We start from the raw sequence: 144,179 nt of genomic DNA, 5'->3' as shown, positions 1-144,179 counted from the left end.
TTAAAAACTTCCGTGTCGCAAGCCGGGAGGCGAATTTTATGCCCATTAGGTTCTTGCTCAGGGTTGACGTTCTTTTCATCCTTCTTGTATTTTTCTGCCTCAGCAGATATAGACGCTGAACATCGCACGTAGATTGCGTATGCTGCCTTTTGCTTCTTTCTGATCGCCATAACGTCATCCGCTGACACCTCATCAGATCCCAATAGCGAATCAAACGCAGACTTTACCTTCTTCCACAAGAGCCGCAACTCTTCCTGCTGTATTGCAAGGGTGTGTTTGCTATGGTCGCTCTCCGGAATAAGGCTGTAATCTTTATGAAACTCTGCGATTGATTCTGCTAAACGGATGTAGGTTTCCATTGTTTTATTTACGTTTATTAACGAGAAAATTGCCGAATAGAGAAATAGAACGCTTTAGAGTAAAAAATACCCGCCCAGTAAATAAACACTATTGAGACTCGACGCTTTATTATTTATTTTTATATTGCAGACTTTTTGTCTTGGTAGCGACAACGAAAAGGGTTTATTTTATGGACTTTTTGTCACAGCAGCGACAACCAAAAGGGTTTATTTTTGAACTTTTCTGTTTCAGTAGCAACAACAAAAGGGGGAACCACTCGCCGCGTCCACAGATAAATGAGTGTATTGTGAACAAATGAAAAAGTGCGTGCGATATTGCTAATGAAAATCGAAAAATAACCAGAAAAAAGTGAAGAAAGAAATAAATGTTTTGCAAGAAGTGAGCGCCTGAATTAATTTAATTGGAATTAATGTGTTTGTGATGTGCCAAAAAAAAAACAACAACAACAACCTTATTCGGTATTGTGCGGAAGCGAGGTTAGGTTAACCTCTTCCTTGTGTTGTGTCTGGAAAACCTTACCACTGGTGGGGGGATAGACCAGATAATCACAAGGATCGAAATAAAATTAATAAACCAAGTGATTTAATTTTTGAAATTGGAAAGAAAAAATTGGTGCTCACTAAATAACTTCACTTTTTCACTTCTTCTTTGATTTTAATTTTTTCGCGCACTACACGGGTCCTTTTTTTTTTTTTTTTTTATTTATTTTGCAAAAAAAAAGTGGCAAGAAATATAACACTTACTTCTTATTGGTTTTTGTGCCAGAAAAGTTGATTGTGCTGTGCTGTGGTTGGCGAATATGCTGCGGCTCTGGTCACCTATGTACAATAACTCCAACTTTTTCCTTGTAAATTTTCGGCTGCTAATATCGTGTTGTATAATATGTAACTTCCAAACTTTTTTGTTATGTTCTGCTGGGATATGCTTTGGCAAATAAATTTTTTGTAGGCAAAATTGGCAAATTTGATAGTACGCAAATGTGCTGTGTTGTGGACTGTATAAAAAAAGGCGCTTTTAGTTCCTGGTGAGGAGGACCAATGTTCGGCCTGAGTGCGTCGTAAACCGGCAGTGGGTAGGCGCACAAGGGTCGATCTTGGAGTGGATGGTTCGCTCAAAAGAAATAAAGGAAACAAACGCACAGAGGATTTCCTCGTTATAATAATGTTTTATTAAGAGTGTTAGGAAATATAGAGTGGATACAATATTACCTTGGTGTTGAACGTGACGGTGGCGATCTTGGGCGATGTGTGCTGGTTGGCGGTCAAACGAAAAAGAGGCCGGTTATCCCGTTGAGGACAACCGCTAAGCCGCGAAAAAGTCCTCTGGTATTAAGGAGGGGAAAAAAGCCACACACACAACAACCCCCACATATACGTGCATGGGTGCTGACAACCCGCACACACACGTGCATGCGTATGAAACGCATGCATGTGCATGCATGCACACAAATGCGGCGTGAGTGTGGGTGGCTGGAAATATTATTAAAACGTTAGGGAGGGGCGCCGTCAATCAGATAAAAGTTAGGCATTGGGCCTAAACAGGGCCTGTGTGCAACACATCGTTTAACGAGTTGCCAGAGTGGGTAGTTCTAGACGCGTTGAAAACAACGCGTACCTTTGTTGTTTTGCTGTCGGGTTTTAAGACAGCGTGGTGGGGGAGGTAGAATGACGAGTACTTTCCGTTCTCGATGACTTTGCGTGATGAAGTTGCCTCCATGTGGCCCATGGTGAGGTATTCCTCCAAAACTTCTGAGTATTTTTCTCTCAATTCTGGTCTTTTCTCCAAGGATCGCTCGACGCTGATGCATTGCTGCTGTGCTGCAATTCTCGAGTGTCCAAGGGCAAGGGTACTGGGGAATTCCTTTTTAAATGGAAGTTTTACCACATATCGGTCATCTTCCTGGCGGTGAGTGGTTTCTCGGTAGAGTTCCTCGCAAAATTGGTCCTCTTCCGACAGGGCTCGGGTGTCAGGTATTCCTTCCTGTTGCCAGAACTTCTGCAATAATGTGCTAAGGGTGTCGTCTGGGTTTTCAATAACTTGGGTGGAGAATGCGTTCACTTGTTCTTTAATAGGCCCGCTGAGTATCCACCCAAATATTGTATTTTGGGCTAACAAGGAACCACTTACGTTGGCTTGTAGCCCCTGGAGTATTATTTGGGGTGTGAGATCGCTACCTATAACCATGTCGATTCTCGAAGGGGTGAAACAGTTAGGGTCCGCGAGTGGCCATGTGGCAATTTCTTGCAAATCTATTTTTGACACTTTAATGCTGGGTAAGAAATGGGTCAGTTTAGGCAATAATATCGCTTGGGTGTTTATTTTTGTTTTGAGATCCGACGAGCAGAGTGTTATCTCGCAGATCTGGTCTGAGTTTTGAACTACCGATCCGCCCATTCCCGAGATCTTATAATGGGTTTTCTTGGTTGGTAGTTTCAAGAGCTTCTGGATTCGAGACGCTGCAAATGTCTTTTCCGAACCCTGATCTATTAGTGCACGGATCTTGTGGTGTTCGCCATTTGCTTTCACCGTGACTAAAGCTGTTGGTAAAAGAGTAGTTTCGCTACTACTCGCGAAGTGAGTTGAGGTTGAGTTTTTCTTAAAAGGGTTTTGAGTGGCTTGGGTTTGGCTGGCCTCTTTTGAGGTTGACGGTCTGTTCGGGTCTTCAGCTGGAGGTGGCAGACCTTGAGGGGTTGTGCGCGTCCTGTTCCTCTGCTGCCTGGGTCTGCTGTCTGGGTGGGATTTTCCTTGGAAGTGGAGTAGCGAGTGATGTCGTTTTTGGCAATAGACGCATGTGAAATTGCTACCACAATCTCTTTCCAAGTGAGAGCAAGCTAAAGAATTTGTGCAATAATTGTTTTCTTTTACGAATTTGCTTGCCTCTTGGGTTGAGAGATCTCTGAATTTTATACAGCTCATTAATGAGTGATTCAGATTGCAGAGTTTGCATGAGGGTTGCCTCTTTGAGTCCACATGGAATGTTTGCGTCTTATTCCTAAAGTTCGATGAGGTTTGGGGTGTTGAGGATCTGTGGGTGAAGCTAGAGTTGGGGTTACGGGTTTTGCTCGGCCTATACGTACCAAGTCTTTCTACTACTTCGTACCTTGTCGTGAGAAATTTGTCCATCTCCGACCAAAGTGGAAGTTCTTTCCTGGAGTCGAGTGATTGTTCCCACAGTGCCAGGGTTTCATCAGGTAGTTTTGATGAGCATAAGAATACGAGAATGGGGTCCCAGTTATCAGTTGAGACATCGCTCGCATTTAGGGCCGAGATACAGTTATTTATGGTGGTTTGAATTTCTTGAATTCTTTCACCATTTTCAGAATAAACTGTGGGCATATTAAATAGGGTCTTTAATTGGTTATCTACGAGAATTCTCCGATTCTCGTATCGGGATTTGAGTGCTCCCCAGGCCAGCTCGAAGTTTTGATCATTTAGCTGATATTTTTTAATAATCAGTGCGGCTTTGCCTCGTGTTTTTGCTCTCAGGTGATAGAGTTTTTGGGCCTGAGATAATTTTGGGTGATTTATGTAGACCGCAGTGAACATGTCCCGGAATGACGGCCAGTCTTCATAACCGCCATGGAAGACCTCCGTGTCGCATGCGGGGACTTTGAGATAGGGTTCGTGTTGAGAGGGGGTATGATTTACCTGTATGGGCATGTTTCTGAGTTGACTAGTTTGGAGGGTGCTAATCAACTCGCTGATCCTGAGTTTTGTGCTCATCGCTGTGTCGAGAGATGTGTTGTATGCATCCTCGCATGTCGCCCTGAATTTTTCCTCCGTTCTGCCTAGCTGTGCTGCTTCGTATGCAGGTTCCACTGCGTCTACTCGCTTGTTGAGTTCCTCCAAGTACAGCTTGAGACTGGTCTCAGAGTGGTCCGTTTCCGCTAAGTTCCACCATTTTTCGCAGAATTTTTCTAATTTGTTTATCTCGAAGAAAAATTTCTTGTCCAAAACTCCGTATTCATCTTCCGACTGGGATTTAGATCGGGTAACTGGTCCTGACTGTGGCTTTAGGGTTTTGGGTTGCTCCTTTTTCTCGTCCGCCATATTACAATTTAAACTTGAGTCTAAAATTTACTGAGAATTTAAGTGTTTCTTACCACTGCAATTTTACTCAGTTTTTGAGATGCCTAGTCCCACTGTGCAATTATTAGTAGCGGAATTTGCACAAATAAGTGGATATGAGCGGCTTTTGTGTTGAGGGTGGAAAATTACTTGTCTTAGCGCCTCTAAGTACAAGTATGTGGTTATGTATTTAAATATGTATGTACATGTGGCGTGGAGAAATAAAAAAGAGAGTGGGTGGAGCTATAATTGCTTTGAGTTGCACTTATTTTACTAAGTTGAGTTCTAAGTTGCGTATTGAGTGAAGTCTTAGTTTAAAAGAAGTGCGTATTAGGGTGTTTAACTTTTTAGTTTTCTTTGGTCCAATAAAATCAATTTTATTATATAGGGGTGGGGGTTTTTTATTGGAGTAATGGGCTGAGTTTATTTATGCAAATGGGTTAAGTGCAAAATTGAGTTTTTTGGAGATTTTTTTTTTTTTTTATGTTGCAAAAAATGTATGCAACGGGTTATTTATATTTGGGTAGCAACTAATTTTGGGTGAGAGGATGCTAATGATGAGAACCAATTATATGTATACAAGAGTGTATGAGTACAGTATTTATATATGAGGGTGTTGAGTATGTATATATATATATATATATATATGTATATATGAGGGGACAAGTACAGCTTTTTTCGAAAGATAAAAGCCGCTATGAGATGAGAAAATTGTGCTTCGATTGCAATTTATATTATGTACATGTGTACGAACTATTGGGTTAAGGTTCGACTGTACCTTTTATGGGTTTTATTTAACCAGAGTATGCGGTGTTGTTGGGTAAATGAACGGTTCAAACTACCGATCTAAGGGTGGGTAAATTTGCTGTACTTGTGAATGTGTATAATTTTGTATTGGGTGTACCTACTTTGGCATTATTCTTTATTTATCACCTGTTTTGACCTGTTGGTTGGATGTATGCTTATTTGCTGTGATTGCTTGCTTTTGGTGTTGTTGGGGTCGTTTTATTGTTGCTGTTTGGTGGGGTAGCACTTGTGCAGGTCTACTGCTCGTGGTACAGTAAAAAATAGCAAATATTGCTACAAAATTAGAGCAGCTGTCACACAAAAAATTTTTTTGGATGGGTCTAATGAGTGCCTTTTTTTATTATTGTATGTGTACCGTTTGTTTTCACCGGCTCACTTCGCACTTTTGGCAAACTTTAAAATATTAATCTACCCGTGTGTATGTACACTAGACTAGTTCAATTTTTTTGTTTTTTACAATTTATGAAAATAGTTTTTTTCTTTGTTATAATTTATTACTTTCACTTTCTTCCCAGTATTTGATGTAAATACTTTATTTTTGTATTTTAGTTAGTTTATAATTTTTTGTTTGTTTTAGCACTTTTTTGCGCGGCGCGTACCCGGTATAAGTTTTTTATTTAATTTTTTGCTTGAAAATTTATAAAATTCACTTTTTCACAGGTAAGTATGAGTAAAATTGTATATTTTTTGTGTAACTTTCTTTAAATAATTTTATCCTTTTATAATTTCTAGGTCGCTGAGCTCACTATGGCCGCAAAGGAACATGTATATTTTTTATCTGGGGGGTAAAGCACACTTTTGTGGGGGGTCTAAGGTGCCACTAGCACTTCACTTCACACACCGTCACGTAAAGAACAATGCACCTTTTAAATATAAAATATTTAATATATTTTTAATATATATTTTATTTAAACTGGCGGCCACCGTGGTGTGATGGTAGCGTGCTCCGCCTATCACACCGTATGCCCTGGGTTCAACTCCCGGGCAAAGCAACATCAAAATTTTAGAAACAAGGTTTTTCAATTAGAAGAAAATTTTTCTAAGCGGGGTCGCCCCTCGGCAGTGTTTGGCAAGCGCTCCGGGTGTATTTCTGCCATGAAAAGCTCTCAGTGAAAACTCATCTGCCTTGCAGATGCCGTTCGGAGTCGGCATAAAACATGTAGGTCCCGTCCGGCCAATTTGTAGGGCAAATCAAGAGGAGCACGACGCAAATTGGAAGAGAAGCTCGGCCTTAGATCTCTTCGGAGGTTATCGCGCCTTACATTTATTTATTTATTTATTTTATTTAAACTATTTAGTAACTCTAGTTACACTTTCTTAGCGTCACTCAAATAACTCTTTAAATCGAGAACAATCATAAGCGTTAGCGGGCGATAGTTACAGACGAACTGATTTGGCAAATTTCCTAAGTTTCCTGCGCAGCAGGAAAACGGTAAGTATGTATGTATGTATGTATGTTAATATGAAAATGTACAAAGAGTATAAAAAATGCAGAAAACAGTAAGTAAATTCTTATTCATCAGGGTGCTTGAAAAAGGTGAGTTAAGTAATTTAATTTAAGTAAATCTAGGTATTTTAACAAAGGGTGTGTATCTTAGCACAGGTAAGTATTTTAGAAAAATGATTTAAGTAGATTTAAGGAATTTAAGGTAAGTACATATGTGGTTTTAAGAAGTGAATGTTTTAGTTAAATTTTACAAGGTAAGTTATTCTAAGGTAAGGATATGCATATATAAGTTTAAATTCATTGTAAATTCGTTTTTTTCATTTTAAGTTCATTATTATATTATAATTGAATAATTAGGGATTTTTTTTTTAAAATTCAATCAAATTGGAGTTCATGTCTCCAACATCACCATTATTTGACTTTCATTTATTTAACCCGGTTTTTTGTAAACTAAGTAGCATGGAAATACCAGTTCTAGCTCAATTTTGTATGGGAAAAATGGTGCAAGGAAAATGGTTTGTGTCCTGGCTAAACTCACCACAGACCTATCTATACACCGCTAGGTGTCGCATCCGTTCTTGCGGTTTGTATTCTGGCTGTTCTCTCCTCTGGCTGTTCTCGTCTCTGATTGTTCTCACCTCTGGATGTTCACATCTCTGGCTGTTCTCACCTCTGGCTGTTCTCACCTCTGGCTGCTCCCACCTTTAGCTAATCTCACCACTGACCGATCTATACACCGCTAGGTGTCACATCCATTCTTCCGGTTTGTGTTCTGGCTGAGCTCACCGCTGGCTGAGCTCACCCCTGGCTGATCTCACCTCTGGCTAACTTCCGCTAGGTGGTGCATAAGAAAAAGCTTAGTGGTGTATAAGAAAAAGCTTAGAGCTTTTTACCTTTAGCAGAGCTTTGCCGTAAACATGACGGCATATAAATTATATATATATATATATTTATATCAACAAACCGAAAAATACATACCGACAAAGACATACCCATCCATATACATACATTGAGATAAGGGCTACTTGTCTCAATGCATATAAATTGGACATCTTTTGAGTAAAAAAAAAAATGAGGATCGTTAAATGGGGGGTCCTACATTTTTAAAGGGCCGCAAATTTTTAAATGTCCCCTCATATTTCTGATGAGTCTTAGACTTCACCCGAGTCGTTTTAAAGAGTCACATAGATTTCTAATCGAGCGACCGCTCCCCAACCCCCCCACCCACCCGCCTTTTTTCTCGTCTGCAAAAAGTAGCAGTTGGACACCTGTAGTACACCCCAATCCCCCAACCCCCAATCCCCAATCCCCCAAATCTTTTTCAAATAAATAAAAACAATTTTTATTTAAAATTTTAAAATTTTTTATTTATATTTTTCTCCATACTTTGGTGTGGGTTGCAATGCGTAATATACTTGTGTGTGTAGTTTCATAAAATTACTACTATTTTTATACTCATTTGAGCAGAGCTCACAGAGTATATTAACTTTGATTGGATAACGGTTGGTTGTACAGGTATAAAGGAATCGAGATAGATATAGGCTTCCATATATCAAAATCATCAGTATCGAAAAAAATTCGATTGAGCCATGTCCGTCTGTCCGTCCGTCTGTCCGTTAACACGATAACTTGAGTAAATTTTTAGGTATCTTGATGCAATTTGGTATGTAGGTTCCTGGGCACTCATCTCAGATCGCTATTTAAAATGAACGATATCGGACCATAACCACGTCCACTTTTTCGATATCGAACATTTCGAAAAATCGAAAAAGTGCGATAATTCTTTACCAAATACGATTAAGCGATGAAACTTGGTAGGTGGGTTGAACTTATGACGCAGAATTGAAAACTAGTAAAATTTTGGATAATGGGCGTGGCACCGCCCACTTTTAAAAGAAGGTAATTTAGAAGTTTTGCAAGCCGTAATTTGGCAGTCGTTGAAGATATCATGATGAAATTTGGCAGGAACGTTACCCTTATCACTATATGTACGCTTTAAAAAAATTAGCAAAATCGGAGAACGACCACGCCCACTTTTTTTTTAAGTCAAATTTTAAAAGAAAAGTTAATATCTTTTCAGTATATAAGTAAATTATGTCAACATTCAACTCCAGTAATGATATGGTGCAACAAAATACAAAAATAAAAGAAAATTTCAAAACGGGCGTGGCTCCGCCCTTTTTCATTTAATTTGTCTAGGATACTTTTAATGCCATAAGTCGAACAAAAATTTACCAATCCTTGTGAAATTTGGTAGAGGCTTAGATTCTAGGACGATAACTGTTTTCTGTGAAATAGGGCGAAATCGGTTGAAGCCACGCCCAGTTTTTATACACAGTCCACCGTCTGTCCTTCCGCTCGGCCGTTAACATGATAACTTGAGCAAAAATCGATATATCTTTACTAAACTCAGTTCACGTACTTATCTGAACTCACTTTGTATTGGTGTAAAAAATGGCCGAAATCCGCCTATGACCACGCCCACTTTTTCGATATCAAAAATTACGAAAAATGAGAAAAGTGCCATAATTATATACCAAATACGAAAAAAGGGATGAAACATGGTAATTGTATTGGTCTATTGACGTAAAATATAACTTTAGATAAAAACTTGGTAAAATGGGTGTGACACCTGCCATATTAAGTAGAAGAAAATTAAATGAATCTTGGAAGGAATACTGTTCGTGGTATTACATATATAAATAAATTAGCGGTACCCCACAGATGATGTTATGGATCACCCTGGTCCATATTTTGGTCGATATCTCGAAAACGCCCTCACATATACAACTAAGGGCCACTCCCTTTTAAAACCCTCATTAATACCTTTAATTTGATACACATATCGTACAAAGACATTCTAAAGTCACCCCTGGTCCACGTTTATGGCGATATCTTGAAAAGGTGTCCACATATAGAACTAAGGCCCAAGCCCTTATAAAATACTCATTAACAACTTTCATTTGATACCCATATTGTATAAACAAATTCTAGAGTCACCCCTGGTCCATCTTTATGGCGATATCTCGAAAAGGCGTCCACCTATAGAACTTAGGCTCATGCCCTTTTAAAATACTCATTAATACCTTTAATTTGATACCCATATCGTACAAACAAATTCTAGAGTCACCCCTGGTCCACCTTTATGGCGATATCTCGAAAAGGCGTCCACATATAGAACTAACGCCCATGCCCTTTTAAAATACTCACTAACACCTTTCATTTGATACGCATATCGTACAAACAAGTTCTAGAGTCACCCCTGGTCCATCTTTATGGCGATATCTCGAAAAGGCGTCCACCTATAGAATTTAGGCTCACGCCCTTTTAAAATACTCATTAACACCTTTCATTTGATACCCATATCGTACAAACAAATTCTAGAGTCACCCCTGGTCCATCTTTATGGCGATATCTCGAAAAGGCGCCCACCTATAGAACTTAGGCTCACGCCCTTTTAAAATACTCATTAATGCCTTTCATTTGATACCCATATCGTACAAACAAATTCTAGAGTCACCCCTGGTCCACCTTTATGGCGATATCTCGAAAAGGCGTCCACATATAGAACTAACGCCCATGCCCTTTTAAAATACTCACTAACACCTTTCATTTGATACCCATATCGTACAAACAAGTTCTAGAGTCACCCCTGGTTCATCTTTATGGCGATATCTCGAAAAGGCGTCCACCTATAGAACTTAGACCCACGCCCTTTTAAAATACTCATTAATACCTTTCATTTGATACCCATATAGTACAAACAAATTCTAGATAGAATCACCCCTGGTGCACCTTTATGGCGATATCTCGAAAAAAAGTCCACCTATAGAACTAAGGCCCACTCCCTTTTAAAATACTTATTGACACCATTGGTTTGATACCCATATTGTACAAACGCATTCTAGAGTCAAGCCTGGTCCACCTTTATAACGATATTCCGAAAAGGCGTCCACCTATAGAACTAAGGCCCACTCCCTTTTAAAATACTCATTAACACCTTTTATTTGATACCCAAATAGTACAAACAAATTCTAGAGTCATCCCTGGTCCACCTTTATGGCGATATCTCGAAAAGGCGTCCACATATAGAACTAAGGCCCACGCCCTTTTAAATTACTTATTGACACCATTGGTTTGATACCCTTATTGTACAAACGCATTCTAGAGTCAACCCTGGTCCACCTTTATAACGATATTCCGAAAAGGCATCCACCTATATAACTAAGGCCCACGCCCTTTTAAAATACTCATTAGCACCTTTCGTTTGATACCCATATTGTACAAACTCATTCTAGAGTCACCCCTGGTCCACGTTTATGGCGATATCCCGAAAAGGCGTCCACCCATAGAACTAAGGCCCACTCCCTTTTAAAATACTTATTGACACCATTGGTATGATACCCATATTGTACAAACGCATTCTAGAGTCAACCCTGGTCCACCTTTATAACGATATTCCGAAAAGGCGTCCACCTATAGAACTAAGGCCCACTCCCTTTTAAAATACTCATTAACACCTTTCATTCGATACCCATATAGTACAAACAAATTCTAGAGTCACCCCTGGTCCACCTTTATGGAGATATCTCGAAAAGGCGTCCATATATAGAACTAAGGCCCACGCCCTTTTAAAATACTCATTAACACCTTTCATTTGATACCCATATCGTACAAACAAATTCTAGAGTCACCCGTGGTCCATTTTTATGGCGATATCACGAAAAGGCGTCCACCTATAGAACTTAGACCCACGCCCTTTTAAAATACTCATTAATAACTTTCATTTGATACCCATATAGTACAAACAAATTCTAGATAGAGTCACCCCTGGTCCGCCTTTATGGCGATATCTCGAAAAGGCGTCCACCTATAGAACTTAGACCCACGCCCTTTTAAAATACTCATTAATAACTTTCATTTGATACCCATATAGTACAAACAAATTCTAGATAGAGTCACCCCTGGTCCGCCTTTATGGCGATATCTCGAAAAGGCGTCCACCTATAGAACTAAGGCCCACTCCCTTTTAAAATACTCATTAACACCTTTCATTTGATACCCATATCGTACAAACAAATTCTAGAGTCACCCGTGGTTCACCTTTATGGCGATATCTCGAAAAGGCGTCCACCTATAGAACTTAGGCCCACTCCCTTTTAAAATTATCATTAACACATTTCATTTGATACCCATATCGTACAAACAAATTCTAGAGTCAGGCCTGGTCCGCCTTTATGGCGATATCCCTAAATGGCGTCCATCTGTAGAACTATGGCCCACTCCCTCTTAAAATACTCTTTAATACCTTCCATTTGATACACATATCATACAAACACATTCCAGGGTTACCCTAGGTTCTTTTTACTACATGGTGATTTTCCCTTATTTTGTCTCCACAGCTCTCAACTGAGTATGTAATGTTCGGTTACACCCGAACTTAGCCTTCCTTACTTGTTCTAAATAATATTTTTGATAACATTTGTAAATGGAATATATTCATACATTTTATCGTGGATGAGTATACAATAAGCGTGTTGGCAGATATGACCTTGTGAAATTTTAGCTCAATCCGAATATCGATGGGACCGCTGATTCATTCTGATGTGTAACATCTAAAACAATTATTGGAGCACATTTTTGCACTTTTTTGCTTTGTATTTTAATAAAACGTGCTTTCACACTGATTACAACTATCTGGGCTTCTTAAATATGACAGCGTATAAATAATAAAATTTTTTTAATGTTTTATATCGGTAATAATACGAAATACAATTACAAATATCTTCTGTTTCCTTATATGAATTATCAGCAAAATTACAATCTTTCTTGTATAATCCATTGAATGAATATATAAATGGTTATGATAGATATGATCTCAATTCATTTATCATAGAATAAAAAAATATTCAATGATCATCATCAATTAAGTCGCCATATTTGGATAAAAACCTTTCTAGATATTGCGGGAAAGACATTTTCTTCTTTTTTATTGTGCCACCTGTTTGATACTGAATTAAAAATTATGTCGCTCTACTAGTAATGTGAAACTGTACGATATAACGATCAACGATATAACGACAAACTACAAAATACATATCGATGGATACATCTATCCATGGAAAACTTGTTCCAAGGTATATATATATATACCGACACAGCCACATGCATCCATATACATACATTTAGCAAGATAAGAGCTACTTGTCACAAAGTATATAAATTGAACATCTTTTCGGTAAAAAATGTAGTAAATTGCTTAAAGCTGTTCAGTACTCATCTATATTTCAAGGATAATCATTTTATAAGGATTTTGAACTGTGTTAAGCCAGGCTCACTTCTAATAAACAGTAATAAACTATACTACTTATACATCGCCACATCTCTAACACCGCTGCTGATTATAGACATCTTCCACATTATGAATCAAGCTCTTAAGGATTTAAAATCAATTTCAAAGGAAAAATTTCAAAAACCAATACTGAAGGCGATTGATGTACCAATTAATAAAAAATTAAAAATAGTAAAAGCCTTAAGAGTTAGGACAAAGTTTGAGGAGAAGCTAATGATAGAACTTAATGATAATGTTCTTTTTCTTCCGAATTCCTACAACCCCTTAGAAGATTCAACTATTGAAACAATAAATAAGAATACATTTTATATAGAACTGATTGAACCTAGTGAAAAATTTAACTCACTATTATTTAAATTTCATACAGAATAAAAAATTTTGAATTATTATATTTAATAGTACTTTACTGTAATATATTTAAGAATAAAATAAACAATTTATATTTCATATTTCATATAATTTATTTTTATTAAATAAAAATTTTAAACATAATTGACCACATATTACTGTGTAGTATTTTTGTTTCTGAATATAACTGTAATGTATTGGTGGCTTCAGATAATTAATCAATTCAATCGGTGGCTGCAAATTTCCAAAACTATCAAAATATTCTTTATAATTTTTGTTTTTATAGTATGCTTCCCAATCAGTGCCAGGACCATTAGCATCGTCTAAATTAAGAATTCCACATTCCTCTGAAATGTTTAAGATGTTTGCAATACTTCATTAAATCTATTAACGGTATTTTGGGTAGGCTTTTTATTCGTTTTTTGGATAGGGTCGTAAAAATAAACCATATCCCCTTCAATACGGTTTGAGGAATAGTCCCTTCCCCATAGCGATTGATTCCATATATCTAATTTGACGGCTAGCCTCAGCCAATTGCTCCTTTCCATTCATGATATCATTCAAAACTTTAGCTGATCCACCAGATGCTATACCACCAAGTGCACCCAACGCTGTTAAAGTTGGGAGTAGGGGTAAAATTCCACCAATTTTTGGGACTGGAATTATTCTCGGTATATTAATTTCTTTATTTTTAAAGCTAGACTCTATAGCATTCTTAGAAATGTTATAGGCCTCATTAAATGACTGCGGCTTCTTTTTGTTAAGTATGTTGATACCTTTTTTAACTGCCATCAAAAAATTTTTATTTGATGATACTTTACGAGTTTTCATCTTTTTCCGTTTTTTACATTTAGATGAATTTCTTTTCTTATTTTTTATACCCATTCCCAATTTGAGTTTTGCTTTCATTCCATTTGTAACGAACCAAGCGTTTGCTCGTTCTTTGAAATCACTATCCTTAGATGTTACACGTTGCCAGGCTTTCTCAGATAAAACTTTATCAGCTTGATGTCTCTTATTTATATCTTTCGATTGGGAATATGCAATATCATGTTCTCTACAGGCTTCATCTAAAGGATTTATACCCTTATCTCCTCTTTCTATCCGTTGTCGGAATTTCGTTCCAGGACCACAAAATTGATATCCAGGTAAATGAAGCTCAATAGGTAAAGAATTAATCAAACTATTTACAAAACCCTGGCCAGCCTTTTTACGTACTCGTCCCATTAAGTGTTTGGTGTTTGTTTTCTTCTCCTTCTTCTCAATAATAATGAGAGTGAGTGTGGGCGAGTTATAATTAAATGGTGATGTTATTATAAAAGCGATTGTTTATATTGTTATAAATCTAGTAAACAAAATGAAAGTTGTTAAACAACGTCCCCAACTTAAGGTTAATAATGCCGAAAATTGTATAAATGTTAAAAATGTTGCCAGACATAGTCCCCTTTTACCAAATTCCATACGAGCGCTGATTGTGGGACCGTCAAGTTGTGGAAAAACTAATGTTATACTCAGTTTAATTGAAAGTCCAAACGGGCTTAATTTCCGAAATATATACATTTATTCAAAATCATTATATCAACCAAAATATATCTATCTAAAAAGGCTTATTGAGCCGATAAAAGGAATAAATCTTTATACATTTAGTGAAAATGTTGATGTCATCAAACCCGCTGAAGCTACACCAGACTCAATTTTTATATTCGATGATGTAATATGTGGAAAACAAAGTACAATACGAGATTATTTTTGTATGGGTCGTCATAAGAACATTGATTCTTTCTATTTATGTCAAACTTATACAAAAATTCCTAAGCACTTAATTCGTGATAATGCAAACATGATTATTGTGTTCAAACAAGATGAAATGAATCTTAAGAATATCTATAATGATCATGTTATCGGAGATATGTCATACAAAACATTTTTAAAAATTTGTATAAAGTCTTGGAGAAATGAATACGGTTTTGTTGTTATAACTAAAGATGATCCCATAAATAGATGTCGATATCGAAAGGGTTTCGATAATTTTTTACAACTATAAAAGATCAATAAAAGACATATACCACATCAGATTCTTATCAGATACACAGCTGATAGGTAACAGATTTACCAAAATCATGTCAAATAATCATATGACTGTATTAGCAAATCTTGTTAAGATCAGGAAAGTATTAAAAGAAAAACTTAAAAGAATGAAATTGGGAGAATTGGATAGAATCAACTTGTTGGAGGATACATATAAACCCATTTCGAAACCATTAAATGAATTAGTTGATAATTTGAAAAACTCTAGTAATAAAAACAATGTTACCAATTATAAAGGTGATGATGATGATGATGAAATTTGGCAGGTGGACAGTGCAAAAGAAAGTAAAGACATAGAATTTGATACATTGCCAACCGTTGAAAATTATGTGAATGACAATGATCTTGATAGTAAAACAAACATTTATTCGAACGATGCAGATTTAGAATATTCTACAGATAGTTCTCGGAAAGAAAATGTTAAGAGACAAGCGACGAAGAAACCTACAAAAAAGAAGCGAAAGCCTCTTGATATTATTAATGGGCAATGTTTTAATAAAAAACAAAAACCAGATAATTTTGTTAGCGTTAGACGAAAAATAAATTTTATGAACGACTGCGAAAGACCAGCTTCGTATATTCGAAGTAAACCTCATGATGATGAATTAATAAAAAGAGCTGTACAAAGCAATGTAATGAAAACTGAATCAGATATCGATAGAAAACCTGAAAAGGGAAAATCTGGTGATATCATTAATGAGCAATGTTTTGATAAAACCCAAAAATTAGATAATGTTATCGGCGTTTAAGAAAAAACAAGTAAGGAAGGCTAAGTTCTGGTGTAACCGAACGTTACATACTCAGTTGAGAGCTGTGGAGACAAAATAAGGGAAAATCACCATGTAGTAAAAAGAACCTAGGGTAACCCTAGAATGTGTTTGTATGACATGTGTATCAAATGGAAGGTATTAAAGAGTATTTTAAGAGGGAGTGGGCCATAGTTCTATAGATGGGCGCCATTTAGGGATATCGCCATAAAGGTGGACCAGACCTGACTTTAGAATTTGTTTGTACGATATGGGTATCAAATGAAATGTGTTAATGATAATTTTAAAAGGGAGTGGACCTAAGTTCTATAGGTGGACGCCTTTTCGAGGTGGACCAGGGTTGACTTTAGAATGCGTTTGTACAATATGGGTATCAAACCAAAGGTGTCAATAAGTATTTTAAAAGGGAGTGAGCCTTAGTTCTATGGGTGGACGCCTTTTCAAGATATCGCCATAAACGTGGACCAGGGGTGACTCTAGAATGCGTTTGTACAATATGGGTATCAAATGAAAGGTGTTAATGAGTATTTTAAAAGGGCGTGGGCCTTAGCTCTATAGGTGGACGCCTTTTCGAGATATCGCCATAAAGGTGGACCAGGGGTGACTCTAGAATTAGTTTATACGATATGGGTATCAAATGAAAGTTGGTAATGAGTATTTAAAAAGGGCGTGGGCCTAAGTTCTATAGGTGGACGCCTTTTCGAGATATCGCCATGAAGATGGACCAGGGGTGACTCTAGAATTTGTTTGTACGATATGGGTATCAAAAGTATTCTAGACAAATTAAATGAAAAAGGGCGGAGCCACGTCCATTTTGAAATTTTCTTTTATTTTTGTATTTTATTGCACCCTATCATTACTGGAGTTGAATGTTGACATAATTTACTGATATACTGTAAAGATATTAACTTTTATTTTAAAATTTGACTTAAAAAAAATTTTTTTAAAAAGTGGGCGTGGTCGTTCTCCGATTTTGCTAATTTTAATAAAGCATACATATAGTAATAAGAGTAGCGTTCCTGGAAAATTTCATCATGATATCTTCAACGACTGCCAAATTACAGCTTGCAAAACTTCTAAATTACCTTCATTTAAAAGTGGGCGGTGCCACGCACGTTGTCCAAAAGTTTACTAGTTTTCAATTCTGCGTCATAGGTTCAACTCACCTACCAAGTTTCATCGCTTAATCCGTATTTGGTAATAAATTATCGCACTTTTTCGATTTTTCGAAATTTTCGATATCGAAAAAGTGGGCGTGGTTATAGTCCGATATCGTTCATTTAAATAGCGATCTGAGACGAGTGCCCAGGAACCTACATACCAAATTTCATCAAGATTCCTCAAAATTTACTCAAGTTATCGTGTTAACGGACAGACGGACGGACGGAAGGACGGGCGGACATGGCTCAATCGAATTTTTTTTCGATACTGATGATTTTGATATATGGAAGTCTATATCTATCTCGATTCCTTTATACCTGTACAACCAACCGTTATCCAATCAAAGTTAATATACTCTGTGAGCTCTGCTCAACTGAGTATAATAAATTATATGAATAATTGTGAACGACCAGCCGCATATTCCCAGCAAACTAAATGATGAACAATTACTAAACAAGGCTGTAGAAAGTCAAAATCAAACTGAAACTTTAAACGATAATACTATTCTAACTGAACATGACATTTTGAGAAGAATCGAAGAAGATCCTAATATGCGGGAAAGACATAAACCTGTAAAACGTCAGAGTAAAAATCAACTAAATGAAGATTATAAACGGGTTAAGCTTACTCACCCCCCCAATTTACTATTACACAATATAAAAAGTAAACCAAATGATGAACAATTACTAAACAAGGCTGTAGAAAGTCAAAATCAAGCTGAAACTTTAAATGATAATACTACTCTAACTGAACATAACATTTTGAGAAGAATCGAAGAAGATCCTAATATGCGGGAAAGACATAAACCTATAAAACGTCAGAGCAAAAATCAACTAAATGAAGATTATAAAAGGGTTAAACTTACTCACCCCCATACCCCCCCCCCCCCCCCCCCAATTTACTATTACTCAATATAAAATTGCTTAAAGATATTAAAATGCTTGATACATTGTATGGTCTTAATAGAGATTCAAATGGACAATGGCGATTTGGACTCAAACCATTAAAATTTAGTTCTAAAATTGTTTTACAGATTGGTAGAGATAAATGGAAAATGACACCAGGCCTGTTCGAGTCAATATTTCATAGAAAACCGCAACATTATAAAAAGGGTGATTTGCACACCTATCGACAGATTTTATTAGATACAAATGCTCACAAGCCTAACTATAGCCCAGATAGTCAAATTAAGGGGACAAAATCGTATAAATATTTACATATTATCAGGAAATTATTCAATTATGATCCACACTCGTTCATAAGGGGTAGAGGTTTTTTGAAATCAATCGATTGCCGTGAAAATATTTATCAATATTGGGATAATCCTAATGAGTTGGTGGACAGATTGAGGTTGCGTATATCTTCAACATGTGCTGGTCATAACAACCATCAAAACGAGATTATATCAATTATTGAAGAGTTGCGAGAAGCAAATATTATTAAGTAATATGAGTATAAATAAATTTGGGCATTCCTCATTTGGTAATAGTCGGTCGAAAACGAAAACAATGCCAGACCGAAACAAAAAACCTTAATTTAAACAAGAAAAGAATAATTAACCTAGCTGCTCCTATAGGAGACGATGATGCCATTTCGAAAGTATTCTTTTTCGAAGAGTTAAATAACATCAAATCAGAGAAATAAATACAATCCTGAATAATAGTATTGAAAATGATGTATCGATTCTTGAGGAATTAATAGATCGGCGAATAAAAAGTGAATGTGGGGAGGAATTAAGTAATATAAACAACTATTTATCTATTTTTGAGGATTATTTGATGCGTTTCGTTGTGTTGAAAGAACATCCCACGGAAAAAGATGTAGAAGTGCTAAAAATAAAGTTCCCTACTATAAAAGTATTAATAAAATGAATAACAAAAGAGCTATTGTAGAAGAATTACATAAACAAGCTAGAAAAAATTTTAAACGAAGACGTGTTATTATTAAAGGAATCGATGATTTATGGCAAGCTGACTTGGTGGTAATGACTCAGTATTCAAATAGTAATAATCATTATCAGTATCTATTAACTGTAATCGATACATTTTCCAAAAAAGCATGGGCTGAAGCCGTTAAAGATAAAACTAAAGAAAATGTCACAAATGCAATGGCTAAGATTTTAAATTCAAGTAACCGAATACCGAAAAACCTGCAAACAGATGATGGAAAGGAATTTTACAATACTAACTTTAAGAGATTATTGCAAACAAAAAATATAAATCATTATTCAACATTTTCATCATTAAAAGCACCTATAATAGAGCGATTCAATAGAACATTAGAAGGAATGATGTAGAAAGAATTTAGTTTTCGGGGAACTTATAAATGGATTGATATCTATAAAAATTTAGTCAATTATTATAATAATACTATTCACAGGACCATTCAAATGACTCCAAATGAGGTAAATTCCTCGAATGGACAACATTTATTGGACACTGCATACAACAATTTAAAAGTTTTTCATAGACCAAAATTTAAAGTTAATGATGAGGTTAGAATAAATAAATATAAACATGTATTTGAAAAAGGGTATACACCAAATTGGACAACAGAAATTTTTAAAATAAAGTCAATTAAAAACACAAAGCCTACAACATATATACTTGAAGACTATCAAGGTAATGCTATTAAGGGAGGATTTTACGAATATGAACTTTTGAAAACTAAACTCCCTCATGTATATTTAATTGAAAAAGTTTTGAGACGTCGAAACAATAGAGTTTATGTTAAATGTTTAATATTCTCTTCTGAACACAATTCCTGGGTGGATGTTAATGATTTAAATTAATAAAGTAAATAAATAAACAAATAAATAGAAAAGTGTTTTAATAATTATTTCAGTTAATTATTTAATGATAGCCTATCAACATGTCGATTACATTAACAATAAGTGGTAATTCATCTATACTGATTGCAAATTATTTCCCTCCCATAGAACTCAAACAAGATTATGTCTGTGGGTTAATCAGTTTTGACTCATATCATACAATTCCAAACGTGGACAAAGAAAACAATTTGTTTCACATTGGATCGAATGTTATACTATGTTCAAACAGAAAAATAAATTGAGGAAATTTCGATTTGAATTGAGTGCTGTTCATACAAATCGATTTAGCTTACACAATAGTAATTTGATAGCTGGTTGGCTCATCTCTACAGCAAGAACATACCTTTGTTCAGACTGTCAAAATGTGCGTGTTGGTATTAGGCGAATGAAATGGAATGAAAACATAAAACTTTGAAATTTTTGTGTGTTGTAAGAAAATGTGTTCAATGTTTTGGTTTCATTTTGAGTTTGCCATCTTCTTTTGACAATCTCTACTCCAGTGAAATGAAAGACATAAAATCAGCTGATGAGATGAGCCAACCATATAGTTCAGCCGTGCGTAGCTGACGTTTAAATATACTCAATAAACACACTTTACAATGTTGCATTTGCAGTTTGAAACAATTTATTACGCAATTTTTTTTAAAATGGCAATTTATTATTACAATTTATTATATGACAAATTGCGTAATAAATTGCCCAAATAGTATAAATTGCCAATTTGGTGTGTGTTTGAACCTAGTATTATTGAGATACCTGTTGGAACATATGAAATGGATGATATAGGTGAGACAATTACTAAAATATATGACCCTTCAAATCAAGGGTATATTGATATAAGCGCTAACCCTAATACATTTCGAACTGAAATTATGAGCTTTAAGGAAGAAGTAAATTTTGATAAAGAACGCTCAATTGGTCCATTACTAAGTTTCAGTAGAAGAGTACTGAAGCCGGGGATTGTTCATTACTCCGACAATCCAGTGGATATAACAAAAATAAAAACGATATCTGTTGATTGTAATATCATCAACGGAACATATATAAATGGAATATCTGTGCATACAATTCATCAGTTTTCGCTTAGAGTTAGTCCAGGATATAAAATCTCAGAAACACCTGCTAATGTTATATATTTGCCGGTTAATACTCGTCAAATAAGCACTCTAGTTCTTAGAGTTGTTAATTAAACTGGTAGCTTGGTTAATTTTCGTGGAGAGAACATATCAATAAGACTGCATTTAAAACCTATCTAAAAAATGATAATTTTTAATAAAAAGCCACCACATACAGATTTTTTGAATAGTTTTCAATCAGCCTCAAAAGTATTGGCTACAAAAACAAAAAATCTACACTCTAAAGAAGTAAAATCTCCTGTTCAACATAAAATTGATTTAACCCCCGCGAATAAGGAGTTCCTAATAAGTCTAGGATTTAGTTTACAAAATGAGTGATATAATAAACGTTTTGTCCAAACCCATATTTGATAATAGTATAATAAAAAAGGATTACCATAGCTACATACCATATCTGCAATCGTTTCAAAACAACGATGAAATTCAATCCCTATACAAAATCAAGACCTATATGTGTTACCTAGTGAGAGTATTTTATACATTGAGGGATTCATATCAAATAGTAATTCGCAAGTTTCAAAAACTGTGCAGCTGCTTAATAATTATATGGCGTATTTATTCGAGGAGATTCGATATGAAATTAATGGAATAGAAATTGATCACACTAGAAAGTTGGGTATTGCAACAGCAATGAAAAATTATGTATCACTTAACGAATTTGAGAGTAAAAATCTAAAAAATGCAGGGTGGTGTCCATTTGAAAATATTATCCTAAAGACTGGACATTTTAATTTTTGTATACCGTTGAAAAAACTGCTTGGATTCGCTGAAGATTTTGATAAAATTATTATTAATTGTAAACATAAATTAATCTTAATACGAGCCAAAGAAGATGATGCTGTTATGACATCAACTACACCATTGGAAAGCTTTTATTAAAACTTTTTAATATTACATGGAAAGTGCCACATGTTGAACTTTCAGACTCATATCGGTTAACTATGTTGAGAACAATTAATAGCAAACAACCATTAAACATTTCGTTTAGAAGTTGGGATGTTTATCATAACCAGTCTCTACAGGAAAGCCCTAATATCTTATGGAATGTCAAACTGGTTGGTGAACATGAAAGACCTCGCTATATTATTTTAGGATTTCAAAATGAAAATAAATTTACACATTGTGACTTATTGGATGTTAAAGTTCGCCTCAACTCCACTACATTTCCATATGATGATCTTAATATTAAATTTGATCGAAATCGGTATGCTCTATTATATGACATATATTTGAAATTTCAACAAAGTTACTATGGACGCACTCACCAACCACTTTTATCGCCTGATCAATTTGTTCAACATGCTCCAATAATTGTTTTACGCATTGCTAACCACACCAAAGTATGGAGAAAAATTAAATACAAAATTTTAAAATTTTAAATAAAAATTGTTTTTATTTATTTGAAAAAGATTTATTTTACAAAAAAAATAAGTATTTACATTGGAACAAGTTTCCCATGGATGGATGTGACCATCGGCATGTTTCTTGAAGTTTGTTGATATTCCCATGTACAATCATATGTGTAAGTATGTACATACAAATAAAATGTTCAATAATGGAAAATCATGAGTTCTATATTAAGATAACCTTTAGTTAACAATCTGCCCCTGATCGGGTGCCTGACAGGCCAGTTTTACAAACGAGAAAAAAGGGGGGCGGTACTACAAGTGCCCATCGACTCCTTTTTGTAGACGAGAAAAATGGGGGTGGGGGTTGGGGGGTTGCGGGATTGGGGTGTACTACAGGTGTCCAACTGCTACTTTTTGCAGACGAGAAAAAAGGCGGGTGGGTGGTGGATTGGGGAGCAGTCGCTCGATTAGAAATCTATGGGACTCTTTAAAACGACTCGGGTGAAGTCTAGGACTCATCAGAAATATGAGGGGACATTTAAAAATTTGAGGCCCTTTAAAAATGTAGGGCCCCCCATTTAACGATCTTCATTTTTTTTTACTCAAAATATGTCCAATTTATATGCAATGAGACAAGTAGCCCTTATCTAACCTTGCACCATTTTTCCCATACAAAATTGGTCTTGAACCTCCTTTTACATACTACTAAACTAGCAATTTAAACATAAAAATACAATTACGCGCTTTGATAAAATTTATTTGGGCACATCCAAGAATTGAGTTTCTCAACGTAGATAAGTGAGCGAATTTCTTTAAACCGTGCACATATCTAGTGGCTTGGTTGAAAGAAACACTGAGTTTATGAAGGGATACAGCATCTAAATTGCTATAAACGACCTCAAAGTAGGTTATGTAAGGTACAATAAGACACAGAATAAGCTTTTTCTTTGTATCAGAAGGTACGAAAATTGATGACACTCTAAGGCACCGCAATGTATAATAGATTTTTTCCCACAACTTGATTGACGTGGTCTTCGCAGGACAACTTAGAGTTGATTGCAAAGCCCAGATTTCGTACTTTTAAAGGTGTGGGATATCAGAAATATGGATCTTATCTTTATATATTGGATGAACATATGATTTTTCAGCATTCAGGCGCAGAAGGTTTGACCTACACCACTCCATAATCGAGCGTAAGTCCGCATTCAGCTTATCTGTTAAATCCTGAATCAAGCTGATATAGCTTGAAATGTAAAATTGCACATCATCCGCATAAGCATGCCGTCGAGCATAGAGCAGACATTAAAAATGTCATTTATAAAGATACTGGAAAAAGGGGACCCAAGACAGAGCCTTGTGGTGCTCCAGACCTGGTAAGCCCCGCTGCAGAGAAACTATTCCCAACTTTAACCTTTTGATTTCGGTTGCTAAGATAGCTCTATACCAGCTTAACTGCGTTTTCATCAAAACCGAAACATTTGTATAGCTTATCACAGAGAAGGCTATGGTTGACAGAGTCAAATGCCTTGGAGAAATCCAAAACACACAGACGCGTCAAGTGACCCTGGTCAAACTCCTGACGGATGTCATCGAGAGCTTTCGTGACAGCAGTCGAGCAAGAGTGAGCTTCTCTAAAACCCGACATATATGGACTGAGGATATTATTTTTCGGAATAAAAGCTGTAATTTGATTCGCCATAAGTATCTCAGCTACCTTAGACAGGCCAGTCAGTATACTTATGGATCTGAATTCACAGGGCTCAGAAGCCCCAGGTTTCTTTGGGAGTGGGATAACAGTTGTTTCTTTCCATGCAACAGGGAAAGTCGAAGTAGTGAAACAGTGGTTTATAAGATGAGTGATGCAGTTTAAAATATTAGGTAGGATTAATTTAATAAACTTAAGTGGAATGCCATCAGATTCTATTGCGTTAGATTTGATACCATAAACACATTTAGCCACTTCGAGTTCCCCGACCGACACGAATTGAAACTTAGGTAAGGATGATAATATGGACAAGGAACCTTAAGTTAGAGCACTACGGGTAGCAGAGGAGCTGGATGAAACAAAAAAAGAATTTAGTAGGTTAGGGTCTAGAGAAGAAGAGGCTTCCGAGGATGGCCGTACGCCTAACCGTTTTAAATTAGAACATAACTGTTTGGTAGGAAAATCAGTGTTAAGTTTTCCACGGTAAAATTTCTTTTTAGCCAGTAGAAAAGAGTTTGAAGCTTTATTCCGGGCCTGCTTATAGGCGATCCAGCTTTCATGAGTAGGTTTTCTTTCCATACGTTATATGCGAGGTTTCGATTTTTTATGGGCACTTTGACCTCACGTGAAATCCAAGGGCTAGAGCGCGGGGAGCACGCAAGTTTACGAAGAGGAACATGCTTATTAAAAAAGTAAAGTAGGAATTGTGATAAAAAATTAAGTTTGTCATCAACAGTGACTAATTGCCAGCGAGGTTCCCTGAAGAAGTGGTTTAAATCGAAACACAAACTTTTTAAATTAATAGCATTGAAATCACGGTAGTAAAAATCAGTGATTGCAACATTATTATATTGCAATTTAAAATTTAAAGTACAAAATATTAAGTCGTGATCTGAAACAAAAGACAATTGATCAAATAGAACCACAGCGGTGGAAGTTGCGAAAATTAAGATGTCTAACAAACTTGGACGCGCATTACACGACAACCTAGTAGGCACTTGGCTATTAACAATGCGCATGCCAGTAGATGCGACCGAGTCTACGAAATTTACCGAATTGTAGTCAGGAGTTAATAAATTAATATTGAAATCCCCTCAAATAACTAAACGATTAAAATCAGTTAATTTGGAAGAAAGATCGTCGAAGAAAGGGAGATACGAAGAGTTTTTATTTGGGTTGTAAACACAAGACACAAGCACTTTTGAGAAGGAATCAGATACGATTAACGAGAGAAACTCAATTTCAGTTAAAGAAGATCGAGTTACAGTGTTACCATCTAGGTAATCTCTACAATATATAGCTACACCACTTCTTTTAATGGAGTAAAATTGGTCCGGAATATCACGGTGGAACCAAGCTTCCGATACGCAGATTACATCAACAGTAGATTGTTCAAAAATACTCCGAACATAATCTAACTATTCACTGTTCAAGCTACGAGCATTAAAATGTACAGCTTTAAAGCCATCAGCATGTTTGCATAGCACATTAAGCATAATTGACTGATCAAATTGCATCTTAAAAGACAAGCGAAAGCATTGATAAACAACAAGCATAAACGTAAATAGGTAACAGGGTATGTGTGTCTATATGTTTGTACATACGTAAATACGAAATAATAAAATAAATAAAAATGTAAACAAATAAGCACCAACAATGCTACATAAGTGGTCGTTGCTTGTAACGGTGACAGGTTCGCTGCTACTTGAGATGCGTACGATGATAACTGGAGAATTGGAAAAAAAAACATTTATGAAACCCTTATAAAACAAATCAACGAAGTATATACATGGAATTCTAACAAAAACAAAAAAAAAAAAAAATCTAAATAAACAAAAATCATCTAATAATGCCGACGCGTTTGCGTTCTCAATTCTTTGGAATCATATGAAATATATGAGGTGGCATGGAAATTACATTAAATGCAGAAATATCATCGCACGGGCAACAGCAACAACTATTAGCTATGTTACAATCAAACGCAAGGTAATGGTGAACATATGAATTTGGAGATAAACCTAGAACTAGGAGAAGGAGCTTTCGAGACCAGACCTATCAACAACCAAATTTTTAACCAGTACTCAGCACATCTTATACCAACACAACTGGCGACTTAAAGTTAATGCAATGTATGTATTCTATTTTTAAAATATATCTTATTTTAATCGTAAGCGAGAAAAAATTTACTAAAATAAAGAATTTTTATACATATTTTTCTCATGCTTTTTAAAGCATATTTGAATCAATTATTGTACATTTACCCTCAACACAAAATGCTTTTGAAAATATATGAAAAATTTAATATTTAATTTATCGTTCTCATGGAAAATTTTTTTTTGTAAAATAAAGCTTTTTCTACAATTTTCTGCAAATATTCTTCTAATGCTTTTTAAAATAATGAATTTTTGTGTTTAATTCAATTATTGCCATTTTCAAGTTTTAGAATTTCCAAGTCAAAAAAGTTGGAAAATAGTTTTCGTAATTTTTGTAAACAATTTACATTGCACAGCTTTAATACTTATAAACATTTAAATTAGATTTAAATTAAAATGTATTAAAGTTGAATTTACAGAATTTATCGTTTATCACAGCGAATTTTCTTGGTCTCTTTTAAAAAAACAACAGTTTTGAGAAATTACTGCTGGAATGTAACATATATTGTAAATACGAAAAAAAAAAATAAATAAAAATTTTATTAATTAAAATTACATTAAGGTAGTTCTGAGTTTTGTGCATTTGCGGTTTTGATGTTGCTAATGCATAGCCATATACATTTTTCGCGTTTCGTGTAACAGCACTACACCAGTTTGTAACCACAATGACCATTTGCACAAAATCCTGAGCTCCCCTAATTTTCTGATATGCCATTAGATGAAATTTTTGCCTTTATATATAAAATAAGTGAATTTGATATGGAAAATTAAAATATTTTCTCAGTTGCTATAGAAATTAGAGAAACAGTTTTGGAATTTTATTAAAAGCGGTGCGTCCGTGTTGTAATAAAAGATTTTTTTGATATAAAGCGGTGCGTCCATGAGACAAAATACCTTTTTTATAATTCCGGTATAAAGCGGTGTGACCGTAAACACTAGCGTATATTCAAAATTAAAAAAAAAAAACAAAAAATACCTAACGCAACAAATACTAACCGGATCTACAAATAATACTCGGATTTACAATAAAATTATATATTTAATATTTACGTGATTTACAAAAAAAAAACGTTTTTCTCTAAAATAATAATTTTCAATAAAATTACCCTGTTTCAAACACATGTCCGATTCTAAAGGGCAATTCCAGCGATAAATCAAGCTCTAAAGGAAGGTGTCACTAGCTCGTCAAGAAGATTCTTTGGGATTTAATGACTCGGATATTGCAGAAACTAATAATTCAAATTTTCAGTCAGTAACTAATATTATAAATACTCAGCCTTCAGCAAATTCGTATAATAATTCAGACAACTTACTAACTAGCACTTCAAATTTTCAGTCAGAACCTGACTTTTCCAATTCCCATTCTACTTCAAATTCTTCTAATTTGCCTTCAACAAATAATTCCTCAGATTTACAATCGAATAACAATATTTCAATCATGGCAACCTCAGAACAGAAAAAATCGTTATCATTACCAGTTGCGCCTCAATTACACTGGTCGACGGCCAAAATTTACCAGAGACGCCGTTATAAAATTCATATGTAAAATTATTCGAAAATCGAGTTCATTTTTAATTCTATGGTACCGTTTTTGAGATATTTGCAATTTACCGTTATTCGAAAAAACCAAAAAGATGGCTCCCTTTAATTACGTATGTCTCACGAACGGGTCAAGCAATTGCAAAAAAACTTTACAGAATCGGAAAGACGATAAAATTTGCTATAAATGCATAATATATTGTTTTTTGCTCAACCAGATAGTTTTCGAGATATTAGCTTATCATTTCAGATTTTTGTTTTTTTTTTTTATGAAAAAATATGAAAAAAATTAGTTTTGTGAGGGCAGCATTCTAAAAACACAACCTTCTTTCCAGATATTTTTTTTTACATAAAGTTCTGTTTAATTAGAAAAAAGATAAGCTATCATCGAAGAAAATCGATGCAAAACTGCGTAAGTTATAAGCGATCAAATAAAAATACCCAGGTTGCGCAATTTCAACGTATACCTCAAAACGTATGTATGGTATAAAGAAGAGTGAAATATCTAGCTATGCTCGCCTCTATTTAGTTAAAAGTTGAATTTATGAATGAAATTACCCATATTTTTAACTTTTTTTAAATTTATTTATGTTTATACTGTATTCTAACAATCTTCATCTTAATTTGATTTTACTATGTAGTCGAAATAATTATGTGTTCTACTTTGACGCTTATTCAGTTTAGGATCGGTTTCTCTTATGAGAAACCAGCAGTAATCACCCATCATTATGACGTCCCAGAATCCTTGATATCGATTCCCAATTAATTTCATTTGCTGATGAAACCTTTCGCCTTTTTCGTCACTTTCGTCGCCAAGATTTGCCGGAAAAAAGCTAAATGTGAGTGCAGAAAGTGAATTTTTAAAGACATATTTAAGCCAGGAAAGAAAATATTAGTTAGGTAAACAAGTTATAGAAATTTGGGAAATTAATTTTAATAAGCCTTTAATATTTACCCATTTTCGCATAGTTTTTGATTAAGTCGTTCACTATCTGATCGTAGTTAGGGCTTTTGTGTCTACCGAGAAAAGAAGCAACGACCTTTTCAAAGGATTCCCACGCTGCTGCCTCAACTGATGAGAGTAGTCCTTTGAATTGATTATTGTTGATCAACTTTATCTTGGATTGAGAAATATCTGGAAAAATTGTTTTCAAATAGTCGAATGCTTCGCCTTCTTTGTCCAAAGCATTAGCAAAGTTTTTAATGAGACCGAGCTTGATGTGTAAGGGTGGAAGTATGATTTTCTCCTTCTTGACAAGAGTGGTGTATTTGATGTTATCCACACCAACGGTAAACTCGACTCTTTCCGGACAATCCTTTCTGACGACGTGGTCCTTACGAGCTCGGCTATCCCACTTGCAGAGGAAGCAGCAGTGCTTGGTGTAGCCACTTTGTAGACCGCATAGCATTGCAACGACTTTGAGATCAGAACATATTTTCTAATCATGCTCTTCATATTTGATAAATTTGAGTAGTTTTTGCATTTCCTCGTAGGTTTCCTTTGTATTTACTGCATGTGCGATCGGGATAGAAGGCTTTTTGTTACCAATATGCAATAATACAATCTTCAAACTCAGTATATTGCTGTCTATGAACAATCGCCACTCTTTTGAATCATATGTTTGACCAAACTTTTTGAATAAACCAGGAATGTCGTAGCAGTAGCATATACTGTCTTTCTTGGTATAGTGTTTGGAAAATGGTTCGTGACGAGTTCTACAATATATCACCTTAACATCGGATGACATAAATTTAAATTGTTGCATACGATAATTGTGGATCTCGGTCTTTTCCTTGGATAGTTCCAAATCTCTTATCCAATCATTAAGTTGTGCTTGTGACAGAACGTTTTTCTCGTTTCCCATGCGAAATTCAGTACAACTTGATTCCCCGCACCCAGATATTACCGTTGACAATGGAGTTGGATCCGCAACTGCCGTTGAATGTAGTACTGGTAATGTCACTGTAGGTACGCTGGCATAGGTTACTCTTCTTGATCTTCCAACGCCAAGTACTTTTGTTTGACAAATATAACACTCTATTGAATGGCAAGTAGGTTCTATCCATATCATTGGTGTATCAAATTTTATTTGTTGTCCTGATTCCGACTGAATCAATTCTACTCGAGACGATGTACGCAAAGTGTTCGGTAACCATGGTTCTTCAGCATTTTTAGGCTGAATGCCAAAATACTTGGAGTATAAAGTTTTGATATGATCTGAGAACACTCGTCCTCGCCTTATGATAGTATATTGGCCACACATGAAACTGAACATATCTGGATCATTATTACACTCAAATTCTCGCGTCATTTTACTCATTTTATTTTTTTTTAATAAATCACGGGTTTGAAATTTGACTTATGAACTGAACTATCTCCGGCGATCCTTGCAGATGTTATGAAGTTTCAAGGCGCATTAACTTATATTTATACTCGGAAAAAGAATAAAATTGAAAAAATCAAATCTTACCTAGACAGAAAGGTTCCTTTTTTACGAAGCCGGGAAAAGAAAATACTACCTGCTTTAGATGTAGGCTTTAAAAATTTTCTGTGCCTTACAATTTTGAAAGTCTACCTGAATACTTACCCATAAGTGACGGAAATACATGTTTATAACTACATGCCTACAGCAGGTTTCGAACCCAACCACTCTTCCTTTCGATGCAACCACTCTACCTACTATAAAACAATTCGAGTATTAAAAGTACTATTTGATTTATTTAAAGAAAAAGTATTATCATTGTTATTGTGTTATTCGTTTATCAGAATAATATCCCATTTGCACTTTATACCTTTTATATATGTAAGGGTGGCTGATGAATTTTGCTACATTAAGAAAGTCAAATAATTTTTTTTTCAGTGTATGGAATTCATTTTTCTTTTATTTATGTTAAAGCTCATTCAATTTTATTAAATACAGCTTAATTAGTTGTAAACATAATGGACTTTAAATGCCCCCTGCTCGTTCATGCGTATGCGGCATCTTACCAAAAAGTTGTTCATTACTGCTTGGAGAGTTGAGACAGGAATAGCTGCAATTGTTTCTCGAATGGATTGCCTTAGTTCATTCAAATTTGTTGGATTTTTGCTTTGTAGACTTCCTGTTTGCAACAACCCTACAAGAAAAAGTCAGGTGCAGTAAGGTCAGGCGACCTGGGTGGCCAACGGAATGTGGAGTTTCTGGATATCAACTTATTGGGAAATTTTCGTCGCAATTCTGTCATAACAGGTCGGGCTATGTGAGGAGCTGCACCATCTTGCTGAAACCACACAGAGTTGAAAGAAATTCTCATTCGGCGTAATACTGGATAGAAAAACTCTCTCAACATGCTCAAGTAACGGTCTCCAGTAACCGTAACGGTGTGACCGTTTTCTTCGAAGAAGTAGGGCCCGATAATGCAGCGTGATGAAACTGCACTCCACACTGTGACACGAAGTGGATGCAATTCCGTCTCATTGAGTATCTGTGGATTGGAAGCACTCCATATTCGACAATTTTGTTTGTTTATATGATTTTAATAATCGGGGATTGCCCATATTGCTTTTTCAAATGTATGAAAACATTTATTTGAAGAAATTTGTTTTAATTTTATAATTTATTTAATAATTTGGGAAAAATTTAAACAACGTGACATCAGGACGGACAAGGCGACAGCTGTTTCGATTATACCTTGTAAATCTCTTCAAAGCCTTTTCTCCCGGGAGTGGGAGTCGAACTCGCACTCCTACGATAGTTGAAATGGTTGTAAACGCATTCAGCTACGTCATGCCTGTTGTAAAGTTCTTCCCAATTGCCTTCTTTTTGCATATTTTAATCTTTTACACATTGCATACTTAGTATGCAATTATGTGTCAAAGCTATGCTTGGTACGGCGGTTTTCAAAGAAACTTTGGTTTTTGTTGCTGTTTTCGTTCTATTTATAGAACTACAACGAATTAACCAATTTTGTCTGTTTGTATGATTTTAATAATCGGGGATTGCCCATATTGCTTTTTCAAATGTATGAAAACATTTATTTGAAGCAATTTTTTTTAATTTTATAATTTATTTAATAATTTGGGAAAAATTTAAACAACGTGACATCAGGACGGACAAGGCGACAGCTGTTTCGATTATACCTTGTAAATCTCTTCAAAGCCTTTTCTCCCGGGAGTGGGAGTCGAACCTGCACTCCTACGATAGTTGAAATGGTTGTAAACGCATTCAGCTACGTCATGCCTGTTGTAAAGTTCTTCCCAATTGCCTTCTTTTTGCATATTTTAATCTTTTACACATTGCATACTTCGTATGCAATTATGTGTCAAAGCTATGCTTGGTACGGCGGTTTTCAAAGAAACTTTGGTTTTTGTTGCTGTTTTCGTTCTATTTATAGAACTACAACGAATTAACCAATTTTGTCTGTTTGTATGATTTTAATAATCGGGGATTGCCCATATTGCTTTTTCAAATGTATGAAAACATTTATTTGAAGCAATTTTTTTGTTTGTTTATGTTGCCGTTTAAATCGAAATGGGCCTCGTCAGACACGAAAAGACAGTTCAACATGTTTCCATACTCTTCCACCATTTGAAGCATCTTCTGGCAAAATTCCAAGCGAATCGGCAAGTCTGCAGCATTCAGTTTGTTGGCCATTTGAATTTTATATGGGAATAAGTCCAAATCTTTGTGCATAATTGAATGTAATGACTGTCTGCTTACACCCATTTGAGCAGATAAACTTCTTGTCGAAACACGTGGATTGTTTTGTATGGCAGCAGCTACAGCAGCGATTGTTTCCTCCGTTCGAACTGAAGGGTTTCGACGGTAAGGTCTTCTGTTGACTGCCCCATGCTCGGCAAAATTGTTTACAAGTCTCATTATGGTCCATCTGCTCGGAGGATTGCCGCCAAACGTGCGCCTATACTCTCTTTGAAACGAAGCTACGGACTCCAGTGCGTGATAGCGGCGGACAATCCAAATTCTTGTTTCAGTGTCCCAGTTATCCATTTTTGTTAAACGTAAAAGTCAATCTGCAAAATAAAAAAACAATTTACCAGATTCATTAAATAGAAAAAAAGTTATTTAATTTTTTTTGGTAGCGGCTTTCATCAGCCACCGTGTATGTATACATACATTGAAGTTGCGCAACCTGGGTATTTTTATTTGATCGCTTATAACTGACGTAGTTTTGCATCGCTTTTCTTCGATGATAGCTTATCTTTTTTCTAATTAAACAAAGCTTTACGTAAAGAAAAAATATCTGGAAAAAAAGTTGAGGTTTTGGAATGCTGCCCTCGCAAAAAGTAATTTTTTTCATATTTTTTCATAAAAAAAAACCAAAAATCTGAAATGATAAGCTAATATCTCGAAAGCTATCTGGTTGAGCAAGAAGCAATGTATGATGCATTTATAGAAAATTTCATTGTCTTTCCGACTTTGTAAAGTTTTTTGCAATTGCCTGACCCGTTCGTGAGATATACGTAATTAAAGGGAGCCATCTTTTGGGTTTTTTGAATAACTGTAAATTGCAAATATCTCAAAAACGGTACCATAGAATCAAAAATGAACTCGATTTTCGAAATCATTTTACATACGAGTTTCATAACGGCGTTTCTGGTAAAGATAAAAAGTTGAAATTCGTAGTCCAGTGTTATTAGAGAAAAAAAATACAGCGTCGATCCGCTTGCATTAGAATCTTTCATCGACAAAATAATATTAATTGAAGTCTTCTCAGATGAAAATTCAAATAGCACTTTTATAACATTTTTTAAATCTAAACTTGAGGGGAATGCACGCGAAGCATTGCCAACCGTGATACATTCAGTTGATGACATAAATACTGCCTTGAGAAATAGAATAAAACCGGACAACTCGAAAGTTGTTTCTGGTAAAATCGGGTCCTTACATGTCATCAATAATGACTACTCGGACTTTGCTAAGCGCATTGAAGAACTATCCGACGCATTGGAACGTTCTTTGATTATTGAAGGTATGACACAAGCCAATACACATGAAATGGCCGTAGAGCAAACAGTGAATTTGTGCAGGTTAAACACTCGTTCAGAGTTAGTCAAATCCATCCTGGCTTCAACTACCTTCAGTGATTCAAAAGACGAAGTTGCAAAAATGATAGTTGAACGTAACAATGAAGTTAAAGAAAGACAAGTCCTAGCATTTCGTTCTCGTGGTAATTGGCAAAGTAGTTTTCGAGGAAATTATAGAGGTAATAATTTCAATAGTAGGTACAACAATCCAAATGCAAGATTCAACAATAACAATAGAAAAAACTACAACAATAATAATTACAGGTACAATAGTTCTAATAGGAGTAATAATGACAGATATAAAACTAATAGAAACAATCAGCCAAGTAGTAGTAACAATAATGCTACTAATAATAATAGACGTTCAAACTCTCGAAGTAGTGCCAATGTACGCTCTTTAAACGTGAACGACCCTCAGGAGCGAACACTGGGAGATTGGGACCAGGATTTAGACAATTAAACAAATCTTCTCCAAAAATATCAAAATCCATCTACTGCTTGAACTTTAATTATTCAGATTTTATTGAACTTCAATGTAGCGATTCCCACAAACCTTGTACTTTTCTAGTAGATCCTCAAGCAGATATTTCTTTAATCAAAATTTCAAGTTTATCTCAAAATTGTAACTTTAATAGAAAGGAAATAAGTAATATCACAGGCGTAACAACTGAAACAATTTCAACTTTAGGAACCTTAAAAAACAACTTAATTGCATATAATTTTTTAATACCGCATACTTTACATGTAGTTAACGACGATTTCAATATACCTTCAGACGGAATACTCGGAAAAGACTTTTTAACATAAAACAAGTAAGGAAGGCTAAGTTCGGGTGTAACCGAACATTACATACTCAGTTGAGAGCTATGGAGACAAAATAAGGAAAATCACCATGTAGGAAAATGAACCTAGGGTAACCTTGGAATGTGGTTGTATGACATGTGTATCAAATGGAAGGTATTAAAGAGTATTTTAAGAGAGAGTAGGCCATAGTTCTATGGATGGACGCCATTTAGGAATATCGCCATAAAGGTGGACCAGGGCTGACTCTAGAATTTGTTTGTACGATATGGGTATCAAATGAAAGGTGTTACTGAGCATTTTAAGAGGGAGTGGGCAATAGGTCTATAGGTGGACGCCTTTTCGAAATGTCGCCATTAGGGTGGGCCAGGGGTGACTCTAGAATGTGTTTGTATGATATGGGTATCAAATGAAAGATGGTAATGAGTATCTTAAAAGGGAGTAATCCTTAGTTCTATAGGTGGACGCCTTTTCGATATATCGCCATAAAGGTGGACCAAGGGTGACTCTAGAATGTTTGTACGATATGGGTATCAAACGGAAGGTGTTACTGAGCATTTTAAGAGGGAGTGGGCATTAGGTCTATAAGTGGACGCCTTTTCGAGATATCGTCATTAGGGTGGGCCAGGGGTGACTCTAGAATGTGTTTGTACGATATGGGTATCAAACGAAAGGTGTTACTGAGCATTTTAAGAGGGAGTGGGCATTAGGTCTATAGGTGGACGTCTTTTCGAGATATCGCCATTAGTGTGGGCCAGGGGTGACTCTATAATGTTTGTGCGATATGGGTATCAAACGAAAGGTGTTACTGAGCATTTTAAGAGGGAGTGGGCATTAGGTCTATAGGTGGACGCCTTTTCGAGATATCGCCATTAGGGTGGGCCAGGGGTGACTCTAGAATGTTTGTACGATATGGGTATAAAACGAAAAGTGTTACTGAGCATTTTAAGAGGGAGTGGGCAATAGGTCTATCGGTGGACGCCCTTTCGAGATATCGCCATTAAGGTGGACCAGGGGTGACTCTAGAATGTGTTTGTACGATATGGGTATCAAATGAAAGGTGGTAATGAGTTTTTTAAAAGGGACTGGGCTTTAGTTCTATAGGTGAACGCCTTTTCGAGAAATCGCCATAAAGGTGGACCAGGGGTGACTCTAGAATATGTTTGTACGATATGGGTATCAAAGGAAAGCTGTTAATGAGTATTTCGAAAAGGAGTGATCCTTAGTCCATAGGTGGCCGCCGTTTCGAGATATCGCCATAAAGGTGGACCAGGGGTGTCTCTAGAATGTGTTTCTACGATATGGGAATCAAATGAAAGGTGTTACTGAGCATTTTAAGAGGGAGTGGGCATTAGGTCTATAGGTGGACGCCTTTTCGAGATATTGTCATTAGGGTGGGCCAGGGGTGACTCTAGAATGTTTGTACGATATGGGTATAAAACGAAAAGTGTTACTGAGCATTTTAAGAGGGAGTGGGCAATAGGTCTATAGGTGGACGCCTTTTCGAAATGTCGTCATTAGGGTGGGCCAGGGGTGACTCTAGAATGTGTTTGTATGATATGGGTATCAAATGAAAGATGGTAATGAGTATCTTAAAAGGGAGTAATCCTTAGTTCTATAGGTGGACGCCTTTTCGATATATCGCCATAAAGGTGGACCAAGGGTGACTCTAGAATGTTTGTACGATATGGGTATCAAACGAAAGGTGTTACTGAGCATTTTAAGAGGGAGTGGGCATTAGGTCTATAAGTGGACGCCTTTTCGAGATATCGTCATTAGGGTGGGCCAGGGGTGACTCTAGAATGTGTTTGTACGATATGGGTATCAAACGAAAGGTGTTACTGAGCATTTTAAGAGGGAGTGGGCATTAGGTCTATAGGTGGACGTCTTTTCGAGATATCGCCATTAGTGTGGGCCAGGGGTGACTCTATAATGTTTGTGCGATATGGGTATCAAACGAAAGGTGTTACTGAGCATTTTAAGAGGGAGTGGGCATTAGGTCTATAGGTGGACGCCTTTTCGAGATATCGCCATTAGGGTGGGCCAGGGGTGACTCTAGAATGTGTTTGTACGATATGGGTATCAAATGAAAGGTGGTAATGAGTATTTTAAAAGGGAGTAATCCTTAGTTCTATATGTGGACGCCTTTTCGAGATATCGCCATAAAGGTGGACCAAGGGTGACTCTAGAATGTTTGTACGATATGGGTATCAAACGAAAGGTGTTACTGAGCATTTTAAGAGGGAGTGGGCATTAGGTCTATAGGTGGACGCCTTTTCGAGATATCGCCATAAAGGTGGACCAAGGGTGACTCTAGAATGTTTGTACGATATGGGTATCAAACGAAAGGTGTGACTGAGCATTTTAAGAGGGAGTGGGCATTAGGTCTATAGGTGGACGCCTTTTCGAGATATCGCCATTAGGGTGGGCCAGGGGGACTCTAGAATGTTTGTACGATATGGGTATCAAACGAAATGTGTTACTGAGCATTTTAAGAGGGAGTGGGCATTAGGTCTATAGGTGGCCTTTTCGAGACATCGCCAATAGGGTGGGCCAGGGGTGACTCTAGAATGTTTGTACGATATGGGTATCAAACGAAAGGTGTTACTGAGCATTTTAAGAGGGAGTGGACATTAGGTCTATAGGTGGACGCCTTTTCGAGATATCGCCATTAGGGTGGGCCAGAGGTGACTCTAGAATGTTTGTACGATATGGGTATCAAACGAAAGGTGTTACTGAGCATTTTAAGAGGGAGTGGGCATTAGGTCTATAGGTGGACGCCTTTTCGAGATATCGCCATTAGGGTGGGCCAGGGGTGACTCTAGAAAGTGTTTGTACGATATGGATATCAAATTAAAGGTATTAATGAGGGTTTTAAAAGCGAGTGGCCCTTAGATGTATATGTGAAGGTGTTCTCGCGATATCGACCAAAATGTGGACCAGGTGATCCAGAAAATTTATTTATATATGCAATACCACTAACAGTATTCCTGCCAAGATTCCAAGGGCTGTTGATTTTGCCTTGTAGAACTTTTTCATTTTCTTCTACTTAATATGGTAGGTGTCACACCCATTTTACAAAATTTTTTCCAAAGTTATATTTTGCGTCAATAAACCAATCCAGTTACCATGTTTCATCCCTTTTTTCGTATTTGGTATAGAATTATGGCATTTTTTTCATTTTTCGTAATTTTCGATATCGATAAAGTGGGCGTGGTTATGGTCGGATTTCGGCTATTTTTTATACCGAGATAAAGTGAGTTCAGATAAGTAGGTGGGCTAAGTTTAGTAAAGATATATCGGTTTTTGCTCAAGTTATTGTGTTAACAGCCGAGCGGAAGGACAGACGGTCGACTGTGTATAAAAACTGGACTTGGGTGGCTCCAACCGATTTCGCCCTTTTTCACAGAAAACTGTTATCGTCCTAGAATCTAAGCCCCCACCAAATTTCACAAGAATTGGTAAATTTTTGTTCGACTTATGGCATTAAAATTATCCTAGACAAATTAAATGAAAAAGGGCGGAGCCACGCCCATTTTGAAATTTTCTTTTATTTTTGTATTTTGTTGCATCATATCATTACAGGAGTTGAATTTTGACTTAATTTACTTATATACAGTAAAGATATTAAATTTTTTGTTAAAATTTGAATTTAAAAATTTTTTTTTTTAAAAAGTGGGCGTGTTCTTCATCCAATTTTGCTAATTTTTATTTAGCACATATATAGTAATAGTAGCAGCGTTCCTGCCAAATTTCATCATGATATCTTCAACGACTGCCAAATTACAGCTTGCAAAACTTTTAAATTACCTTCTTGTAAAAGTGGGCGGTGCCACGCCCATTGTCCAAAATCTTACTAATTTTCTATTCTGCGTCATAACGTCAACCCATCTGCCAAGTTCCATCGCTTTAATTGCCTTTGGCAATGAATTATCGCATTTTTTCGGTTTTTCGAAATTTTCGATATCGAAAAAGTGGGCGTGGTTATAGTCCGATATCGTTCATTTTAAATAGCGATCTGAGATGAGTTCCCAGGAATATACGTACCAAATTTCATAAAGATAGCTCAAAATTTACTCAAGTTATCGTGTTAACGGACGGACGGACGGACGGACGGACGGACATGGCTCAATCAAATTTTTTTTTCGATCCTGATTATTTTGATATATGGAAGTCTATATCTATCTCGATTCCTTTATATATGTACAACCAACCGTTATCCAATCAAACTTAATATACTCTGTGAGCTCTGCTCAACTGAGTATAAAAAATGCATTATTAATTACACAAGCGATAGCATAACTATTAATACCGGCTTTGATAATCTAAATGTATCAATTTTACACGGCACAAGTACCGGTTCTTTAGTTATTCCCCCAAGTTGTGAAGTTTATCGTTTATTTAAATTAACAAAATGCGACAATCCAGTTTTTGTAGGCTCACAAGAAATCTGTAGTAGTGTTTTTACGCCAAAGTTAATTGTTGACACAAATAATCCAGTTATAAAAATTTTAAATGTTACTGACGAAGTAAAACATGTCAACAATTGCAATATCGTAACAGAAGATAGTAACAACTACAATGTCTAGAAAATCAATTAAACTTCTAAAGATCAGGAGAAGAATTAACGAAAATTTTGAAAAATCAAATGCCAGGTTAGGCCCAAAAACAATTGCTAGATTTTTGCTTAAAATATGCCGATGTATTTGCTTTAAAAACTGATCGTATGACTTTAAATAACTTTTTCGAACAAAAACTACGTTGAACTGATAAAAATCCAGTCTATATAAACGAGAAGAAATTAATAAACAAGTCTAAAATTTAATGCAAAATTATTTAATAGAACCCAGTTTTTCAAATTATAACAGCCCTTTAATTTTGGTACCGAAAAAAGATCCTACAGGCCAAAAGTCTTATCGTATGTGCGTTGATTTTAGAGCAGTCAACAAAAAGCTTATCGCAGACAAGTTTCCGTTGGCACGTGTAAACGACATACTCGACAATCTTGGCAGAGCCAAATATTTTTCTACTTTAGATATTTTTTCTGGTTTTCACCAAATACCACTTCATGGCAATTCTAGAGACGTTACATCTTTCAGTACAGATCGAGGAGCTTTTCGTTGGAAAGTTTAACCTTTCGGTTTAAATATAGCACCAAACTCTTTTTCACGTATGATGTCATTAGCATTTTCCGGCATTTCGCCAAATCAAGCTTTTATGTACATTGACGATGTTATCGTCATCGGTTGTAGCGAGACACATCACCTCAAAAATTTGGAAAAAGTTTTCGAAACTTGTAGAAAATTCAATTTAAAGTTAAATCCCAACAAATGCAACTTCCTTCGTTCCAAAGTAACTTTTTTAGGCCATAAATGTACCTCAAAAGGCCTGCTGCCAGATGAATCAAAAATAGACGCAATTAAAAAGTACACTAAGCCTAAAGATAAAGCCGCTGTAAGGCGATTCGTTGCATTTGCAAATTATTATAGGCATTTTATACCAAACTTCGCATCACTGGCAGCCCTTTAAATCGTTTAAATCGGAAAAAAGTTGAGTTTGTTTGGGATGATGCTTGCAAAAATGCTTTCGAAAAACTAAGATTTTCATTAATGTCTCCTCAACTTTCACAATATCCTGATATTTCAAAAGAATTTATTATCGCTGTAGATGCTTCTTAGAGTGTTTGTGGCACTATATTAAGCCAAAAACATGGAGATAATGATTTACCCATTTGCTTTGCATCAAAATCTTTCAATGAAGCCGAACAGAAAAAGGCAATCATAGAATTAGAACTTTAAGCAATACATTTTGCTATAAAACATTTTCGGCCGTATGTTTACGGTACACATTTCACGGTAAAATCAGACCATAGACCATTAGTTTATCTATTTAATATGAAAGATCCTTCCTCGAAACTCTCTAGAATCAAGAATTAGATTTATCAGAATACAATTTTACAATTGAATATATTAAAGGAAAATCCAACGTTGTGGCTGATGCCCTTTCGCGTACAAATATAGACGAAATTAAAGATTCGAAAAAGCACGTTTTAGTCATTAAAACGCGATCTCAAACTAAACAGCAAGAATTACAAAACGAAAAAATAAGTTTAAATGATACGACTTCTAGCGATAATAAAGTACAAGTTTATGACAAATTTTCATAAGATTTTTCAAAAAAGATACCGCGAGTAAAATCAACTATACAGTATAATAAAAATAAGGAGATATCCAATATACAAATTTATGCGCATTTAAAACATAAAAAATATAATTTACTTAATCTTGTGACTATTAACGAAATAATGAATTTAGATGAGTTACTTTCGAGGCTTGAAAAAGCAGCCGACAATCACAATATTAAACAATTAGAATGGTCAAAAAATGATATATTTTTCAATAATTTTACAATTACAAATCTGCGGAAATGAAATTTTAAAATCTTTACAAATAATATTGACGGACCCTGTAGAGACTGTAACAGACAATGAACAGAAACAAAAACTTATGACAATTTATCACGAAGACCCACTGTTAGGGGGTCCTTGCGGTACAAAAAGGTTATATGCCAAATTAAGAACTAAATACTACTGGAAGAACATGACACGTGATATAGCAAAATTTGTGAAAAATTGCAAAAATTGTAAATAAAGTGAGACCAAAAACAAAAGAAAGTCTTGTCCTTACTCCAACACCCTGTAAACCATTTGACATAGTAATTGTCGATACAATTGGTCCACTTCCAGAATCAAACTATGGTAACAAGTTCGCTGTTACTATGATTTGTGACTTTTCTAAATACCTGGTAACGGCAGCCGTACCCGATAAATCAGCAAAAACTATCGCATGTGTTATTTTTGAAACCTTTTTATTAACATATGGTACAATGAAAGCCATTAGATCCGATTTAGGAACGGAATACAAAAATGAAATAAAAATTAATCACGATTTCCCAACAGCTTACCACCTCGAAACTGTTGGTGCTGTTGAAAGAAATCATAGAGTCTTTAACGAATATTTACGTGCATATCTTAATGAAACGTATTCAGATTGGGATACATATTTGGAATATTTCACATTTTTACATAATACTCCTAGTAGTTCGGTTTTTGATAAAAAATTTACTCCTTTCGAATTAATATTTGGCAGAAAATCTACAATGCCACATGAATTACAAAAGGAACAAATTGATCCGATTTATAATATTAAAATATAGAATGCAAAAATCTCATAAGATGGCAACAAATTTGATTAATAAACATAAAATTAGAAATAAAGAATTATACGATAAAACGGCTAAGCCTTTAGAAATTAAAATTAATGATAGAGTTCTAGTAGAAACGGAACCGAGAAATAAACATAAAAGTATATATCATTGTAAAGAATATTGATGGACCAAATGTAACAATTTACGATGAAATTAATAAAACTGAAAAAACTGTACATAAAAACCGTATCCAAAAATTTAATTAAAATTGATAGTACTTTTAAATTTTATTAAATAATCTTTAAATATAAATATATTTTAGGAATGCGGCAATAAATTTCAAAGAAAAAAAATTTTATGTTAATTTCGATATGGGCTAATTTATTAAATATATGTTACCTGAATAATAAATAAAAAACTTACTTACTTTAAGTAGTAGTAGTAGTAGTAGCTTATACAATAAGCATACCATACAAAATAAAAATAATAATAACGGTGTGGCGTTCCACAATGGAAGCCTTCTTTTGGGAGGTCGCCGCCTCCAAATTGTTGTTATTTTTGCGGTATTGGGATTTATATTACGCGAGGGGCCTTCGCCGCCAGAACATCAAGTCAATTGTTGTTTTTAATAACGCTTTGGAGAAAAACTCACTATTTAGTTTTTAATTTCTTTTTTATTAATTAATTTGCGAAAGTTTCAACTAGGCACGATATCGGTCAAAATTGTAATGGCCGCTCGTATTTTATTATTTCTCTTTTTCTTTCCTTGTGTGACGTTGGCTGCAGTTGTACTTGCCATGCGTGTTGCCACTGCGTGCGCCTGTCAAGTACAACTAAAGCCCCAACCACATAGGATGCTTTACCATATTTTTGCTAATGCTACATCACCCTTCCTTTGAAAAAAAGAAGAATTTGGCAACTTGATCATTTTTGCCACATTCTTCTTTTTGCATTCTATATAATTAATTGGTTCGAATGAACGAATATATTAGGGTGCACCTTCCTTTTGAATTCGTTCATTAGAAGCAATTTAAAATTTTTATTGTTATCTAAACTTTACATTAGTGTTTTTGAATTTTCGTTTTGTTGTTTTTTTTTCTCTTTAATGTACATATATAAATCAGATTGTATGAATTTCCTCTTCTTACGTTTATAGAAAAATTTTACAAATTGGACATATTCAATTTAGTATAACGATTTGGTTTATATTAAAAAATTTTTTTTTTTTCGTTTTCATAGGAAAATAAAGTTCTTAGATACTATTTAAATAGTTACCATTACATTATACATTAGAGATTATTTTTTGATTCTGTCATTTTTGATATTACAATTTAACTTTGAATTTTCATTTTCTTGATTTTAAATTAGAAAAATATAAGTAAGTATATACATTTTAATAAGTTGTTTTTTTTTTTGGCTATTTAACAGTGCTTATTTACGTAACAACAAAATTATTAGAATATTTTGGATTTTTTTTTTGTTTTTTTTTTTTTTTTTTTTTTTTTTTTTTTTTTGTTATAAAAATATTACTTTATTTTTATAAGTCGATTTTTGTGTACTCCTTTTTCCTTTTTATTTGTTTCATCAATAATTGTTGCATTAGGCCCGTCTATTTTAGTTACCGTAAATGGGCCTTGGTATATATTTTCGTGTTTTTGACGAGGCTCTTTTTGTAGAAGAACCTTGTTGCCTACTTGTATAGATAACGGACGTGCCGTTTTATCAAAATGTGTTTTAGTTTGAATTTTATGCTTATTTATTAAATGTTTTGCCAATTCATGTGATTTTTGCATTCTAAATTTGACTTCTTTACTATAGTTTTCCACGTTATAAATGGGATCTATTTGTTCTTTTTTTAATTCGTGTGGCAATGTAGCCTTTTTCCCAAATAATACTAACTCAAAAGGAGTAAATTGGTTATTGAAAGCTGTATGTGTTGTTGTATTATGGAAAAATGTGAAGTATTTCAGGTATGTGTCCCAATCGGAAAATGTTTCATCTAGGTACGCCCTTAAATATTCATTAAAAACTCTATGATTTCTTTCAACTGAACCAACCGTTTCATGGTGGTAGGCCGTTGAAAAATCATGTTTAATATTTAAAACTTTGGTTAATTCGAAAAATACTTCATTTTTAAACTCTGTTCCTAAATCAGATCTAATGGATTTCATTATTCCGTAATTTAAAATGAAACTCTCAAAAATTGCTGATGCTACTGTTTTAGCTGATTTATCTGGTATTGCAACTGTTACCAGATATTTAGTTAAATCACAAATCATGGTAACTGCGAACCTGTTACCATATTTTGATTCTGGTAGAGGTCCTATTGTATCTATTATTAAAATATCAAACGGTTTGCAAGGTGTAGGTGTAATAACTAATTGTTCTTTTGTTTTAGGTTTAGCTTTATTTAAAGGACACTTATTGCAATTTTTAACGAATTTAGCTATATCACGACTCATATATTTCCAATAGTATTTAGTTCTCAATTTTGCATATAGTTTTTTCGTACCGCAGTGTCCGCCTAGAAGTGGGCCATCGTGAAAAATTGTCATCAGTTTCTGTTTTTTGTCGTTCTCTGTTACCGTTTCTACTGGGTCTGTTAATATAATTTGTAAACTTTTTAAAATTTGATTTCCTCTATTAAATTTGTGATCGTGAAATATTTGAAAAATGTATCATTTTTTGGCCATTCTAACTGCTTAATCTTGTGAATGTCGGCTACTTTTTCAAGCCTCAAAAGTAACTCAACTAAATTCGTTATTTCGTTGGCATTTAATTAAGTAACTCGGTTTTTTTGTGTTTTAAATGTGCACATAGTTGAAAATTTGAAATTTGGTCGCTTTTATCGTAGGTTATTTGTGTTTTAACTCGCGGTATTTTCTTAGAGTAGTCGTACGAAAATTTGTCGTAAACCTGTACTGCTTGTATTTCACTAGTTTCGTCTGTCTTGGGTTTGTCGTCATTTTGTGGTTTTGTCTGTCTTGACTTTGACCTTGTTGTAACTGCTAAAACATGTTTCGTCGAGTCTTTTATTTCGTCTATTGTTATTCGTGAAAGCGCGTCAGCCACAACGTTCGATTTGCCTTTAACGTATACTATTGTAAAATTATATTCTGCAAGTTCTAATCTTATTCTTGTAAGTTTGGATGACGGATCCTTCATATTAAAAAGATAAACTAATGGTCGATGGTCGGACTTTACTATAAAATGTGTACCGTAAACGTACGGACGAAATTGTTTAATTGCGAAATATATTGCTAAAAGTTCTAACTCAATGATAGATTTTTTCTGTTCTGCTTTGTTAAAAGATTTTGAAGCGAAACAGATTGGTAAGTCAGCATCTTCATGCTTTTGACTTAATATAGCACCGCATCCAACTTTTGAAGTATCAACTGTAATTATGAACTCTTTACTAAAGTCAGGATACTGTAAAATTTGAGGAGACATTAGAGCTAATTTTAATTTCGAAAAAGCAACTTCACAAGCTTCGCCTCAAACAAAGTCCACTTTTTTTCTACTTAAACGATTGAGAGGTGCTGCCAGCAATGCGAAATTCGGAATAAATCGTCATAATAGTTTGCAAAGGCGACAAAGCGCGGAACGGCATCTTTGTCAGTAGGCTTTGTATATTTTTTAATCGCATTTATTTTAGAATCGTCTGGCAGCAATCCTTTCGAGGAACATTTGTGTCCTAGGAAAGTTACTTCGGAACGAAGCAAATTACATTTGTTGGGATTCAGCTTTAAGCTGAATTTTCTACAAGTTTCAAAAACTTTCTCTAAATTTTTACAATGATGTGTCTCGCTACACCCTATGACGATAATATCGTCGATATACATGAATTCTTGATTAGGCGCGATGCCTGAAAATGCTAGTGACATCATACGCGAAAATGAATTGGGTGCTACATTTAAACCAAAGGTAAGACTTTCCACCGAAAAACTCCTCTATCAGTACTAAAAGATGTTACATCCCTGGAGTTAGAATGCAATGGAATTTGATGGAAACCAGAAAAAAGATCCAAAGTTGAAAAATATTTTGCCCTAGCAAGGTTGTCAAGTATATCGTCCACTCGTGCTAACGGAAATTTGTCAGCGATAAGCTTTTTATTAACCGCACTAAAATCTACGCACATACGATATGCCTTTTGACCTGTGGGATCTTTTTTTGGAACTAAAATTAGTGGGCTATTGTAATTTCAAAAACTTGGCTCTATTAAGTCGTTCTGCAGTAAATTATCAACCTGTCTATTTATTTCTTCCCGTTGTGAATAAGGCAAACGATAGTTTTTAATGTAAACCGGGTTTTTGTCAGTAAATCTAAGTTTCTGTTCGTAAAAGTTGTTAAGAGTCATACGGTCCGTTTTTAAAGCAAATACATCGGCATATTTTAGGCATAAATCAAGCAATTGGCATTGGTCATATTTTGGCATTTGTTTTTGTAGAACACTTTTTAATTCTTCCAGACGTTTTGTATTTTCTGAAGTTTCACTGATTTTGTATACGTTGAAGTTGGTAATTTCTTCCGTTACTATATTGCATTTGTTGACATATTTTTCCTCATCGGTTATATTTAAAACTTTTAAAATTGGGTTATTTGTGTCAACAATGCACTTTGCGGTAAAAACACCACTACAAATTTCTTCCGCGTCTACAAAAACAGGATTTTTTGATTTTTTCAAATTAAACAACCGATAAACTTCACATCTTGGAGGAATCACTAAAGTGTCTGTGGTCATACCATGTAAAATTTTTATACTATGAGTTTCTGTGCCAATGCTAATTGTTATGCTATTGTTTGCATAGTCGATTATGCACTTATATATTTTTAGAAAATTCTTGCCGAGTATGCCGTCCGAAGGTATGTTAAAATCGTCACTTACTACGTGTAATTTATGCGGAATGAAAAAATTTGATGCAATTAAATTTGTATTTACTGTACCTAACGTTGAAACCGAATCTGTTGTTACACCTGATATGTTAATAATATCTTTACCGTTAATTTGAACTCTATCTGTTAAACTTGAAAATTTAATTAAGGAAATATCAGCTTGAGAATCTACGAGAAAAGTTCATGGCTTATAAGAATCACTACATTTTAATTCGATGAAATCGGAATAGTTGAGATTCAAATAGTAAACAGCGTTTTTAGGAAAGTTTTCATCTAGTATTCTAGGTCTTGCTGGCCCAGTGTTCGCTCCTGAGGGGCATCCGCACATTAGCATTATTACTCGCATTTCCACGTCTGTTACTATTGTTTCCCCGAGAACTAGACCGATTGCCCGAATTATTGTTATTAGAATTATTACTGTGGCCTCTTCTACTATTGTTATTAAACCTATAACTCTTTCCATTATTATTGTATCTGCTGTTATTGTTATTGAAACGACTGCTGTTGTTATTGAACCTATTACTGTATTTATGTCCCCTAAATCCGCCTCGAAAACTGTTTGGCCTATTAACACGCGACTGAAACGCTAGCACTTGACGTTATTTAACCTCATTATTACGCTCAACTATCATTTTTGCAACTACTTCCTTTGAGTCGCTGAAAGTAGTTGATGCTAAAATTGACTTTACTAATTCTGAACGAGTGTTCAGCCTACATACGTTAACTGTTTGCTCTACAGCCATTTCGTGAGCTTTCGCTTGCGTCATACCTTCAATGATCAGGGAACGTTCTAATGAGTCTGACAATTCTTCAAAACGCTTGGCAAATTCCGAGTAGTTATTGTTTACCACATGTAAAGTCGCGATTTTACCCGCGACAACTTTTGAGTTGTCGGGTTTAATTCTACTTCGTAGCGCGGCTTTAATTTGACTAACGGAATTTACCTCAGTTGGAATTGCTTCGCGTGCTTTACCCTCGAGTTTCGATTTTAGAAACGATATGAAAGTACCAGTTAAATTTTCATCGGCGATCTCTTCAAGTAATTCAATTTTGTCTATAAAGGACTCAAGCGCCAACGGATCGCCGCTGTAGTTTTCTCTAATAGAAGTAGCACACATGGTAATGAAAGATCTCTTTTGCTCGAGTATTGCCATGATTTGATCGTTAAGATCTGAAGCTGAATTAGAAGAATTTGAGGCAATGTTTGGACTAATTGGATCGCTAAGATCTGGGTTTAAGTTAGAAAAAGTTGAAGTTAATTGTGCACTATTGGAATCGTTGAGATTTGACTCTAAATTAGAAGTTAAATTTTTGCTAGAAGAATCTTCGAAGCCTGGGAAATCTGCTGATAAAGATAATTTATTTTCCTCTTTTGAGAATTTTTCGGTTGACGATGAAGTTAAACTTTCGGAGCTTGAAGCTAATTTATCGGAATCGGGTTGTGAATCTGAAGTTTTGTGGACTCGCTTCCTATCTCTAAGGTTGTACATGTAGTTATAAGAAGAGCAAAAGAATTAAGTTTAAACTACTACGAAATTAATGAAGCACTTATTGGGTGTATACTTGAAGCTGAAATGTTGAAAGAAAAAAAATTGGAAAGGGACAGTGAATTGTCGCTAACGAAATATTTGTAATTTACTGGAGAATCTAATTGAAACAAGAATATTGATACTAGAAAGCAGAAAGAAGAAATTGAATTTAGAATGGGCTCAAAAATTTAAAAGTATGAATGGCAAAAAATCTCAGTAATGTGGTAATCACGGACGCACCGCTTTGTTTAAAAAAGATCTCATTTGGTTTTTTACGGAACCACCGTTTATATCAAAAAAATTCAAAATTCAAAAATTCAAATTTTCCACAAACCAACGTTTATATCAAAATTCCAAAATTTATAGATTACACGTGAACTGCTTATCTAGTTCACTGAGTCTTATATGGTGAAAAAGAATTTTTTGGAGAATGTACGTATTAAAAAACTGAAGTATAATGAAAATTTGAGAAATGGAAATACAGACATGTGAAACTTTGAATGAAAAATGTCTGAAATGATTTGAAAATTTGAAATTAAAATTGAAGCTTGAGAGTATGGGAATTTGTAAAATTAGTTGAGAAGCTTTTAAATTAGAAATTTGAAAATATTAGAAATTTGAAGAAAATGTGAATTCGTAAAATGAGTTGAGACTTGAGGGAAAAATTTAAATGTAAATTTGCAAATGTTGAATTTTATAAAATGGTTCGAAAATTTTAGAATTTTTGAAAACTGAAAAAGTATTAATTGTTAAGTTTATACGGACGCACCGCACCGCTTTAATTAAAAAATGTATTTGGTTGTTCAACAGTACCACCGTTTTAATCAAAATCCAAAAAAAATTATGTATATAAGTAAATGTGTGTATGTAGAAAAAATTTGCACAAAAACTACATAAACATATGTAAGTAATATACTTAAGGGCTGTTTCCGAGGTTCTGCCTAGCCGTCGCTGCTTTTTCTGCTGCGCTGCTGCCCCGATGTTGGTTCTGCTGCTGCTACTGCGCTGCCAGTATTATGCGCTGCTGGTGTATATGGCGTGGTTTTCTGCCGTTAGGTGAGTAGAGGAAGGCCGTTGTTAATGTCGATGCTTGGTGGTACAGTTGCCCTTAAGTAGGCGAATTAAGTTTTCCGAATTATAGATCTTATTATTTCCGTTTCTTTAATTTGTATTATCTCTGCCTCTTTTAATGTGTATTTGTAGTCGTAGATTTAGTTCTAAAATTTTATTATTAGTATATATTTGCAAGTATTTCGTTAGCCAATTTTATTACTTCTGTATTTTGTTATAAATTCGAAGATATTTTATTAGACATTTTTATTATTTCCGTTTTGTTATAAATTTTGAAATGTTGTATTTCGTTTTTTGTTATATAGTTGAAAATATTTGTTAGAAAAATGGTATTAATTCCGTTTTTATTAGATTCGAAATTATTTTATTAGAAAAATTGTTTTACCTCCGTTTTGTTATAAATTTTGAAAATGTTCTATTAGAAAAATTGTTACCTCTCTTTTTGTTATAATTTTAAAATATTTTGTTAGAAATCTTTTTAATACTTCCGTTTTTGTTAAATAAATTTAAGTTATTTTATTAGAAAAATTTTATTAACTCTGTATTGTTATCAAGCTGAAATTATTTGGTTAGCGTTTTATTTAATGTTTTAAAATTTTCTTTTTCACTGTACCACCACTTTCTTTCACTTTACTCACCGTCGCTGCCAAATTTCAAATGACTGAGGCTCCAGCCTCACGGTCGCCATGTGGCGTTCCACAATGGAAGCCTTCTTTTGGGAGGTCGCCGCCTGCAAATTGTTATTTTTGCGGTATAGGGATTTATATTACGCGAGGTGCCTTCGCCGCCAGAACATCAAGTCAGTTGTTGTTTTTAATAACGCTTTCGAGAAAAACTCACTATTTAGTTTTTAATTTCTTTTTTATTAATTAATTTGCGAAAGTTTCAACTAGGCACGATGTCGGTCAAAATTGTAATGGCCGCTCGTATTTTATAATTTCTCTTTTTCTTTCTTTGTGTGACGTTGGCTGCAGTTGTACTTGCCATGCGTGTTACCACTGCGTGCGCCTGTCAAGTACAACTAAAGCCCCAACCACATAGGATGCTTTACCATATTTTTGCTAATGCTACAACGACTCACTACAAACTAAACTAAATTTTCAAAATCTAAAAATTTACTTTTCTTACATATTTCTTTTTTGCAAATTTCAATTATAATTCTCGTCGATATAGCCTAAAGAAGAATGTGGCAAGACTGATCACCTTGCCAAATTCTTCTTTTCTATAGGGGGATGATGTAGTGTCGTGTAGTGTCAGCCAACTAAAAACTAAAAACTGAAATTGCTGGCATCACCCCCACATGCAACCATTCTTGTATGCACTTGGCATTACTGGGTGGAAAAGTCGAATGACGGAGACAATTCTGATTGGTTCTGTTATTCGACTCATCACGCTATTGCACCATGCGATTTTCCCGTTATGCGAAAATGCATACCGGCAGGGCTGCTTTGAAGTGTCAGCAGTTTTCAGCTTCAGTTTGTTTTGAAGTTAACCGGCCGCCGCGCTAGATGCGCAAATTACAAAAACTAAAAGTGAAACTAAATTTGTAATGGTCCAAATAAGAAAGACTAAAATTAAATTACTAGAATAAAAACTTAAAACATTTAATTGTACGAATAAAAGAAAAGTGAACTTAAATAAAAAGAAACAAAAATAAAATTTACAATAGTTTTAATTGTGCGTGTGTGTGCGTGCCTGGGGTTGTATGTCCAAAAATAACTGGAATTAAAAAGGCCGCTTTACAAGCGCAAATAACATTAGTGGTGGGAAATACATAGTAAGCAAAAACGCAAGACGATATGGAAATTGTTGTGGGGAATGTATGCAGGCAAAGGTTTGTAGTGAGCAATTTGCAATAGAAGAAGCCTCAAGTTACGAGACGTAGACTGTATGTATGTACAAATGAATGAATATGTATGTAACAGTCAATGCATCTCAAGGCATACCAAAACGAATATATGTGTTTGTTCAAATGAATGAATGACTGATAGATAAAGTGAATAAATGAATGCTACAAGCCTGCACGCCTACACTGTCGTGGTTACGCCTGCACTGTCTCTAGCAGAACCATTACCTGTTGGCTTGCTGGCCACACCGAAAACGGAACAATGCTGGCAGCGCAGTCCAGTTAAAATAATATGACAAACTCCGCTCCAAATTTATATATCTCACATATGTACATACATACATTGTAAATTGCTCTGCGAAGCAATGAGAAGTCAAATTCATTTTAGATACATACTAGTATATACATTCATATACATAAATTCATCTCATTTAATCTCATTTATTGCATTTGCCTTTGCTCAAGGCTCTCACTAGTTTCACCTAATATTTACATATTCATTCGTTGTTCAATCGCTCTAAGCAGAGTGCACGGGCTAAATCGAACCCGACTGCAGTTCAAATCACATTAATAAACTTATACCTTTTATTTGAAATTTGCATTTTTATTTTGGCAAATTAAAATAGCCATCGAAAACAATCGTTGGCTACACATTTTTTGGTGACCCCGACGTGATATTTATCGTGAAATTTAAGACAATATCGAACGTCTTCATAAACATATTTTTTTTTTAATTATAAAATAAAACTAACGGATATTTGCATCTATACATACGTCCCTGCTTGGGTACATAAGTGTCGCTGGTGGTGCATATTTTCAAGCAAATAAAAGCCGTACATTTTTACCGCTATAACATATCGTGATTGCATTTTATCAAGGTGCTTGCCGCAACATCTTTAATTTTATTAGCGGAAATAAAAGTTTTTCGTGATCTTTTCTACAACAAAAATTTGTATTTTTAATTGGTAAGCTGCAATGCTACGATGACAGAAGATTTATCTCCAGAAAATAAAGTGACCCTTAATAAGCGTAAAGCAGATTTGTTTTATGTGCAAGCGCAAACAATTCAAAACGGCATTGAAGGTGAAAAAATTAGTTCACTCAACACAACTGAATTGATTGTGCGATTGGAGCCTCTTGATCACATTGGCACCTCGTTTTGTTCAGCGCATGACATAATCGAGGTACTTGATTTTAACGAAATCGGTGGGGAGCTGCGATCAAACTTCGATGAGTTAATCATCTCACTCGGGTCTCGTATTCGGCATGAGATTCGAAAGCTTTCATCTCAAATGCCACCTTGTTCAACTATGCGTCATGACCAAACATATGAAGGGCAAAGTCGGCCACGTTTACCTGAGTTGAAGTTGCCTGTTTTCAGCGGAATCTACACTGAATACACCGACTTTATTTCCATGTGTACTACCATAATCGGTAAGTATCCTGATTTCACGAATGTTGAAAAGATGCAGAATTTGCGAACATCGCTGAAAGGGGCAGCATTAGGCACCACCCGTTCGTTAGAAATCAGTGGTTCAAATTATAGTGTCGCTTTAGAACTACTTGAAAAACGTTTTAAAAATAAGCGTCTTATTTTCCAGGCCCACATCACTGAGGTTCTGGGGCTTAAGAGGGTAGAGTCTTCTTCGGCAGCTAAATTACGTGAGCTCTCTGACAAGGTTAACGCCAACTTAAGATCACTGCTAACAATTGGAAATTCCGAACAAATAGCGGCATGCATTCTCATACACATTCTTCTTCAAAAGATGGACAGTGCAACGCAGACAAAGTGGGAAGAAACCGCTCCCTTGGATGTTATACCATCGTGCGAACAATTCACTACCTTTCTAGAGAAACGATATCAAAAGTTGGAAAATGTTGAGCACTCAGTTGCAGCATGCACACGTATATCTCAGATGGGAAAAAACAGTAGAGCTTCTAACACTAGTAGATAATCTTTTATAATAGCTAACATATCTAATGGCTGTGTGTTTTGTGACAACACAGACCACTCAATATATAGCTGCACTCGTTTTAATAATTTATCGCCACTACTACGCCCAAAAGAAGCCAAACGACTTTTGTTATGCCTTAATTGCCTTCGAAAAGGTCACCAGCTCAGAGCATGTAATGCTGGCTCATGTCGTTCATGTGGCAACAAGCATCATAGCTTATTGCACTTCCAACACCCCAACATGCAGGAAGTCGCAAACTCGGATCATAATCCTAACGCATCATCGCAAACTGCTTTACAACCACCCCATAGCTCTTTGACAGTAGTTTCCCCCTCTTCCTCAGTTGCTCAGAATATCAAAATTGATGTTGTGCTCTTGCCTACTACAGTTATTGACGTCAAAAGCCATGCCGGTACTGGGGTACCATGCCGTTCTCTGTTCGACTTTGGATCGCAGTTACACATAATCACATCGCGTCTTGCTCATAAATTAGAGATGCGCAGAGCTAAGTCGTCTGCATCAGTATCTGGTCTTGGTGACTCCAAGCTGCATTCCGATGGATTAACCGTTGATATCAATCTTCGCTCCCAAACTTCCGAATACTCAACTTTCATTACTGCTTTGGTAGCTCCCAGCATAATGATGAATATATCATCGTGGAACATTCCTTCAAATATCCGACTAGCCGACTGTGACTTTTACAAACCCCAACGCGTCGATATGCTTATTTGTGCAAGTATTTTTTATGAGCTTTTGTGCGTTGGACAAATTAAACTTGCGGCTGACCTGCCAGTACTTCAAAAACCAGGTTAGGTTGGGTAGTGTCGGGAAGTGACTGTCAATCAAAAACAGAAATGGCCTTGAATGCAATATCCTCAGCCGATATAGAGGATGAAAACATGGTTCAACTTGATCAGATGGTTCGTAGATTCTGGGAAATTGGCAGCTGTTGCTCCGTTGTTGCCAAATATACCAAAGAAGAGTTGGATTGTGAATCCTATTTTAAGACTAACTTCGTTCGACTGCCCACTGGGTATTATTCTGTTCGTTTGCCTATTAAATCAAATACAAGCCTATTGGGGGAGTCAGCTTTGCGTAGATTTCTGAATTTAGAGCGTACACTAGAGCGACAACCAATATTAAAGGCTCAGTACGCTGCTTTCTTTCATGAGTACTTAGATTTAAAACATATGTCCTTAGTTAGCGAATCAAATCATAATCTTTGTAAGTTTTTTTCTACCACATCACTGAGTTTTGAAGGAAAGTACTACCACTAAACTTCGGGTAGTATTTGATGGCTTGGCAGCCTCGTCAACCGGGTATTCGCTCAACGATGTGCTCATGACAGGGCCTACCATAAAACCCAAACTCTTTAACACATTATTGCGATTTCGAACATTTCTGGTCGCCTTGACAGGCGATATCTGTAAAATGTATAGATGCGTTTGGGTGGTAGCGTCTGATTCCTACTTTCAGAACATTTTTTGGCGCGATACCCCAAGACATCCCATTCAAATCTTCAAACTTGATAGTTACGTATGGTACTCGCCCAGCTGCATTTTTGTCGGTGCGATCAATGCATCAATTAGCGGTTGACGAACAGCACTCATTTCCTGTTGGTTCTAAAATTTTGAATTTTTTTATGTCGACGATCATATTACCGGAGGAGATTCTGTTCAAGAAGTTCGACAGATCATGGATGAAATAACTGAAATGTTGGCTAGGGACCAGTTCAAATTGCGTAAGTGGTGCTCCAGTAACTCTAATCTTCTTCGAGAAATACCATCCAGAGACACCGAAACTCTCTTAAGCTTCGATGATGGAACTAACATCACTAAAACACGTGGTCTTACCTGGGATCCTGCCTCAAATCGCCTGATGTTCACAGTTGCACCCACAAATATAGCAAAAAGAAAGTGCAAGCGATCGGTGTTATCAACAGACGCTCGTTTTTACGATCCATTGGGTCTAATTGGTCCTATAATTTCAAGGGCAAAGATTTTCCTTCGGCATCTGTGGAGGGAACGACTCAACTGGAACGAAAACTTGCCCTCTTCGTTGGACTCGTCGTGGAATATTTTGTATGAAGGCCTCGTAAGCATACCTAAAGTTTGTTTTCCCAGACTATCTTTCCAAAGGGAGTAGTTGAGGTTCATGGTTTCAGCGACGCAAGCATAGAGGCTTACGGAGCCTGTGCATACGTAGTTGTTTAAGCTACTTAAACTATGACTTTTTTTCTTTCGTTTGTTTCATTAGCCATTGAGTGTGCTTGTAATTCTCAACTTGTTAGTGAAATATTCTAAAGATATAGTTTTAGTTTTTAATTTAAAATTGAGGTTCTTCGAGTAGAAGATGGGGTGCCAATACCTCAGAGCCCAGTGCTCGCCTCCATATCACATTTTTAAGGGTTCTTCAAATAGAAGATGAGGTGGCTCATTAGAGCGAAACCTCAAAGCCCCCAGTGCTCGCCTCCATATCACATTTTTTAAGGGTTCTTCAAATAGAAGATGAGGTGGCTCATTAGAGCGAAACCTCAGAGCCCCCAGTGTTCGCCCCAATGAATAAATACAAGAGGTTCTTCAAATAGAAGATGAGGTAGCTCATTAGAGCGAAACCTCAGAGCCCCCAGTGCTCGCCCCCAATGAATAAATACAAGGGGTTTTTCAAAGCAAAACAAGGTGGCTCATCCCGCAGCCAATACCTTGGAGCCCCCAGTGCTCGCCCCCAATGAATAAATACAAGGTGTAACAGGTACATAGTGACCACTCTCTAAACAAATTTAAAAATAACAAACAAATACATTAAAATAAAGATATCATAAATAAGGTGTACCGATGCTTTGCATCGTCCCGTATTTTAAATACACCATAAACAAAGTAAAATAACATACAGTCCATTAAAATAGTAATTTATAAAATAAAAAAAGATAATAAATTAAAAAAAATGCTTGCTTGCAGTGGGCTTTGAACCCGCAACCCCAAACGTGTGAGTCGGGTACGTCATCCACTGTGCCACGACTCATACGCCTACAAGCACATCAAATTACTCCCTTATAACTCACACTAAACTGCTCGCCCTCAACTGCCCCACGCTTAGCTATGGTCCTTCGAGCCGAATGACCGGCTCCTATGGAATTACAACTAGACGACTAAGCCGTCTAGGGGGGAGCATGTTTAAGCGACTTAAACTATGACTTTTTTTCTTTCGTTTGTTTCATTAGCCATTGAGTGTGCTTGTAATTCTCAACTTGTTAGTGAAATATTCTAAAGATATAGTTTTAGTTTTTAATTTAAAATGGAGGTTCTTCGAGTAGAAGATGGGGTGCCAATACCTCAGAGCCCAGTGCTCGCCTCCATATCACATTTTTTAAGGGTTCTTCAAATAGAAGATGAGGTGGCTCATTAGAGCGAAACCTCAGAACCCCCAGTGCTCGCCCCCAATGAATAAATACAAGAAGTTCTTCAAATAGAAGATGAGGTGGCTCATTAGAGCGAAACCTCAGATCCCCCAGTGCTCGCCCCCAATGAATAAATACAAGGGGTTTTTCAAAGCAAAAGAAGGTGGCTCATCCCGCAGCCAATACCTTGGATCCCCCAGTGCTCGCCCCAATGAATAAATACAAGGTGTAACAGGTACATATTGACCTCTCTCTAAACAAATTTTAAAATAACAAACAAATACATTAAAATAAAGATATCATAAATAAGGTGTACCGATGCTTTGCATCGTCCCGTATTTTAAATACACCATAAACAAAGTAAAATAACATACAGTCCATTAAAATAGTAATTTATAAAATAAAAAAGATTATAAATTAAAAAAAATGCTTGCTTGCAGTGGGCTTTGAACCCGCAACCCCAAACGTGTGAGTCGGGTACGTCATCCACTGTGCCACGACTCATACGCCTACAAGCGCATCAAATTACTCCCTTATAACTCACACTAAACTGCTCGCCCTCAACTGCCCCACGCTTAGCTAGTAGTATCTGGTGACGGGGAAGCAGGCACATTTAATTTGGTCGAAATCGCGTGTAGCACCTCTCAAAACTCTCACAGTACCGAGGCTAGAATTGCGTGGTGCGGCATTGCTATCGAAACTAATGCACGAGATAGCTGAAATGAATGTTTACAAATGCCCGTTTTATTGTTGGTCAAATTCCGCAGTTGTATTAGCCTGGATTCGCGACGAGTCATCTCGATTTCAAGTTTTTACATCCAACCGTATAGCACAAATACAAGAGCTGACGGCAAAAATGGAGTGAAATTACGTGCCAACTAAACTAAATCCAGCAGACATTTTATCAAGAGGTGCATCTCCTAGCGAGCTAATAGAATCACCAATTTGGATGCATGGTCCAGAGTTTCTAGCTGGTCGTCGAAGCAAATGGCCATTAAGTTGTAGTTCAGTAAAGGAGCTCCCTGAACTATGCAAAAAGGAACTACTGGCCGTCCCTGACATAACGTTGGAATGCAAATACAATACTTCGTTTACAAAGCTGCAACACGTTTTCGCTTACATTTACAAATTCGTTCATAGGGCCCGACATCCAGGGTTGACAGTTGACGATATTCATGGAGGGACAAAACTGATTTTCCGCACAATTCAAATTATGAATTTCCGTGATGATTACAGTGCTTTGAAAAATGGTGAAGATGTCAGGGCATCTAAGTGCATCGCGTCCCTCTCCCTATTTATCGACGATTATGGTTTACCTCGTGTGGGTGGGCGACTCCAAAACTCAGCTTTGGACTTCAATGCACGACATCCTATCATATTGCACAGACGCCGTTAACGGATGCACTCATCGTGCACTTCCATAGGCGCAATTTACATACTGGACCTCGCCCTCTGCTAGCTAATATTCGCTTGCAATACTGGCCAATCGGAGGTTGAAAACCGTCTCGAATACTGTAAGTAAATGTATGATCTGCTTTCGAGCTAAACCGTATATAGATGTACACATCATGGCGGACCTCCCTCATGATCGAGTTAATATATCGTATGCATTCATAGTCACAGGCCTTGACCTTTGTGGACCATTTTTCTACAAAAACGAAATACGTAACAAGCAGCCCATAAGGTGTTACTTTTGTATCTTCATATGCTTCGCTACCAAGGCTGTTCATTTGGAGCTAGTTATGGATCTCTCTACGAAGGCTTTTCTAAATTCTATCAAACGCTTCAGTCTTAATCGACGTTGTCCTGCCAGAATATGGTCAGGCAACGCTACCAATTTTGTCGGCGCAACGAATGAGCTTGCTGAATTGAGGCGCCTTTTTCTTAGCGATGATCATGCAGCAGAGCAGCACTTCAGTTTTGTTTAGACAACTCTATCGATTGGCGATTCATTCCTCCTCGCTGTCCTCACTTTGTTGGATTGTGGGAGGTAGCAATAAAAATGGCAAAATATCATTTCTATCGAACAGCCGCAAATTCTTGTTAAACTTTGATAAGCTGCGCACGCCTGTATGCCACATTGCGGCAGTCATTAACTCTAGACCTCTGTTTTCACTTTCAGAGCATCCCGATGATCTGGACGTTTTGACACCTGCGGACTTCATAGGAACGGCTCATCTCGCCTTGTTTGACGAGCCTAACCTCACTGCTCTTAAATTTAAGCGCTTAGATCAATGGCAGCGAATGTCATACTACCAGCAAATATTTTGGGCTCGATGGCGTGAAGAGTATTTAATTCTATTACAACAGCGGTCGAAATGGCGTAAAGAAAAATCTGTCCTCTCTATCAACGACGTCGTTTTAGTGAAAGAAGAAAATTTGCCACCACTCAAGTGGCCACTAGCAAGAGTCGTCAACCTTATCAGCGGAACAGATGGAGTATCGCGAGTTGCAGAGCTAAGAACTGCCACTGGGACCATACGGAGAGCTATCAGAAAATTGTGCCCACTTCCGAAGCAAGATGAGGTTGAAATCCTAGGCCTTCCACCGGGGGAGGATTGTTTGGTTACGCCTGCACCTGTTAGCTTGCTGGGCACCAGCGTTGACAGATTGACGACGCCGTCGTCATTTTGACGATTTTCAACTAGAATGACGCTTGGACGATTTTGTAATGACAAATGACGATTTAAGCCTGCCTTCTATGTAAGATGTCTTTTAAAAATTCAAACACCAAGAAATTACATAAATATACTAAAATTTGAGATACAAGCTTTTTTATCAATTTGTCCTTTTTATGCCATTTCCAGCACTAAGTTTTTTGACATTTGCGCTTATCTTTTATACGCTTATTAGCACTGTACAAGAATGATATTTATTATTTATTATTATTGATATGTACATACAAGCCGCGCAAGAAGAATTTGAGTGCGAAAGTGAAAGTGAAGAATTAAAGCAAAATGGATAAATTTGTGAAGTTGCGCTATTGGAATTGCAGCCGAAAAAGATGCTACATCTATGTCAAACTCGCTGTCTATCTTTAGAGGCAATAGTATACAGAGTATTATAACTTTATGAGCCATTGAAAATATTTTTTAACTTCATTGTAAACGATGACAAAATAGACAGTGCAAAAACCATTCTTGATAACTTGGATGATATTACTGAAATTAATCTCTCCTTCCTTAATAAAGTTAATAAAATTGTCCAAAGTGAGGGGCTTCAAGTACATGTGTATTCAGAAATAAAAAGACTTTATTTAAGTATATTGTATAATTTTGCAAAGCCGGAATGTATTACATTAGACAACATAGAAATTATAGATTATAAAAACATTTCAAATATATTGCAAAATGATCAGATTTATATAGGAGGTTATGCGATGGATTAGCTTATCGTCTCTAACAATTTCGAGCAAGAAAAAGTCAGATTTAAAAAAGATTGTATTATTTTTTATATTGAACTGTGTGATCAAATTAATAAGCGTTTTGATTTTAACAATGTTGTTCTACAAATCTTAAGTTTCATGGGTCCCAAAGAAGTTGCTGAAAAAAAAAAATGGATTCTTGCAACATTTTTCGCACAAAATCCATCAGAAAATTGTGCAGGACATTGATAGCGAGTATAGGGAATTAAAGTTTTTAGAATTTAAGACATATTTTGAAGACATTTTTAAGGTTCCTCCAGAAGTGTTTTGGAAAACTGTTTCTACTATCAAAAAGCTGACCCAACATACGCTTTTTCTAATTTTCCTCCAGAGATGTTTTGGAAAACTGTTTCTACTATCAAAGAGCTGACTCAACATACGCTTTTTCTAATTTATGTGCATTCAGTGCCCATGTAATGTGCTTGCCACACTCATCAGGGAATGTAGAACGAATTTTTTCTAAAATAAATGCAAATAAAACAAAAATCAGAAACCCATCTGGAAACTGATACATTAAAAGGAATATTGCTAGCTCAAGATTATTTAAAATTGCATAAATTTTCCTGTCATAATATTGAACCGCAAATACATATGCTCAAAAAAATGGAGGCGAAAATGTATTACAAATAAAATAAAATGATTTAAGCTCAAAGAAAAAAAAAAACAATTGTTAAACTGACTGAAAACAAGTACCTTTGTTATGTAATAAAAAATTTATCTTTTAAGACGTTTTTGTTATACATAAAATGAAACGAAATGAATTAAAAACGATAAGAAATAACAATAAAAGATAATTTTCAGAAAAGCGCTTTCAAGGTTAATATTGTTGAATGAAACCCGCCGATCTCATTTTGGTTTTCGGCGAATACAATCGTATGTCCCCTGGTAATAACCCAACTTCGTCCTAACTTAACTTTGGTTGTTGCCATAGATATGACGATTTTTGACGATGTTTTGGGCGGCGTCTGACGACTTGGAAAAATAATATATGGCAACGCTGCTGGGCACTTCCGAAAACGGAACAATGATAGCAGCGCAGTCCAGTTAAGATAATATGACAAACTCCGTAAATTAATATATCTTACATATGTACATACATTGTAAATTGCTCTGCGAAGCAACGAGAAGTCAAATTCATTTTAGTTACATACTAGCATATACGTTCATATACATAAATTCATCCAAATTAATCTCATTATTGCATTTGCCTTTGCTCAAGGCTCTCAGTAGTTTCACCAAATATTTACATATTCATTCGTTGTTCAATCGCTCTAAGCAGAGTGCACGGGCTAAATCGAACCCGACTGCAGTTTAAATCACATTAATAAACTTATACCTTTTATTAGAAATTTGCATTTTTATTTTATCAAACTAAAATATCCATCGAAAAGGCTCGTTGTCTACACATTTGTTATGATATTTTTTAAGGTGAAAATTAAGAAGTAATAAAATTTAACTTATAAAAAGCTTAATTAGCGATATGATATAGTTGACATGTCTAACAAAAGCGAATGAAGAGGCAAAAATTACACCAAATGGGAACGTGTACTAATTTTCAGTCGCAGATTATTGTGGAGAGCCCAGGCATTAAGTTAATTTAAATCATCCTGCAAGAGCAATGCATCTGATGGGCACGTGATCCTTCTAATTGGAAAACATCTGCATCTAGTAAATGTTTTGAATATTTAAGAAATAAGCCAACGTCATTCTTAACGACTACAAATAGGCGTGGGTCGAGGACGCTTTAGACAGAAAGGCTGAATGGAAACCTTAAAGTTTCAAATTTCAATAGCAATAATTTGTGAGAAGCTGTATCGAAAGTTGTGGGGAAATCTGTATAAATGGTATTAACTTGATTCCCATTCATAGAAGCAGAAACACAGAACTGAGAAAAAAACAAGATTTGTAATAATTGAACGACCTGGAAACAAAAAATGCTGGCAGATATTTATTATCGCTTTTTCACAAAATGCTAACTTCCCTTCAAAAAACGCGAGTACTCTATAAATAATGTAAGGAATACTCTTTTGGGAGTATAGGACTGCTCCAAATCTAAGCAGTATTCATACAAATAATGTGCTCCAATTAACATTGCGATGTCCTAGGAGAGGAGTATGTGATCCCACTCTCGCTTTGTTTGTGAGTATTCCATAGAGTACATACGGGAAAGTACTTTCCAAAGTACTTTCACTGTAGTACTCCATGGAGCACCCACAGAGGATCATATGCCAAAGTACTAAAGAGGAATTGTGTCGGAAAGAATTATCGAAGTGAATTTAGTTTAAAATGAAAGTAAATGAAGAGGGGCAATACAACTTTTATTTTTTATACTACGAATATTCTTATGTTATTTAGCATTTGCGTGAATAAAGAAACTAATATAATACGCATACGCATACGTGAATAAAGAAACTAATATGTATACATAAAACCAGTGCACTGTTGCATTTTATCAGAGTTGCCAAAGTAAAATTTTATTATTATATTGCATGCAATATTTTACTTTTTGCAACTCTGTTCGATCGTCATCGTGTCGTGATCACTGTCGTTAAAAAACGAGCAATGATCGGCTGATGGTGGTCCGAAAACGCATTGCAAAGGAGTATTGTTAGAGTACTCCAACATGAAGAAAATGGAACACGTAATCCAACAATTTTTGCAGGGGTGTCGTGATCACGGTCGTTAAAAAACGAGCAATGATCGGCTGATGGTGGTCCGCAAACGCATTGCAAAGGTGTATTGTTAGAGTACTCCAACATGAAGAAAATGGAACACGTAATCCAGCAATTTTTGCAGGGTTGTCTTTAATTATTTTATCGAAAAGTTTGCAGCAAGTTCATAGTTTAAAAATAGGCCTACATATAGCTTGTGACTTCGTTTTTATCGATTTTAAGATTGGAGTGATCAGTGTTGCCACTTTGGTGCTTGTGGAGCCAGATCTAGCTCTCTTTTTTGTGTTTAGCTCCAGTAATCCCGGCTAAGCCCCAAGCTCTTTTTTGGCCTTCTTTAAAATATTTCCCCCTTTTTGACTCCAAATCTACATCGGCAATACGTACTGTGAAATTAGTAGGTAATGTGTTTTATGTGTGTCGAAGTTTTATTTTTATATCTTTCATGAACATGAAATGGCATATTAATTTCGTCACGAAACCCAAAATTCTAAGTCCTTAAAGGAAAATAGATAGACCCACCATTAAGTATACCAAAATAATCAGGATGAAGAGCTGAGTTGATTTAGCCATGTCCGTCTGTCGGTTTGTATGCAAACTAGTCCCTCAATTTTTGAGATATCTTAATAAAATTTGGTGAGCGGGTGTATTTGGGTGTACGATTAGACATTTGTCGGGACCGGCCGGATCGGACCACTATAGCATATATCCTCCATACAATCGATTTTTCAGAAAAAGAGGATTTTTGTCATATCTTACTCAATTTAACAGATTGAAGCTTTAAACTTCACCATATAATTTCATATATTGCACATATTGTTGCTTGACAAAATTGATGAGATCGGTCGTATATATAGTATATATCCCCCCCACAACCGATTGTTCAGATAAGAAACTTTTCGTAATTACTGCCCTATTTTAAGAGCTAAAGGCTTAAAATTTCAACGAATGCTTACGCATATAGCATATATTGTTGTCTGAAAAAATCATAAAGATCGGTGGTATATATAGTATATATATGGTGGTATATATAGTATATATATGGTGGTATATATAGTATATATATGGTGGTATATATAGTATATATATATATATTTTCGCAATTTTAGCCCCATTTTAGAAGCTAGAAGCTTCAAATTTCACCGAATGCTTACGCATATAGCATATATTGTTGTCTGGAAATATCAAAGATATATATAGTATATATCTCATACAACCGATTGTTCTGATAAGAAACTTTTCGCAATTTCTACCCCATTCTAACAGCTATAAGCTTCAAATTTCACCGATTGCTTACGTATATAGTATACATTGTTGTGTCAAAAAATCATAGAGATCGGTGATATATATAATATATTATGATGGTATATATAGTATATATATATAGTATATATATATATATTTTTTGCGATTTCGGCCCCATTTTAACAGCTAGAAGCTTCAAATTTCACCAAACGATTACGTGTATAGCATATATTGATGTCTGAAAAAATCATTGAGATCGGTGGTATATATATTATATACTTCATATAAACCGTCATTTTTGCCCCTTTTTTACGGCTAGAAGCTTAAAAATTTATCATTTTTCATCAAAAAGTTACGTTTACGTCATATATTTTTAAAATACGTGATTCGTAGGCATAGTTTTTACATGCAGACCACAAAAACCGTGAAGCTTTGCATCCTCACACAAAGTACCTACCTATTTTTATAAGCTTTTATTTAGTTTCACTTCTGTTGTATGTAATGGAATCTTGCAAGTTAAATTTGATACACGGTTAGGCTGTTATCGGTAAGTGTTGCATACTTTTCTGCGAACTTGATTTTGTTTTACAGATTTTTGGCGATGGAATTTTATCTGAGCGAAAGTTGGAATTTTATTTTAAAACATATTTCACCCACAGAGCTGAGATATGTAATAAGTAGTTGTAAACTGAACGCGATATAGGCAAAGTCACAATAATATATGATTTTAAGTTAGTTAACACTCGAATAGAAGAACTAGACTGTTGATGCATTAAAATAAATGGATATGATGAGAAACGTTACAAATAACTAAGTAAAGATTACATAACTAATTTAAACAATATTTTACCCTACTAAAAATTAAAAAAAAATCATATTTAAATTAAATTTAAGAAAAAGCTTTGCTAAGTACAAGCTTCAATTACTTGTTAATAAAACGAAATAAATTAAGAAATAAAATTAAAGAAAAAAACATTTTTTTTTAAAATAAGCTTTTATTATTGGTTAATAAAATTAAATAAAAAGTAAAAAATAAATTGACTGTAAAGAAATATAACACTTTATAAGTTCGTTGTAAGGTTTAACGATAATTAGCCTTTTTCGTCTGCGACAAAAAAATTCTATATTGTACATAATTATATATTTTTAACATTAAAACTTTACACCTAAATTATTAAATCTTACAGTTTATATCACAGTCCTAATTGTTCTAATAAAAAGCGTGTTACATTTTGATGGTATAATTACGAACATTTAGGATCTCCTTTTCTTGCTATCACAATGTAACACGCTTTTTATTAGAACAATTAGGACTGTGATATAAACTGTAAGATTTAATGATTTAGGTGTAAAGTTTTAATGTTAAAAATATATAATTATGTACAATATAGAATTTTTTTGTCGCAGACGAAAAAGTCTAATTATCGTTAAAGGTTACAACGAACTTATAAAGTGTTATATTTCTTTACAATCAATTTATTTTTTACTTTTTAGTTAATTTTATTAACCAATAATAAAAGCTTATTTTTAAAAAAGTTTTTTTTTCTTTAATTTTATTTTTTATTATAAGCTTTTATTTAGTTTCACTTCTGTTTTATGTAATGGGATCAAGTTAAATTTGATACACTGCCTGGTGTCCGATTGAGCTGAAATTTTGCACACATATATAACTCCGATGACAATGCAATATTACTTTACGAGAAATCGATAAATTAATCGATAACACTGTTATCGGTAAAGATTTGTGTTTACTTTGGCATAACAGCCTAAGTCCCATACAAACCCGGCTGTACCTAACCGTGGATTCTGAGACTTAGACGTGGCGAATCGCAGGTGGTGAATCCCACGCTTGCGAAAAGCGGAGACACAACCCTCTGTTGCATTTCTGTGTATAACCAACATAACTAATTTTTAAGTCTGTTTAACTCTGTAATCTTTGCTGTAATTTATTTTGCTTTTGGAAAAATGACCTATTTGAAATAAGCTGGCTGAAAAATATTGGCATAACAGCTTACGTTAAACCAACAATCGAAAATCTTGGAAAATTTGAGCAGATGTGGCAATTTCGCGCGTTCGTTGAACGAAATATTGACAATCTATTGATCATCGCTAGGAAATGAGCGACATTTCATCAACTAAGCAGCACTTCAGCAATACTACCGTTATTATTTGGCTGCTCAAACACACCCATATTAATTGTGCATTAAATCTAAAATAAAAAATTCAAAAATGACTCCGGCTGTTATGTCCGTAGCATTTATTTGGCTCAAATACGCAACCAATAATAGCCAAAGCCATAATAATTTATACGGGTCGTCAATCCTTTCTCTTAATCAAAAACTGAACTACCAGCGCTACAGTCATCAGATCAGTGCCATGACTGCCAGTAGCGCCAATAACACCAAACTCGTGCCTGACACACAAAAGTCGTTTCACTCAATAGAGCAAGTGAAAGGTACTACGCGCTCACTACTAAGTAGCGTCAAAAATTCGCTTGGAGTCATTGCGTCAATGAGCTACCATTGAGCTGGCACCGCATTGGCGCTGGCGCCATGCAATTTACATCACTAAAATTGCACGAATGCCCAGGCTCATGACAATGACAGCTGTCATTTGCATGTGTAAAAATTCTGTGATATAACGAACGCTATCGCGGTTAGGCTGTTATCGGTAAGTGTTGCATACTTTTCTGCGCACTTGATTTTGTTTTACAGATTTTTGGCGATGGAATTTTATCTGAGCGAAAGTTGGAATTTTATTTTAAAACATATTTCACCCACAGAGCAGAGATCTGTAATAAGTAGTTGTAAACTGAACGCGATATAGGCAAAGTCACAATAAGATATGATTTTAAGTTAGTTAACACTCGAATAGAAGAACTTGACTGTTGATGCATTAAAAGAAATGGATATGATGATAAAAATAAGCTTTTATTATTGGTTAATAAAATTAACTAAAAAGTAAAAAATAAATTGACTGTAAAGAAATATAACACTTTATAAGTTCGTTGAAAGCTTTAACGATAATTAGCCTTTTTCGGGATTCACCACCTGCGATTCACCACGCCTAAGTCTCAGAATCCACGCAGACCACAAAAAACCTGAAACTTTGCATCCTCACACAAAGTACCTACCTGTTTTTATACTCAGTTGAGCAGAGCTCACAGAGTATATTAACTTTGATTGGATAACGGTTGGTTGTACAGCTATAAAGGAATCGAGATAGATATAGACTTCCATATATCAAAATCATCAGTATCTAAAAAAAAATTTGATTGAGCCATGTCTGTCCGTCCGTCCGTCCGTCCATTAACACGATAAATTGAGTAAATTTTGAGGTATCTTGATGAAATTTGGTATGTAGGTTCCTGGGCACTCATCTCAGGTCGCTATTTAAAATGAATGATATCGGACTATGACCACGCCCACTTTTTCGATATCGAAAATTTCGAAAAACCGAAAAAATGCGATAATTCATTGCCAAAGACGGATAAAGCGATGAAACTTGGTAGGTGGGTTGACCTTATGACGCAGAATAGAAAATTTGTAAGATTTTGGACAATGGGCGTGGCACCGCCCACTTTTAAAAGAAGGTAATTTAAAAGTTTTGCAAGCTATAATTTGGCAGTAGTTGAAGATATCATAATGAAATTTGGCAGGAACGTTACTACTACTATACTACTAATATGACTATATATAGCAAAATCGGATGAAGAACACGCCCACTTTTTTAAAAAAAATTTTTTAAAAGTCAAATTTTAACAAAAAATTTAATATCTTTACAGTATATAAGTAAATTATGTCAACATTCAACTCCAGTATTGATATGGTGCAACAAAATACAAAAATAAAGGAAAATTTCAAAAAGGGCGTGCCTCCGCCCATTTTCATTTAGTTTGTTTAGATTACTTTTAATGCCATAAGTCGAACAAAAATTTACCAAAACTTCTGAAGTATGGTAGGGGCATAGATTCTATGACGTTAACTGTTTTCTGTGAAATCGGTTGAAGCCACGCCCAGTTTTTATACACAGTCCACCGTCTGTCCTTCCGCTCGGCCGTTAACACGATAACTTGAGCAAAAACCGATATATCTTTACTAAACTTAGTCCACGTACTTACCTGAACCCACTTTATCTTGGTATAAAAATCAGCCGAAATCCGACTATAACCACGCCCACTTAAATTACGAAAAATGAAAAAATATGCCATAACTCTATACCAAAAGAAAGAAAATGAAAAAGTTCTGCAGGGCGAAATGAACAGCCATTGGAATCTCCGCAGGAATACTGTTCGTGGTATTGCATATATAAATAAATTAGCAGTACCCGACAGAAGATTTTCTGGATCACCCTGGTCCACATTTTGGTGGATATCGCGAAAACGCCTTCACATATACATCTAAGGGCCACTCGCTTTTAAAACCCTCATTAATACCTTTAATGTGATACCCATTTCGCACAAACACATTATAGAGTCACCCCTGGTCCACCTTTATGGCGATATCTGGAAAAGGCGTCCACATATAGAACTAAGGCCCACTCCCTTTTCAAATACCCATTAACACCATTCATTTCATACCCATATCGTACAAACACATTCTAGAGTCATCCCTGGCCCACCTTTATGGAGATATCTCGAAAAGGCGTCCACCTATAGAACTAAGGATCACGCCCTTTTAAAATACTCATTACCACCTTTCATTTGATACCCATATCGTACAAACACATTCTAGAATCACCCCTCGCCCACCTTAATAGCGATATCTCGAAAAGGCGGCCAAGGCACACTCCCTCTTAAAATGCTCAGTAACACCTTTTGTTTGATACCCATATCGTACAAACATTCTAGAGTCACCCTTGGACCACCTTTATGGCGATATCTCGAAAAGGCGTCCACCAATACACCGAAGGCCCACTCGCTTTTAAAATACTCATTAACACCTTTCATTTGATTCCCATATCGTACAACACATTCTAGAGTCACCCCTGGTCCACCTTTATGGCGATATCTCGAAAAGGCGTCCATCTATGGAACTAAGCATCACTCCCTTTTAAAACACTCATTAACACCTTTCATTTGATACCCATATCGTAAAAACATATTCTAGAGTCACCCCTGGTCCACCTTTATGGCGATATCTCGAATAGGCGTTCACCTATAGAACTAAAGCCCATTCGCTTTTAAAATATTCATTAACACCTTTCATTTGATACCCATATCGTACAAACATTCTAGAGCCACCCCTGGTCCACCTTTATGGCGATATCTGGAAAAGGCGTCCACATATAGAACTAAGGCCCACTCCCTTTTCAAATACCCATTAACACCATTCATTTCATACCCGTATCGTACAAACACATTCTAGAGTCACCCCTGGTCCACCTTTATGGCGATATCTCGAAAAGGCGTCCACCTATGGAACTAAGGATCACTCCCTTTTAAAACACTCATTAACACCTTTCATTTGATACCCATATCGTACAAACATATTCTACAGTCACCCCTGGTCCACTTTTATGGCGATATCTCGAAAAGGCGTTCACCTATAGAACTAAAGCCCATTCGCTTTTAAAATATTCATTAACACCTTTCATTTGATGCCCATATCGTACAAACACATTCTAGAGTCACCCCTGGTCCACCTTTATGGCGATATCTCGAAAAGGCGTCCACCTATGGAACTAAGGATCACTCCCTTTTAAAACACTCATTAACACCTTTCATTTGATACCCATATCGTACAAACATATTCTACAGTCACCCCTGGTCCACCTTTATGGCGATATCTCGAAAAGGCGTTCACCTATAGAACTAAAGCCCATTCGCTTTTAAAATATTCATTAACACCTTTCATTTGATGCCCATATCGTACAAACACATTCTAGAGTCACCCCTGTTCCACCTTTATGGCGATACCTCGAAAAGGCGGCCAAGGCACACTCCCTCTTAAAATGCTCAGTAACACCTTTTGTTTGATACCCATATCGTACAAACATTCTAGAGTCACCCTTGGACCACCTTTATGGCGATATCTCGAAAAGGCGTCCACCTATGGAACTAAGGATCACTCCCTTTTAAAACACTCATTAACACCTTTCATTTGATACCCATATCGTACAAACATATTCTACAGTCACCCCTGGTCCACCTTTATGGCGATATCTCGAAAAGGCGTTCACCTATAGAACTAAAGCCCATTCGCTTTTAAAATATTCATTAACACCTTTCATTTGATGCCCATATCGTACAAACACATTCTAGAGTCACCCCTGTTCCACCTTTATGGCGATACCTCGAAAAGGCGTTCACCTATAGGACTAAGGCCCATCCCCTTTTAAAATACTCATTACCACGTTTCATTTGATACCGGTATCGTACAAACACATTCTATAGTCACCCCTGGCCCACCTTTATGGCGATATCTCGAAAAGGCGTCCACCTATGGAACTAAGGATCACTCCCTTTTAAAACACTCATTAACACCTTTCATTTGATACCCATATCGTACAAACATATTCTACAGTCACCCCTGGTCCACCTTTATGGCGATATCTCGAAAAGGCGTTCACCTATAGAACTAAAGCCCATTCGCTTTTAAAATATTCATTAACACCTTTCATTTGATGCCCATATCGTACAAACCCATTCTAGAGTCACCCCTGTTCCACCTTTATGGCGATATCTCGAAAAGGCGTCCACCTGTGGAACTAAGGATCACTCCCTTTTAAAACACTCATTAACACCTTTCATTTGATACCCATATCGTACAAACATATTCTACAGTCACCCCTGGTCCACCTTTATGGCGATATCTCGAAAAGGCGTTCACCTATAGAACTAAAGCCCATTCGCTTTTAAAATATTCATTAACACCTTTCATTTGATGCCCATATCGTACAAACACATTCTAGAGTCACCCCTGTTCCACCTTTATGGCGATACCTCGAAAAGGCGGCCAAGGCCCACTCGCTTTTAAAATACTCATTAACACCTTTCATTTGATTCCCATATCGTACAACACATTCTAGAGTCACCCCTGGTCCACCTTTATGGCGATATCTCGAAAAGGCGTCCACCTATGGAACTAAGGATCACTCCCTTTTAAAACACTCATTAACACCTTTCATTTGATACCCATATCGTACAAACATATTCTACAGTCACCCCTGGTCCACCTTTATGGCGATATCTCGAAAAGGCGTTCACCTATAGAACTAAAGCCCATTCGCTTTTAAAATATTCATTAACACCTTTCATTTGATGCCCATATCGTACAAACCCATTCTAGAGTCACCCCTGTTCCACCTTTATGGCGATATCTCGAAAAGGCGTCCACCTATGGAACTAAGGATCACTCCCTTTTAAAACACTCATTAACACCTTTCAATTGATACCCATATCGTACAAACATATTCTAGAGTCACCCCTGGTCCACCTTTATGGCGATATCTCGAAAAGGCGTTCACCTATAGAACTAAAGCCCATTCGCTTTTAAAATATTCATTAACACCTTTCATTTGATACCCATATCGTACAAACATTCTAGAGTCACCCCTGGTCCACCTTTATGGCGATATCTGGAAAAGGCTTCCACATATAGAACTAAGGCCCACTCGCTTTTAAAATACTCATTAACACCTTTCATTTGATTCCCATATCGTACAACACATTCTAGAGTCACCCCTGGTCCACCTTTATGGCGATATCTCGAAAAGGCGTCCACCTATGGAACTAAGGATCACTCCCTTTTAAAACACTCATTAACACCTTTCATTTGATACCCATATCGTACAAACATATTCTAGAGTCACCCCTGGTCCACCTTTATGGCGATATCTCGAAAAGGCGTTCACCTATAGAACTAAAGCCCATTCGCTTTTAAAATATTCATTAACACCTTTCATTTGATGCCCATATCGTACAAACACATTCTAGAGTCACCCCTGTTCCACCTTTATGGCGATATCTCGAAAAGGCGTTCACCTATAGGACTAAGGCCCATCCCCTTTTAAAATACTCATTACCACCTTTCATTTGATACCGGTATCGTACAAACACATTCTATAGTCACCCCTGGCCCACCTTTATGGCGATATCTCGAAAAGGCGTCCACCTATGGAACTAAGGATCACTCCCTTTTAAAACACTCATTAACACCTTTCAATTGATACCCATATCGTACAAACATATTCTAGAGTCACCCCTGGTCCACCTTTATGGCGATATCTCGAAAAGGCGTTCACCTATAGAACTAAAGCCCATTCGCTTTTAAAATACTCATTAACACCTTTCATTTGATGGCCATATCGCACAAACATATTCTAGAGTCACCCTGGTTCACCTTTATGGCTATATCTCGAAAACGCGTTCACATATACAACTAAGGCACACTGCCTTTTAAAATACTCATTAACACCTTTCATTTGATACCCATATCGTACAAACATATTCTAGAGTCACCCCTGGTCCACCTTTATGGCGATATCTCGAAAAGGCGTTCACCTATAGAACTAAAGCCCATTCGCTTTTAAAATATTCATTAACACCTTTCATTTGATACCCATATCGTACAAACATATTCTAGAGTCACCCCTGGTTCACCTTTATGGCGATATCTCGAAAAGGTGTTCACCTATAGAACTAAAGCCCATTCGCTTTTAAAATATTCATTAACACCTTTCATTTGATGCCCATATCGTACAAACACATTCTAGAGTCACCCCTGTTCCACCTTTATGGCGATATCTCGAAAAGGCGTTCACCTATAGAACTAAAGCCCAGTCGCTTTTAAAATATTCATTAACACCTTTAATTTGATGCCCATATCGTACAAACATATTCTAGAGTCACCCTTGTCCACCTTTATGGCTATATCTCGAAAACGCGTTCACATATACAACTAAGGCACACTGCCTTTTAAAATACTCATTAACACCTTTCATTTGATACCCATATCGTACAAACATATTCTAGAGTCACCCCTGGTCCACCTTTATGGCGATATCTCGAAAAGGCGTTCACCTATAGAACTAAAGCCCATTCGCTTTTAAAATATGCATTAACACCTTTCATTTGATGCCCACATCGTACAAACACATTCTAGAGTCACCCCTGTTCCACCTTTATGGCGATATCTCGAAAAGGCGTTCACCTATAGAACTAAGGCCCACCCCGTTTTAAAATACTCATTAACACCTTTCATTTGATACCGGTATCGTACAAACAAATTCTAGAGTGAGCCCTGGTCCATCTTTATGGCGATATCTCGAAAAGGCGTTCACCTATAGAACTAAGGCCCATCCCCTTAGAAAATACTCATTAACACCTTTCATTTGATACCGATATCGTACAAGCATATTCTATAGTCACCCCTGGCCCACCTTTATGCCGATATCTCGAAAAGGCGTCCACCTATAGACCTAAGGCCCACTCCCTCTTAAAATGCTCAGTAACACCTTTCATTTGATACCCATATCGTACAAACACATTCTAGAGTCACCCTGGTCCACCTTTATGGCTATATCTCGAAAACGCGTTCACATATACAACTAAGGTACACTCCCTTTTAAAATACTAATTAGCACCTTTCATTTGATACCTATATTGTACAAACAAATTCTAGAGTCAGCCCTGGTCCACCTTTATGGCGATATCCCTAAATGGCGTCCATCCATATAACTATATCCTACTCTCCTTAAAATACTCTTTAATACCTTCCATTTGATACACATGTCATACAACCACATTCCAGGGTTACCCTAGGTTCATTTTACTACATGGTGATTTTCCCTTATTTTGTCTCCATAGCTTTCAACTGAGTATGTAATGTTCGGTTACTCCCGAACTTAGCCTTCCTTACTTGTTTATTTTATATTTAACTTAAAAATCGTTTAGGTATGTAGATCTTTTCACTATATATTTCTTATCTTATACATCCGATTATTCGGAGATTACGAACGGGATAAGATTATTGTTCAGCCCCATTCATGAAAGGTACAAAGTCTTCGGCACAGCGGAAGACAGTCCCGTTCTTACTTGTTTTTCATATATTTTTGGTAAGCTTTTCCATGTATTCGGGAGTAGTGCAAATAAAACAATTTATTTCACCTTACAGCTCGACGTTTCGCCAACTTTCCTTGGCTTTTTCTGGAGCAATTCTGTATTTGTCAACAATAAAAACACAAAAACAACAACAAATAATAAATAACAACAAATAATAATAAATTTTCGGAATCGCTTCCCCTTTCCCTTCTTTTCTTTATTACTTTAACATGGGCATGTCATTGGAGGTAAGCCCCTACTTTCTGGACCACCGTCAAACGAACTGATAACCAATTACAGCTACTATTGAAGAAGCTACTGCAGCATGCCTTACAGAGAAGCGGATGTAGAACGCCTTGCTATATTTAATCCATTAGAAGCAAAGCAAGAACACCTTCGGTAGAAACAAATGCAGAACGCCCTTCTTCATGAAACCCATGGTATCGAAGCAGGAACCCCTTCCGGAGAAGAGGGTTTAGAATACCTTCCTATATTAAATCTTTAGAAGCGAATCAAGAACCCCTTCCGGAGGAGATTGTTTAGAATGCCTTCCTATTTTAAATCTATAGAATCGAAGCAACAACCCCTTACGTTGAAGGAGATTAAGAATGCCCTCCTATATTAAATCTATAGAAGCGAAGCAAGAATGCCTTGCAGAGAAATAGAGTGAAATACATAGAACTACACTGAGCCAAACAAACATTTTATGAAAACCTCTACAAAAACCGGTGTTCAAAAAATTTTAAAAAATATTTCTTAGAACATATATTTTTTTCTTATATTCTATGAATGGGTTCATAGATTTTAAGAAAAAAGATTTATATTCTAAGAAAAAATTGTTTAGTTCTATGAAAACTGGTTTTTGGAGAAGTTTTCATGAACTTTTTCTTAGAAAACATGTACTTTTTGGGTTCAGTGTATTTAATAGGATAATAAAAACAGTGTTATAAAAAGTTTACATTTTGTTTTATCTTTTTTGATAGAAGATCTTACAAATTAATTACCAATTATTACGAGGACTGCAAATTATGATTATTTTTTTAATTTACTCAAGAATCAGTTTTTCATAATAAAACTCAAAGAGTCATATATCCTGAACTGTGCGGAATTTCGCCTTAAAAATTTACAATTCTTCATACTTAATTAAGTGTTTGAATATTTCACTTTAAATGGGGGAGGAGGTATTCAATTCATACCGATTTTCCGCCACTTATATTAGCATTTTCAATAACTTATCTTTGATATCAGCAATTTCAGAGTAAGAGGGTGTTCGTTCAAATGTTTACGGCGAAATTCAGCATAGTTCAGGATATATGAATCTTTTAGTTTTATTATGAAAAACTCATTATTGAGTAAAACAAAAAAAAAAAAAAATAACCTTATTTCTAGTCCTTGATTGTTACAGAAAATAAAAATTGTTAGGAATTCAGTCTTGTATTCAGTATATCAATAAAATTAATAACTCATTCTTGAGTAAAACAAAAAAAAATCATTACTGTCCCTGATTGTTACATAAAATAAATATTGTTAGGAATTCAGTCTTGTACGCATATATCAATAAAATTTAGTCTTACACACATACTTATTTAAATTAAACATTTCATAACATAACATTATTTTGGCTTTATTTCGTTGCTTTTATTCGGGAGTAGCTTCGGTGTGCTTTCTCTTTAAACATGAGGCCTTGTGGTAGCGGTTTTTTACGGCCTTCATTGCGTGTCGCAGCTGGTCTTTGCATTCCTTTTCCCCAATTCCAACTTGTGAGCATTTTCTGAAATAAAAATATGGAAAATTTGTAAACATATATAAAATAAACATCTTTTAAAAAGTTCATTATGTTCATTTCCACAACATCATCTTAGGTTAAGCGGCAATACTGCCAGAGTTAAAGTCTAGTCAACTTTGTCTGTAGTTTAAACTTGCACTGAAAAACTGCCTAAGGGCTGATTTACACGAGTAGATTTTTCTGGTAGATCTTTGTCGTTCCACTGTGTAAATAGCAATTCGACAGATAAAAAGCATGTATCTGATGGTTGAACGCAGTCGAACGACAAAAATCGAATATAAAATCGACTCGTGTAAATCAGCCTAAAAGGTGTTAATTTACTGATATATTTACATTGTTTAAATATACTTACCAAAAAGTACCTTCATTAGTTTCGCGTATCGAAGTAATGGCGTTTTCCCTTGTTTAACAAAAAATTTAATATCTTTACAGTATATAAGTAAATTATGTCAACATTCAACTCCAGTATTGATATGGTGCAACAAAATACAAAAATAAAAGAAAATTTCAAAAAGGGCGTGCCTCCGCCCATTTTCATTTAGTTTGTTTAGATTACTTTTAATGCCATAAGTCGAACAAAAATTTACCAAACCTTCTGAAGTATGGTAGGGGCATAGATTCTATGACGTTAACTGTTTTCTGTGAAATCGGTTGAAGCCACGCCCAGTTTTTATACACAGTCCACCGTCTGTCCTTCCGCTCGGCCGTTAACACGATAACTTGAGCAAAAACCGATATATCTTTACTAAACTTAGTCCACGTACTTACCTGAACCCACTTTATCTTGGTATAAAAATCAGCCGAAATCCGACTATAACCACGCCCACTTAAATTACGAAAAATGAAAAAATATGCCATAACTCTATACCAAAAGAAAGAAAATGAAAAAGTTCTGCAGGGCGAAATGAACAGCCCTTGGAATCTCCGCAGGAATACTGTTCGTGGTATTGCATATATAAATAAATTAGCAGTACCCGACAGAAGATTTTCTGGATCACCCTGGTCCACATTTTGGTGGATATCGCGAAAACGCCTTCACATATACATCTAAGGGCCACTCGCTTTTAAAACCCTCATTAATACCTTTAATGTGATACCCATTTCGCACAAACACATTATAGAGTCACCCCTGGTCCACCTTTATGGCGATATCTGGAAAAGGCGTCCACATATAGAACTAAGGCCCACTCCCTTTTCAAATACCCATTAACACCATTCATTTCATACCCATATCGTACAAACACATTCTAGAGTCATCCCTGGCCCACCTTTATGGAGATATCTCGAAAAGGCGTCCACCTATAGAACTAAGGATCACGCCCTTTTAAAATACTCATTACCACCTTTCATTTGATACCCATATCGTACAAACACATTCTAGAATCACCCCTCGCCCACCTTAATAGCGATATCTCGAAAAGGCGGCCAAGGCACACTCCCTCTTAAAATGCTCAGTAACACCTTTTGTTTGATACCCATATCGTACAAACATTCTAGAGTCACCCTTGGACCACCTTTATGGCGATATCTCGAAAAGGCGTCCACCAATACACCGAAGGCCCACTCGCTTTTAAAATACTCATTAACACCTTTCATTTGATTCCCATATCGTACAACACATTCTAGAGTCACCCCTGGTCCACCTTTATGGCGATATCTCGAAAAGGCGTCCATCTATGGAACTAAGCATCACTCCCTTTTAAAACACTCATTAACACCTTTCATTTGATACCCATATCGTAAAAACATATTCTAGAGTCACCCCTGGTCCACCTTTATGGCGATATCTCGAAAAGGCGTTCACCTATAGAACTAAAGCCCATTCGCTTTTAAAATATTCATTAACACCTTTCATTTGATACCCATATCGTACAAACATTCTAGAGCCACCCCTGGTCCACCTTTATGGCGATATCTGGAAAAGGCGTCCACATATAGAACTAAGGCCCACTCCCTTTTCAAATACCCATTAACACCATTCATTTCATACCCGTATCGTACAAACACATTCTAGAGTCACCCCTGGTCCACCTTTATGGCGATATCTCGAAAAGGCGTCCACCTATGGAACTAAGGATCACTCCCTTTTAAAACACTCATTAACACCTTTCATTTGATACCCATATCGTACAAACATATTCTACAGTCACCCCTGGTCCACTTTTATGGCGATATCTCGAAAAGGCGTTCACCTATAGAACTAAAGCCCATTCGCTTTTAAAATATTCATTAACACCTTTCATTTGATGCCCATATCGTACAAACACATTCTAGAGTCACCCCTGGTCCACCTTTATGGCGATATCTCGAAAAGGCGTCCACCTATGGAACTAAGGATCACTCCCTTTTAAAACACTCATTAACACCTTTCATTTGATACCCATATCGTACAAACATATTCTACAGTCACCCCTGGTCCACCTTTATGGCGATATCTCGAAAAGGCGTTCACCTATAGAACTAAAGCCCATTCGCTTTTAAAATATTCATTAACACCTTTCATTTGATGCCCATATCGTACAAACACATTCTAGAGTCACCCCTGTTCCACCTTTATGGCGATACCTCGAAAAGGCGGCCAAGGCACACTCCCTCTTAAAATGCTCAGTAACACCTTTTGTTTGATACCCATATCGTACAAACATTCTAGAGTCACCCTTGGACCACCTTTATGGCGATATCTCGAAAAGGCGTCCACCTATGGAACTAAGGATCACTCCCTTTTAAAACACTCATTAACACCTTTCATTTGATACCCATATCGTACAAACATATTCTACAGTCACCCCTGGTCCACCTTTATGGCGATATCTCGAAAAGGCGTTCACCTATAGAACTAAAGCCCATTCGCTTTTAAAATATTCATTAACACCTTTCATTTGATGCCCATATCGTACAAACACATTCTAGAGTCACCCCTGTTCCACCTTTATGGCGATACCTCGAAAAGGCGTTCACCTATAGGACTAAGGCCCATCCCCTTTTAAAATACTCATTACCACGTTTCATTTGATACCGGTATCGTACAAACACATTCTATAGTCACCCCTGGCCCACCTTTATGGCGATATCTCGAAAAGGCGTCCACCTATGGAACTAAGGATCACTCCCTTTTAAAACACTCATTAACACCTTTCATTTGATACCCATATCGTACAAACATATTCTACAGTCACCCCTGGTCCACCTTTATGGCGATATCTCGAAAAGGCGTTCACCTATAGAACTAAAGCCCATTCGCTTTTAAAATATTCATTAACACCTTTCATTTGATGCCCATATCGTACAAACACATTCTAGAGTCACCCCTGTTCCACCTTTATGGCGATATCTCGAAAAGGCGTCCACCTGTGGAACTAAGGATCACTCCCTTTTAAAACACTCATTAACACCTTTCATTTGATACCCATATCGTACAAACATATTCTACAGTCACCCCTGGTCCACCTTTATGGCGATATCTCGAAAAGGCGTTCACCTATAGAACTAAAGCCCATTCGCTTTTAAAATATTCATTAACACCTTTCATTTGATGCCCATATCGTACAAACACATTCTAGAGTCACCCCTGTTCCACCTTTATGGCGATACCTCGAAAAGGCGGCCAAGGCCCACTCGCTTTTAAAATACTCATTAACACCTTTCATTTGATTCCCATATCGTACAACACATTCTAGAGTCACCCCTGGTCCACCTTTATGGCGATATCTCGAAAAGGCGTCCACCTATGGAACTAAGGATCACTCCCTTTTAAAACACTCATTAACACCTTTCATTTGATACCCATATCGTACAAACATATTCTACAGTCACCCCTGGTCCACCTTTATGGCGATATCTCGAAAAGGCGTTCACCTATAGAACTAAAGCCCATTCGCTTTTAAAATATTCATTAACACCTTTCATTTGATGCCCATATCGTACAAACACATTCTAGAGTCACCCCTGTTCCACCTTTATGGCGATACCTCGAAAAGGCGTTCACCTATAGGACTAAGGCCCATCCCCTTTTAAAATACTCATTACCACCTTTCATTTGATACCGGTATCGTACAAACACATTCTATAGTCACCCTTGGCCCACCTTTATGGCGATATCTCGAAAAGGCGTCCACCTATGGAACTAAGGATCACTCCCTTTTAAAACACTCATTAACACCTTTCAATTGATACCCATATCGTACAAACATATTCTAGAGTCACCCCTGGTCCACCTTTATGGCGATATCTCGAAAAGGCGTTCACCTATAGAACTAAAGCCCATTCGCTTTTAAAATATTCATTAACACCTTTCATTTGATACCCATATCGTACAAACATTCTAGAGTCACCCCTGGTCCACCTTTATGGCGATATCTGGAAAAGGCTTCCACATATAGAACTAAGGCCCACTCGCTTTTAAAATACTCATTAACACCTTTCATTTGATTCCCATATCGTACAACACATTCTAGAGTCACCCCTGGTCCACCTTTATGGCGATATCTCGAAAAGGCGTCCACCTATGGAACTAAGGATCACTCCCTTTTAAAACACTCATTAACACCTTTCATTTGATACCCATATCGTACAAACATATTCTAGAGTCACCCCTGGTCCACCTTTATGGCGATATCTCGAAAAGGCGTTCACCTATAGAACTAAAGCCCATTCGCTTTTAAAATATTCATTAACACCTTTCATTTGATGCCCATATCGTACAAACACATTCTAGAGTCACCCCTGTTCCACCTTTATGGCGATATCTCGAAAAGGCGTTCACCTATAGGACTAAGGCCCATCCCCTTTTAAAATACTCATTACCACCTTTCATTTGATACCGGTATCGTACAAACACATTCTATAGTCACCCCTGGCCCACCTTTATGGCGATATCTCGAAAAGGCGTCCACCAATGGAACTAAGGATCACTCCCTTTTAAAACACTCATTAACACCTTTCAATTGATACCCATATCGTACAAACATATTCTAGAGTCACCCCTGGTCCACCTTTATGGCGATATCTCGAAAAGGCGTTCACCTATAGAACTAAAGCCCATTCGCTTTTAAAATACTCATTAACACCTTTCATTTGATGGCCATATCGCACAAACATATTCTAGAGTCACCCTGGTTCACCTTTATGGCTATATCTCGAAAACGCGTTCACATATACAACTAAGGCACACTGCCTTTTAAAATACTCATTAACACCTTTCATTTGATACCCATATCGTACAAACATATTCTAGAGTCACCCCTGGTCCACCTTTATGGCGATATCTCGAAAAGGCGTTCACCTATAGAACTAAAGCCCATTCGCTTTTAAAATATTCATTAACACCTTTCATTTGATACCCATATCGTACAAACATATTCTAGAGTCACCCCTGGTTCACCTTTATGGCGATATCTCGAAAAGGTGTTCACCTATAGAACTAAAGCCCATTCGCTTTTAAAATATTCATTAACACCTTTCATTTGATGCCCATATCGTACAAACACATTCTAGAGTCACCCCTGTTCCACCTTTATGGCGATATCTCGAAAAGGCGTTCACCTATAGAACTAAAGCCCAGTCGCTTTTAAAATATTCATTAACACCTTTAATTTGATGCCCATATCGTACAAACATATTCTAGAGTCACCCTTGTCCACCTTTATGGCTATATCTCGAAAACGCGTTCACATATACAACTAAGGCACACTGCCTTTTAAAATACTCATTAACACCTTTCATTTGATACCCATATCGTACAAACATATTCTAGAGTCACCCCTGGTCCACCTTTATGGCGATATCTCGAAAAGGCGTTCACCTATAGAACTAAAGCCCATTCGCTTTTAAAATATGCATTAACACCTTTCATTTGATGCCCACATCGTACAAACACATTCTAGAGTCACCCCTGTTCCACCTTTATGGCGATATCTCGAAAAGGCGTTCACCTATAGAACTAAGGCCCACCCCGTTTTAAAATACTCATTAACACCTTTCATTTGATACCGGTATCGTACAAACAAATTCTAGAGTGAGCCCTGGTCCATCTTTATGGCGATATCTCGAAAAGGCGTTCACCTATAGAACTAAGGCCCATCCCCTTAGAAAATACTCATTAACACCTTTCATTTGATACCGATATCGTACAAGCATATTCTATAGTCACCCCTGGCCCACCTTTATGCCGATATCTCGAAAAGGCGTCCACCTATAGACCTAAGGCCCACTCCCTCTTAAAATGCTCAGTAACACCTTTCATTTGATACCCATATCGTACAAACACATTCTAGAGTCACCCTGGTCCACCTTTATGGCTATATCTCGAAAACGCGTTCACATATACAACTAAGGTACACTCCCTTTTAAAATACTAATTAGCACCTTTCATTTGATACCTATATTGTACAAACAAATTCTAGAGTCAGCCCTGGTCCACCTTTATGGCGATATCTCTAAATGGCGTCCATCCATATAACTATATCCTACTCTCCTTAAAATACTCTTTAATACCTTCCATTTGATACACATGTCATACAACCACATTCCAGGGTTACCCTAGGTTCATTTTACTACATGGTGATTTTCCCTTATTTTGTCTCCATAGCTTTCAACTGAGTATGTAATGTTCGGTTACTCCCGAACTTAGCCTTCCTTACTTGTTTATTTTATATTTAACTTAAAAATCGTTTAGGTATGTAGATCTTTTCACTATATATTTCTTATCTTATACATCCGATTATTCGGAGATTACGAACGGGATAAGATTATTGTTCAGCCCCATTCATGAAAGGTACAAAGTCTTCGGCACAGCGGAAGACAGTCCCGTTCTTACTTGTTTTTCATATATTTTTGGTAAGCTTTTCCATGTATTCGGGAGTAGTGCAAATAAAACAATTTATTTCACCTTACAGCTCGACGTTTCGCCAACTTTCCTTGGCTTTTTCTGGAGCAATTCTGTATTTGTCAACAATAAAAACACAAAAACAACAACAAATAATAAATAACAACAAATAATAATAAATTTTCGGAATCGCTTCCCCTTTCCCTTCTTTTCTTTATTACTTTAACATGGGCATGTCATTGGAGGTAAGCCCCTACTTTCTGGACCACCGTCAAACGAACTGATAACCAATTACAGCTACTATTGAAGAAGCTACTGCAGCATGCCTTACAGAGAAGCGGATGTAGAACGCCTTGCTATATTTAATCCATTAGAAGCAAAGCAAGAACACCTTCGGTAGAAACAAATGCAGAACGCCCTTCTTCATGAAACCCATGGTATCGAAGCAGGAACCCCTTCCGGAGAAGAGGGTTTAGAATACCTTCCTATATTAAATCTTTAGAAGCGAATCAAGAACCCCTTCCGGAGGAGATTGTTTAGAATGCCTTCCTATTTTAAATCTATAGAATCGAAGCAACAACCCCTTACGTTGAAGGAGATTAAGAATGCCCTCCTATATTAAATCTATAGAAGCGAAGCAAGAATGCCTTGCAGAGAAATAGAGTGAAATACATAGAACTACACTGAGCCAAACAAACATTTTATGAAAACCTCTACAAAAACCGGTGTTCAAAAAATTTTAAAAAATATTTCTTAGAACATATATTTTTTTCTTATATTCTATGAATGGGTTCATAGATTTTAAGAAAAAAGATTTATATTCTAAGAAAAAATTGTTTAGTTCTATGAAAACTGGTTTTTGGAGAAGTTTTCATGAACTTTTTCTTAGAAAACATGTACTTTTTGGGTTCAGTGTATTTAATAGGATAATAAAAACAGTGTTATAAAAAGTTTACATTTTGTTTTATCTTTTTTGATAGAAGATCTTACAAATTAATTACCAATTATTACGAGGACTGCAAATTATGATTATTTTTTTAATTTACTCAAGAATCAGTTTTTCATAATAAAACTCAAAGAGTCATATATCCTGAACTGTGCGGAATTTCGCCTTAAAAATTTACAATTCTTCATACTTAATTAAGTGTTTGAATATTTCACTTTAAATGGGGGAGGAGGTATTCAATTCATACCGATTTTCCGCCACTTATATTAGCATTTTCAATAACTTATCTTTGATATCAGCAATTTCAGAGTAAGAGGGTGTTCGTTCAAATGTTTACGGCGAAATTCAGCATAGTTCAGGATATATGAATCTTTTAGTTTTATTATGAAAAACTCATTATTGAGTAAAACAAAAAAAAAAAAAAATAACCTTATTTCTAGTCCTTGATTGTTACAGAAAATAAAAATTGTTAGGAATTCAGTCTTGTATTCAGTATATCAATAAAATTAATAACTCATTCTTGAGTAAAACAAAAAAAAAATCATTACTGTCCCTGATTGTTACATAAAATAAATATTGTTAGGAATTCAGTCTTGTACGCATATATCAATAAAATTTAGTCTTACACACATACTTATTTAAATTAAACATTTCATAACATAACATTATTTTGGCTTTATTTCGTTGCTTTTATTCGGGAGTAGCTTCGGTGTGCTTTCTCTTTAAACATGAGGCCTTGTGGTAGCGGTTTTTTACGGCCTTCATTGCGTGTCGCAGCTGGTCTTTGCATTCCTTTTCCCCAATTCCAACTTGTGAGCATTTTCTGAAATAAAAATATGGAAAATTTGTAAACATATATAAAATAAACATCTTTTAAAAAGTTCATTATGTTCATTTCCACAACATCATCTTAGGTTAAGCGGCAATACTGCCAGAGTTAAAGTCTAGTCAACTTTGTCTGTAGTTTAAACTTGCACTGAAAAACTGCCTAAGGGCTGATTTACACGAGTAGATTTTTCTGGTAGATCTTTGTCGTTCCACTGTGTAAATAGCAATTCGACAGATAAAAAGCATGTATCTGATGGTTGAACGCAGTCGAACGACAAAAATCGAATATAAAATCGACTCGTGTAAATCAGCCTAAAGGGTGTTAATTTACTGATATATTTACATTGTTTAAATATACTTGCCAAAAAGTACCTTCATTAGTTTCGCGTATCGAAGTAATGGCGTTTTCCCTTGTTTCCCATCCATATTATTTTGTAATATTATATCCGCGCCCAAAATCGACAGCAACTTTTGTTTGAAACCGCCAGATTTTATAAATTGAAACACCGTCCCAACCTACAAAAAATATAAAATATATGTAAATTAGTATTTAAATATATTATTATTAGACTTTTTATGTACATATATGGGCAGTAAAAATAAGCAGCAAAGATAATAAGTCTTACCATCTGATTTTGATTTTCTGCACAAATGAATGCCTCCAAGACGTCCAGTTCTGGTTGTGTTTTTATGGGAAACATTGAGGCAAATTTCGGTACCGGGTACATGTTGTCGCTCAAAGTTTGTATTAAAATGGTTTGTTCTGCTAATGTGCTTTTGATACTTTCCAAATTTAAGTTGTAGGTATCTGCGAAAGAAACATATTGTTGTTATAGAAAATAATAAATATAGAATATAGAAAGTGAGGTTTTAACATCAATTGCCATAAAATTACTTTTGTTTGCATTAATTTCAGATTTGAGACTCTCTATTGCATAATTTTTTTCTACCGCAGTATTTTTTAACTCTTTTATTTGGCCACTCAGCTCCAATATTGTGTCTGCAATTTTTAAATTAATATATTTATAAATTAATATACATATATATATGTATATACACTCCTGCTCATATTAATATTTACAAAATTGAAACTAATTTTATTCGTAACGTATATTTACTTATGTGTTTTTAATAATTTTCATTTAAAGCTCATCATAGTCTTAAGCAGACACTGAATTAAAATCATTGTAACTTACCAGAAAAACAGGACAATGGATCAAACTTTGAAAAATTTGCATCAAAATTTTAAACTTTTTAATCCGAATTTCCAAAAGTTATTTGAGAATGCAGTTTTGTAGTAAATTCAAAGTCAAAAATTCATAAAGATTTTACTTATTCAGTTTCTGCTCAAGACTATGATACATTTTAAATGAAAATTATTAAAAACACATAAGTAAACATACGCTACGAATAAAATTAGTTTCAATTTTGTACCTATTAATATGAGCAGGAGTGTACATAAGGTTGCACCAAAAAATGTTTTTCTCTTATTTGGTATATTGAAATTATTGTAACGAAATTGCTTGCAAATCCTCTTATTTGCAATCCTCTTTTGCTAGGTTCGTATCGCTAAACTGTTGAATAAATAACTCCAATATTGAATAATGGAAAAATGGCCTTTATTCAAGTACTTCACAATAACACTCAAACTGTGCAACGAATAGCTTAATAACCAAACTGATAGCTCAAATGAAACTCCACTATTCAAAATGATACTGCTATTGCTCGCTAGATATCGTCTTAGTCGTAACTGCTTGACAACTCAAATCAAAACTGAATTACATTTTACTCGCTTGTGCCGCTTTTATAGTTTACGCTGCATACATCTAGGCTCTTCCATTTCCAGAACTTACCAACTATTTCGAGTGTTTATAGTTCTCATATAGTTTCTACTTGTTTACAATTTTCTACTTTTCAGCGTCTCTCAGATGTATGTGAGTTTGTAGTTTACAGTCTCTCGCACACACATAGGCGTATAAGTAAATGCATCTGTGTGCGACATCTCTCGGCTGCCTTATATATGTCTATACATGATTTGATTATTGACGTTAACATCGCCTTAGTGATGGTATAGCTTAGGGATGCTAATATCCGTGACACTGCCCTCCACCTAAGTCTGATCGTCCCGATCAGACAAATCTCTCGATCTAAACGCTGCTAGCATCGCCAAATGTACCACTCTTCTACTCCGTGGTTTCTCAATGCTTTGTATGCGGTAGATAGTATCACTGATCTTCTTCACAACCTTGTACGGGCCTTCCCCACTGCACCGAAATTTGGATGGAACACCTTTCCGCCGGTGAGGGTTGTATAACAGTACCAAATCTCCCGCCAAGAAACCTTTCGAATTATTTTCCTTGTCGTACCTGTGTTTCATCTTACTACTCATTATCCTGAATCGTTCCCTCGCACTCTGTTGCTTGACCAATGAAGAACTACTTCGCAGAGCTTGCGCTGGACGGATTTCCTTTGCATAATAAGTATCGTTCCGACGCTTCACAACAGTAGTGTGCCTTGGTTTGAAACCACCCTTGCATTCTTTCTTCGTTTCAGTACGTCCGTTAGGGCTTTTTAATGCCAGTGTTTCTCTCACAGGTACCTTCGGTTTTGATTTGTTTGGCCCATTTGTTCCATCAACCTTTACCTTTGAATTTCGTGGCCTTCGTCGAGTCTTCTCCACCAGTACCCGATTACTGCTGAACCCTTTTTCCAAACTAAAGTTAAGTGGTATTACCTGGTTCTTATAGCGCATAATTTTTCTCCGCATATCGATCCTGACGTCATGGTCAACCAAGAAGTCCACTCCCAATATGACTTCATCAACGATCTCCGCCACAACGAATTTGTGTAGAACCATGACTTTTCCAATTAATACCTCACATACCACTTCGCCTTGGACTTGATTATATTCGCCTGTTACCGTACGCAACCGTGCTCCAGGTAATGACTTTACTCTCCTGTAGACCAAATCAGATCGAATCAAGGAATGAGATGCCCCCGTATCTACAGTCAGTACACGCTCTTTACCATCCACATTCCCTCTGACGGTAAGACTGCTTGATTTCCTTCCAATTTGCGACACAGATATCACAGGACATTCAACAGCCGGGGCAAGTTTTCGTTCTTTACATTCGACACGCTCTTGCTCATTTCCGCCAGCTTTGCGTTTACGGCCACCCACATAGTTGGAACTATTAGGACCAAGATCGCAATGACGTGCAATGTGACCTGGGTTGCCGCACTTGAAACATTTAATAACTCCGGCATTCTTCTGTTGTGATCCCTTCAGTGCTTCCAAAATTGTGTCTACCCATTCTGGCCTTTCTACTTCTACACGATGAGCCTTATATGCTGGTTTACTTAATAGGGAGGCAGTTTCCTGAGTCAATGCATGTGATACCGTTTCAGAAAATGTCAGCTTTGGGTTTGCGTGTGTAGCTCGCTTCGTTTCCACGTCCCGTATGCCATTTATGAAACTCTGGATTTTTACCCTTTCAGTGTATTCCACGGGTGCGTCCGCATTTGCAAGATGAGCCAATCTTTCAATATCTGAAGCAAACTCCTGCAATGTCTCATTTGCTTTTTGGTAGCGGTTTTGCAACTCAATTTGGAATATCTGTTTCCTATGCTCGCTTCCATAACGTCGTTCTACAGCAGCCATCAATGCTTCATAATTGTTCCGCTCTCCTTCGGGAATCGTCTGTAGAATTTCCGCTGCTGGCCCCTTCAATGCCACGAATAGTGCAGCAACTTTATCTTCCGCATTCCAGTTGTTCACTGCTGCGGTCTTCTCAAACTGTAGCTTAAAGACCTGGAAAGGAACAGAACCGTCAAAGGATGGTGTTTTTACCTTTGTATTGCTTGCTGAAACCTGGGCGGTTTAATTGCAACTCTTGTATACGACCTCTCAAAGCATCCACCTCGGCTTCGATTTTTTCCTCAAACTTCGTTATTTTCTCGTCCATACGTGCTTCGAGTTTTGATGATATACGCGCCACTTGCGCTTCGAGTTGTACTGTTATGTGTGCCTCTTGTTCTTTCAGTTGTGTCTCCATCTTTGATGTAATCTGTGTCGACATTTCTGCCATACGCGTTTCTTGTGCTTCAATCTTCGATGTAATCTGTGTCGACATTTCTGACATACGCGTTTCTTGTGCTTCAATCTTGGATGTTATGCGTGTCTCCTGCGATTCCAGCTGAGATGACATGTTGGTGGATATTTGTGATGACATTTCTGTTATACGTGCCTCTTGCGCTTTCATCTTGGATGGTACTGTCGATGTTTGAGCAGTTATTGCAGCCAATATCATGTTCAAGTCTGTGCTGGTAACCGTCTGCGATGTTTCATTTTTCTCTTCTATTTTTGTTGTTGTTTCGTCCCCATCAGGATAAAAGACAAACTCGTCCACATCAATTCCTTGCGACTCCATTACCTCTCGTAGCCGTGCTTGAAGTTCGATCTTATTGCCGGTTGTATTTAATCCACGGTTCTCCAACTCCTTTTTCAGTTGCTGGATCTTCAATTCACTGAACTTTGCCATGCCCAAGTTGTATTCCCAATCTTCGGAATTTATTCAACAATTCCTCTTCTGACACCAATTGTAACGAATTTGCTTGCAAATCCTCTTATTTGCAATCCTCTTTTGCTAGGTTCGTATCGCTAAACTGTTGAATAAATAACTCCAATATTGAATAATGGAAAAATGGCCTTTATTCAAGTACTTCACAATAACACTCAAACTGTGCAACGAATAGCTTAATAACCAAACTGATAGCTCAAATGAAACTCCACTATTCAAAATGATACTGCTATTGCTCGCTAGATATCGTCTTAGTCGTAACTGCTTGACAACTCAAATCAAAACTGAATTACATTTTACTCGCTTGTGCCGCTTTTATAGTTTACGCTGCATACATCTAGGCTCTTCCATTTCCAGAACTTACCAACTATTTCGAGTGTTTATAGTTCTCATATAGTTTCTACTTGTTTACAATTTTCTACTTTTCAGCGTCTCTCAGATGTATGTGAGTTTGTAGTTTACAGTCTCTCGCACACACATAGGCGTATAAGTAAATGCATCTGTGTGCGACATCTCTCGGCTGCCTTATATATGTGTATACATGATTTGATTATTGACGTTAACATCGCTTAGCATCGCCTTAGTGATGGTATAGCTTAGGTATGCTAATATCCGTGACATTATTATTCTGGAAAATGAAAAATGCGACAATACAGTTCTTTTATTACAAATTAGAGCTACTATTTTACTGCCTTATTTTTTCGCTGCCTTAAAAATATTTTCATTATACCAAATAACCTAATATAGTAGGGGATACACAAAGTGTAATAGCTCGTCATATCAAAAATCATAGACTTGTGACCGTCAAAAAATGTATGATATTATGAAAATGTGACGTCATATTGTTATAAAATCATATACATTATAACGAGCATAACTTTATGATTTATATCCGATATAAATTTTCGAGTTTTGACGTTATAATACCATACACTTTATGATTTTCATAAGTTTACGACCTATGACAATATGACGTTTAATGACAAATTGTGAATTCACTAATTTTGTCTACGATCAAATAGGAGTTTCAATGAGTTCACAAACATACCACTTAAATTACGAATTTCGCTACGCCATTTTTTTGCCTCAGCCATTTTTTATTTGATACTTAAGTTTCTTATATTGCCTTTTAATTTGTTGTTTTATAAAAGTTTTTATTTTTAGGATAGTTTCTTTAATTACAGCTATGTACTAGAGGCAATAAAACTGTACTGTCCTTGTAAGGTAAAGAAAGGAGTTTGTAAGAAATTTCGCTCAAATTGTAAACTTTTTCCAAGCCCAATTGATTAGTCTTAACTATACCAATTCCGAGGTTCAGGGAACTCATAGGTGTGGTAAACAAATTTTCTGGGTTTAAAAATGTCTTTGCAGTGAAAGTGTTGTCTTCATAAAATTTTGTTATTATCAAAAAGGATTGACACTCAGTCGAGCAGTAATTATCGGGAAAGCTTGTAGAAAATTATGAATTTGAATCGCTTGTATATGATTTTATTACAACTTTAGAGTTCTTTTTAAGTCCAGAATTTCTCACAGCTTTTGAAATAGGCCGCGAATTAAACTTGTTGAAAATTTGTTGAGGAATAAACTGACGTTTCTTAATACTTTTCTTTATAACTTGCAAATAACTTTCAAAACTGTATGCAGAAAATGTGTCGAGGCAACCAAGATTAATCACACAATCAGCTAAATGTAGTAAATTATGCACATTAGAAGAAACGCTTGTGTCTCCATAATATTCAGAAAATCTCGCAACAAAATGATTCAACATACTATTCGCTTTTTCAATGTTTACGGAGAAAGTTTTGGACACAAAAGAAGCATATAAGCACATTTAAGATGTAAAAAGTGATTGGACATATCTTCGCTCAAAATATCTTTAAATACAATGAACCCCGTATATAAAATAAACTGCCTAAATTCTAAAGCCTTCCATCGCGGCAATTCTTGAAATCCCCTTGTTTTCGTACGAAATCCTTTGGAATGTAGGGGGCTAAAGACGATAAAAAGGATGATAGTTCGATGCGTTTTTTGCGGACTGACTTTAATTGAGCTTGTCCCACTCAGAATAGAGCCAATCATTTTTTTTAACAACCCCAAGGTCAATAAGATGCATGACATCCAAAGGGAATTGCGTGACCATCTTGATATTTATTTCCTCAAGGCAATGGACCCTGTGTTTATAAAAAGGTAATGAAAACCTTTATCGGATCTATTTGCAAAATCAGAGTCAGTCCTTTGGTCCACAGTAAATGGACGAAAAACTGTAGTATTTCGGATTCGCTCACCGACTTGCGTGCATTTAGCACACCCAACAAACGCTGTGTGCCCTTTTGTACCACAAATATATGATTGTGCGGGTGTATCGCAAATAATGGCTTGTATAGATATATTTATTGGCTTATTGTTGTTATAGTACCGGGGGAAAAAACTCCAGAACCAGCCCTCAACTTGTTCCTAAGTGGTATCATTCCTAACGCAATATTTTCTGTATTAATTTTAGTATTATCAATGACTGCATGGTAATGGCAACAGGTTATGGGCAAATGCTATAAAATTAACAACTGTCTTCCTAGTATTTCCAGCTTTGTGCTCCCGTACTTTAAGCTATTACCGAACAACTCTTTCGGCGACTTTGTTTTTATTTACTGTTGAAGTGGAGTTTGCTGCATTTCCTGCTGGGTAATTGTTTCGCGGTTATTATAATGTTAATTCCTGATATAAAATTTATTATTTTGTCTCTGGGAGTTGTTTTTTTTGTCTATAATTGTTGTTGCACCAAGAATACGTCCTGAATCCACCACCCTGATGACCTCTAAAATTATATTTTTTGTAACTTCTACTGAAGCCATCACGGTTGTACCTTGTTGACGTATATTTTGCACCGAATTTGGGTTACTAGTTGTCCTCAGTGCAACTGTTGGTGAATTTTGATATAGCCTCGATCATTTGCATTATCATTTTTCCTTGGAGCAGTTTTTGCACATAGCTTAAACTGCATATTGTGCAGTGTAATCTAGTCGCTTAATCTGGGGTTAGTCCGTCAGATATGTATGAAGTAATTTATAAGCAAGTGGCCAGCCAGAGTTGAATGTATTCTTTAGCTCGAGATAGATACATATATTACACCCGCTTATCGTGCAGGACGCCGTTTCCCCTGTGGCAGCATGTGACAGGAGGGATGTAAATGTTCCTACGGCTGATATCGAGATCAAATATATTATGATTGCAGTGGTGGGTGATAAATGCGAGTTCGCCTCCATTTCCGTTTCGCGATCTTTTTTGTGGAGCTCTTACCCAGAGCAGGTCTGCAGATCTTGCCATGAGTTTAGTTTCTTGGATCGCAAAAATGCGGATTTTGTGCCGCTTCATAAAGTCGACTATCCCTGTGACCTTTCCAGTTAACCGGTTACAGTCCGTCGTCACTCTGTGCTGTTGTGGCCCTGGGACGGGGCGTCGGTTGGGGCGCAGAATACGGAACGCCCTTGGGCGTAAACAGTAAGGTGCCACAAAATATGTGTAAAAATTATGGGGTTCACGGGTATTTGGGATCTACCCAGGACCACAACGTGTGATGCCCTCCCCCCCCCCCCCCCTTACACGCTACACACTAGGAAGAGTGTGGTCGTCCTAAAAAGATTCCTTTCCGGCACACGCACCGAAACAATTTCTTTGGACCGATATCAGATACTGGCCTCGATTGGTTTCGATACCTTCCCGGAGCAGGAGGATATGGCGCAGTCCCGCTGCAGTATCTTCGTTGGAGGGACGCAAAAAAATTAAATGGGGTGACGTTGAAATGACACCCTTTGTTCGGGAAGAACCCCGACTCTCTCCGGTACATAGAACCTACTGCCTTGGGGAGACCTTTTTTTTTTTTGTCTAGCGTACCAGTGAGATTGGGCGACAAAAAATTCACTATCTGTGGAACAGGCGGAAAAATGCAAAATTCGTTTTACAGAATATTAAAGTTAACCATTTTTCCATTGTTAATACATATGTACATATATTTAAAAGTAGTTTAAGTACATGCAAGAAATGTAATCGTAAACATAATACACTACCAGTAATAATAAGTAAGAACCAATAAAACTACAACAACTAAAACACAATCATTAAATAGTAAAATATGCAATGTAGGTAGTAATCATTAACCTATTTACATTTTGCCAGTCATGTAATTTATTACATGTTTGTTAACAGTTAAAGATATTATGTTAGAATAAGCATTTTATTTTGTATAAAAGACTTACTACAATAAGAACAGTGTGCAGAAAAGAACTATCACATTTTATTGAATAACGTGATTAGTGACACTACTAAGCCCATCAACTCATTTATGATTATAGTTACGGTATTTCTGCCCTAGCTAAATTCAAATTCAATAACCCAACTTAAGGCGAATCTGCCCAAGTTAACACAACAGCTTAAGGTGAGTCTACCTAAGCTATTCAATATAATTGGTGTTTATACCAAGTCGAACATTTTGGTGACCCCGACGTGATCCTGCAAACAAGGATCACACAAGAAGACGCACCACCGTCATTAAACCATCATAACCAAGTTGCTGCTTCATATTGGCACCAACATCATCAAGCTTTTAAAACCAAGTTGCTGCATCACATTGGCATCAACATCAACGCATACAAATCATCCTGTAACAAGACACAGGATCACATTAGGAAACCTAGAACCTATAGAACGGCACAAATTCACGCCATAACCTCAAAAATTCTCCATTCTGACCAACGTCATGAACACTTTCGAAGAGCTAGTCGCTGCCCAGCAGAATATGGCAGACGAGATCGAGACCCTCAAGGGCATTATGAAGAACGTCTTCAACGCCTTGAAAATGAGTGGTAGAAGTTTGAGAGCACGGACAATCGTATAAGGTGTCTCTCTACTCTACCAATGCACCATCAATATTTCATCAGTATCTACGCATTTCAGATATGACTTTAAAATACAGGGAACTGTTTGAGTCCGAAATGCAGCGAATTTTGAAATCAACAGATATTCAACGGAAGGAAGGTCAAGAAGGTGCAAATAAGGAAAGGGAACGGGAACCACGTGATGACACGATGAATAAATTTCTTCGAAATCAGAAGGCCTTAATGCGTGCCTTAAGCCGAAATATTGAGGAAATAAGGGATGAGGCCAATCAAGATCATCCTGAGTCATACTACACAACAAAATAAGCGCTTATTACCAAATATCTGCATGATTTCTCTGTCAACAAGGGTGTGTGTTATGGCAATCGACCACTAGTGAAGATATCGACGGCTATACACACACCCAGAAAAATACTTCTCCTGATTGAAGAAAAATGGGAATGAAATGGTACTTAACCCTCCGATAGATTGTGGCGTCTGGCCAGACGAGAAGGCTTTATTTTCGTGAATAACTTTACTCCTACCCACCCGATCATGAATAGCTTTGGTGACTTTTAAGTTTAGAGGCGGTCTTTATAATAATTCGGAATCGATATTTTTTTTCTTTTTATTTTATCTTTTTTTGTACCAAAGTAGATTATGTCACATTTTAGCGTTATCCTCTGGCTAGACGAACATATTTTAAGCATACAAGACCTCATAGTCCTGTCATTTCAAAATTTATCAATAAAAAGTCAAACGTAATCACAGTGAGCGACGAGTTTTGTGGATTTCATTTTATCCTTTTTTTATCAATAAAAATTCAAACTTATTTCTGGCGAATCACAGTGTTCGACGCAATTTCTTCAAAGTTTAAATATTTGTGGATAAAGTTCAAAGTGTCAAATTTCGTCTGGTCAGATGACAACGCTAAGATGTGTTGAATTTAATCACCGCTAATCGGAGGGCTAAGAAATTTTGTGCTCTTCGCATGGCTAAAATTTCTTCAAAATGAGAAAAAAATACTTCTTTGTTTTAATGAAAAATATGCTTCAAATATAGACTTTTGTGCAATTGAAGTAAATTATGTATTTAAATCATGGAAGAGTTTAATATGAAATAAATATTTTATCTCTTACTATGAACAAGAAAATACTTGTAGAGAAATTTTATTTATTACTTACTTAATTGGCGCTTAAACCATTTAAACGGTTATGCCGTCCAACAAGGCGCGCCAGTCGCTTCTTCCCTCTGCCAACCGGGAGAGTAAATTTTATACTCAAAGCAAGCAGTATATTTCTAAATAAAGGTATTGTTTTCTTCCTTTTGAAGATAATGTTTTTTTATTATATTTATGTTTTTATTATATATAATAAAACGCTCATAAATGTAAGGTTTTCATTAAAGAAATATTTATTACTCTTTTTATTAATAACGAAAGAATTTTAAGATGTACCTATTTGTGAACCGGTGAATTTTTTAATTCGCTCCTTTGGAATATTTCAGATAACAGTCAGTAATATTGACGAATATATATTTAAAAATTATTTAATTGACAAACAAACTAAAAATTAACTGTTATTACAAATAATACAGTATTGGCATATAATAGTAAGCATTTTATTATTAAAAAAAAAATTATTGGTCGCAAGAAAGTTTGATTGTTTACAAGTATGTGTGGTTTGGTGGGTGTTTCAAATCACATGCATTTATGATATACTGCTTTTAGAATCTATTTGCTATGACAAATAGTAGCGTTAATACATTAAAACATTAATTAAATTACAAAATAAAAACACTTCGTCGTTTATAACAAAAATTTCCAATACTTAATAGAGTACAAAAGTTGGGGTGTAAAAAAATAAAATCAAGAGTTGTATCAGCCTTCAGCATTTGACGTCTCTCTTCAAAATTCAATATCCATTTGGTTTTCACTTCATCAAATGGCTCGACGTAGTATTTAAGCCACGATTTTTCTTCAGCGTAGTCTGTGAAAAGGAATAGTTTTAATTTCATTTATAATGAGCTGTTTTTTAAACGAGTATATGTATATTAGGGTGGTCCTTTAATTTGAAATTAACAGTTTTGATGCAGTCTCACTGGTTCAAACGGTAATAAAATGGTGAAAGATATCACATATAAATTTTGGTCTTAATTGAAGACACGCCCTAACCGTCTCTAATCAGTGCAAATTTTTATGTGTTATATCTTTCACCATTTTACTAGCGTTTGGACTGGTGAGGCTGAAAAATTCGTTCATTTAATTTTTGAAGATCACCTTCCACACCCACGCTAACACTCCCTACTTACATGTAGAGGAATTACTATTTGTAGCCTTTGAGGGTTGTTCTTTTTCATTGGGCTTTTTATATGTAACCCGGTCAAGCCGGAGTTTTAATAAGGAGCTGTGACATTTGGTGTATAAAGACCCGTATAAAGATCCACCTGGCTTATGGCCTCTTTATGTATGTATTTTATGTATATCCTGATAAAGGCAAGATAATTTCATAAATTTTTAAAATAATACCGAATTTAATTTTATACCTTCGATTCGCTAAAAATAAAGATGAGATCTGATTAGCAAGTGACTCAAATGGTTTGGATTCGTGTATACGCCGGAGGATATCAAATGGGCTGCAATAGTAACTGGAAGCAATTTCCTATAATCGGATTGAAAAATTTTTTCCTACTGTACTATTCCAAAATATGTTTTCTGTCGACCGATTTCTACAAAATTTCATGCAATGTTTTCTACATGTATGTATGTAAATAAAGGAAGGCTAAGTTCGGGTGTAACCGAACAGTACATACTCAGCTGAGAGCTTTGGAGACAAAATAAGGGAAAATCACCAAGTAGGAAAATGAACCTAGAGTAACCTGGAATGTGTTTGTATGCCATGTGTATCAAATGGAAGGTATTAAAGAGTATTTTAAGAGGGAGTGGGCAATAGGTCTATATGTGGACGCCATTTAGGGATATCGCCATAAAGGTGGACCAGGGCTGACTCTAGAATTTGTTTGTACGATATGGGTATCAAATGAAAGGTGATAATGAGTATTTTAAAAGGGTGTGGGCTTAGTTATATAGGTGAACGCCTTTTCGAAATATCGCAATAAAGGTTGACCATGGGTGACTCTAGAATTTGTTTGTACGATATGGGTATCAAATGAAAGGTGTTAATGAGTATTTTAAAAGGGAGTGGGCCTTAGTTCTATGGGTTAAAGCCTTTTCGAGATATCGCCATAAAGGTGGACCAGGGGTGACTCTAGAATGCGTTTGTACAATATGGGTATCAAACGAAAGGTGTAATGAGTATTTTAAAAGGGAGTGGGCCTTAGTTCTATAGGCGGACGCCTTTTCGGGATATCGCCATAAAGGTGGACCAGGGGTGACTCTAGAAAGCTTTTGTACAATATGGGTATCAAACGAAAGGTGTTAATGAGAATTTTAAAAAGGAGTGGGCCTTAGTTATATGGGTGGATGCCTTTTCGAGACATCGCCATAAGGGTGGACCAGGGGTGACTCTAGAATTTGTTTGTACGATATGGGTATCAAATAAAAGGTGTTAATGGGTTTTAAAAGGGAGTGGCCCTTAGTTGGATATGTGAAGGCATTTTCGAGATATCGACTAAAATGTGGACCAGGGTGACCCAGAACATCATCTGTCGGATACCGCTAATTTATTTATATATGCAATACCACGAACAGTATTCCTGCCAAGATTCCAAGGGCTTTTGATTTCGCCCTGCAGAACTTTTTCATTTTCTTCTACTTAATATGGTAGGTGTCACACCCATTTTACAGAGTTTTTTCTAAAGTTATATTTTGCGTCAATAACCCAATCCATTTACCATGTTTCATCCCTTTTTTCGTATTTGGTATAAAATTATGGCATTTTTTTCATTTTTCGTAATTTTCGATATCGAAAAAGTGGGCGTGGTCATAGTCGTATTTCGAGAATTTTTTATAACAATACAAAGTGAGTTCAGATAAGTGCGTGAACTGCGTTTAGTAAAGATATATCGATTTTTGCTCTAGTTATCGTGTTAACGGCCGAGCGGAAGGACAGACGGTCGATTGTGTATAAAAACTGGGCGTGGCGTCAACCGATTTCGTATTTTTTTACAGAAAACAGTTATCGTACTAGAATCTAAGCCCCTACCAAATTTCACAAGGATTGGTAAATTTTTGTTCTACTTCAGGCATTAAAAGTATCCTAGACAAATTAGATGAAAAAGGGCGGAGACAGGCCCATTTTGAAATTTTCTTTTATTTTTGTATTTTGTTGCACTATATCATTACTCGCGTTGAATGTTGACATTATTTACTTATATACTGTAAAGGTATTAAATTTTTGTTAAAATTTGACTTAAAAAAAATTTTTTTTTAAGTGGGCGTGGTCGTTCTCCGATTTTGCTAATTGTTATTAACCATTGTTATAATTCAATCCATCAGCGCCCACGGCCTTGTTGTTTTTCAATCTGGTTATTGCTATTCTAACTTCGTCATAATCGGGCGGGGGGATATATATTCCATCATCATCGATTGCGGGATCGGGTTCGTGATCTCTGTGCGGCAAATCGTTGTCTCAATTTAGGAGAGCAGAGAAGTGTTCCCTCCATAATCTAAGCACTCTCTGGACATCAGCTACAATGTCGCCCTTTTCGGACTTTCGGCTGCGCTTTCAAAAAATAATAATAATAAAATAAGCAGAACATTTTTACCCACAAATTGTTTGCTGTGCACAACAAAAATGCAACTTTCGGATTTTTAGCAATTTTTTTAGCGGTCGTCCACGGTTCTAGAACATAACCAGCACAAGATATAGTACATAGTTCTGTAATACTCGAATCCAGTAATGTTGCAAAAATTAAGCTCGCAGTTTGGTGCAGAGAGGTTTTTTAAAAAGAAACACAACAACTGTCATACCCCAAGACAAGATTTACTTAATTTTTATACTCAGCTGAGCAGGGCTCACAGAGTATATTAATTTAGGGCCTCATTCTCTATTGCGAAACGAATGCTCGTTTCGCCTCGGAAACGAATCTATCGCCCGTTTGCATTATGTATAACGATATCGGCTCAAGACGAAAACAGCTGACTCTTACGTGACGAAGACGTAAAAAGTGAACATTCTCTATAACGATAAGTCAATAAAATAAAGAATTAAAATGTCAAATTCAAACGAAAATAAATTAGTTATCGTTCGTTGAATTAGAAATGGATATAGAAGCTATAAAGAGGTAATTTTATTAAAACTAACTTATTTAGAGCAAATTATAATCCATGTTTTTGTTTTTAGTAAAAAAAACCAGCACCGTGCAGTTTGGAGTGCTAGTAAGCGAATTGGAAGCCAATTTGGACCTGGCAAGAGGTGCTCCTCAATTCGGGGAAGACATATCTAGCTGCGATTTAAAACGGAATAAGGTAGCCAACAAAATCAATGGTCTTGGCCCTCCATTAAGAAAAAACGTGGTTGAGTGTAAAATGTAAGTACGATATTAAAATTAATTTGTTACTACTAGCAACTTAACTGTAATCAATTTTGTTGAAAATCTGAGCTGAGAGTAGGCAGGACAATTGTCTAGAGTATCCTTTTCGCAAGAGACAAGAAAAGGAAACAGCAAAAATAACAACAATAGCACCAGTCACAGCAACAACAGACATCGCCACCACGATTACATGTCCAGGCACACCTACAAATCTGACATCACCCTCTGCACAGAACATATTATCACCTAACACAGACCTTAACAATACAACAACATCAACACACCGTGCAAGGGGAACAAAAACATTGTTCGAAGAAATCATAGCGAAGTATGCAAAGGAGCAGGCAGAAGCTGCAAAAATGCAAGCTCAGGAGTTGAAGAAAATTTCGGAAGTTGTAAGAACCCAAGCGGATGCAATGAAGTCTATTGCTGCAAGTTTGCAAAGCTTAGTTGAGATATTTCAAAATAAATAAAGTCTACAAATAACATCCGTCTTTATTACTACTAGAGTTTGCCCAGTGATTGAAATTCACCCACTGCAGTGGTCGCTAAGTAAATCACCTACAACAATAATAATCTTTCCTTTTTTCTCAAATTAGGAATTAGCTGGATTATGGCCCATTTTAAAAAGTTTTAATAGGCAAATGGAAGAGCTTAATGAAATAAGGAGGAGAAATAGAAAGAGTGGGAGGAGTAAGACGTAAAATAGTGGGAAGAGGAAGGGCAGGAGTAGGAATGGGAGAAAGAGGACCAGAATGTGGAGGGAAGATGACGGGGAAGGGAATGGAGGGGAAGAGGGGAAAGAGTAGGATGTAGAAGAGGAGGGGAAGGAAGAGCAGGACGACGACGAGGGAGAAAGTGGAGGGTAGGAGGGATGGGAAAAGAAGTAAAACAAGAGGAGAAGAAAGAAAAGGGAGCTAAAGAGGAGGAGAAAGAGCAGGAAGAGGTGGAGAAGAATAAGAGGAAAAGCAAGACTGGGAATAGGAGAAGGAAGAGTGGGAGGAGGAAGAGAAGAAGGAGTTGAGAAAGAAGAAGAGGGGAAGGAAGAGTAGGAAGAAGAGTAGGACGAGCACGAGGATAATTTTTCAAGTATATACAAACCAGCCCTGAAACCTGTTTACTTATAAAAAACCGCGAATAATGTATATATAAAACTTTATTGCAAATTTTCTGAGATTTGTAGCCGAATATTTGTAGCAAATAATTGCATATCTTCCACAACTGCGTTGTTGCTGTTATCATCCTCAATTAACGGTGGAAAAGATAACTGGTGCTTTATCCTCTGATGGGTTCCAACGACACATCCTATGATCCCCGGGATACCACATAAGGTGAAAAAATTTTCCTTCATGTTGTTCTCCTCATCCTCAGTTTTTTGGAAAACTATCCATTACTTACAAAAATGTGCTTCAAAAACTTTTAAACATTCCCCGATGACTGCCACTGAGCCACTGTTGGTTGGCTGATAGCTGAAGAATGTTCATTTCCTACCGACTTTTGGTAACTTGGAAATGTTGATAATTTCAACTGCACTGGCAATTGAGTGTTACGGAACGAGGTTTGCATATGCATTTTCGTTTCGTCATATATAAGTCTAAACACTTCCTTGTTCACCCGAAAATTTGCAACAAATCTGTGGTAAGATAAGTGCTGTTAGTATTCATACCAACTTGTAAATATACACTTACTCATAGTCCGATAGATCCAATACATTTAACTTTTCACGCAAATTGCTCCATTCTACCCGCAGATGGGCTTCACGATAACGTTCGGTTATGATGTATACATTTTGCATACATTTTCTCGAAAACAAATTATAATTTACAATTATTTTTTTATTTTTTTTTTTGTAAATGTAAACAAACTCAAAATAAGCAAATCAATTTTGTTTCCAGATTTATTTAATTAAGTGAAAAAACATGAAAAACTTTAAAAAACTTAAGTGACTTTAATAAGTTTCTAAATAAAATACATATGGCAACATATCGTTTGACAAATGCTTTCGCCTTCACTTTGGCATAGCGTAAGAAACGTAAAAGCCGAACGAAAATGATAGAGAATACCATTGCTAGACGAAATCGTCAAGATAAGAATCGTTCGACTGAGCTTTCGTTTGCAATACAGAATGATGCCCTTAGTTCGCATAACGGTACCCCGTAACGGCATAAACTAATCGAGATAGATATATACTTCTATAAATCAAAATGATCTGGGCGAAAAAGAAAATTCATTTAGCCATGTCCTTCCGTCCATCTATTCGTAAACACGATAACTTGAGTAAATTTTGAGGACTATAACCACGCCCACTTTTCCGATATGGAAAATTTTGAAACACCGAAAAAGTGCGATAATCCATTGCCACAGATGGACAAATCGATGAAACTTGGTAGGTTGGTTGGCCTTATGACGCACAATAGAAAATTAGTAAAATTTTGTACAATGGGCGTGGCAGCGCCCACTTTTAAAAGAAGGTAATTTAAAAGCTTTGCAAGCTGTAATTTGGCAGTCGTTGAAGATATCATAATGAAATTTGGCAGGAACGTTACTCCTATAACTATATGTGTTTTAAATAAAAATTAACAAAATCGGATGACGAACACCCTCACTTTTTAAAAAAAAAATTTACAAGTCAAATTTTAACAAAAAATTGAATTGAATTATGTCAACATTCAACTCCAGCATTTGTCTCCAAAGCTCTCAGATGAGTACGTAATGTTCGGTTACACCCGAACTTAGCCTTCCTTACTTGTTTCTCCTGCTACTACTTATAATCTAATTGTAAGTTAATTTCACAATTCCTTTGCGAATGATATTATTCTTACTACTACATATATATTTGTTATTTACAAATTTCCAAAGTTTGTGACTTCCAAAGAAATGATGTTTACATAATAAATTAAAAGTGCGTTCAAAGTGTTTACAGCCAAAGTGAAGCTGTGCCGTTTTAAGTAACATTTTAAGGCGGAAGCCGTTTCTATTTCTAATTTGAATTATGTTTATATTTTGGATTTAGCTGTCTAAAGATTGGCGCTGTTAACTCCCCTCTCTAAAATGAAACTCTCCTACCTTTGATCTTCATATTGCAATTGTGTATACTTCGCTAAATACCTTGAAATAAAGTTAGTTGTGAAATAGAACTCAACATGTGCGTTTTAATAATCGTGAGTACACTACATGGTGGCAGCGGTTTAAAGAGCCGACACGCGGTATATACAACGAAAAAAAAATAAAATAAAGAATGATACAACCTGTAACGGGCCAACTTAGTGCGGAAAAAAATTGAATAATGCCTGATCCTCTAAACACAGCTAACTTTGCGGTGGTAAGCAGCAGCAGCAGCTTTACTGTGCGCTCCCCTGATGCATTCTCATTCAGTAATCCAGGCGAGTGGCCCAGGTAGCTACGTCGATTTGAACGGTTCCGCATATCTTCCAAATTAAACAATGCGTCACAAGAAGAACAAATTAACACACTGGTCCATCTGATGGGAGCTCAGGCTGATAACATTTTTTTATCCTTCACGTTTTCAGCGGCAGAAAAGAAGGTGTACTCCAAGGTAGTAGAGGCTTTTACAAAGCACTTCGTACTTAAAACCAACGTTATATATGAGAAAGCAAAATTTAACCTTAGAAGTCAACTTGAAAGTGAACTGATAGAAGATTTATCACAGACTTATATTTGTTGTCCGAAAATTGCAAATACGGGACATTGAGAGATGAAATGATTCGCGATAAGATTGTCGTTGGCATACGTGACCGTAAGCTATCCGAAAACTTCAGTTACTCACCGATTTAACCTTGGAATAATAGAAGTGAGACAACACCAAGCCGTTAAAAGGCAACAACTAGATTTAACGTCATCTGTAAATAAACTAACAATGGCCTCTCACATGAATAAAAATATAAAACAGAAAAAAAGAAACGATGAGTATGTTTACAAGAAATCACACAATAAAAGCAAATGTATGTGGTGCGGCTCTCCTAATATTCATGAACGACAGGTGTCTAAGTTTTGGTGATTCGACGGGCGAATAGTTTTTTTGTTATTACATGTTTAAGCGACTTAAACTATGAACATTTTTCGTTCGTTTGTTTCAGTAGCCATTGAGTGTGCTTGTAATTCTCAACTGGTTAGTGAAATATTCTAAAGGCATAGTTTGAGTTTTTTAATTAAAATCGAGGTTCTTCGGATGGTGTGCTAATACATCAGAGCCAAGTGCTCGCCTCCATATCACACTTTGAAGGGGTTCTTCAAATAAAAGATGAGGTGGCTCATTAGAGCGAAACCTCAGAGTGCCCAACGCTCGCCCCAAATTAAATAAATGGAGGTTCTTCGGATGGTGTGCTAATATATCAGAGCCCAGTGCTCGCCTCCATATCACACTTTGAAGGGGTTCTTCAAATAGAAGATGAGGTGGCTCATTAGAGCGAAACCTCAGGGTGCCCAACGCTCGCCCCAAATTAAATAAATAGAGTTTTTCTTGTAGAAAATGGGGTGCCAATACCTCAGAGCCGTTTCGTGCTCACCTCCATATCACATTTTAAAGGGTTCTTCAAATAGAGAATGAGGTGGCTCAGTAGAGCGAAGCCTCAGAGCCCCCAGTGCTCGCCCCCAAATTAAATAAATAAAAGGTGTACTGATGCTATGCATCCTCCCATGACTTAAACACACCAATAACACTAAAACTACCCAACTTAATAAACTGAATCCCTTAAAATAAACACAAATAAATAAATAAAGGTGTACTGATGCTATGCATCCTCCCATGACTTAAATACACCAATAACACTAAAACTACCCAACTCAATAAATGGAGTACATTAAATCAAAAACCCCATAAACTCAATACAGTCCATTAATAATAATAATTTATAAATTTAAAAAAAGGGAATGCTTGGTGGGAGTTGAACCCGCAACCCCGGGCGTTTGGTCGGGTACGTCAGTCACTGTGCCACGACTCATACGCTTACAAGCACATAAAATTACTCACTTATAACTCTTATTAGACTGCTCGCCCTCAATTGCCCAAAGCTTAGACATGGTCCTTCGAGCCGGATCACTGGCTCGTATGGAAGTTTCATTAGACGACTAAGCCGTCTAAGGGGGGAGTATGTTTAAGCGACTTAAACTATGAACATTTTTCGTTCGTTTGTTTCAGTAGCCATTGAGTGTGCTTGTAATTCTCAACTGGTTAGTGAAATATTCTAAAGACATAGTTTGAGTTTTTTAATTAAAATCGAGGTTCTTCAGATGGTGTGCTAATACATCAGAGCCCAGTGCTCGCCTCCATATCACACTTTGAAGGGGTTCTTCAAATAAAAGATGAGGTGGCTCATTAGAGCGAAACCTCAGAGTGCCCAACGCTCGCCCCAAATTAAATAAATGGAGGTTCTTGGGATGGTGTGCTAATACATCAGAGCACAGTGCTCGCCTCCATATCACACTTTGAAGGGGTTCTTCAAATAGAAGATGAGGTGGCTCATTAGAGCGAAACCTCAGAGTGCCCAACGCTCGCCCCAAATTAAATAAATAGAGGTTTTTCTTGTAGAAAATGGGGTGCCAATACCTCAGAGCCGTCCCGTGCTCGCCTCCATATCACATTTTAAATGGTTCTTCAAATAGAGGATGAGGTGGCTCAGTAGAGCGAAGCCTCAGAGCCCCCAGTGCTCGCCCCAAATTAAATAAATAAAAGGTGTACTGATGCTATGCATCCTCCCATGACTTAAACACACCAATAACACTAAAACTACCCAACTTAATAAACTGAATCCCTTAAAATAAACACAAATAAATAAATAAAGGTGTACTGATGCTATGCATCCTCCCATGACTTAAATACACCAATAACACTAAAACTACCCAACTCAATAAATGGAATACATTAAATCAAAAACCCCATAAACTCAATACAGTCCATTAATAATAATAATTTATAAATTAAAAAAAAGGGAATGCTTGGTGGGAGTTGAACCCGCAACCCCGGGCGTTTGGTCGGGTACGTCAGCCACTGTGCCACGACTCATACGCTTACAAGCACATAAAATTACTCACTTATAACTCTTATTAGACTGCTCGCCCTCAATTGCCCAAAGCTTATTTGAGTGGGTTGTATGTTATTTTATTTAGAGAGAGGTCGCTATGCGCTTGTTACACCTTGTATGTATTCAGTGGGTGCGAGCACTGGGGGGGGCAAAAGGAAAAACCCCGCTTTGGGATAAAAAGTTTAAACTATGTCTTTAGAATATTTCACTAACCAGTTGAGAATTACAAGCAAACTCAATGGCTAATGAAACAAACGAACAAAAAATGTTCATAGTTAAGTCACTTAAATAACAGGTAAACTGTCCAGCCAAAGGAAAAAATGCAAGAAATGCAACAAATTAAATCATACCGCAAGCGTGTGTTTAGCAAAGACAAAAAATGGGCAAGCAAAAGTGCATAACGCAAACGACGATTTAATGCACGATAATTTTTTGGGCATGCTTAACGTTAATAGCATAAATAATGAGATGAGTATGTCATGGGATGTAAACATTCTCTTGAATAATAAGAATGTCACTTTCATGGTTGACACCGCAGGTCAACCAACCGCATGTATGACTGCAAGTATATTTTCAGATGTCACTATTATTTCCTGGGTTTTAAAATATTTGGAAATTTTCTCTACTTGATCTGTAAATACTCCAGGTATTCCGACTGAAAACTACAAGTATACTCTCGATAGCAAATTTTGACTTAATCCCTTTAGGTTATGTCGGACATGCTTGCATATAAGTAATTATATGCAACTGCCGAACAGCAAACTTTTATAGATTGGAAAATTTTTATTATATGAGAAATTTACTGGGAAGTACTAAGGAATTTTGGGACCAAAACTGATTGATTCATGTCATCGAACAAAACGGATTCTGCTCCAACTGCTTGGCTTACAACCATCTCCTCACCGATTGCCACAGTGCATTCAAATGTTTCCATTGTAAGAAGTCCCACCATACCATGCTGCATCCGACTTCTACTCCTAAACGGGTGCCCAAGGGACCAGTTCAGAACAAAAAGCCAAAATCAAAAAAACATGCAACCGCCTTGTTGCATACGGAAACATCAGGGGCCAAATCAAGTAAACCAAGACATCCTATTTTTGATATTACAGAGGGTAAGGATTCTCCTAAGCCTTCACCTGAAGCCGAATCCAATTTTCAAGCTAACTTTTCAACCAAAAACGAAAAAACGTTGCTTCCAACCGCCCAGGTACAAATAGAACACTTGGGTCAGCTATATACACTCCGAGCTCTAATCGATCAAGGATCTCAGAAAATCTTCATCTCTGAAAAGATTCAAAATCGGTTGCAGCTCCCTACCGATCGAGTTAACTTTTCCATTAGTGGCATGGGCGGCAAGATTGTCGAAAATTCAACGCGTGTCTGCAATCTTACCCTTGTCGCCAAACGGCATAGCATTCGTATTAGCACCAAAGCGATTGTTCTCCACAAACTCACTAGCACGTTACCTACGTTCCAAATCAAAAAACCATCTGCCTCGGAAATTAAGGCTCTCGACCTCGTCGACCCATTTTTCTTCACACCTTCTCAAATCGATCTCTTAATCGGTAGGGATTTAATACCAGAACTTTTACTTCCGGGTGTCAAACCCAAAATGCGTGGTAGACTTCTCGCACAAAATACCATATTCGGATGGTACTTAAGTGGGCCTTTAAAATCTACCGAAAGCTCTGCATTCCACACCCATCTCGTGGACGACTCCAACGAAAGTCTTAATTTACAACTTACAAGATTTTGGGAGTTAGAGGAAGTATCGGAGAGTCATCCACCCTCCGAAGCAGATACCTTTTGTGAACATCTATATCACAATACCACCTATAGGCAAAAAGATGGACGATACATCGTTAGATTACCTTTCAAATCAGATTTTCCATCCAGCCTCTCCCTTGGTCCATCGCGTTCCCAAGCAATGTCGCAAGCCATTCGCATGGAACACTCGCTTAATAAAACTCCAGAACTCCGAGATGAGTACAATAAAGTTTTAGAGGAATACTTATCACTTGACCACATGAAGCCAAGTACTTCCAGGGAAATTCATATATTCATATTCATATATTCATATTTATTGAGTCAATGGCAGAAACCTTACTGACTAGATTTACAAGTTTGCAAATTAACTTAAAACTAAGCAACTAAAATTAATTAATTCAAGGATGAGATAAATTTTCTCGATAGTAAGACTCAATCCGTAACTTAAACAAAGGCCTGGGCATTGCAAAGTCAAGATTTAGCATTCTGGAAATTTTATTAAACTCTTCGAGACCTCTTGTGAGAGGGGCAAAGCTAAGGTAATTGGTTCTCAGAACTTCACCGTAGAATATATTATGAGAGCGTAGAGATCTACTAGGAACTAGAAAATTTAACTGCTCCAACAGAGCTGAGCAATCAATAGTACCAGAGATAATATCGTAAATAAACATTAAATGTTGTACTGAGCGTCTGACATGCAGTGGCATAACATTTATAAGCATGCACCTGTTTATATACGGTGGTAGGGGATTAACAAAATGAAGGGGTAGGAGGGCGAATCGAATGAATTTACGTTGAACCCTTTCAATTCTAGCAGAGTATGTGCTGTAAATGGGATTCCATATGATAGAGGCGTACTCTAATTTAGATCGCACTAATGAATTATACAATATACTCCTAGTGTATGGGTCCTTAAAATCCTTCGCATAACGCCGTAAAAAAGCTAAATTAGCATACGCTTTTGGTATAAGATAGTTAACATGGTTAACGAAAGTGAACGAAGAGTCGAAAATGACACCAAGATCACGAAATTCTTTGACCGAGGCAAGATATGTATTAGCGATATAATATGTTGACGTAAGCGCACTTGTAGATCTAGAAAACGTTATATGCCAACATTTGCTACTGTTAAGTCTCAGATGATTATTAGAAGCCCACACATTAAGAGCATCCAAATCTCTCTGTAGGAGCAATGCATCAGATACAGTGGTGATACGCCTAAACAGTTTTAAATCATCAGCATAAAGTAAATAATTTGAATGCTTTAAATATAAGCCGACGTCATTAATGAAGATAACAAATAAGATTGGACCGAGAATACTACCTTGTGGCACCCCAGAGGTTGCCAAGAACTCATACGACCTCATATTCTCGATTTCAACAAATAAAATTCGGTTTGTCAGGTATGACTTTAACCATGACAGAAAAGCTGAATGGAAACCAATGTACTCAAGTTTCTGAAGAAGTATCTTGTGGGACACTGTATCAAACGCCTTAGAGAAATCTGTATATATAGTATCAACTTAATACCCATCCTTAAAAGCAGAAACACAGTATTGCGAAAAAACAGCTAAGTTTGTCACTGTTGAACGACACGCAACAAACCCATGCTGACATGGATCGATTATTCCTTTAATAGCAAAAGCCAACTTCTCCTTTACTACTTTCTCAAACAGTTTTGAACAGGTTGATAGTTTAGAGATTGGCCTGTAGTTTGCTACCTCGCTCTTATTTCCAGACTTGAAGATTGGAGTAATAGAAGCCAATTTCCATCGATCAATGAAAACGCCAGTGGACAATGACACATTAAAGATATGGCACAACGGCACGCATAGCGAACTACTACATTTTTTAACCAAAAAAGAAGACAGCCCATCAATATCTTTTTTTAAAGAAGATTGTAGGGACGAGATGCCAATAATAATATCTGATTCCGATACCAATAATGAGCCAAAGTCCAAGGAATTAGCTGTATCAGAACCAACCCTAACATCAGAAATATTAGAGTCAACAACAAAATTAGATTTGAAAAAATCAGCAAAAAGGTTCACTGTTTCCACTAAACTGTTTGAACTAATGCCATTAAAATTGACAGAGGTTGGAATATTGGAGCAACCTTTTTTTGTACGGACAAAGTTCCAAAAGGCCTTGGGATTTTGCTTTAACTCTTCTTCGAAACGGGAGATGTATTTATTATATAAAAACTTATCAAGCACATTGAACTGATTCATGTATAATAAATATCGATCTCTAAATGAAAAGTCGTTGGTTGCTTTGTACAACTTAAAATACTTATTTCTAAGATTTTTAAGCTTTTTTAACCTGGTATTGTACCAGGGTAATTTATGTATTTTGCCTCGAAGAAGGGGGAGATTTCTACTAAATATATCAGATAACTGCAGCAGAAAAATTTCAAAGCATTCAGAGTCATTTTTAGCACAGAAAATAGACTTCCAGTCAATTTCAGCAATACTCGAATTGAGTGCATCAAAATTTGCATCTTTGAAATTGTAGGAGGGAGTATTTTGAGTGGTATTGTTGTTAGGTACAAATTCAATGAAATTTAATAATAAAGATAAGGGTACGTGATGCATGTCCGATTTGCAGATAGGAAATTAACACTCGGATAAGTGAGAAATTAAATTTTCATCGACAAAAATAAGATCCAGTATGTTATTTAGCTGGTTCACAAATGAATTAATCTGAACAAAGTTGGCACTAAAAAGAGTATCTAAAAAATATATTTCATGTTGATGATTGACATTCATAGGTGTTAATAGATTGTCATTTAGCAATTTTGACCAAACAACCCTGTTAATATTAAAATCACCCAAAACGCAGAAGAGCTTTCCAAACAGCCCACAAATAGAGACACACAGTTGGTCCAGTAGCGAGTCAGTATTGGGGAGCTGAACGAAAGAAGAGAGGAGGGTACGTCTTACGGCAATTAGTACCCCGCCACCTCTTTGGCATCCCGTTTTGATTGGATCCCTATCCTTACGATAGGTATGAAACAAAGTAGTATCAAAAAATTCTGCGTCAAAGAAATCATTGTTGAGCCAGGTCTCAACTATGACATACACATCATATTCACAGCGCGAAGTGACTAAGAAAATATCCTTAGCTTTAGTTCTCATCCCCGAGATATTTTGGTAGTAAATATTTACATTATTAAAAATTGAATTTTGCGGATTATTTACTAGGGGTTGAGCGTTTGGCCTTTGCCCTTTTGAAAAAAACGAAACGGCTTTACTTTAACATCAGTTGGCCATATAGAAGGGTCTAGTAATTTACTATAGATTGAAGTCGAGACCCCAAGTTTGAAATTGCATCTTACTAACGAGCTAGAATCTGTGTTTTTCTTTACTAACTTATAACAATGAATAAGAGATGGCGAAATATTCGCATTTTTTGATACATAACTGATAATATCACTTGCATTAACTGACGGCTTGAATGAGGATAAATGTAACCATTTTAGGCGAACAGCTAGATTAAGATCAGCATTTACATTACTGCCTACAACGATAGTAGCAGCCTTCTTGGATTTATTTGTCTTAATTTCAGAAGTTACGACATCAGATGTAGATTGCTTATTGTTGCCTTTATCCATAATAGTGACGCCAGCACAAGTAGGCACGGTCTCACTGGCAGAAGCAACGTCATCAGATGCAGAATGTTTATTATTACCTTTCACCATAATAGTGACGTCAGCATAAGCAGGCACAGTTTCACTGGCAGACTTCAACGGCATCACATTCTTTGCAGTCATAGTGTTATTGCTTTGCATGGCAGCCGATTGAGAGTCACTACTGGTTGTGTTTGTCAAAGACAAATCAATTAGAGGCTGATTTGTTGTTGCAGCCGAATTAGTATTTGCATTTTGTTTAGCTATATTAGCTAATTGTTTAGCTTTAGAGGCCGAGACATTGTTAGTCGCCGATTTATTTACAGGCTGCGTTGTTTTTGCACCCGCGAGCATGTCATTGTCTTTGTTTTTAGTGCTTGGATGCTTTGTTTTTTTAGACAATTCAGCCTGCATTGATTTTGCACTCGCATCAGATTTATTGTCTTTGTTGTTATTGCTTGGCTTCTTTGTTTTTTCAGCCAATTCTTTATTGTCATCTTTTTGTAAAGAACCAGCACGAGTTGATTTTTGCCCATTGGCAAAAGCAGCAACAACACTATGCACATTTTTTAGTTCCAATGATAAAGTAGAGATTTCTGTGATTTCATCAACAATCGAAGATTTTAGAGAGCGAACTTCAGCAAATAGAGCATCTTGCTTTTGCGAAAGTTTAATGTTATCGTCTTTTAACGCATTCATTGTAGTGAGAATGAGAGCATTTTCAGCGCGTAACGCCTCAATATTTTTAGAAAAGTCAAGCAAAAGTAGTTGTTGGTTACTTATATTTTCACTTGCACTCATATTGTTACCGATACTGTTTACGGCACTAGAGAGAGAGTTTGGTGGCGGACTCCGTATAGAGGCGCGCCGCTCTGCCGTACAAGATTTACAGAAAAAATGTCTGTTTGATGCGAGAAGAAATTCGAGATCAGTCGATGATATGTTCACACACTTTAAGTGGAAGAGGTCATTGCACTTCGCACAACATACTTTCGGCTGACCACGATCAACCTTTTGACCACACACACACGGCATGGTAAAAAATTTAATAATAAGCAAAGATTAGTTATTTTTGCATTTATCATTTGTAGATAAATTATAGAAAGTATATACTTTGGAACAAGATTCCAGTCACTAACTCAAATCAATTATTAATTGAGGATTAAAGACCATTCCCAGATCCACTTTGGAAAAAAAACATAAAGATAACCAGGAATACACACAAAAACTGCGGAGCAAAAATAAACACCGATCGAACTTTCTGTTTTCTTCATAAAATGATTGTTATTTTTCATACTACTTACCCCACCACTCTGTCGTAAAAGCAGACAGTAAATCTACCAAAGTTCGGTTGGTTTTTAATGCTTCAAAGCCGACAGCATCGGGAGTTTCTCTTAACTACATACTTCACATAGGTCCTTCTTTACAATCAGATCTCATGTTTGTCATTTTAAATTGGCGATTGTACAAATACGTATTCAAAAAATGTACAGACAAATTCTATTGCATGAAAATGATCAACAGTCTCAAAGAATTCTTTTTCGCAGAGGAAACGAGGTCAAACTGTCAGACTTCGCACTAAAAACGGTAACCTTCGGAGGTAATTTCGCACCATATCTGGCCATACGCACACAACACCAGTTACCAAATGATTCCCAAACTTCTCATCTGTTGGCTAAGAGAATTCTCACCGAAGAGACCTATGTCGATGACATACTAGCTGGGGGACACGACCTTCAAGGTTGTCTATTGGCTCAATCTGAACTCATTCAATGCCTTAATTCAGCTGGGTTTCCTTTAAAGAAAATAACTCCTAATCGTTCTGAACTTCTACGTTGTATATCAACCGAAGACCTACTAGATTCCGATTTTCTCAAGATTGATTCCTCAACCTCCACCAAAACTCTCGGCATCCAGTGGAATGCTATAAATGATTCCTTTTCATATTCCACGGAAATTATTCCAATAGCTACGAAAAGGCATATCCTATCCTCGGTATCGAAACTTTTTGACCCCGCAGGGTGGCTATCGCCCATTATAATTCAAGCCAAAATACTTCTGCAGCCAATATGGTTAGAGGGAACTGGATGGGACGAATGCGTAAAACCACAGTCGCTTCAAAACAGTTTATTTCGGATCTTCCCAGTATAGGAGAAATACAAATCCCTAGGTGGACGGAATTCACACCAAGTCATAAAATTCAAATTCACGGATTTTGTGATGCCTCCGAAAAGGCATTTTGCGCATCCATCTATATAAGAACTGATAACAGTAATACCATAGCTTCACATCTTCTGTTCTCCAAAACTGAAGTAGCACCACTTCAAACCGTAAGTCTCCCACGCTTAGAGCTGTGTGGTGCCGTTTTGTTATCGAAATGTATCAAAAATGTTACAAAGCAACTTCCTCTAGGAAATTCGGAAATCTTTTTATGGTCAGATTCTTCCATAGTCCTTTCCTGGTTAGAAAAACCTCCTTGTACGTGGAAAGTATACGTAGCCAATCGCACTTCGCAAATCATTCAAAATGTCGGAAATATCAAATGGCGACACGTATCCACGAATCACAATCCTGCTGACCTGGGTACACGGGGTTTCCGTCCGCAAGGCCTACTAAATAAATCACTCTGGTGGCATGGACCAACGTGCTTTTGAAGCCACCAGAGCAATGGCCAACATCGCTCCCAAAAAAGGTCGTTTCTCTCGAAGAACGCAAAGTAGAAGCCTTTTATTCCACGGAAACTGAATCAGACATTCTAGATCGTTTCTCTTCTTGGCCCAAAGCCTTGCGAGTTATAGCCTATATAGTCCACTTCCGAAACACGGTACGAAACGGTAGTCCTGACTCAAAATGAAGTCCGTTGGGTAAAAGTGCGACTTATAAAGCTCGCCCAAGAAAGACATTATCCCAAAGAGTATATCAATCTAACTAATAAAAAACCAATTTCCAAGAAAAGCTCACCGCTGACTTTGAACCCTCTCTTAGATCAAGATCAACTCCTTCGAGTAAACGGCCGGTTGGCAAATTCCTTTATCCCCGATCGCGAAAAGCACCCAATCATCATTCCGGAAGCTTCACGGCTCTGTTACCTGTTCCTCCAGTTTTTGCACAACTTATTGATGCATGCCGAACTTCAATTGATGATCAGGACCGCGAGGCAGGAATATTTTATACCCAGACTTAAGTCAAAAGTGAAAAGTTGCATACGTAGTTGTAAAACATGCACTATCTTCAAACAAAATTCACGTTCACAGATCATGGCTGCTCTACCACCAGAGCGATCCAACTTTTCCCTCCCATTTACATATACCGGAATTGACTTTGCAGGTCCCTTCGAATTGAAATCATTCCCACTGCGAAACTCACCTGTTCTTAAAAGTTACGTCTGTGTGTTCCTCTGTGTTTAAACCAAGGCCATCCACCTAGAACCTTGCTCGGATCTCTCCGCTAAGGCATTCCAAGCTACTTTCGCTAGATTCGTCGGAAAACGCGGCCTGCCCCAGTGTGTCTTTTCGGATAATGGGAAAAACTTCGTCGGTGCCAGTCCCGCATATCAACGAGATTTCATCAAAGAATCATCAGATAACGTCAGGGCCAAGTACTGCATACATGGCTTCGAATAGAGATTTCTACCTCCTAACGCTCCCCACATGGGCGGCCTCTGGGAGGCCGGCGTCAAGAGTTTCAAACTACATTTCAAGCGAGTTGCAGGAAGCCATAAATTCACCTTCGAGGAGTTTGAAACCGTCCTTGCGCGAATAGAAGCCGTCTTAAATTCTCGACCACTTTCACCCATGTCTAGCGATCCCCAAGAGCTTTTAGCCCTAACACCAGGTCATTTCTTAAGAGGCGGTCCTCTTCTTGCCACACCAGAACCCCACATCGACAATTTGTCACTTCAAAACCGTTGTGAGAAACTTAAACTATTGCACAAAAAATTCAGTCAGCGTTGGAAAGATGAGTATCTTAAGGAGTTACACTAAAGATATAAGTGGAAAGTTCCACAGAAAAATCTATCCATCGGGGAGTTTGTCGTTATTAAAAACGAACTACTTCCCCCAAACGAATGGCGATTAGGCCGCATCGAGAAGATCTATCAGGGTTCGGACGGGAACGTCCGAATAGCCAACATACGAATTCAACAGGGAATAATAACTAGACCTATCGTTAAACTTTGTCCGCTTCCTATTCAACAAGAGATACCTACGCAAAGCTGACAGCCACACCTATCATATCTATTTATAACCTAACCATAAGTCTATCAAGATCCTTTACTAAATTTCATCTCATTTACAGGCAACGAGTTGGCCGTCCCGGCCGAGGCGGGTTTTCACTACGTACCTCGCGTATCGTTTCTGGTCGCGGTAGTTCGCACTCCTCCAATCCATCTCGCCCACGGCGAAATTTAGATGTACACCTCTGCCTTGTGTGCTACAGGTACCATTCACTACGCTTTTGTAAGCAGTTCTGTGCACTGGAGTTGCCAGAGCGCTGGGAAACAGTACGCTATTTCAAGTACTGTCCGAACTGTTTGGCACGTACGCATAGCCATGTGCGAGACTGTACCTCGGAGATGAAATGTAAGATGTGAAATCAATGGCATCACACCCTCTTGCATCGCCCCACCATCGCCGAAGAGGAAGCCGCTAAACAAGGTGTAGCAATCCCGGACCCACGACTTGTGATCCACCTAGACCGTGCCATCTCTCTGCTCCAGAAAATTCGAACACAACTTGCACCAGTGCAACGAGGCCGGCGTGTTTAAGCGACTTACGTCACTTAAAGTCTTCGCGTGACTTGCGCTCATGCACCCATGCATCCCTTCAAACAATTCCTTTACAAGCATCCCTGTTGTAATTGGAACTTCGAATGCGACATTGGAATTGCTTCCAGTGTTGCATAGTATATAGTCTATTGTCACTTAATTGTCTACCTCTTTTTATTAACTACCATCGTCGAGGACACATCAAAGTCAGTCAACGAAGTATTATTTTGAGCAAATCATCGCCGTCACATCAAGACAACAAAGGCCAGCGGATACATCTTCAGCGTCAGCACATCTAAGCCAACGCGATAAGTATTTCATTTCAAATCTATACATTTTGTACATTTTTCCCAAAATCCCAAAACTCCCGGTTCCATTCCTGTGACTTCGATATATATATACATACATATGTGCATAGGTTCGCTCATGCACATATATAGCTATATACAGCAACATAAATCATCGTGTATATATTTTTCCATTTACCTAAATTGTTACCTATTCATGAATTCCAACATTTTCTTAAGTCGATAGTTACCTAGTTTAACTTTCATCATTGAAGTTTAATTTACTTTAAATTTAATTCATTACATCTTCCTTTGTTAGTTTATAAGTTGTTATTGTTAATAAAAACCCTGAATTAATTGAAAGGAAGTTGTACCCATCAATTCGGAATACATACCCTGCGTGAGTATAATTCCCAATTTGCATTCAGGCACACCCCTAGTGTTCAACAAAGATTTAATTCATTTTTCGATCCATATGCGATGGCAATGTCATCAGCTCATCAGGTCATTACCAATAAAAGGCAAAGAAACTATTGAATTAATGTATATTAAAATTAAGATTGGTCCAAGAACCGAACCCTGTGGAACCCCTAGGGTTATAGGCCTGGGTTCACTTAGATTATTTTCAACTTTAACTCTCTGAACTCTATTCTCTAGATATGACGTAAACCAATTAATAATGTTACCACGAAAACCTGCGGAGCTAAGCTTGCCTATTAGAATACTATGGTCAACCATATCAAATGCCTTTGTTATGTCTACAAAGAGACTCGCACAACATTTTTTATCATCAATTGTCTTATAAATAAAGGAAGAAAAATCTAGAAGAACATCTTCAGTAGAAAGCCCGGACATAAAACCAAATTTCTTAGGGCTAACAAATTTAACTTTGTTTAAATACGACAGCACCCTATTTTTCACTGCTTTCTCAGAAATTTTTGAGATTGAAGATAAAAGAGATATGGGCCAGTAGTTATTTTTGTCATTTTTATTCCCCTTTTTAAAGAGTGGTATAACCGTAGCGCATTTTAAGTGAGCAGGAAAAATTCCGGAGGCTATATACTTAAATTAAATAAATGTTTTAAAATATCAACAATGTTAATTGCTATGCTCTTTTACGTTCGATTTGATATGTTGTCATTACCACTTGAAATAGAGTTACTTAGAGATTTAATTATATTAATAACTAGCAGACCAGGCAGATGTTGTTCTGCCCTAAATTTGGCCTATCTGCATTTTTTAATAAGCTTTTTCCGTCTAACTCTGCCCTCCCCCACCCCTCTTCACTTTTTCCTGATCCTTTTATTCGCTTCTCCTTCCGTCTTTTTCGCTTCATCTATCTCCATATTTGTCTCATTCGATTTCTTTCTCAGTATCCTTCTACTTCTCTCACCTTCTTCTCATTCTTCTTCATCCCTTATTGCCTGTTCCAGAGGGTGGTATGTATTTTGTTCCAGTCCCAGTCCCAGTCCTACTCCGACTCTCAGTCCCGGTCTTAGTTCTAATCCCAGTCCCAGTCCGTCTCTGGTTAACTTCCCGGAAAAAAGGATCGTAAATACTAATATAGGCAAATTTATATACCAAATTTTAAAATTTTGAATTTTTTCTAAAAAAAATCATAACTCAAGAATGTCTAAACCGATTTGGAGATATGGAGTGACAATCAAATTGTACATTTCTTTTTATACTCAGTTGAGCAGAGCTCACAGAGTATATTAACTTTGATTGGATAACGGTTGGTTGTACAGGTGTAAAGGAATCGAGATAGATACAGACTTCCATATATCAAAATTATCAGTATCGAAAAAAAATTCGATTGAGCCATGTCCGTCCGTCCGTCTGTCCGTTAACACGATAACTTGAGTAAATTTTGAGTTATCTTGATGAAATTTGGTATGTAGGTTCCTGGGCACTCATCTCAGATCGCTATTTAAAATGAAGGATATCGGACAATAACCACGCCCACTTTTTCGATATCGAAAATTTCGAAAAATCGAAAAAGTGCGATAATTCATTACCAAATCGGATAAAGCGATGAAACTTGGTAGGTGAGTTGAACTTATGACGCAGAATAGAAAACTAGTAAAATTTTGGACAATGGGCGTGGCACCGCCCACTTTTAAAAGAAGGTCATTGAGAAGTTTTGCAAGCTGTCGCTGAAGATACGCAGTCGTTGAAGATATCATGATGAAATTTGGCAGGAACGTTACTCTTATTATTATATGTCTGCTTGATAAAAAATAGCAAAATCGGGGAACGACCACGCCCACTTTTTAAAAATTTTTTTATTTTAATTCAATTTTTAAAAGAAAATTTAACATCTTTACAGTATATAAGTAAATTATGTCATCATTCAACTCCAGTAATGATATGTTGCAACGAAATACAAAAATAAAAGAAAATTTCAAAATGGGCGTGGCTCCGCCCTTTTTCATTTAATTTGTCTAGGATACTTTTAATGCCATAAGTCGAACAAAAATTTACCAATCCTTGTGAAATTTGGTAGAGGCTTAGATTCTAGGACGATAGCTGTTTTCTGTGAAAAAGGGCGAAATCGGTTGAAGCCACGCCCAGTTTTTATACACAGTCGACCGTCTGTCCTTCCGCTCGGCCGTTAACACGATAACTTGAGCAAAAATCGATATATCTTTACTAAACTCAGTTCACGTACTTATCTGAACTCACTTTGTATTGGTGTAAAAATGGCTGAAAGACGACTATGACCACGCCCAATTTTTTGATATCGAAAATTACGAAAAATGAAAAAAATGCCATAATTATATACCAAATACGAAAAAAGGGATGAAACATGTTAATTGTATTGGTCTATTGACGCAAAATAGAACTTTAGAAAAAAAATTGGTAAAATGGGTGTGACACCTATCATATTAAGTAGAAGAAAATGAAAAAGTTTTGCAGGGCGAAATCAAAAGCCCTTGGAATCTTGGAAGGAATACTGTTCGTGGTATTACATATATAAATAAATTAGCGGTACCCGACAGATGATGTTCTGGATCACCCTGGTCCACATTTTGGTCGATATCTCGAAAACGCCTTCACATATACAACTAAGGGCCACTCATTAATACCTTTAATTTGATACCCATATCGTACAAACACATTCTAGAGTCACCCGTGGTCCACCTTTATGGCGATATCTCTAAAAGGCGTCCACATATAGAACTAAGGCCAACGCCCTCTTAAAATACTCATTAACACCTTTCATTTGATACTCATATCGTACAAACAAATTCTAGAGTCACCCCTGGTCCATCTTTATGGCGATATCTCGAAAAGGCGTCCATCTATAGAAATTGGGCGTACGCCCTTTTAAAATACTAATTAATACCTTTCATATGATACCCATATCGTACAAAATAAATTCTAGAGTCACCCCTGGTCCACCTTTATGGCGATATCTCGAAAAGGCGTCCACCTATAGAACTTAGGCCCACTCCCTTTTAAAATTATCATTAACACATTTCATTTGATACCCATATTGTACAAACGCATTCTAGAGTCACCCCTGGTCCACGTTTATGGCAATATCCCGAAAAGGCGTCCACCCATAGAACTAAGGCCCACTCCCTTTTAAAACACTTATTAACACCTTTCGTTTGATACCCATATTGTACAAAAGCATTCTAGAGTCAAACCTGGTCCACTTTTATAACGATATACCGAAAAGGCGTCCACCTATAGAACTAAGGCCCACTCCCTTTTAAAATACTCATTAATACCTTTAATTTGAAACCCATATCGTACAAACACATTCTAGAGTCACCCGTGGTCTCGAAAAGGCGTCCACATATAGAACTAAGGCCAACGCCCTCTTAAAATACTCATTAACACCTTTCATGTGATACTCATATCGTACAAACAAATTCTAGAATAACCCCTGGTCCACCTTTATGGCGATATCTCGAAAAGGCGTCCAACTATAGAACTAAGGCCCACACCCTTTTAAAACACTTATTAACACCTTTCATTTGATACCCATGTTGTACAAACGCATTCTAGAGTCACCCCTGGTCCACGTTTATGGAGATATCCAGAAAAGGCGTCCACCCATAGAACTAAGGCCCACTCCCTTTTAAAACACTTATTAACACCTTTCGTTTGATACCCATATTGTACAAACGCATTCTAGAGTCAAACCTGGTCCACTTTTATAACGATATACCGAAAAGGCGTCCGCCTATAGAACTAAGGCCCACTCCCTTTTAAAATAATCATTAACACCTTTCATTTGATACCCATATAGTACAAACAAACTCTAGAGTCACCCCTGGTCCACCTTTATGGCGATATCTTGAAAAGGCGTCCACATATAGAACTAAGGCCAACGCCCTCTTAAAATACTCATTAACACCTTTCATTTGATACTCATATCGTACAAACAAATTCTAGAGTCACCCTTGGTCCATCTTTATGGCGATATCTCGAAAAGGCGTCCATCTATAGAACTTGGGCCCACGCCCTTTTAAAATACTCATTAATACCTTTCATATGATACCCATATCGTACAAAATAAATTCTAGAGTCACCCCTGGTCCACCTTTATGGCGATATCTCGAAAAGGCGTCCACCTATAGAACTTAGGCCCACTCCCTTTTAAATTTATCATTAACACATTTGCTTTGATACCCATATCGTACAAACAAATTCTGGAGTCATGCCTGGTCCACCTTTATGGCGATATCCCTAAATGGCGTCCATCTATAGAACTATGGTCCACTTCCTCTTAAAATACTCTTTAATACCTTCCATTTGATACACATGTCATACAAACGCATTCCAGGGTTACCCTAGGTTCTTTTTACAACATGGTGATTTTCCCTTACTTTGCCTACACAGTTCTCAACTGAGTATGTAATGTTCGGTTACACCCGAACTTAGCCTTCCTTACTTGTTATATATATAGATTTCTGTGTCCGATCACTTGATTTCACTTTGTTTTAGTCCAAACAGGTGGAAAGAGACAGGTTGAAGACATGTGCTAAATATTTGAAACCCTCTTTCCCTGTGCTTTTAAGCATCGGCATGGCTGTGCCGTCTGGGCCCATTGCTTTGGATGGTTTAGCATGACCGATGGCATCCTCAACCTCTTTGGTGGTGACGGTAATTGGAGACGCGCTGAATTAGGTTTATGTGCGTGTTTGTTGGCCCTCCCTCTAACTTTGTCTACCGTAGAATGCATTATATATTGTCGGCAAAAAAGCGCTCGCACATTTATCGCATCCGACAGCACTTTATCGCCAAAGGCGATGGAAATTTTGTCATTGTGCTTTGACGGATTCGATAGGGACTTTACGGTGGACCAAAGCTTACCTACACCGGAAGAGAGGTTACAACCGCTTAGGTCCTCCTCCCATTTCGCCCGTTTGTGTTCATCCACGAGCAATCTGATGCATTGGTTTATATCCTTATTTGGGGGTCGCCGGGATCGAGCTGTATGTTTGCGGCCTCCGCCGGAAAGTGAGGCCGAATTTCGGAACGCCATCTATTGTTATTGCTCTTAGGTCTGGTAGGACCCTTCTTCTGGTGAAGGGGATGATGGTCGTCTTAGATGGGTTGATGTTAAGCCCCACACTGGCGCAGCATCCCCTTGTAATATTCAGTTCTCTCTGTATTATATCACAGAGCGTACTCTGGAATTTACCCCTTACAATTATGGCGATGTTGTCAGTATATCCTTGGCATCTTATGCCACTGTTTAATAGCTTTTGCAGGAGTTCATCCACTACTAGGCTCCACAAAGGGGGCACCCCCTCGTGGTATTGATCTGCGCTGTTGCCTACATGTGCTTCGGCGATTCTTGTACGGACTAGATTGTCAATCCATCTTTGGATAGACATTTGGATTCCTCTTCTCTGCAGTGCTATATTAACGCCTTCGTGAGATGTGTTGTCAAAAGCACCCTCGATATCAAAGAAATCGCAAAGCACTGTTTCTCCTGCTTCGAACGCGCTCTGTATTTCAGATGATAATTGGAACAGAGTTGTTTCCGTGGACCTGCCCGCTCTGTCGGCGTGCTGGCTATGGTGTAGGGACCAGCTCCTGAGGCCGCTCGATTTGATTTCTTGGTCTATTATATTTTCCATTGCCTTCAAAACAAGGACGTTAGACTTATTGCCCTATCCACTCTGCCCTCTAACTCGGTACAGTTAGTGCTTCTGCTCTTATTCTTGAGGCTATCTACGTTAGCCTCTATAATACTTTTGTAGCTGCCCCTGTCTGTTTTCCTGGTATGTATTTCTTTTATGGTTGCTTGCCCCGATACAGCACCCAGCTCAAACTTTATGATCCTTTGGCCCGTAAGGAAGGGTTCTTCTGAAACCCTCCATTTTCAGATCATATTCTCAGTTAGTTTGTTTCCAAGTGTTATATCAAGGACTTCTGCCATGGCTCTTGTAACAAACGTCGGTTTACTCCCGACGTTATATATACTCAAATCATTGCTGGCTATATATTCTACTAAACACTCACCCCCTTTACTTGGTATCACTGGTGCCCCATTCCGTGTTGTGGGAGTTAGCATCGCTTCCTATAATTAACGGAAGTTTGGCTCTTCTGCAGTGCTCCACCAGCTTCTGTACATTGTCTGGAGGGACTGTGTTGTCCTACCCCGGGAAGAAGCCTGCGGCTAGCAAAATGCTGGAGTCGTCTCCATTCACTTAAAAGCTCTGTAATGCAAAAATAGTTAATATCTGCTTTAAGCATTACACATGCTCATGGTCTCTGCTGAGAGAGATCCCAAATTAATTTACTATTACTCACCTGTCCCTTGTAAGCCCAAGGTTCCTGAATGAGGGCGATGCCCAAATCATCCGAGGCGAACCTCCTCGCCAGCACAGCCGAAGCTGCAACGGCGTGATGGGGGTTGATAAAATTATTTAAATGCTTGTGCCGCTCATTTTGGCCCGGCCGGCCTCATCGGATCGCCGTCATCCGACAACCCGCTCTCGCAAATTTCTTGGGGCGTTCCGCATTTCTGGGGAGGAACATGGTCACATTATGAGTTGGCGGTATATCATCCCCGCACCTCGTGCATAATGGTGGCCCTGTCCACCTCTCAAGCGTCTTTGTTACTTCAGCGAGCCACTTTACGGTTTTCTCGTCTTCGCAGTCTACGAGGAGGAGCCCTGCTCGGAAGTACACCCCGCAAAAGATAGGGTATGCCCACACCCCCTAAACACTCCGTCCTTTATTCGCTCTTGGAAATTAGTCAGGTCCTCTTGACTTAGGGCATCCGCTGGGTAGCTCCTGTGCAGCACAGCTATTCGGATACACCTGAGGGCGTCCGAATAGCTCTTCTGCCTTGGTGCTATCTCAGCGGGTACCCCAGTCGCCCTGGCGAAATTCTCCCTACCCATAGGTGCAGTATTCTGGGAGCATGGGCCCGTTGCCTCCTTGAACTTGGAGTTTCCTCCGGCGTAATTTGCCCGATCCTGCGCTTTTCAGCGCTTCTTAAGTCACGCTCGGACGGTGAGCGCCTAGACTTACTTGTACCTCTAGAGGGACTGCTAGGGTGGTTGTTGTCGTTGCCACTCATGTGCTTGGGCGCACCGTCGTAGCCCCTTTTTGTTTTATTATCGCGTTCTTCGGCAGTAAATTTTGGTTTTTTCTAGGGTTCCGCGATGCACATTGGCGGTGCTGCCCCCCCCCCCCCCCCCCCATGGATCGCGGGTTTGGTCCCTTGACGACGCCTTCTGCTCCCCTTGTTTATCTGCTCACCAGTGGCCAAGGGGCCTCTAGGTATCGCGGGTTTCGTTGCTGCTTGGTTTGTGTGCTCTTTAGGCCCGCGCTGCTCTCCTTGGGTATTACCTTGGGGTTTGCGCGGTGAGCGCGGTTGCACCGCTCCCATCTGACCAATTATTATAGCATGCGATCGGTGTAAGCCCCTGCACCGCTACAAGGTGACTGTATTCGCAGGAGAATATTATCGGTTATATATATATATATATGAAATGCATTATTTTGGCATACACATAAAAAAAACGCCTATATAAATGTGTCAAGGCGTGAAAAATTTACTCTGTTAAAAAATACATTTCATAAAAATGCTATGCTTTGTTTTCATATTCACCTAATCGCTCGGTTATATATTTTAAAAACGCTAGTATATATAAATATTAAAGTATGGAATCGTCGTATCTCCCCTTTTCTGATTCGCCGTTATACAATTTACCATATGCTGAATATCTCAAAAATTTGTTTAATTATATTTTCAGGCACTGTTTGTATCAGACTAGTCAGCCTAAAACATTTATAGAATCCATGAATTGTTGTGATGTAAATATATTTACATCAATAAACCGATTCTTGCAGACTGGTGCAACGTTTCCAGTGTCTGTAGCTTCAAGCGAACGCTCAGTTACATCGCTTCGAAGATTGAAAACATACTTAAGAAGTAAAACCGGGGGAGAGACTTAATGGCCTAGCATTACTCAACGTTCACAGGGATATAGGACTGAAAACTGACGAAATTTTAGATACAATGGCAAGTAATAAAAGAAGATTCTGTAAGTAATTAAATAAAAAACTGTCAAGTCTAATCGTGGTGTATATTGTAATATTTTCGATGAATATATTTTAACTTTTGAGTTGTATTCACTTCCATATCATTGTAGCCGACCATTTTATGTTTGTTATATTTTCGTTAGGTTTTAAAGTATGTTTAAAGAGTCTAGGTTCACAAGAAATAACTCAATAAACAATCGTAAGATTCCAAAAGCTCTAAAATTCTACCAAGTTCGCTTCATAGAGGGAAATTTTTCATTATTAAATATTACAACTTAATCTCTAAGCTATGTATTCGGAAGTTCTTTAAAACTCGAAAGCAAAATTTCCAAGTTTTTGAATCTGCACGATCCCTGGATCACATAGCGAAAACTTTTGTATATCAGGGAAGTTCCCTAAAACTTGTAAGCGAAATTTCCAAGTTCTGACAATGTTGAATTGTAATGGGGTTATGAAGTATGTTTTTAGTTTTGAGAATCAAGCTCTACGGAAAGTTACTCAAATAGCTGTCTCAAGATTCCACATATTGTAAAAGATATCTCTAAATATCTCGATTTCTGTCCCATCTAACAAACTATTTTATCCTTAATATCACAACAGCTCGAAGCTCTGTTAAAAGTTTCAGGGGTCTATATTATCGGAAATTTCTTTAAAACTCGACTGAAAATTTTCTATGTCCGGACGATTTTTTTAATTTGTATGACCGATGTTCAACCTTGCAAAATGTTTTTCGTTCATGTTAAATTGTCATGGGACTTTGATATATGTTTCAAGTTTCAAGATTCTAGCTAACTTCCCGGGGAGCTTAAAAATGGATTGCAAAATTCCCCAAACGTAACTAATATAAAAGAAGTAATAAAAGGAAGAAGTAATTTAAAATGTATTAAAACACACAAGACTTCCTTTAAAGATCATTATTTTTATCATATCATGCAGTTCACTAGCGGCCGCCGTGGTGTGGTGGTAGCGTTCCCTGCCTACCACGCCAAAGATCCTGCATTCACGCCCCGGGCAAAGCATCATCAAAATTTTAAAAACAAGTTTTTCTATTAGAAGAAAGTTTTCCTAAGCGGGGTCGCACCTTGGCAGTGATTTGGCAAGCACTCCGAGTGTATTTCAGTCGTTCGAAGCAATGAAAGCGCCTCTGCCTTGCAATTGCCATTCGGAGTCGGGATAAAACATGTAGGACCGTCCCTACAATTTGTAGGAAAAATTAAAAGGAGCACAACGCAAATTTGAAGAGAAGCTCAGCCTAAATCTCTTCGGAGGTTATCGCACCTTACATTTATTTATTTAACTGGTTCGACTTACTCGATAAGTTTTTATGTGACAAATATTTTCGAGATGGAGCTAAAGGAAAATCCTAAACCTCTCTGTAACTTCATTCGATCGAAAAAAAAATTGATGGTAAAAGGCTCATCTAATATTCCAACATGCGTCAAATTTAATGGCATTAGTTCAAATAGCTAAGCCGAGACAGTGAATATTTTTTCTGCTTTTTTCAAATTCAGTTTTGTTGCTGATTCTGGTATAAATGATAATAGCTATTGCATTGGTACACCAAAATCGTTAAACTTTGGGTTGTTGTCGCGTACCCGGCTCTGCAACAAAAAATGAAGGAAAATAGAGAGTAAAGTGATATTTCATTTCGTTGAGAGCTGCAATTTTCTGTTGGTAAAATTTTTGCCAACAGCAATTTACAAACAGAAAAACAGCTGATCGAAAAACTGCTGGTTGTAACTGACGCAAATTGCGAAATTTAATTCAAGTATTGCAGCCGGAAAATAAAGCATGGAAAAGGTATATGTTAATGAAAATAATCAGGGCGAACATCTGGATGAAGTGGTGACTCTCGCCGAACAAGATGGACAAACTTTACGGACATCCACCAGCTATGAGACAACATTGCCAAAATTGCCGCCAAATAATTCATCAGCTTTTCAAAAATTGTGATATTTTTTGATGGAATTCTGTTCACGTACTTTTTTACTTATTTTTCTCTATGAGAGGAAACAGCTGATAGTTGAGAGGATTTTGGCTGTTTGTAAGTTTCTGTTGGAAAAATACGCGAACAAAGCTATTATTAGTGAGATGTTCTCCTTACAATCTTCTCTGAGGTGAAATTGATGGTTTGTGCTCTTTTTTGTTTAATAAATGCAGCAGTTCTCTACGCTTTCCGTTCTTTCATATTTTCAATATCTCTTTATCAACGGGCACTTTCATCTTTCACTCGGAGTGTTGCCAGAAAAAAAATTTCTTTGGGGCTAGAATCTAGAAAAAAAGGGCCAGAAAATTTCTTCAAGAAAAGCCAAAACCCGTGGCAAAAAGAGCTGAAAGTATATGTATATTTTTCAATGTAAGTTTTATTTAAGCAAAGTTATAAAAAGGGTACAGTAAAATAAACAAAAAATAAGGTTCAAGAGAGGTACATAAATAATACTCCCCCAGCGGTTAGGGGGTTAGAATATACCCATGGTAGGTATGCCTGTCGTAAGAGGCCACTAAAATACCAGATTCAAGGGGTTGTGTAGCGCAACCTTTTCAGGTTGCTACCGCAATATATAGCTTCTCCAAACCCAATTGTCAACCTCACCTTCGAGAGGCGAATCCTGTATCAATAACAGACGAGGCTCTGGCGACCCCAAGCTCCTCATGGAACTTAAGGGTGTGAAGGGAGGGATGGCCTGAAGGTTTAATATAGCCATATAAATCGTTCCCGAGATGGTCGGGCTAGCACCTTACTGGAGCTGTGTTACCAGAGCGTACCGGATCTGTATCCGGCAAAGGACCATCACATCTATAACACTCCACAAAGCCTTCGGGGAGCAACCTTTTCCCTACAACAACAACAACAATAAATAATACTGTTTTTATAGATCGTTTTATATTTTATAATAATAAAAATAGGTTTTTTTTAACTTTTGTTTTGCCATTTGGAGGTAAGGTATCGTTAAAAAGAAATAAGTATTTTTCACACTACTACAATGACGGCACGGCTATCGGTTCGCCAAAAATACGACTTGCCAAAATGTTCACCGATGAAAATTAATTAAAATTTTTCCAAATTTTTTTATCCGATTTGTAACGTCCTACGGGTGTACGAATCACCATTAAAATACACGTGTGCGATATTCAAGTTTATCTTGGGGCGAGAGATATGTTTGAAGGGCCTTAGACTTCAAAATGTATGATTTCGTCCTCATAAGATGAACTATTATTTTTGCTACACTTTATAAATATTTTTTTGTGTTCATTAATTTTAAGAGATCGTTGTTTATTTCAAAGTCATGACAGCATTTATTCAGCCGTTTAAGACCACTTCTTATTGCCAGAAGAGACTTCAACATAACTAAACTCATTTTGTTTCTGTATTTGCTTTCAATCAAACTCATGTTTGAAAACGTTCTTGCAACTTCAGCATTACTTAGTGGCAGCACAAAATCGACAACCTTTTGGAATTAAACATTTTAAAATCAAACAAAAAACTTAATGTTGAAGTCACATTTTTGGAGATAGATATTTTTCCATTGCCTTTGTAATATCGTTATTTCATCGGTGCTATACTTGTTTTTTCATTTGTGAAATATGAAAACCTTAGGGGTTTTACAATTCTCAATGTGTTTTCAACCGAAAAGAAATCAATTTTGCTAGGCGTTTCTATATTGTGCGGAAAGCGTTGACTTAATTGCGCTATTAATTTAATACTACGTTCAAACAGAAAAATAAATTGAGGAAATTTCGATTTGAATTGAGTGCTGTTCATACAACTCGATTTAGCTTACACAATAGTAATTTGATAGCTGGTTGGCTCATCTCTACAGCAAGAACATACCTTTGTTCAGACTGTCAAAATGAACACGCACATTATTAGGCGAATGAAATGGAATGAAAGCATAATACTTTGAAATTTTTGTGGGTTGTAAGAAAATGTGTTCAATGTTTTGGTTTCATTTTGAGTTTGCCATCTTCTTTTGACAATCCCTACTCCAGTGAAATGAAAGACATAAAATCAGCTGATGAGATGAGCCAACCACATAGTTCAGCCATGCGTAACTGACGTTAAAATATACTCAATAAACACACTTTACAATGTTGCATTTGCAGTTTGAAACAATTTATTACGCAATTTTTTTTAAATTGGCAATTTATTATTACAATTTATTATATGACAAATTGCGTAATAAATTGCCCAAATAGTATAAATTGCCAATTGTGTGTTTGAACCTAGTATAAGTATGAAGTCGCGACATATATTACGTATCTTTCTTTCAATGAATTCGTCTATATATTTACCTTATTTTTTAATCCGTATATATTCCCCAAAGATATAATGAAAATAAAGTACGGGAGACAAAAATTTATTATAATCTGAAATTTAAGGGTCGAAACTCTTAGAAGGTGACACTATTCTGTTGTACAAGCTGGAAAGCAAATATAGAACCTCATGACAACGTTTACCGATTAAAGTTTTTGTTATCAGTTGAGTATCGATTTGCCACATCATACATAACGAAACAAATAAAATAGAACTTCAGAAAACACAATTCCGCCGAAAAATTTATTATAGAAGCCTACAACAAAACTAAATCCTTTTTAAAGTCACACGAAGAAGATATAATTGTAACTGATGCGGATAAAGGTAACAAAACAGTCGTTTTATATAAGACAGATTACACTCAAAATATTGACGAAGTACTAGGCGACAATAACACATACAAAGTTATTCGATTCGATCCAACAAATACATTACAAAGGAAAACAACAATATTTTTGATCAGCCTTGTAAATGAAAATACATAACACAAAGAGAGAAGCAACAATTGTCCAGCTCAGCGGCAACCGCTCTAAGACTGTACGTGCTACCGAAAATACATTAACCCTATTTTCCCTTGCATCCTATAGCGCCCCCTATTAATGTCCCGTGCTACAACTTATCCAAGCACGTAGGAAAAATCTTAAAACTTTAATTTCAGAGTAGTACAACATCAAAAATATATTTGAATTAAAAGAGAGATTGAAAGATACGATCATTAGCCATGACGATGTTTTGGTATCCTTTGATGTTATCTCCCTCTTTACCAACATACCGATGAACGTAGCTATAAAGATAATCATGAAAAAATGGGACAAGATTCAAAACAATACCAATATATCGAGGAATAAATTTCAAAGTATTTTAGAGTTTTGCTTAAGGACAACAATTATTTTATATGTAACAATAATATATACAGTCAATCTTTTGGAATGCCGATGGGTAACCCTCTTTCCCCCACGATCGCGGATATAATAATGGATGATCGTTTAAATAGCACATACTCGGAGCTCAAAAAGCAGCAGAAAGGCATTAAGTTTCTTTTAAAGTATGTGGACGACATATTTGCCATTATCCAAAGAGATGATGCAAATATCATACTTAAAACGCTGAACCAATACCTCAACAGACTACAATTCACGATGGAAATGGAAGAAAACAACAGCATACCTTTTCTAGATGTCCGCATACATAAACCAAACAATAACTTAATATTAGACTGGTACTCTAAGCCAACAGCGTCTGGGCGCCTAATAAACTTTTTTCCATCACAACCACGAAAATATAAAATTAACACCGCCTAAAACCTCATACAGAAAAACTTGACTGTAAGCCATCAGCAATTTCATGACGACAACATAAAGAAAATACAAATGACGCTAAAAAAAATAATTATCCTGCTACCTTATATCTGACCTTATAGAACAAAAATTAAATCAAATTCAGCAAAACCAATCACTAGCAACAACAACAAACAATGAAACAAAGCAATATCACAGTGTCACTCATATTCCCAGGCTAACAGAAAATTAACACAAGACGTAATGTAACAAAAGAACATTACACTAGCTTACAAAACCAACAACACATTAGGGGGACTCATGATAGCATATAAACTTATAAGGTGTAAAATTATATCCATTTACACACGCGGTTATATGAACGCACCTAGTAATACTCTTGATTTGATTGTTATACAAATTAAAAAATACCAGGATTAAGTGAAAAATCAAAACTAAAACGCCTTTACTTGCTGATGTTGGAGATTTTTGATGAAAATGCCGTCTGTAAGGTCTGCAAGGTTGCATTCCTTTGAGTTTACCGCGTTTACACAATGAAATGTGCGCGTAAATTTATACAAATTGTGTAAATGATTTTTCATACAAAATTTGACAGCTCCTGCGTAAACTAGATAAATTTATACGTTTACACACTTTATAAGGCATTTATACGGTTACATGAGTCCCCCTATTATCAAGATGCTTTACAAAAATAAAATTAAAAAAAAAAAAACTTTTTTAAAAATAACCTTTTATTATTGGTTAATAAAATTAACTAAAAAGTAAAAAATAAATTGACTGTAAAGAAATATAACACTTTATACGTTCGTTGTAACCTTTAACGATAATTAGCCTTTTTCGTCTGCAACAAAAAAATTCTATATTGTACATAATTATATATTTTTAACACTAAAATTTTAAACCTAAATTATTAAATCTTACAGTTTATATCACAGTCCTAATTGTTCAAATAAAAAGCGTGTTACATTGTGATAGCAAGAAAAGGAGATCCTAAATGTTCTTAATTATACCATCAAAATGTAACACGCTTTTTATTAGAACAATTAGGACTGTGATATAAACTGTAAGATTTAATAATTTAGGTGTAAAGTTTTAATGTTAAAAATATATAATTATGTACAATATAGAATTTTTTTGTCGCAGACGAAAAAAGCTAATTATCGTTAAAGCTTACAACGAACTTATAAAGTGTTATATTTCTTTACAGTCAATTTATTTTTTACTTTTTAGTTAATTTTATTAACCAATAATAAAAGCTTATTTTTAAAAAAATTTTTTTTTTCTCTAATTTTATTTTTTACTTTTTAGTTCGTTTTATTAACAAGTAATAGAAGCTTGTACTTAGAAAAGCTTTTTTCTTAAATTTAATTTAAATATGATTTTTTTTTTAATTTTTATTAGGGTAAAATATTGTTTAAATTAGTTATGTAATCTTTACTTAGTTATTTGTAACGTTTCTCATCATATCCATTTCTTTTAATGCATCAACATTACAAGGTTTCTTCGAAGTCAACTTTGAACAGTCAAGTTCTTCTATTCGAGTGTTAACTAACTTAAAATCATATCTTATTGTGACTTTGCCTATATCGCGTTCAGTTTACAACTACTTTTACAGATCTCTGCTCTGTGGGTGAAATATGTTTTAAAATAAAATTTCAACATTCGCTCAGCTAAAATTCCATCGCCAAAAATCTGTAAAACAAAATCAAGTGCGAAGAAAAGTATGCAACACTTACCGATAACAGCCTAACCGCGTTAGCGTTCGTTTTATCACAGAATTTTTACACATGAAAATGACGGCTGTTGTTTGCAAGGTTGCATTCCTTTGAGTTTATCGCGTTTACACCATGAAATGTTGAATGATTTTTCATACAAAATTTGACAGTTCGTTTACGCACTACACCTTTTCCAGTTTATAATGAGAATATATAACTTTGTATTGAGAAATATAAGTTTATATTAGCTGTGTTTTTTTCTCATCTATATACGTTTACGCTTAAACTTTATATGGACTGCTAAGCGACAAACTTTAAATACACCTCTGAAATTGCTACGTATAAAATTAGTACTACGAAATTTCAATACGCATTATACTCAGATGTAACTGAAATATGTGTCTATGTTTAACCCTCTGCACTAATTCTGTGTATTCTATGCGCGACCACTATTTATCACAACTGATTCAGCTATATGTTATACACAGAATACAACACAGGGTTGTGTCTCCGCTTTTCGCTACACCCTGTTGTTGTAGCTAGTGTTTAACCACAGCCGCTAGATGGGTCTCCTAAGCATTATCTTAGCGAGGATAGGCGTTTTTTTTACGCGCAAACTTGGTAGGTGAGTTGAACTTATGACAGAGAATATAAAACTAGTAAAATTTTGGACAATGGGCATGGCACCGCCCACTTTTAAAAGAAGGTAATTTAAAAGTTTTGCAAGCTGTAATTTGGCAGTCGTTGAAGATATCATGATGAAATTTGGCAGGAACGTTACTACTACTACTATATATGTGCTAAATAAAAATTAGCAAAATCGGATGAAGAACACGCCCAATTTAAAAAAAAAAATTTTTTAAAAGTCAAATTTTAACAAAAAATTTTATATCTGTACAGTATATAAGTAAATTATGTCAACATTCAACTCCAGTAATGATATGGTGCAATAAAATACAAAAATAAAAGAAAATTTCAAAAAGGGCGTGGCTCCGCCCATTTTCATTTAGTTTGTCTAGAATACTTTTAATGCCACCTATAGAACTAAGGATCACTCCCTTTTAAAATACTCATTACCATCTTTCATATGATACCCATATCGTACAAACACATTCTAGAGTCACCCCTGGCCCACCTTAATGGCGATATCTCGAAAAGGCGTCCACCTATATACCTAAGGCCCGCTCCCTCTTAAAATGCTCAGTAACACCTTTCGTTTGATACCCATATCGTACAAACACATTCTAGAGTCACCCCTGGTCGACCTTTATGGCGATATCTCGAAACGGTGTCCACCTATGGAACTAAGGATCACTCCTTTTTAAAATACTCATTAATACCTTTCATTTGATACCCATATCGTACAAACATATTCTAGAGTCATCCCTGGTCCACTTTTATGGCGATATCTCGAAAAGGTGTTCTCCTATAGAACTAAAGCCCATTCCCTTTTAAAATACTTATTAACACCTTTCATTTGATGCCCATATCGTACAAACACACAAATACCCATATCGTACAAACATATTCTAGAGTCATCCCTGGTCCACTTTTATGGCGATATCTCGAAAAGGTGTTCTCCTATAGAATCAAAGCCCATTCCCTTTTAAAATACTTATTAACACCTTTCATTTGATGCCCATATCGTACAAACACATTCTAGAGTCACCCCTGTTCCACCTTTATGGCGATATCTCGAAAAGGCGTTCACCTATAGAACTAAGGCCCATCCCCTTTTAAAATACTCATTAACACCTTTCATTTGATATCGATATCGTACAAGCACATTCTATAGTCACCCCTGGCCCACCTTTATGGCGATATCTCGAAAAGGCGTCCACCTATGGAACTAAGGATCACCCCCTTTTAAAATACTCATTAACACCTTTCATTTGATACCCATATCGTACAAACATATTCTAGAGTCACCCCTGGTCTACCTTTATGGCGATATCTCGAAAAGGCGTTCACCTATAGAACTAAAGCCCATTCCCTTTTAAAATACTCATTAACACTTTCATTTGATGCCCATATCGTACAAACACATCTAGAGTCACCCTGGTCCACCTTTATGGCTATATCTCGAAAACGAGTTCACATATACAACTAAGGCACACTGCCTTTTAAAATACTCATTTACACCTTTCATTTGATGCCTATATCGTACAAACAAATTCTAGAGTCAGCCCTGGTCCATCTTTATGGCGATATCTCCAAAAGGCGTTCACCTATAGAACTAAGGCCCATCCCTTTGAAAATACTCATTAACACCTTTCATTTGATACCGATATCGTACAAGCACATTCTATAGTCACCCCTGGCCCACCTTTATGGCGATATCTCGAAAAGGCGTCCACGTATAGACCTAAGGCCCACTCCCTCTTAAAATGTGCTCAGTAACACCTTTCATTTGATACCCATGTCGTACAAACACATTCTAAAGTCACCCTGGTCCCCCTTTATGGCTATATTTCGAAAACGCGTTCACATATACAACTAAGGTACACTCCCTTTTAAAATACTCATTAACTCCTTTCATCTATACCTATATCGTACAACCAAATTCTAGAGTCAGCCCTGGTCCACCTTTATGGCGATATCCCTAACTGGCGTCCATCCATATAACTATAGCCTACTCTCTCTTAAAATACTCTTTAATACCGTCCATTTGATACACATGTCATACAACCACATTCCAGGGTTACCCTAGGTTCATTTTCCTACATGGTGATTTTCCCTTATTTTGTCTCCATAGCTGTCAACTGAGTATGTAATGTTCGGTTACTCCCGAACTTAGCCTTCCTTGTTTGTTTATTTTATATTTATCTTAAAAATCGTTTAGGTATGTAGATCTTTTCACTATATATTTCTTATCTCATACATCCGATTATTCGGAGATTACGAACGGGATAAGATTATTGTTCAGCCCCATTCATGAAAGGTATGAAGTATTCGGCACAGCCGAAGACAGTGCCGTTCTTACTTGTTTTTCATATATTTTTGGTAAGCTTTTCCATGTATTCGGGAGTAGTGCAAATAAAACAATTTATTTCACCTAACAGCTCGACGTTTCGCCAACTTTCCTTGGCTTTTTGTGGAGCAATTTTGTATTTGTCAACAATAAAAGCACAAAAACAACAACAACATTAATTTGAAATTATCACAATTACACATATTAACATTTAACCCCAGCGGGTTAGGGGATCAGAATATACCAGCGGTAGGTATGCCTTTCGTAAGAGGCGACTAAAATACCAGATTCAAGGGGTTGTGTAACGCAACCCTTCAGGTTGCCAGCGCAATATATAGCTTCTCCGAACCCAATTGTCAACCTCAACTATCCGCGGCGAATCCTGTTTCACTAACAGACGAGGCTCTGGCGACCCCAAGCTCCTCATGGAACTTGAGGGTGGGGAGGGGGGAATGGCCTGAAGGTTTAATGTGGCTACATAAATCGTTCCCGAGATGGTCGGGCTAGCACCTTAATGGTGCTGTGGTACCGGAGCGTACCGGATCTGTATCCGGCAAAGGATCACCACATCGATAACACTCCCCAAAGCCTTCGGGGAGCAACCTTATCGCCACAACAACAACAACAACAACAACATTGATTTATAAATTTATAAACTTTCACTTACATTTGGATTACGGCATTAAATTAAAGAAATAAAACATAATTTACAAGAATAAGAGATAAAAACTATAGAAGAATAAAACATATAAAATAAACGATACCATCTACTGTGGTGCACTTGTCATACTAAAAGCAAAATGCTATAAACATAATATATAAGTAGCAGCGATACCGTCTGTGCCCCCTTTCTTATTCATAGTCTTTTCCCTATTTTGTAAAATTCGTAGGCTTTCCAAGGTGTATCATGTTTTCTCTCTAGCTTCTTTGTCTATTATTTTCGTTTTTTCGAAGTTAGCGACGTGGTTGTGTGTTATTGCGTGTTGTGAGAGAGATGTATTTTGTTTTTATTTCCTAATATCAGCTTCATGTTCGGCTAATCGTGTACCCAAAGCGCGCTTAGTTGTTCCTCTATAAACTTTGTTGCATTTTTCTTCGTTGTTCCCTTTAAATTCTATTTTGTAAACCACATTGCTTTGTTATTCTCTGTTTATAGGGTTTTTGTTGTAAGCTTTTATTTAGTTTCACTTCTGTTGTATGTAATGGAATTTGGCAAGTTAAATTTGATACACTTCCCGGTGTCCGATTGAGCTGAAATTTTGCACACATGTATAGCTCCGATGACCATGCAATATTACTTTGCGAGAATTCGATAAATTAATCGATAACACAGTTATCGGTAAAGATTTGTGTTAAATTTGGTATAACAGCCTAAGTCCCATACAAACCCGGCGGTACCTAACCGTGGATTCTGAGACTTAGACGTGGTGAATCACAGGTGGTGAATCCCACGCTTGCGAAAAGCGGATACACAACCCTCTGTTGTATTTCTGTGTATAACCAACATAACTAATTTGTTAAGGCTGTTTAACTCTGTAATCTTTGCTGTAATTTATTTTGCTTTTGGAAAAATTACCTATTTAAAATCAGCTGGCTGAAAAATATTGACATAACAGCTTACGTTAAATCAGCAATGGAAAATCTTGGAAAATTTGAGCAGATGTGGCAATTTCGCGCGTTCGTTGAACGAAATATTGACAATCTATTGATCATCGCTAGGAAATTAGCGACATTTCATCAACTAAGCAGCACTTTAGCAATACTACCGTTATTATATGGCTGCTCAAACACACCCATATTAATTGTGCATTAAATCTAAAATATTGTAACGAATGTTAGCAGCACTGAGCGATGCTATCGTCTCTAAGCCGATGCTAAGCAGTGACGTGAATTCACATCCATAGATCAATCATTATGTATCTACATAAACGAAACAATAATTGCGTCTACACATATGTACCATGTACGTATACGAGCAGCGGAGAGTCAATGCACAAACACATGCATATATCTGAGATACTCCTAGAAGTATGCAATGAGAAAAACTATGAAATTGTGCAATTGTAGTTACAGCTGAGAAGTTTGAGAGCTGCTGGACTAGTAGATTCTGGAAGCGCCTAGAAGATGCGAAGGTTGGAATCAAAGAGTATAAAAGGCGACAATTGTAGAGGCGCTGGAATTCAGTTTGATTTGAGTTGTCAAGCAGTTTCGATTAAGACGATATCTAGCGAGCAATAGCATTATTATTTTGAATAGTAGAGTTTCATTGAGCTATCAATCAGTGTGGTTATTAAGCAAGCTATTCGTTGCACAGTTTGAGTTTTATTGTGAAGTACTTTAATAAAGGCCATTTTGCATTATTACAAATTGGAGTTATTTATTCAACAGTTTAGTGATTAGAACTTAGCAGAAGATTGCAAATAAGAGGATTTGCAGTAAAAATCGTTACAATTGGTGTCAGAAGAGGAATTGTTGAATAAATTCCAGAGGACAACAAGGACATGGCAAAGTTAAGTGAATTGAAGATCCCGCAACTGAAGAAGGAGTTGGAGAACCGTGGATTGAATACAACCGGCATTAAACTCGAACTTCAGGCACGACTACGAGAGGCAATGGAATTAGAAGGACTTGATGTGGAAGGGTATGTCTTTCATCTTGATGGCGAGGAGACAACAAAAATTGAAGAGAAAAACGAAACATCGCAGACAATTACCAGCACAGACTTGATCATGATATTGGCTGCAATAACTGCTCAAACATCGACAGTATCATCTCAACTGGAAGAACAGAAAACGTATATGTCATCACAGATGGCATCCCAAGAGGCACGTATAACATCCAAGATGGAGGCACAGGAGGCACGCATTTCAGAAATGTCGTCACAAATGTCATCTCAACTGGCTTCGCAAGAGACACGCATAACATCCAAGATGGAAAAACAACTAGAATCGTAGGAGAACCGTATAACAGCGAAGATTGAAACACAGGAGACACGTATCTCAGAAATGTCGTCAGAAATAACATCTAAAATTGAAGCACAAGGGGCACGTATATCAGAAGATCTCTGCACAACTAGAATCGCGTATGGTAGAGAAACTAACGCAGTTTCAGGAAGGGTTCAGTGGTCGACAAGATAAAATGGAGGCCGAGATAGATGCTTTGAAAGATCGGATTCAGGAGTTACAATTGAACCGTCCAATCACTTCAACGTCTACTCTGAAGGTAAAATCCCCAACGTTTGATGGTTCTGTTCCATTCCAGGTATTTAAGCTCCAATTTGAGAAGGCGTCGGCAGCGAACAACTGGAATGCTGAAGATAAAGTTGCAGCTCTGTTCGTGGTATTGAAAGGGCCAGCAGCCGAAATCCTACAGACGATTCCCGAAGGAGAGCAGAACAACTATGAAGCATTGATGGCCGCTGTCGAGAGACGTTTTGGAAGCGAACATAGGAAACAGATATTCCAAATTGAGTTGCAAAACCGCCACCAAAGAGCGAATGAGACTTTGCAGGAGTTTGCCTCGGATGTTGAAGGGTTGGCTCATCTCGCAAATGCGGACGCACCCGTGGAATACACCGAGACGGTAAAAATCCAGAGTTTTATAAATGGCATACGGGACGTGGAAACGAAGCGAGCTACATACGCAAACCCAAAGCTGACATTTGCTGAAACGGTATCACATGCATTGACTCAGGAAACGGCCTCGCTATTGAGTAAACTAGCATACAAAGCTCATCGTGTGGAAGTGGAAAGGCCAGACTGGGTAGACGCAATATTGGGGGTGCTGAAAGGATCGCAAAAGCGGAGTGGAAGAGTTATCAAATGCTTCAAATGCGGAAAGCCCGGTCACATTGCACGTCATTGCGATCTTGGTCCTAATAGCTCCAACAATGTGGGTGGCCGCAAACGCAAAGCTGGAAGAAATGAGCAAGAGCGTGTCGGATGTAAAGAACGAAAACTTGCCCCGGCTATTGAATGCCCTGTGATATCTGTGTTGCAAATTGCTAGAAAATTGAGCAGTCTTACCGTCAGAGGGAATGTGTATGGCAAAGAACATGTACTGACTTTAGATACGGGCGCATCTCTTTCCTTGATTCAATCTGATTTGGTCTACAGGAGAGTAAAGTCATTACCTGGAGCAAGGTTGCGTACGGTCACAGGCGAGTATAACCAAGTCCAGGGAGAAGTGATATGTGAAGTCCTAATTGGGAGGGTCATGATTTTACACAAATTCGTTGTGGCGGAGATCCTTGATGAAGTCATATTGGGAGTGGACTTCTTGGTTGACCATGACATCAGGATCGATATGCGGAGAAAAATTATGCGCTATAAGAACCAGGACATACCAGTTAACTTTAGTTTGGAGAAAGGGTTCAGCAGTAATCGGTTACTGGTGGAGAAGACTCGACAAAGGCCACGAAATTCAAAGGTAAAGGTTGATGGAACACATGGGCCAAACAAATCAAAACCGAAGGTACCTGTGAAAGAAACACTGGTATTGAAAAGCCCTAACGGACGTACTAAAACGAAGAAAAGGATTTCGCAGAAAGAATGCAAGAGTGGTTTCAAGCCAAGGCACACTACTGTTGTGAAGCGTCGGAACGATACTGATTATGCAAAGCAAATCCATCCAGCGCAAGCTCTACGAAGTAGTTCATTGGCCAAACAACAGAGTGTGAAGGAATGACCCAGGGTAATGAGTATAAAGATGAAACACTGGCATGACAAGAACTTTAATTCGGAAGGTTTCTTGGCGGGAGATTTGGTACTCTTAGACAACCCTCACCGGCGGAAAGGCGTTCGAGCCAAATTTCGGTGCAGTTGGGAAGGCCCTTACAAAGTTTTGAAGAAGATCAGTGATACCATCTAGCGCATACAAAGCATTGAGAAACCACGGAGTAGAAGAGTGGTACATTTGGAGATGCAAGTGACGTTCAGATCGGGAGATTTGTCTGATCGGGACGATCAGACTTAGCTGGAGGGCAGTGTAACGAATGTTAGCAGCACTGAGCTATGCTATCGTCTCTAAGCCGATGCTAAGCAGTGACGTGGATTCACATCCATAGATCAATCATTATGTATCTACATAAACGGAACAATAATTGCGTCTACACATATGTACCATGTACGTATACGAGGAGCGGAGAGTCAATGCACAAACACATGCATATATCTGAGATACTCCTATAAGTATGCAATGAGAAAAACCTTAAAATTGTGCAATTGTAGTTACAGCTGCGAAGTTTGAGAGCTGCTGGACTAGTAGATTCTGGAAGCGCCTAGAAGATGCGAAGGTTGAAATCAAAGAGTATAAAAGGCGACAATTGTAGAGGCGCTGGAATTCAGTTTGATATGAGTTGTCAAGCAGTTTCGATTAAGACGACATCTAGCGAGCAATAGCAGTATTACTTTGAATAGTAGAGTTTCATTAAGTTATCAATTAGTGTGGTTATTAAGCAAGCTCTTCGTTGCACAGTTTGAGTGTTATTGTGAAGTACTTTATTAAAGGCCATTTTGCATTATTACAAATTGGAGTTATTTATTCAACAGTTTAGTGATTCGAACTTAGCAGAGGATTGCAAATAAGAGGATTTGCAGTAAAAATCGTTACAATATAAAACTCAAAAATGATTCCCGTTGTTATGTCCGTAGCATTTATTTGGTTCAAATACACATCCAATAATAGCCAAAGCCATAATAATTTATACGGGTCGTCAATTCTTTCTCTTATTCAAAAACTGAACTACCAGCGCTACAGTCATCAGCTCAGTGTCATCATTGCCAGTAGCGCCAATAACACCAAACTCGTGCCTGACACACAAAAGTCGTTTCACTCAATAGCGCAAGTGAAAGGTACTACGCACTCACTACTAAGTAGCGTCAAAAATTCGCTTGGAGTCATTGCGTCAATGAGCTACAATTGAGCTGGCACCGCATTGGCGCTGGCGCCATGCAATTTACATCACTAAAATTGCGCGAATGCCCAGGCTCATGAATTTTTTAATCCTGTTGGTGAAAACGAAGCAGGAGCAAAATGTATGGTGTATTCCTGGCGTAGCCGTCCTATTATCAATTCATATTTCTCATTATCAATTTATGTATTCTCAATATGAAGTAACATTTTGCACTATCAATTTATATTGTCTCAATAAGAAGATATGCTTGTCATTATCATACTTTATTTTCTCATTATAAAGTTGGATTTCCCATTATCGATTTGCGTTTTCTCAATAGCCGTGTTTTTTTTTTTACACGCGTATACGTTTCGTTTGCGCGTGAAAAAAAACGCCTAATGCTCAGGAGACCCATCTAGCGGCTGTGGTTAAACAACTAGCTACAGCAACAGGGTGTACCGCAAAGCGGAGACACAACGCTATGATGGCTATAGGGTATAACATATAGCTGAATCAGTTGCGATGAATTGTGGACACACATAGAATACATAGGATTAGTATAGAGGGTGAGGCCGAAAGCAAGCAAGGAGCGTTGTCGCCGGGTGCTACACCGAAGCTTTGAAAAAGAACTCCGACAGCAAGGCTCAAACGGGCACACCATTATTAAGTGAGCTAATTAAGCAGGCGCCAGCTGCGTTAAATCAGCAAAACCCCGCTGGAGAAAAAAAGATGACCAAGCTAGGCAAGGCGATTGAGGACTTGATGCAGTTCTTCATAGGGCGAAATAATATACACGCGGAAATCAAGCGCTTGGCCTCCGTAATAAAAGTGCTGTACATCGAGTCGGCCCTAGAGGTAAAGAATTTAGAACATAAATTGCGTGCAAGCGAATGTGCCAAGGATAGAAGTCCATCACCCCCAGGAAAGCGACCGAGGAATAATTCGTACTCGACCAAGCAGAACAACGTGGTAAAACCCACTACTACACTAAAAGACGTCTTGCCAGGGCACGTGGGTGGTCACAAACGACGGCAAGAAACGCAAGAGAAGACGGAGCGGAAAGAGGAAACTGCAGCCCAAAAGACGGGAGAGTGGCAGTTAGCTAAAAAGAAGAGCAAGAAAAAAGCACTTAAGGCTAGGCCGGATGCAATCATCATTTCCAAGACGGGGGATGCGACATACGCCGACATATTACGTAAAGTAAGGAGATGCGACGAATTAAAATCCCTGGGTGATGACGTCAAAACGATTAGAAGAACGGCGAAAGAAGAGCTGTTACTAGAGCTGAAAAAATCGCAAGATGGGAAAACAAGCGCGTACCAAGCAGAAATTGAAGCGGTACTAAAGGACTCGGCTAAAGTTATAACAAAGTCCCAAATGGTCACGCTACAGTGCAGAGATCTCGATGAGATTACTACGCCCGAGGAGATTTGCAACGCCCTCCACCAGCAATGCAACATAAAACTTCCAAATGTGGCTGCCATAAAAAGCATACGCACAGGGTACAGTGGCACGAAGTCGGCACTTATAATCCTTACAGCGGATGATGCCAGGGCGGCTCTTAATACGCAAAGAATCCGGGTAGGTTGGGTTTTCTGCCGAATAAGAGAGCTCAAGCAAGAGAAACGCTGTTATAGGTGCTGGGGCTACGGGCATATAGCTCAGAAATGTAAGGAGACTGTAGATAGGTCTAGCCTATGCAGGAAATGCGGCCAGGGAGGTCATAAGGCTGCAAGTTGCGAAAACGCGCCGAAATGCGCGCTATGTGGGGGACAACATTCAGCAGGCAGTTTTAAATGCCCACAACGAGAGGGCAGCAAAATGACTGTCTCATGAGGGTATTGCAGCTCAATTTAAACCATTGCGAGGCAGCCCAAGAGCTATTATCCCAAACAGTCTATGAATGAGGATATGACATAGTGGTGCTCTCTGAACAATACAAAAATCGCCAGGAGCAGGGTTGGCTCTCAGATTCAGCAGGGAAAGCCTTAATTTGGGCACCAGGGAAATTTCTCCCAAACGAAATTATGATGCCAACGGTAGCAGGATTCACGTGGGCAAAAACAACGGTATATGCGTCTTCAGTTGCTATGCCCCTCCGAGCATGACCATCGCCGAGTTCGAAGACATGATGGGACATGACGGGATCACCATTGAAGCACGAGGTAAACACCCGCTTTTAGTGTGTGGAGATTTCAATGCATGGTCATCTGTGTGGGGAAGTAGACGAACCAACGAAAGAGGGAGAGTTCTCCTCGAAAGCCTTACTTCTTTGAGGCTAGAACTCCTAAATGAACCAGGGATATATACCTTCGATACAGGTACCAGACGATCCATTATAGATCTCACCTTCGCTAGCAGCGAAATAGCAAGACGAGCAAAATGGTCCATAAGCAACGTCCACACACACAGCGACCATAAAGCTATTAGCGTAGAGCTGCTCGAAACTCCACGAACGGTAGCAGGAAGACATCGAAAAAGTAGAAAATAGAAACAGCACCTTTTCGATCCACAAATATTTGACATTATCTGGAAGGACGCCTTAGTACGAGAATCACATGCGGAAGACCAGTCGGTTCAAATCACTAAGTTGCTATGTATGGCATGTGGTGCTGCCATGCCCAGAAGTCGCGGAAAAGCACAGCGCACTCCGGTATATTGGTGGAATGAGGAAATTGCGGAAGAGCGTAGAAAATGTCACAGAGCACGAAGAATAGCGCAGAGGGCACGCTCATCACCACGATGTGCGGAGCTACAAAGCACCTATGTCGCACAAAGAAAGGCACTTAAAAATGCCATAAAAAAGAGCAAGAAGTTATGCTTTAGGGAACTGCTGGATAATGTCGACCTAGATCCTTGGGGATCAGCCTACAGAAATGTGATGGCCAAAGTTAAAGGACCGATATCACAGCAGCCTACGTGCCCGATACTGATGAATATTATTGTTGAAACACTTTTCCCGGCGCAAGATCGCTGGACTTATCCAAGCGAGGATCTAGAAAGTACGGAAATTCCGCACATTACAAAGCAAGAGGTGCTGGACGCTGCAAAAAGAGTTGCTGATAACAAATCCCCAGGGCCCGACGAAGTTCAAAACATAGCCCTTAAAGCCGCGATCACAACTAGGGCTACATTATTTACTGATCTTTTTAATGCCTGTATGCAAGAAGGCGTGTTCCCTCGCCCGTGGAAACGACAAAGACTTGTCCTATTGCTGAAACGTGGTAAACAGCCGGACCAACCATCCTCATATAGGCCACTTTGTATGCTGGATTCCCTAGGGAAGATTTTCGAGCGTATACTTAGTGAGCGCCTACAGATGACTCTAGAAAGACCAGGTGCCTTATCGAATAGTCAATATGGATTTCGCAAATCAAGATCCACAGTAGATTCAATACAAACAGTCGTCAATATAGCTAGAGAAGCTATCTCTGGAGGC

This window comes from Eurosta solidaginis, chromosome X, assembly GCF_040869045.1.
Source record: "Eurosta solidaginis isolate ZX-2024a chromosome X, ASM4086904v1, whole genome shotgun sequence".
In the NCBI taxonomy this organism is placed as follows: Eukaryota; Metazoa; Arthropoda; class Insecta; order Diptera; family Tephritidae; genus Eurosta; species Eurosta solidaginis.
This window is presented reverse-complemented; position numbering follows the sequence as displayed.